General features: G+C 40.2%; 2 protein-coding genes and 2 long non-coding RNA genes across 7 annotated transcripts; 3 read left to right on the top strand and 1 right to left on the bottom strand.

The window, feature by feature from the left end:
• Nucleotides 1-54,998: 54,998 nt before the first annotated feature.
• On the top strand, nucleotides 54,999-56,534 carry LOC124166865 (myb/SANT-like DNA-binding domain-containing protein 3). Its single transcript, XM_046544576.1, has 2 exons — nucleotides 54,999-55,542; nucleotides 56,169-56,534. The coding sequence occupies exons 1-2, from the start codon at nucleotides 55,363-55,365 to the stop codon at nucleotides 56,517-56,519; spliced, it is 531 nt and encodes a 176-aa protein (XP_046400532.1). The 5' UTR covers nucleotides 54,999-55,362; the 3' UTR covers nucleotides 56,520-56,534.
• A 6,811-nt stretch (nucleotides 56,535-63,345) lies between these two features.
• LOC124167024 lies at nucleotides 63,346-65,193 on the top strand. 2 transcript variants are annotated; one of them, XR_006866585.1, is made up of 4 exons: nucleotides 63,346-64,375; nucleotides 64,499-64,860; nucleotides 64,949-65,067; nucleotides 65,122-65,193. It is a non-coding gene; the product is annotated as an uncharacterized LOC124167024 (long non-coding RNA). The 2 variants fall into 2 exon arrangements; XR_006866584.1 differs by having other exon boundaries at nucleotides 64,949-65,187.
• A 4,078-nt stretch (nucleotides 65,194-69,271) lies between these two features.
• On the top strand, nucleotides 69,272-73,977 carry LOC124166539. Of its 2 annotated transcripts, XR_006866451.1 has the most exons (5): nucleotides 69,278-70,544; nucleotides 70,636-70,717; nucleotides 71,240-71,974; nucleotides 72,727-72,814; nucleotides 73,449-73,977. It is a non-coding gene; the product is annotated as an uncharacterized LOC124166539 (long non-coding RNA). The 2 variants fall into 2 exon arrangements; XR_006866450.1 differs by having other exon boundaries at nucleotides 69,272-70,544; nucleotides 71,240-72,814.
• Nucleotides 73,978-75,692: 1,715 nt separating this feature from the next.
• LOC124166538 (putative elongator complex protein 1) lies at nucleotides 75,693-140,658 on the bottom strand. Of its 2 annotated transcripts, XM_046544089.1 has the most exons (25): nucleotides 140,284-140,658; nucleotides 139,909-140,058; nucleotides 139,671-139,833; nucleotides 139,152-139,337; nucleotides 134,171-134,385; nucleotides 130,090-130,286; nucleotides 127,040-127,155; nucleotides 125,104-125,313; nucleotides 122,018-122,321; nucleotides 121,194-121,416; nucleotides 120,432-120,615; nucleotides 114,993-115,179; nucleotides 113,820-113,978; nucleotides 107,675-107,786; nucleotides 107,041-107,155; nucleotides 103,334-103,482; nucleotides 102,988-103,209; nucleotides 102,082-102,245; nucleotides 99,874-100,067; nucleotides 97,923-98,066; nucleotides 97,212-97,320; nucleotides 94,388-94,530; nucleotides 93,791-93,939; nucleotides 92,870-92,948; nucleotides 75,693-77,425 (listed from the first exon to the last, which is right to left on the bottom strand). In XM_046544089.1, the coding sequence occupies exons 1-25, from the start codon at nucleotides 140,428-140,430 to the stop codon at nucleotides 77,361-77,363; spliced, it is 4,086 nt and encodes a 1,361-aa protein (XP_046400045.1). In that variant the 5' UTR covers nucleotides 140,431-140,658; the 3' UTR covers nucleotides 75,693-77,360. The 2 variants fall into 2 exon arrangements, with proteins under 2 accessions (XP_046400045.1, XP_046400046.1); XM_046544090.1 differs by lacking the exons at nucleotides 139,909-140,058; nucleotides 140,284-140,658 and having other exon boundaries at nucleotides 139,152-139,332; nucleotides 139,671-139,761.
• Nucleotides 140,659-144,179: the final 3,521 nt, after the last annotated feature.

Raw genomic sequence — 144,179 nt, 5'->3', positions numbered from 1 at the left:
ACCTTGAAAGTCTCACATCAAACTTGACGCACGTGAATTAATAAACACTAGCAATGTCAACCACCGGATGATAATGGTAAAAAGTACCCCATATTAATGCATCAAATCCGAAAACAGGATTTTGTAAAATCAAGAGTGATGGGTCTGTATTTCACCAAAGGTTATCAGTAACTGCTTCACGCAAGAGGCGTCGTTTATGTTACCTAGTTTACAGAAAATAAATGCCACTTTCCCTTTGTTTACCCTGAAAGTATGAAAGATAGCAAGAGAGAGCCCAAATTAGTTCTCACAACTTCCATTAACTCCAAGAATATCTATTTCCAAAACAATAACGGAAGCATAGAGCCTGCTACTTTGTCATAAAATCATCCCATCCATTAAAGAGAACCTAATCAATGGCTGTTTCCTTCAAAAGTTCTCCAAGGCGTTAACGCCTAAGCGTCATTTTCGACATGAATATGCCACATTCTTTTAGTTAGGAGGCGATACTTTCAACTCACCAAGAAAGTAAGCCTCTTCGATCATTTCCTATGCTCGTACCGTAATATAAGGTCCGCTTCACTACTTGTGCGTACACAAAAAATATGTTTAAATCACTAAGTTTGAATCAATGCGATTTAAATATTTTTCATGTTACTTTTTGGAGTTATGACAGTAGTACATAAATTGCAAATGCAGCAATTATACAGAAATTCCCCTGTGATTTTTTTAGTTGGGCCAGTGATGCCCCAACGAGGGTTACTTTGTCCCACGCATGATATTTTCATGTTATGACTTTTTTTACATATGGGTCTATGTAACCCCAAAAAGGAAGTTTGCCCATCACATTACTCCTCCATACTTTTTGTATAACCTTGAAATCTTAAGTAATCTCTAGTTAGTTCTATAACCTGATGATAACAGCATTCATTGTGTCAATATATTGACTGAAAAACTGTTTGAAAATATTAGGGTAAATCTCCTTTAAGTATGTGGGACAAAGTTACCCTGATGGACCAACGTAACCCTAGCTTACGGTACCTCTTTCAACCATGAAAGGTAGTAGTACGATTTTATCTCAATCCTTTTTTTCTATTCTCTTTAGCTAAAGAATAACATTTCTCTAAAAAAAATTAATGCGTGGAATTTACACGCCAATGGGTTCACACGTGTTGAATCACTGAGTATGACATTCATTCTTCATAGCCATAAAATTAATTCCATCCGTAGTTATGCTAAATTTTATTTAATTTCTAACCAGTGAATCATATTTCCATCATTTATAGGGTAATAAGTGTGACTCAAATACATTTTACTATCAAATCTATCTAAACCAACCTCCTGGTAGGGTCATTGAGTCAGTGATTGAAAGAAATAGCTGATGTTACTGAGTGTATAAAATCACTGGAGATCATATAATTTTGAAATTAATACAAACTATTGCAACAAATGATTAACATTTCAAGAAGTTCTTGTATGACACGAGGAATGATATGGTGGAAGATATTAATATTAATAAAAAAGACAATTTGGAACTACTGCAATGCCTTATTTAACTGATACTTTCAAGAAGTATTATAATTAATATAAATGCCATCGTTAGATGAACTGCTTGCGAACAGCTCAGTATTTACCTCATCACTTTGGAATAAACGTGCCAAACAATCTTTCTACCAAGATTTCCCGCACATGCACGGGCGCACAAGTCAGAGCTGACAATTTAAACGCTATTCCGCGGAAAGGGTGCACCATTTTAATACATATACCTACCATTAAAATGCGTCCACCAATCATACGCCAACATTTCCAGACATACGGCGAAGTCAACTGCCGTCGCAGGATCGACCTAGGAAATTCAAAGCTCGCTTATCTCACAACTGATGCCATGTAACCTGTCAAATTCATGGCTTTGAATTCAAATCGCAATCCATGCGCGACAAATAACATCCCAAGCACATCCTATTAAGATTAATCGCTAAAGTTAACTTCGCGACGGCTCCTAAACTTCTGGCACACAGTATCTTAAACGAAATACATTAGGCAACACAAATTATGACTACTTTTAGCTAAACCTTATTACTGGAATTTTTACATTAGAATACAACATCCAACATAGAATTTATGGTTAATAAAAGCGAAAAATTAAATCTAGAACTCCGAAAAAAATTAGAACCGGCACAAGTGTAATCCATCCACGTAAAGTGTAATTATATCTTACTAATTCGAAGGAAATAAAACAAACAACATTCTATGGATATCTAGAAGTAGGAACTTCGGATATTCTCTGGAAATCCATAGTATTGGATAGATTTGCTGGATATCTTATCGATATTATGTACGCTTTATAGTAACGTTATACGGATATTATACGGATAATACTTGCTACTATAAAGTGTTTCTGTTCATTAAGTTTTAACGTGGAAGGCCAGATAAAACCTGTTTCCAAGGAGAAAAAACTGGGTATAACAAAGAAAAAATATGGTAAAATTGCAATCACTGGGTTATAAAGAGTCAATCACTAGGTTGGTAGTGATGGGTGGGGGTAGAGCTCAAATCAGACATGGGCAGTGGCGTGCAGGCCACCTGGGCTCACTTCTCTTTCCAGGGCGATTTATATCCATAGCGACTTCCTCACGAGAAGCTGAGCGTTTCAAGAGGAATTTTTCGAGGAATGTAGTCATTGGTTTCACCTGGGATTCAAACTCGGGACCGTTCGATCATCAGCCCATCTCTTTAACCTCTGGTCTGTGAACAACTGCTTCCAAAAAAGGAAGATGAAAAATTATGCATGTGCAAATATAATTTATTAACCTCCGAAGAGCTTTTACCATCCAGAAGTAAAGATATAGCATTGACGAAAGTTAAACCACAAAGTAATTCCACAAATATTATTCATGCAGAGGATAAACACTCTGAATAAAAAAACACGAAAGCGTGCAAAATTGTTAATTTCCCGACGGTGGCAATGGAAAATATTGAGCTGATATTAATATTCAGCAGACAAGAGCAACATACGATTTTTTTTCTCACGTAAATATAAAATTAAGAATACATGAAGGGACAGCAAAACATTTAGTAACGGGTAAAAAAAACTATCATACTTGCAAAGCGAAGAATTTCCATATTGAAATTATTTTTTCTTAACTACAACAAAATATAGTCAAATATCAAAGGGTTGACAATGAATAAGAATTAACAGCTTCATTACTTGCAAAAATAGGGATGAAAAGAATATCAACGATTAATTCGTTCTCAAGATGATCACATTTGTGAACTGCACAGTATTTTAGTTCCGTTACCTCTTTAGGTCATAGCCGGAGCACTGGGTACCGGGTTCAAATCCAGGACGAAGTCTCACAGCATCCCTTATCAAGAAATTCAGAAGAAGATCTGGCCCTCATACTCTGAATGTGTGAACTTCACACGTCCGTCGCTTAGTCTGGGGTGAGATCTACTCTCACCTGTGAAAAGCAACATCCGGGTTGTACCACCGAATGAGTGAAAATAATGTTATTTTGAGAATAAGATGCCGTCAGGCATCAATCTCTTCTAATGTATTGTGCACGGCGCAGTGCGCACGAATTGAACGTCCAGACTATCTGGCCCGGTAGAGTCCACAAATTTCCACAGAGAATAAAGACGGTAGCTAAATTGGCTAAAGCATTCGACGGGAAATCGGAAGATCCGCGTTCGAATCCCGGTGAAGGTGAAAGATTTTTCCTCTGTAAAATAGTATTACGCACCAATTTCTTCATTTACATGCACAAACCGAACGCTTTATGGTATTTAAACGAGCCACTTCTCCGGCAAAAAAATATAACAAGGCACCCGATTAAGAATGAACACAACTAAAACGATTTAATAACTGCACATCTTAATTCACAATCATTCGTTCGTTTCATTCCGTTCCAGAAAATTTTCACTCCACTCAAGAATCGCATGCAGAACGAACTGAAAACGAGAAATATCTATTCCAGCATAAAAAGAGATCGGGTGGCTTGTTTGTATTTTCCAGAGAAACTCATTCGTATTTCTGGACAGGCCGAACAAATAGATCGCTCGCTAGGAAAAAGGGAGGAGAAAAAAAACTCGCTCCGGCAAGATCGCTGGGATGTGACCAGATTGAATTCTGTGATAGCCCTGCGGGAGCAGTTAGGAAAAAAACAGCTCGTGTCACCTCCGGGACGTTCGTATCAACCCTTTCTTCTTCTTCTCGCCTTGGCACTCTGCCAAAACGACCCGACCTCGAGCCCCCGCGGATACCACGATCCCTCTCCTTCAGTCATCTCGTCTCCAGCACACCCCAGAAACCTCTCCGCCTATTCACGGTGGTGAATCCCAAGTGGTTGATGAAACGATTACCATTTCCCAAGGGAATAGTTTTGGGACCTCAGGAGCAAATGTAAACAGAGCTCACAGTGCGGTTGCGCAGTACCCACAAGCTAAGTGTATTGTTGAAAGTGCAGAAATCGATTAACTAATCAATCGTTACTTGGTGGAAGGTATGCAATATTCTACAAGTTTCTTCTTCCTCAAAAAAAATTCAAACGATTACGACTCCCGAAGTATGGGTATAACGTTTTGGCACCTCAGGAGCAAATGTAAAGAGCTAAAAATGTGGTTGCGCGATACCCACAAGCTATGGGTAATGTTGACAGTGAAGAATTTTATTAACTAATCAGTCGTTACTTGGTGAAAGGTCTGCGTAACTTGAAACGTTTCTTCTTCACCAAAAAGAAATTGAAAGAAGCTATTAGAGTCATCAGTTTCACTTTATGGCATCACACATAAAAATAAATCAAATGATATTGCACATCATTGAACGTCACAATGCAGACAAAATCAAAAATAACTTATGTTTCTTCAACAAGATTTAACCATCGAAGACAAGCATTAGTACTAGAATTGAGAATTAGGATGCGTCAACGGCTAGGTCATTTTGCACCACTGCCCAATCAAAGAGTTGACCATTTACGATATTTCAACGTTTTATAGCTTTCTTTTGTGGATCCACGACATAAGAAATGATAATTCACTTCATACATTCCACAAAAATACATAATTTCAGACAATAGTTTCAAAAATACCACAGGTATGCACTGCCTACGTCCCATTTTCCAAATATTGAATAATGACCGTAAAACGTAAAAGAAAATTCCAAGCATGACATATACGCCCAGAAAATCTTCTTCCCTGGTAGAACTTCACGCGATGACCCCGCGAAACCAGCTCAATATTTTGAGTCCTGTGGAGGACACAAAGTTGTTAACAATAAAACCCCCACTTATGTTATACGCGTTAGCGTTAATAGCGGAGTTATGTCATAGCAGAGAAAGTACTTTTTGAAAGCTTTGACTACAAAAGTCATCGGTACTCTCCACGTCATGCGTAGAATTTTCTTTGAAGCTCGAGTAAATGAAACGGTGGTCTGAAGATTTCTGAAATCCGATTTGCAGCAGTTCGATCATAATCAACAAGTGAATATGACACCTGCATAATTTCCTGAGCACCAAAATTATCTGAGGAAAGATAGAGGCAATCTTTCGAAAGCCGTCAATGAAACAATAGTGTGACGATGTTTTAATCACGTTTCCCGAGATAAACTAATAATTATTTTTTCGACATAAATAAAAATAGATAGGCGTGATATACGCATAGCCACTAAACAATAAGTAGAGCCCGAAATTTCAATTTAATATTTTAAGATCAATATTATTTCATGAACAAATGAAATATAAACCATGAAAGAAATCCTTCCATCACCATTTACATTATACCACAACAATTGGCTAGAAATGGAATTCTCCGTCATTGCTGCACGCTACAGAATTAAATGAATGCATACAAAGCCTCTTTCATTCCTTTCACAGATAAATATAGATTCATACATGGAGAACGGGCTAATTCTTACGATGATAATCCAAATCAAACGAGGACTTTCCAAGAGAACGTTCAAGTCCATAATTTTGCGTTTTTGAATTCCAGAGATAATCACCTACTCCCATCACACCAACTCTTCCTACAGCAATCCCGATGAAATCAGTTGAAAAAGCTAAGTAATATTCAACCATATATACCGTTCTGATGCATTCCAAAATTCAATAAAAAGCAAACGTTAAGAAATGTGGAATGGGAAGAAGTGTTGTTTAATATAGGCACAACAAGTAACAATTCAATAGAATTCAAAGGCCATATCTTCGAGTAACAGGACTCTCTTTCAGCGAGTTAGTATTTTCTGGTGATAATCCGACTCCTACGAAGGTTTTCATGAGAAGGCACGAGTGCAACATTATTAGTACACAAATTATCACCAATTGCCTCAACAATAATCGACAAAAAGAGTCAAACCGAAACACAACCAATAGGGAACAATCATGAATAAAAATATTTATTTCTATTTAGCGTTTCGGTACATTCCAAGACTCGGGAAACTGAAATAATGGAGACCTTTAGAATTGGCAATAGCTTTAGTTAACTCAGGCACAAGAGTATTCATTCCAGCCGAATTTAAATTCTATTTCTTTGGATAAAGGGGCTATCTTTCAGCGAGCAAAAGTTTCCTTTTTTAATCGTACCAAAAAGGGGAGTGCGGTGAGCCGCTCAACACTTCCGGATGGGATTCATCTCCCATCGCAGTTTTCTGCACGCGTCCCGCCTCCTTATCGGACCATTTTTACGGCCTTTACCGAAGAACTGCCGCCGCGACACAAATCACGAAGCAAAAAGCTCGGAAGTAATTAATTCTCCCCGCGAACTGGAGCAAGTGCGGAAAATTTAGGGGTCGAAAAGAAATAATTTTCGGATTCAGCTCACACTCCCCAGCTTATTCGAACGCTAGCGACATTTTTAAAGATTTTCCCATGATTCTAACAAGGGGATCCAGTTGGTGTGATGGCTAAAGTGTTGGCTTCCCACGATGCAGGCTTGGGTTCAAGTCCTGGCAGTGGGAGAAAATTACCATAGACTGCCCGATCCCCGCTTGGATGTTGTGTGGAGGACATTTCAATTGCAACACTCCGTCCGTCGGATGGGACGTTAATCAGTGGTCCCTTTGGCGCCTTTTGTTATAAGAGTAGGCTGACGCCGACGCCGGGTTTCTCTTCACTCCTCCTTCCTGGCGCAAATAACCACAGCTTTCCGTCGCCTCCTCCAAATAACATGCCATACCATGACTCTTATCAATTCTTCCGAAACAATAAATGTCCTTTCTCCTTTAAATCTTTTAAAATCTCCTTTAAAAAACGTAATTGCCTGATACGACCATTGGTGCAGATTACTATATTTAATTCTTTGGTATTCACCTACAGCCATTGGTTTTTAAAAAAATTTATTCATTACTTTATAATATCATTGTTGTATGCTTGAAAAATATTTTTTCGTGCACTATGTTAAAGATACTTATGTTGTTATCGAAAGTCATTTAAGGAAAAGATTGAAACGCGACAGCTTCATCTCAACCTCATTATTAGCTATCGAGGATTTACTTAAACATCGAATACGACGGAATCTTTCCACATCGAATAAAACGGTATCTTTAAACGCATTAAATTACAGTTAATCGTGACACATAAGGACCTGCAGCACTTAGTTCCAATCAAGCGAATGCCATTTTCATCCTAACCATCCCCTCCAGATGGATTCATAGCGTTGCATAGTATCAGAGATGACTTACGGACAATCTTGACGTAAAACTTCAAATATCAGTTAAAATATCAGCAGTAAATAATATGGTATTATGATATTATTTAACCCAAGTTGTAGGCTTCAATGGAATCCATTAATTCATTAATTTTCAGGTACTAAGTCGTGAAATTTTAATTAGTATGAAATCTTTAAGCCATGTGAAAATTAAGTTTATTTTTCTCAAGTTGAAATAATTTTTTTTTTATTTGGCACAATCGCGATTCTTCTTCCTCAAGATTTCACAAATACCATTGAAATGCCCCAGAAAATATTTTCTCCATTTCCACAATAAAGACGGAAGGGGGTTATTTTTGACCGATTTCAGCATCTCACTGTTTCTTCATTGATGTTGAATTCACCCCAGGATTCGGTGACTTTTCATTAATCATGGAACAGAAATGTTTTCCCAAAATATTTCACAATTTCAGCTACAACTTGCATTTTAACCCAAACACACACGTGGGTAAGTGAGTACCAAGAGGTGTCTATCAACTGGATGGGTCGTTGGTATCTAGTATGAAAGATAGGGAAGTACCCATAAATGCAAGATACGAAGAAATTTTGCTCAAAATGAGTCAATGTGTAACACATCATCATCCGTCTAAAATGAGTTCAAAGAGGCAGAGTTCCTTTAGTCTGAGGCAAAATAGCGAAGGGCAGAGAAAGAATTAAATTACTCCCGTCAAAATTTATTGCTTTGATGGATTAATAGACGTTTTATAAGTTGGATCTAAGCAAGAAGTAAACAAATAGATGAAATAATATTTTACTTGCATATTCATATAGAAGAACAATGGCTGAACAGTAAACCTATTAGCTAATGTTTTAAGCCTGAAGTAACATTCAACACGTTGCAGTATGATCACGGAGATCTCATTGTTTTGCACGCCGAGCGTTGAGGACCGGTCACATACGTTTCCGTGTTTCCGTACATGTGAACAAAACTTATTCTGCTTATTTTAATATCATGTTCCCGTTTGCTTATGGTATGTTCGAGAACGTGCTTTCAATGATTTAGATTAGTTTTATTCCATTCAAAAATTTAACGAAGTACTTTTACATGACCTTTTTTGATTCTATTTCAGAGATTAATAACGTGTGCGAATAAAATTTCATTGATCAATGCCACGTAAAAACTCGAATATATATATTTGTCTAAAATAGCAACTCCATAAATTAACGAGTGTTCTGAAAACACTAACTATTTTCTTTAGCTGATAAAGAAGAGCTATAATAGGATGATTCTCTTTCAATCACTGCAAATATAAAATCTATGCCTGTAATTCACCAATCTAATGTAGTGTGTGCCCTAGAGCCATTAATGAAAACGTCATCCCATTTTGCAAATTTTAGCCGGTCTTCATACGCGCAATGATCTGCAGTCCCTCAAGGCATCCTATTAACATTTCTCAACGTTAACTCTTGAGTTCCAGACGGCCAAGGAATCTGAGTTGCTTTTCTGCGTTCATTCTACCTTTAGGTCCTTGATAGTGAGCGGCACATTCCGGCGAAGGGGCGGTCTCCCTCTGCAAGGCCGTGGCTCACGACCTAGCGACCAAGCGCCTCGGGTGCAACGGGGATACCAGTTTGCTATGTACGGTGCTATATAAGCTGGCACCGCCAAAAAAGTGGGGACCGGGTTGGTATGGTGGCTATAATTCTGGCTTGCCACCCAGAAAGTTCGGGTTCTAATACCGGCAGTGGCAGAGACTTTTCAAAAGCGGCTCCATTCCTGCTTGAAAGCTTTGTGGAGGGCACTTCAAGCGCAGCACTCCTTCCGTCGGATGGGAAGTTGAGCCGTGGTCTCCTTGGCGCTTTTCGTTAAGAGCAGGCTAATGCCGACGCCGATTTCTCTCCACCCTTCTCCCCTTTCCCATGGCATATGACCGTGGCTGTCGGTCACCTCCTCCAAGCTTACCTTACTCTCCTATCAGGCTCCTCTACCAGGGGAGGCAATGCTGGCAATTCGTATGATTATTCAGCACGATTATGCGCATGATCATTCGCCGTGCATAGCGGCCTTTAGGTTTGTCGTCAAGGAACTGTCGCTAGTCTCAGCTGGGCTCCACGGTCACCGGATTTGACACCCTGTGACTTCTTCCTTTGTGTTTTTTTTTAAACGACAACGTTTATGTACCACCACTGCCACAGAACCTGTAAGAGGTGAAGAAACGGATCCCTACTGCCGTCAGATCAGTGACGAAGGACATGCTTGCCCGATTATGGGAGGAATTTGAGTATCGATGTGATATTGCTCGTGTCGCTGATGGATGACATATTGAATATCTATTATGTAAACTTGGGAGGATCGTAAATGTGTGTAACGTTTCATATTCGTACGTCGCAAGTTAAATAAATATATACATTCATTCGAAATATGTATATATATCTTGAAAAACACCCTGTATTATTGTTTTAAGGCTGAGTCAAATTCTGAGGTAGTTTTGAATCGCACTGAATGGAAATTATGTGTACATCACTTCAAAAACTCGAGGAATCTCGAGAAGTATATCTGTTTTAAGGGTAGGTCGACATTCGAGGTTATTTTACACCGTACCTTATGTTAATATTTAGCATGTATCACTTCATAAATTCGAGAGATCTACATTATTGATTTTCTAAAAAGGGAAATATATAAGAGAAAAATTTAAATATAGTGACTAGCAAACGTTCTACAACGAACTTTGAAAGCACACACATGAATTGATTTTCAAATAAATAAAAGAGGGGAGGGCCCGATACCGTGGGGATTTGAAGATGAGGAATTTGTTGACTTGGAATAAAAATGATTTTAAATGTTCTACGCGCACATGACACGTTTTTGAGATACCACCGGTCGCGTTATCACGACGAAGTTCCTCCGCTCGCCGCTGAACGTCGTTCTCGGCAGCACTCTACGGAGGCACGAACCTTTCAATGGCAGACCTTGACGTTTTAAATGATATCATTGAGCTCCCAGCAGGAGAGATAAAAGCTAAAATCAGTCATATCTCAGTACATGAACGAAGATATGTCCTGAGCGTGTGGGTCAAAAAAATTAGAATAACGGAATTTTGGCATCAGTGCGAGTTATAATCTGATAAATAGTAAATTATTACCGTGCAGAACAATTATGAGATAAAAATAAAAAGTAAAATATAACTTCGACATCATTCACAGAAAAATATTAGCAAGACGGCGAATTAAGAGTTTACCATGTGCTAATTCGACATTTTTTAAACATCTTTCAATAGTATTTTGGCTCACACCAAATAATGTAATTCCTTCGTTCGTGTTGATAATGCAACAGCATAAATAATTCAGCGGTATTCCGTTTAAGTTTTCTCCTTCATCATTCACCAGCCCTTATTCCCTTCTCTAAGTACGTGCAGTCTATTCTTATTTTGATTAGGCGAATCCGAGACACTAAACTTTCCGAAGATAGAAAAATACAGTTGCCACATCATCAACAAATAGATCTCGAAGTTCTTTATTTGGCTTAACTTTCAAAACAAAAAAAGGCGAAAAGATTGCGTTATTAATGACTGCACTTCATTTTTGACTAATTTAAAAATAAATAATAATTAGAAAACATATTGGATGCTACATTTATCACGATGCATGGATAACAACTGCGATCGGACTACAAAGAAAATTGACGAATAATTACAACACAAAGGAATAAGAAGTTCCAAACTGACAGAGGTATAACTTTTTAGAAAATTTAATGCAATCAATTTTTTTGGAAAATATTCTAGGTCTTCTCCGTGATTACCTTACTGTTGGCCATTACACCTCTACTACACATCCTAGACATCAAGAAAAAGGTTGTCATGGTCCTGGCTGAAGCAGAAAGAATACTGGGACACAAAATCAATTAAGAGAGCTTTGGCTCCCTTCATTATTTGTCGCCTCCGAATAATGCTTCTATCGATGAGATTGAAATACCTCAAGGATACAGAAAGATATAAAAAGACCTATGGGGACAAGAATCCTTTTGTTCCAACCATGGACGAGTACATAGGGTCCGCTTTTAGTAATGCATATAGCACGTGCAAGGTATCTTGGCAAGTGATACCTGATTACACATCGCACTCTTCTTGAGCTCGTATCATCTGAGCATGCATTAGGGCCACGCTAAGTTTACAGATACTGATATGGCGGCCTTCCCGTTGTTACTGACAGTTGTGAGTCTATTACTGGATTTCCCACCATAAACCTTCATAATGTTTATGAGATCCGAGATCGACCTGTTTCCCCGTTCATCTCGCTAACGCAATATCTTAAAACTACGACATGTGGGTCGTACTTGACAAGTTCCTGGAGTCAATCAATCTCTAAAATTTAATACATAGAGGTTTTCAGAACAACGCAATTTTATACCATAAAAAACAACAGGAGATCTACAAAGATGTGAAGGATATTGTAATTAATGGAATAATATACAAGTATAATGCAATATGAAAAAGAATTTGATTCCGCAATATAGTATTCATTTATTGAACTTAGTAACGTGCACCCGTTCCATGCATTTACAGCGCTAACATATGAATTTATTTAGCTCTAATTTCAAAATCGTTACGCAAATACATTAGCAAATTTCAGCGAGGATTTAACACATCATAAAAAACTTGTTTAAACCATAGTTTCACCATAGTTCAGCCCAGTCCTTTGCTATCTAAATTTTCAACGAAATTTTCAACAAGTGATTTCTCCAAAAAAAATTACACGTAAGTATACTAACGCTATCATTGCATCTACGGCTTCAACTGCTATTTAAAGACTTAGGAACATGATGACATCCATGATACAATTAAATAGAAAAATTAGGTTCGACTAATCACTTTAAGAGACATATCAAAGCTAAACCTCTCCGCCCTTTTCCCATCAGTTAAGGAATTACCTCGCCACCGCTTCCCTTCTCCAATCACAGCTCTTTTGTCCCAAGCTCGCGTCACACCCCCAAACGACCCCGCCCACTCTTTCAGCGGATCCCGCAGGAACTAAATTAATGGCTCCTTAAAAAGAGCCGACCCTCTCCACGAAGGCGGCAGAGGGCGAGGAAGAGGGGTAATGGGGTAATCAAAGGCCTCGACGGCAGGGGGCGTTTCACAACTATGCAGGGTACCAAAATTACAGTAAAAATAAGCGAAATTGAGGAATCGCAACGTAAATTGCAAACACTATATTGTTTAAATGATCGTGGATATGAAAACAACGGTCGAATAGATAAAATAGGCCCTTAAACACTATATTTCCCATAGAATTTTCAAATAGAACTACGAAATCGTTCGTAAATAATGTCTTTATTACAAATTTGGCACGGCAAGCGGAAAGAGTTAATCCATTAAAAGAGGTATTATAAAATTGGTTACAGATATAGTTATCTCTATACCGGAAAAGTATATTTTGCATCGATTAATATACATGAAACATACCGATTTATTGTCTTCGCGATCCCTAGGAAATGGTTTATGTCCATATTTGGATCCGTATTTTAGGACTGAATTTTTTCGCCAAAAATGAATCCCTCCTTCGAAAATGTACTTCAATGTGCAAATAAAAAACATAGCATTTCTAAAAAACAATCATGCACGGGATCAAAATTTGCTAATAAAATTACAATTATCATTTTTGTGCATAACATTTGGATGCATAACACTTTTGAGCATAAATATACCACCTGCATTTCTCGAAGATATTTCATTGTCATAGCTCCTATACGGCTACAGCTAGCTAAACACTGACGGACTCTTGAGTCGTAAAATCACGAAGATACCGTCCTTGGACTTCATTCGATAAAACATTTTAATTTTTTGAGTGGGTTATTTCAAAACCCATGCGGCACGTGCTAATAATATCGCAATGAAACAGAAATTTCAAACTATTGATGTCCCACTAAATGTTTTGGTGGGGGCAATATTTAAATTTTCTGATTTGAGAAACAGAAGCCGCACCCTACCGAACAAGAAAACCCAGACCCACATTAACTCCAAGTAGTAGTAGTGTTTATTTTATAGGGTGCGTCGGCGGCTAAGGCCATTTTGCACCACTCACTGACTGGTATTGATAAAGGGGATTAGGCCCGTTCTGAAATTAACGTGTCAATAATTTACAAGAGGTATCATTTATATTTTATTGAAAAGTCGAGTTGAGTGTAGGAATGCTATCAGTCGGGAAATGTTTTCGGGAGTGTCTCCTAGTACCTCAGCTAGGTTGACTCCGAGGTTGTGATTCACCCGTGCAACACGATATCTTGCACAGTCCGTCAGGATATGTCGCACTGTTAGTGGACAATCGCAATTTAAGCATTGGGGCTGTATTCTCTCTTCGGTGAAGAGGTATGAATGGGTTAATAAGCAGTGACCAATTCTTAAGCGTGTTAAAACCACTTCCTCCCTGCGGACATTTCTTATAGAGGTCTGCCACGCAGTTATTACGGGCTTTATTTCCCGAAGTTTGTTATTTTGGATTTCGAGCCATTGCGTCTTCCAATTTTGTCTAATCATACCCCTCATGGCATTCCCTAAATCTTCCGCTGGCATTAACTGAAAATCTGTATCCGGAGACCTGAGCGCATCTTTGGCTGCAGAGTCTGCTTTCTCATTCCCTGGTATGCCCGCATGTCCAGGGACCCAAGCGAAGCTTATAGTGGTCCCTTTTTTACTCAGGGATAACAGAGTGCTTTGTATGTCCTGAACAATGGGGTGACAAGGAGAATAAAGGGATATGGATTGGAGAGCACTGTAAGAATCTGTACAGATCATAAATGACGCAACACTGTTTTTAATGGATCGGAGAGCAATCCTAATGGCAGTGAGCTCAGCCGTAAAAATGGAACAGTACGGATGCAATTTTGCCTTAAGGACTCCATGATATGGGGATACCACAGCGCACCCACAGGCGGTATCCGATTTCGAACCGTCAGTGTATACGAACGTAGATTCGGAGTTTTCGGCGCGGAATTCCTTGAAAAGTTGTTGGTATTCTCCCGGCATAGTAGTAGATTTAGAGCAGCGAGTAAGATCAAGTCTCAAAGCTGGCCGGGGAATTAACCACGGCGGCACGTTGCTGTACCCAGTGGGGTACGTGGCGGGCAAGGTAAAATTGCGTTCTGCGATTAGGTTTCTGAAGCGAACACTTAGAGGTTTAGTGGATCTTGTCTTTCGGTTAAAAAGGTCTAAAAGCAGTGGGTGAGAAATAATGTTAAAACAGGGGTGGTTCGGCGCGGATAAAATTTTTGTGGCATAATTGCACATCAACGTCTCTCTGCGATTGACTAGGGGAGGCTCTCCTGTATCGGCGTAAATGCTCAAGACAGGGGAGGTCCTGAAGGCACCGGTTGCTAAACGCAGTCCCGTATTATGAACCGTCGAGAGCGGTTTCATGTAGGTCTCACGGGCGGATGAGTACACAATCGATCCGTAGTCTAGCCTTGAACGTACTAATGCTCGATACAGCATAAGCATTGAGGTACGATCCGCGCCCCATGTCGAATGTGACAGAAACCGTAAAATGTTCAGAACTTTGAAGCATTTGTCTCTTAGAGCTCGGAAATGTTCGCGCCAATTCAGGCGCCGGTCCAATGTCATACCCAGAAATCGGGCGTTCTCAACGTAAGGAAGCTCATTACCATTGAGATATAGGGACGGTGGGGCTTGTACACCCCGTCCTCGGTAAAAGTGAATGCATTTCGTTTTCTCAGTAGAGAAACGGAATCCATTCCTCTGAGACCAAACGGAGAGCTTATTCAGAGTCAGCTGGATCAGCCTAGAGGCATTCGTTAATTTTGATGACCTGCAGAAAATAGCGAGGTCATCAACAAACAAGGAGCCCATAACTGGGGAGCGGATACACTCGGTCACATCGTTTATCGCAATGGCAAATAGGGTCACGCTCAGTACGGACCCCTGGGGTACTCCATTTTCTTGTGGATATAAGGTAGATAGATATTCACCTATTCTAACTTTAAAAACTCGGGCATACAGAAAGTTTTTAATGAAAATAGGTAGATTTCCTTTAAACCCCCATTTATCAAGTGTCTTCAGAATTTTGTACCGCCAAACACGGTCATACGCTTTCTCTAAGTCGAAGAACACGCCAATTACGTTTTGCCGCAAGAGAAATGCTTCCTGAATGAAACTGTCAGTCCTGACGAGATGGTCGGAGGTTGACCTACCCCGTCGAAAGCCGCACTGGATATCCGAAAGAAGGTTCCGCCGCTCCAACCACCAAACGAGACGACGGTTGACCATTCTTTCCATCACCTTGCATACGCAGCTGGTGAGAGATATCGGTCTATAGCTGTTTGGGTCCGATCCATCTTTTCCTTGTTTAAGGATGGGTACGACTATGGACTCCCTCCAAGGGTCTGGAAAACTACCCTCTGACCAAATTTGGTTAAGGGATCGCAGCATATGGGGGAGTGCTTCTTTGGGAAGATTTCTTAGAAAAGCGTTATGCACAGTATCTATACCTGGAGAGCCGTCACGGGATTCGAGGATGGCGGAGGTCAACTCCCACAGAGAAAAGGGGTCGTTGTAAACCTCGCCAGAGTCTCTCGGGTTAAAGGTAAGAGGTATCGTCTCATTCTGATCTTTCAGTGTTCTAAATGGTTCGTCGTAGCTGCCGTTACGACTTGTCTCCGCAAGTCGACGTCCAAAGCACTCGCTTATTTCGGGAGGTGTCGTCAGAACTCGGTCAGTCTCCTTCAGGGATGAAATTGCAGGGTTGTGGTTAGAGCCAGAGATGCTTTTAATCTTCCTCCAGATGTTGGATATGGGAGTCCTGTGGTTTATAGAACACACAAACTCCTCCCATGAAGCTTTCTTGGCCTCCTTAACCACTTGCCGAGCTTTCGCTCTGAGGCGCCGGAAGGCGGTGAGATTTGTCGCCGTAGGATATTTGCTAAAGATTCGGAGTGCCCTCTTTCGCACCTGTATAGCTTTTGCGCACTCCTCGTTCCACCAAGGAACTGTGGGCCTGTGAGATTTGCATTTAGAACGGGGTACGGTGGAATTTGCGGCTTCTAGAATGTTATCTGTGAGTACTTTTATGTTCCCCACACCATTCACATTGTCGTCGTGGTTAAAATAAAAATTTCTTTTAAAAAGAGACCAATTGGCCTTGCGGACAACCCAATTGCTTGGTTGAGTCGGACGGTGGATAAAACCGCCACCTTTAGTAATTAAAATAGGGTAGTGGTCGCTACCGCATAAATCTTTATGTACGGACCACTCAAGCCTACGCATTAGGCCACCTGTCGAAATACTTAAGTCGATACACGAGAAGGTACCGTTGAAGCTGTTGAATCGAGTTTTTTCACCGGTGTTTAGTAAAAACAAGTTAAGGTCATTGATAAAATTTGTGACTATGTGTCCCCTTTGATTGCACTGAGTTCTTGTGCTACCCCATAGGGTGTCGTGTGCGTTGAAGTCACCCATTAAAACATAGGGCCGAGGTAATTGACGAACGAGGGATTCTAAATTAACTCGACTCACAGGTGCACCTTCCGGCAGATATACGTTGCAGAGAGTAATTGCCTCGGGTGCGTGTACTGTCACTGCAATTGCCTGCAGCGGAGTGTCCAATTGCACTCGTGAGGTGTATAGGGCCTCCCGAATAGCAATTGCCACTCCACCCTGGGCTCGCTGACCACTGGTGTCGTCAAGTCTAAAAAATTTACAACCTTTTAAAACGGTCTTGTCTGTCAGCTTAAAATGCGTCTCTTGCAGGCATATGCAGACGGGGTTATAGTCTCTAATTAAAACAACCAGCTCCTCCTTGTGCCTATAAAAACCATTCATATTCCATTGTAGAATAAAATACATGGTTTAAATTGTTAAAATAAATAAATAAATAGGTTAAAAACTGGAAATGTACATATGTACACAGTGAGCGGAGGATCAACGTTTTAACCGCTGTTTCCCCTGCTTTATCCTGGCCTGGAACACTTCTGTGTCCGAGACACAGAGGTCTTCTTCCATGGCATCATATTGTGCATCTTTAGAGGATGTGGGTGGGGGTGTTTTATCCCGCTTATTCCCAGCATCCTCAGAAGTAGATTTTGGGTTTTTCTTAGGGGAAACCGCCTTAGAATGACTTTTCCTGTCTGTGACTTTATTAATTTGCTTTTCTGTTTTTTTTTGTTCTCGTATGGGCATCTTCGTGCTCTCAATGCGAAAATCATTATAAGTCTGAGTAGAGATGGTACATGTAGTTTTTTTTAGTGGTGGTTGCGACTATTTGCGAATACGATTTTGAAAATGTTGGGGCCATCTGTGACCGGTATTTCATTCGTGCCTCGGAATAGGGGATTCTTTCCAGGGTCTTTATTTCCATTATCCTCCTTTCATCTTTCATGACGGGACAATCTCGGGAGTACGATGGATGCGTGCCCTCGCAGTTGACGCAGAAAGGCTCCGATGAACATTTCTCACCGTCATGCTTGTCCTTGCCACAGCGCGGGCAGGTGTTCTTGCCCTCACATCGCGGTGCGATGTGGCCGAATTTTTGGCATTGAAAGCAACGCATCGGGTTGGGAAAGAAAGGTCTCACAGGTACCGATTCATAGCCTAGGTAGACTTTGCTCGGGATTTTATCCAAACCGAACGTGAGGATTACCGAGGTAGTATTAATCACTTCACCGTTACGCTTCGTTGTAAGTCGTCGACAATCAATGACACCCTGGGAAGCCATCTCCTTCTTAATTTCGTCTGGTTCGACATATAGTAGGTCGTAGTGGCTGATCACACCCCTAGATGTATTTAGAGTACGGTGGATCTCGACATTGATTGGTATATCGTGCAACTTTTCTACTTTTAACAATTTTTCGGCTTGTACGTTATTGGCTGTTTCGATTAATAGGGAACCATCTCTAAGTTTCTTTACTGAGTTTGGCTCTCCTGGAATGATGGCTTGAAGTGCTTTTTTAATGAAGAAGGGAGAAACCTTTTTCAAATTTTCGCCGTCCTTGGAGCATTTCAATGACAGAAACCGTTTTGCTCTTTCGAATAACTGTTCTCCTCCGCCCGTGTCCGGGCGGGATCTCTTTGGTGGAGGAAGAATTTCAGACTCCATACTACGTTATATTTCATCCCCTGGGCTCCCCACCCACCACGGAGCCACACATTCGGGACGCCACACCGAATTTCGGTGTGGTCGCCAGGGCTACCCAAGGGACATAGGAACCTTCGAAAGGGGGTCTCTTTCGGGTTAGAACCTCCAGCGCGGGGGCCCTCCGAACCCACACGCCTTCAGCCGCCCTACGGAGACCCCCATATCTCCAGCACTAACCCGTCCTGGCGTACGCTCGGAAGGAGCCGCCAAGCTCCCCAGCCGCCAGGAGCCGATTGACCGAGCTGGGCTCTTCTCGGCCGCCCGTTTTGCGGGGAATCCAGGGCCGAAGTGGGGTGTTGAACTCCGGCCCATACCGGGTATCCGACGCCCAGCTGGGTGCCGGAGAGCTCACCCACCAGGATCCCCTTCTCCCCCACGTACGGGTCTCCACGCACGGCAAACACGTGGGTGATTCTGGACGCCAGATCTTACGGCTACTCAGAGCAGCAGAGTCACATGCTGTCTGGACACTATCCGAGCGAGCGACGGGGTTTTTTTACGAGCTTGTCTCCTCGGTGGGCTCGGGTCCGTGGGGGCGCGACTCCCCAAAGGAAGAGATAACTCTCCTCCCCCCGTGCGGGGCATTAACTCCAAACAGGGACTCAATGCAGAGGCGGGCAAAAGCGCGTACCACAGGCGGATCAGGAGCATAGTTGAAATGGCATTTGGTATGCTGAAGACAATATATTTATGCGGCATTATAATTGTAAAAGACACGAGGTGGCTAAGGCCATTGGTGCTTGCTGCATCCTGCATAATCTGCGCCTCAACAAAGGTGATCTTGCACCGGAGGAGGGTAATAAAGCACATTTGCCACGGGACCCATCAATTACGGGGTATAACCGAGGCAATGGTTTCCTGTTGCGGGACCACGTTGCTGCAGCAATTGCTCAACTTCAGGATGTCCGTACCACCTCAGGGAACATAATTACCAGTAGAAAATATTATGTGCTCAGAAGTAAAAAATATATTTTAAGTAGTAACTTCTTTCATCGCCATTCTATCTCTGATTTGGACAAGTATCGACTACTCCCTATTATTTGTGGTGTACCGCCGGTGATGAATGCAAACCGATGGGATGATCATATAATTGTTCATTTTAATAGGATAACAGGAAATGAAAGCAACCATGTAGAACAAGTGTAATGTAATTGATACACAGATGCTGGGGTAAACTGAATGCTATAATTATTCGATGTACGATTCTAGTGCTCAAAACAAATTTTATTATGCTAGAACTCCCTGTACCAAGCCTAAAAAAGGCATTCGACCCAATTCGATAATTCTTTTCACTTAATCCGATTTTTCTGTTCCAATGAAGAGTAATAGTAGTAGTAGATTTGAGATAAAGGGTGCGTCGACGGCAAGGTCATTTTGCACCACTACTCAATCGTTTGATTCAACACTCATTATAAATGGATATTTACTACGCAATTTTTAACATAAAATAGAGGGAAGCTTTTTAACCATGCATATTTTATCATGTCTTGGAAAATCGGAGCCCTTAATTGGTGATTAACTAACGCGTGTATTTTATTGCATCTTCTCTTAAGGCAATATCCCTATTTTCTTCCAAAAGAATAGAGCAATTATGAAGATGTTTCATAAATATTTTCACTTGCCTGAAAAAGTACACAGCGCATGGCTGGCATAACGGGGTACATTTTGGTGGTATCAATTTCAGAGTGCACGATGCCTCTCCGTTGTCATCTACAAAAATGTCACCATATTTTCTAAAACATTTTCATAAATATTTGTCGTTAGTTTTCCCGATTTTGAGCACGTCACGACCACATTATTTTAATATTTTAATCCAAAATTTATGCTTCACGACCCCTTATTATATATATATATTTTTTAAACAACATCAGACTTAAAGGTAAATTTTGAATATGTATTTCCATGTATTTTAATGTATAACAACTGTAAAATTGCCTGTATTTAACTAATTTTGTATCATAAATTATCATTTTTATAGCCCTGAGGATGGACAAATATAATGTCCGAAACGTTGGCAAAGTTTGGAAAAAATAAATAATATTTACAATTGACCCACATCTCGTGATCTAAAAAAAATATATAAATATTTTAATCAATTGATGTACATTTCTTTGCACTATTAGTAGTAGTAAATCTGAGATTAAGGGTGCGTCGACGGCAAGGTCATTTTGCACCACTACTCAATCGTTTGATTCAAGACTCATTATAAATGGATCTTTACTACGCAATTTTTAACATAAAATAGAGGGAAGCTTTTAAATTTTGTTGAAAAGACCTATTTCCTTGAGAAACAAAATTGTACTACTTAGATTGGTGGGGTGGTCTCCTAGAATAGATTCTAGGTCCCCATCCAGATTGAACCGTGTCCGCGCATCACGGTATTTGTCGCACTCTGTCAAGATATGTCGGATGCTTAAAGGGCACCTACACTCGTCACATTGAGGAGCTTGCTTCTCTTCGGTAAAAAGAAAGGCATGAGTCAGAGGGCAGTGCCCTATCCTCAAAAGAGTGATAACTACTTCCTCCCTTCGATTGATCCTGGTAGAAGAAGGCCAAGCTGACGTTGTATGTTTGATGCTTCGCAGTTTATTGTTATTCAAAGTCCTCCACGACTCCCTCCACTGTTCAAGTACAACATTTTTTAGTGACCCTCTTAGGTCTTCGTACGGAACTAGCGTTGATTTAATCTCTTCGTTGGTAAGAGCTTCCTTGGCCAACAAATCTGCTTTTTCGTTTCCACGTATCCCCGCATGTCCCGGAACCCAAAGAAAGCAAACACTTATTCCCTTGTTCATGAGAGTCCGCAGCATGGCATGAATGTGTTGAACAACTGGATGCATGGGTAAGAAGCCAGAAATGGATTGTAAGGAGCTACGGGAGTCGGTGCATATGACAAACGAGCCATTTTCGTCACTCAAGGCTTCCAAAGCCATTTTAATTGCGAAGAGTTCCGCCGTATAAATGCTGCACAGCGGATGCAGCTTCGCCTTAATGGCTCCATGTAGAGGAGAGAACGCTGCACATGCACAGGCAGAGTTACATTTCGATCCGTCCGTGTAAATGGGGATTAAATTGGGGTGGTTCCACCGAAACTTAAAATACTCACGTTGGTATTCCAAGGGAGTAGTGGAGGATTTTGGCCGAGATAGTAAAAACGTATTAACCGTAGGAGTGGGAGTCAACCAAGGTGCGTAAGTTGAATACGTAACAGGGTATACGTCTGGTAGTTTAAAATCACATCCGAGAATAAAATCATTAAAACGAATACTTACAGGTCTCGTTGCCCTAGACCTTCGATTAAAAACATTTAAAAGCCGAGGTTTAAAAAGTATGCCGTAGCATGGGTGACTCGTCATAGATAAAATTTTGGATACGTAACTGCAAAGCAGCCAAGTCCTACGGTAGTACAAGGGAGGTTCTCCTGCGTCAGAGTGGATGCTTGGAACTGGGCTGGTTCGAAAGGCCCCAGTGCAGAGTCGTAGCGCGGCGTTGTGCAAAGAATTTAACGCTCGTAGATACGATGGGCGGGCAGATGCATAAACAAAGGAGCCGTAGTCTATTCTAGACCGCACCAATGTGCGATATAGTAGGAGTAGGGTGGTACGGTCTGCTCCCCACGATATGTGACTCAAAAACTTTAAAATATTTATAGACTTAGAACAACTTGCCTTCAGATTATTGATGTGATCTCGCCAGTTGAGTCTTTGATCCAATGTTAGCCCCAGAAAACGGATTGACTCCACAAATGGGAGATTTCTTCCGCTAAGACGAAGTGTAGGAGGAAGGTGGACGCCTCTGACACGGTAGAAGTGAACGCATTTGGTTTTCTCAGTTGAAAATCTAAAACCGCTACTATGGGTCCATTGGTCTAATTTGTTCAACGTGAGTTGGATCAATCTCGATATGTTGGCCACTCTAGATGACCTGCAGAATATCGCCAGGTCATCAACGAATAGAGTGGCCATTATCGGCGTCTGGATGTATTTAGCTACGTCGTTGATCGCAATAGCGAAAAGCGTCACGCTCAAGACGGACCCCTGGGGGACTCCGTTGTCGAGAGGGTAGGGACGCGTTAGGAACTGCCCCGTCCTTACTTTAAAAATACGGTTTGTTAAAAAATTTTGAATAAAAGTTGGTAAGTTACCCCTAAAACCCCAATCATGCAGAGTGCGTAAGATTTTTCTGCGCCAAACCCGATCGTAGGCCTTCTCTATGTCGAAGAAAACCCCAACCACGTGTTGGCGGAGGATGAAGGCTTCTTGGATATAATTCTCGATCCTCACCAAGTGGTCCAAGGTGGAGCGGCCCCTTCTAAATCCACTTTGAATATTGCAGAGAAGGTTTCGGCGTTCCAACCACCAAATGAGCCTCCGATTAACCATTCTCTCCATGAGCTTGCATAAGCAGCTGGTGAGTGAGATCGGACGGTAAGAATTTGGGTCAGTCCTATCTTTCCCATGCTTGGGTATGGGGATGATGACAATCTCCCGCCAGGATGAAGGAAAAGTGCCTGCTACCCAAAGTTGATTATAGGTTCGCAGGACTTCCAGCAACGCGGATTCCGGGAGGTTACGAAGAAAGCCATTGTGGATTTCGTCTGGTCCTGGAGAGGTATCATGTGATTCGTGGATGGCAGAACGCAACTCCCACATAGAAAACGGAATGTTGTAATCTGCCGTCATGCACGTCTCCTTAAAACAAATAGTGATGGCTTCTAGGCGCCCCACAGTGGGGCGAAGTGCCTGAAAGCTGGTCAAAACTAAAAAACGTTATTGAATCTATTCAAAATTTTGTGCTTTAAGGTTTTTGAGGTCGCTGACTATGAACCTGCTCTTATAATTTTGCAAAAGTTGTTATTTTTGTAAAACCTGTGTAAAAGTTGACAATCATTGCGTAACTATCGTTTGATCGGATTTTAAGTTCTATAGTGAAAATACGTTTACTCGATTTTTTTATGGATACACCTATTCACGAAATAATAAAATTTAATGGGATTTATTAATTATAATAACAAATTAAAAAATCAACAATATGCAAATTCAACAACAAATAAAAATAATAATTGTATATGAAGGAAGCAGATAAACATATGTGCTCGCACACAGCTCATTCTTCTTCTGAATCTTCATTATCTGAAGTGAATTGGCGTTCTGAGATATCGGGAGCAACAAGCATTTGCCTCACTTCATCACTAAGAGGCTTCATCACTTTAGGAACAAGGTCTTTTTGAGATGAAATGACCGGGTCCGAGTAAACCATTAGCCGGTGAAACATATCGCGCATCGTCAGGATTCTGGAGCATTTCCGCGAATTTTCGAGGCGGAAGCGCTTCAAATATTTATTTGTTGCTTCCTTGGCTTCCTCTGACATCTGCCCAATGGGTAGCAAAGCATGGGCTATTATATGTTTTCCATGCAGTAAAATTTTATGCACGGCTGTGGGCATATTATACCATGGGTATAAATCTACAAACATTCTAGCGGTCCTCAGGGAATATTCCTCGAAAATATCCAAATCAATTTGATACTCGCAAGCGAGTACTTGTAAAATATTGTAGAACCTTTCAAGTAACTTTATGTCCAGGCCAGTGATAGCAGCCGATACATTTGCATTTTGAAAGAAACGGCGAGCAGTATTGCCGTCATTTGTGCTGCCATAGACTTATTTCGGCCGATCAACGATCAAATTTAGCTGTTCTCGCAAACCATTCTGCACAAGAGTCTTACGCTTTTCAACGATGGATTTCTGCAGGGGATCGCGAACTTGCCATACTTTAACGTCCAACCTGTATGACACATGCAGACAACACTCCAACATTCTTATCCATGCGTGAAGAGTGGATAGACCTAGCTGACAGTAGTCCTCATTTATTGGCAGCTGCAGAATATCGTCGATGTTGTTGAACACCGTAGTGGTGGCTCCACACAGGTAGCACCTCTGGGTTGATGATGTATTTGTTATTGCGTTTGCAACCTTACCATCAATCATGGTTAATCCCAGCTTGTACTTCACCTCCACAATTCTTCCATCGATTTCTGTTGTTAATGGGACGAGATTACATGCCTGCTGTTCCACATCATGGATAACTCCAATTGTGTGCTCTTTCGTCTCTTTTACGAGCTCAACTTTTAAAGGACGGCAAAACCGAGGTGAAGACGGTCGTGGGTTTTTCCATACAACAATTTCCCCTACCCTGTCAGACGATGTAAGCTGCAGTGGGACCAGTGACGTCAAAAACAAGTTGGAATCGTCTTTTTCCACGCCATCACTATCCATCATTTTTTGTTTGTAGTTCTTCTGCCCAGAACTTCCATCGCAACCCCACTTCACTATGAGCTGAAGGTCGCCTACTACTTGCTCTGGTAAGGCATGAATTACTTCTTGTTGGAGTAACAAGATGCGCTTTGTGGTGTGATCAAGAAGGGCCTGGAGCTTGGTTTCCGCACTCCAGTCGCGGCACAAGATATTTTTCGGGTAACATTCTATTTTAGCATCTGCAACTAACTTATAAGGAGGTACCATTCTACTGTTTTGCATAATCGACCAGTTTCGTAATGCCTGGTACGAACTTTTTGTTTGGTGTGTTTGCACTAACCAGGCAAGAGCACGCTCAGGAGTTGAAGGTTCTTCGTGGCTCTCCTCAAGCGACGAGCGGTATTTCCGTGCTTTGGTTGGCGACCCTAGGGCTGCATTCATAACAACCACTGCTGCGTCAGTTTTTCCTTGAGCACGGAGACATTTGTGCTGCATACGCCAACTCTTCGGGTGTGGCTTCAGAACGCATCTGCTCAGTGCGTCTCCTTTTTGTGCGATCACTAGCTGCTGTAAAGTCCGCCGTTGGCCGGGCATCTTTTCCTGGAGCGCTTTCGAATTTCTGGTGAATATCTTCGAAGTAGATGGTAGTTGTGAGCCAGTCCTTGTACATACCGTTAAATCGCTCCACAAAACGGTTGGCTTTATTCCATCTGCTTTTCATATCTGATATTAACGATCTTAACCGTGCTCTATCTCTCTCAGACAGCGTAAAAATGCAGCCGTATTTGCTACAAATTGCCTCCTCCACAGCTACATATACAGCTGAAGATGTCTTCTTCCAAAGTGGCCGACTCAATTCAAATATTTCCTCACGTGTAAGGCCGTATGTTTTACCTACAATATTTAAAAAACGCGTAGTATTGTATCAAAACTGCATCTCACTATGCAGGCATGTTTGAAGTACCAATAATCCGCAATGAAGTAGTATCAGGCTATGCACTCACCAGAAAAGCGTCTTGCTTCCATCATGTTGGACTTTTTTAAACAACTCAACAATCCCCATTGGTTACCATGTGGCTTTATTTAACGTTCTGGTTATTGACATTATATATTTTATTTTATGTTCAAAAATATAAATTGAGAATCGGCAATCCTCGAAAAGACTAACCACCGTAAATTTAATGACTTCTACTTATTATTTTCATCAAGAAACCCATAAGCAGCTATAAGCAAAATTTTATTATTGCAGTCTATATCTAAGGTCTTCAGCTATAAGATGGCATAGATATTATTTTCATGCAAAGCCGTTCAGAGTAACTTTTCAATGTTTTTTTGTCGATTTTTCATTTGAAAATTCAATATATTTCCTAATTTTTGATCAATAATAACTTGGATAGATTGATTTCTGTCATATTTAAACAATATATACTAAAATACACTGGTATCAGGGGAGATAAATCATTTTTGATATTTAAAATTGGTATCAAATTAGCTGCACTACATATTTTTAAACACCGCTATCGTGGAGCGGTCCCCTGCCGTGGCAGAAGGTAACCGAGAAACTTTCATTTGAACATTCATTGAAAACCGCAGGTGAATACTTACAGACTCCTAGCATACGCATTAAAGTGGCAAAACTATTTAACTACCAAGCCCTATATAGAAAAAAAACATAAATTTTAATGTTTATTTTTTTACTTTTGACCACGATTTTGGTGTTTCGCCCCACTGTGCGCCGCTTGAAAGAGCGAAAAGATTGTTGTTGTTTTACGATTGTTGTTGAGCGAAAAGAAAGTTGTTCGTTTACGCGAAATTGTTAAATGTGTTGGACACCCCGATGTAAAATGACCAATAAGTGCTTCATCCGGTGATGTGGGAATAAAAATAAATCATGTGTATTAGGCCGGCCCTTATTTTTCAGAATTGAGAAAAATTATGTTTTACTAGTCTCAAAATGATCCAAATGAGGTTCATATTCACGTGTTGAAATTTGGTTACTTTAAAATAACGGCAACCCGTGCCCCAAGGGCCCTAAGTACTGAGGACCTTCAATTGAAATATTTTGATCGGAAACAAACAGAAAATCGGCCCTAAAGGGCTTTACTTTTACGTTTTACATAGAAATAGCACTTTTTCCGACCAAAATATTTCAATTGAAGGTCCTCAGTACTTAGGGCCCTTGGGGCACGGGTTGCCGTTATTTTAAAGTAACCAAATTTTAACGCGTGAATATGAACCTCATTTGGATCATTTTGAGACTAGGAAAACATAATTTTTCTCAATTCTGAAAAATAAGGGCCGGCCTAATGTGTATCCAAATATAAAAAACTCATTAAATCCTTTACCTTTAACTTAATACCTCCTTTAAAAATATGCGCCTTTTCCTACATTTCCTACATTGCGTCTTTCTCGGCGATGACTCGGAAAACGACGTCGTCTCATTCCTTGCATGGTATAATTTCACATTATTTTGCTACTCCATCCACCCGAATATCGCATATCAAGGGCGATCGACGCATAAATCAATGCGATTATTCGCAAATCTCGGTCGATGCGTCAAAAAGAGGGGCGAGAGGAAGGGGAGGAGGGATGGTTTGGGAGACTGGAGACAAAAGAAAGGTGATATATACGGCGCTCTCTTGCAAGGTCATTAATTACGCCCGATTAATTACACTGAATGTCCCACCCCGAGCGGCCCATCTCGGAGTTGGCGATACATCAGGCCCAGTCCCGCAATTAGCGACATCGTGGGGACAGAGATTGGGAGGAATGAGATGTGGCGGGTGGGGAAATAGAGTTATTTTCTCCGGACGATCCCTGCGATGCATCTGCAAATCCCACCCACTCGTCGACGAAGGCAGTTCATATCTTAGGAGAACACAGTAATTAAAAGACAGTGCTCCATAATCACATATAATTAATATTATTCCAGAATTCGGCTGGTCACGGTAGCTTTACATCAAGCGAGGCCAACCAAATACAGCAGCCACTTCGGGTGCCTTACCACAACTCTGCGGGCCGCATATAAAATTATATACCCTGAAATTACAGTGAGACCCACTCAATATGTTCTTTGAAACATTAAAATACCTAGTATAATTGAGTAAAATTGAGAATTAGGATAAGTCGAGGGCTAGATCATTTTGCACCACTACCCAATCATTTAATTCAAATCGTGAAAGTGTAATAGAATAATAATATGGTGCAGTACATTTTAGCTAAACAACATTGGCTGATACACTTATATATAATTAAAAATATTTATTTCCTTGAGAAACAAAATGTTATTAAATGTTTCGCCATAGCTGGAATTCTGCCAGAACTGATCCCCGAGGAAGGTAAGGAAAATAATTTACATCCTAATATATCACCAATTTAAATGCATATTTACGCATTTACAGGATTGTACATATGACTTTTGCTATTTTAGAGCCAATGGTGGACCTAAGCGAATTGCAGCAAGTAATAGGCATTGACATGAATGCTGAGAGATTAGTGGATTTCGACAACGATCTTCTCACGAGCGATGGTGGTTCCTTAACAGCCAGTAATAAAGAAGACGAAAGCTGTGACACCGACGAAGAAGTGACCTTAATATGTGAAGAAAATAAAAAATATAGAGTAAATGTTGGTCTCATTAAAAGAATTAGAAGAATGCAGTCTCACCAATGGTAACACTGATTTGTATAACATCTTACATGGGGCCATTGCCAACGTAGAAAATTGTATTCTACAGGAAAAAAAGGAAAGACAGACAAAAATGGCTGATTACTTCAAATAAACAATTTAAAAATAATGCGATGCTGTTCTTTTATTGTTTCATTATCATTTCGTCTACGTGTAGAATTTTAGTCAAACCAACCTTTCAGGCAACGCATGCAATAGACGTGATATGACTTTCGCGGTCTTTTTTGAATTGTCAGACCCTGAGTTAAGCGGAATACTGTCTTACCCGGAAAAAAGTAAAGGGCCCAAGAGATTCCGCTTAAGACAGGTTTCACTGTATTTATATTATCAGGGTGGTCTCCTAGAAGGGATTCAAGGTCTCCGCCTATATTAAACCGTCTCCGCGCGACACGATATTTTTCATATGTTGTCAGGATATGCCGAATACCATTGTTCCTGGCGTAGGAGGGCTAGGCCGACGTTATCGCCTTGATACTACGGAGTTTATTATTATTCAGGGTCCTCCACGACTCTCTCCACTGTTCAAGTACACCTTTTCTCAAGAGGCTCATAGGTATTCATAAGGAACAAGCGTCGATGCGTACTTTTCATCACTTGGAGCTTCCTTGACCAAAGCATCTGCATTCTCATCCCCGGCTATTCCTTCATGCCCCGGGACCCATAGAGAAGTGGAATATATTGAGTCGTTATTACTGAGTTTACCATTATTCTTTTTGGTAAACGTGGATTCTTTAACGCATTTTCATTTTATTGTATTAGCTTTTACAACTCTAGAACACTATAAAATAGTATTAATTTCATAAAAGTTTGATGTTCCGGAATAACATTCAAGGAGGGCCACATATGGTCCATGGATCGGCCACCTCTGGTTTACATGAAACTAATTAGGAAATAACTCCGTCTATCAATTATCACGCAAATAATTTCTGTCTTTATTTCACAATAAGACTCTCATACATTTGAAACTTAAACATTAGCAGTAAATGATGAGGTTCAATTTTCTATTAAATGACAATTATTTTGACATATAAAAGAGAAAAATGACCTAGTCATAAAGCTTGCGCCTTTAAATAGGGAATAAAGGGAATTGGGCTCTGCGGCTTCTATAGATCAGCAGTTTAAAAATCGCAAAATATGGTTATCCATAAAGTCCACCACACATGGTAACCTCCTCGTGAATACACATTGAATATCATTTACTGTAAGATCGGTTGTATTCGATTAATTCCCCGAGGCTGATCATAGGCAGTGAACAGAAAAGAAACCTACGGAATCACAATGGTTACTCCTGGCGGCGCCTCTGGGGGGTGTTTCAGAGTCTCCCTTTCCGAGCGGATCGGGAGACTTGACGCGGATTCTACGTCAATTACTATCGGCCAGGCCATCCGTGCGTTTCAGACTTGCTTCCTATCGACTCAAGGACGGCTTTCCGATCGGATAGAAGTCGAGTGGGCTATAGGTGACGGAAACTCATTCCGGTTGCAAATGGTGATATGTAATAATGCTGTTTTTTATTAAGTATTTGGCTCTAATAAAATGATACCACTTTATTTCATGAGCGCTGATATATGTGGATATTCTGATAGAGTAATATAGGTGTAAGTGACTTTAATTCTCGTGTAAATTAGACAATAAATGCGCAGACTGAATCACTGTCGGTGCAAGTTCGTTTGAATTTTATTTGGACGAGTAATTTGGCAAAAATAACGTGAAACAAGTTGGAATGCATGGCGTAATGACTTACAAATATGTAGGTAGCATAATGCATTGGGAACGTGTCCGTGGGTTTGAAAGTATAACAATTTGTCTAGTTTGATATGATTGTGTGCGTAACTTGGCATCGTAGTTACATCGAAATTAGGCGTGGTTATGTGTCTAATACAGTTGATTCCATAGAGTACATCCTAAAAATTCGTTTTAATATGAGATGTTAGTTCAAGCATAACGGGAATAGCCACGATAACAACTATACCGAAGCACCCTCACACCATCTTGTCTTACATAGTCCACAAATTTCGATGATATTCCAACAAGCGGTGATGGGGGCGAAACAGGGGGCGTAGCTCTCGTAGTAAGCGGACGTGTTTTGTGTGTGCTCCGCAACCGAAGGTCGAGCTCCGTGCGATCGGCGAGTGGGGCCTCGGTGGCCGGGAAACTATTCGGCCACGTGCCGGCGTTTTTCTTCAAGACACAGTTAAGTTTATTATTTGTGCTTCGGTGATATAGAAAAAAAAGTGAAACTGTTTCTCGCACCGCCATGGCGGTGTGTAGAACAAACACTCTATTCCTTCATTTAGAGGAGAACATAAGAGCTACGCCGCTTGAGGTCCACGACTTCATATTATCGTTGGGCCTCGCGGCAGAAGATGTGGTGGCCATCCAATATGGATGGAACAGGAATGATGTATTTGTAAAACTGACACGAGAAGAGACCGTAGAAAAAACTTTGGAAAGAAATGTGAGAACCCAGCCCTTTCCCAAGGGAATTCCAAGAGGACGAGTTACCGTGGAGCGAGCAGCAGGATCGCCGATGAATGTTAAAATATTGTGCCTTCCCCCGGAAGTGAAACAAGAGGCAGTGAAGGAGGAACTCTCCCATTACGGGAAAATAATTAGACTCGTGGAAACTCGGCAGGAGGGAGACAATTTAATTAGAGCCCTCACGGGGACAAGAATGGCGAGGATGGTGGTCGCCAAAAACATCCCCAGCTACTTTAGTGTTGCTGGGCACAGGGCAATCATAATATACGACGGCCAGCGCAGAACCTGCGCCCGTTGCGGAGAAAAGGGCCACGAGAGGCGACATTGCCCCCGGAACTTTGCGGGGCGCAGCTACGCTCAGGCGGCTTCGGGGCAGGACGAGGACATCAGCGAGACGATGGCAGTGGAACGGGGGAGAGTCCTTCTCGACCTCGAGGAACCGACGAGAAGGGAGTCCAACGCCGCCATTCCAGCCCCCGAGGTAGTCGAGGAGTGAAACCCCGCAGCAGTCGCTACGTCGTTGCCGGCGGACAGGACCGAAGACAGCAACCCTGAGGAGGTGAATAGGGAGGGGGCCGGGAGGTGAATAGGGAGGGGGCCGGGAGGTGAATAGGGAGGGGGCCGGGAGGTGAATAGGGAGGGGGCCGGGAGGTGAATAGGGAGGGGGCCGGGAGGTGAATAGGGAGGGGGCCGGGAGGTGAATAGGGAGGGGGCCGGGAGGTGAATAGGGAGGGGGCCGGGAGGTGAATAGGGAGGGGGCCGGGAGGTGAATAGGGAGGGGGCCGGGAGGTGAATAGGGAGGGGGCCGGGAGGTGAATAGGGAGGGGGCCGGGAGGTGAATAGGGAGGGGGCCGGGAGGTGAATAGGGAGGGGGCCGGGAGGTGAATAGGGAGGGGGCCGGGAGGTGAATAGGGAGGGGGCCGGGAGGTGAATAGGGAGGGGGCCGGGAGGTGAATAGGGAGGGGGCCGGGAGGTGAATAGGGAGGGGGCCGGGAGGTGAATAGGGAGGGGGCCGGGAGGTGAATAGGGAGGGGGCCGGGAGGTGAATAGGGAGGGGGCCGGGAGGTGAATAGGGAGGGGGCCGGGAGGTGAATAGGGAGGGGGCCGGGAGGTGAATAGGGAGGGGGCCGGGAGGTGAATAGGGAGGGGGCCGGGAGGTGAATAGGGAGGGGGCCGGGAGGTGAATAGGGAGGGGGCCGGGAGGCGTAGCCCCATTTCATCCGAATAAGAATCATCGAAAAGGCCGCGGACGATTTCGCCAACCCCAAACGACACCCAATTGACGCAGAGTGTGCTTCATCCTCCGCCCTTGTCTCTACACTCCCCACTCCCCCTTCCTTCTACTTCCTTCGCGAAGGTGGAGAGTGAGGAGTACCCGCCACTGCGTCCTAGGCAACATAAAAAAGAGAGTATGACGATGGGGAATGAGAGCAGCTCCGTGGAGGAGGGGAGCGGGGCGGAAAGCGACACGGCCGAATCCATGGAAAACGAGGAGGCGGAGAAGAAAGAAGAACAAGAGCTGAGAACACGCAGGCTAGAGAAACCCAGGCATCGGATCAACCCAACCAATCCCCAGGCAACCCCCTTGTTTCCCTTCTAACCCCAAACCCCTTCAAGTATGAACGCCAGGAAAAAGACGACAGCAGCCCTGAACGGTCTCCCACGCAGCGAGGTCGACCCGGCCTTCGCCGTGGGTCGAGGCGGACAGCTGATGAGAAGTGCAAGAGGGTAGGTGGAGCAGGAAAGACTTAGGTGAGATATTCTCCCCAAACCCAAAAATGAGAATTTTAACTCTTAGGGCCGTATTCTTAGTCGATCCTGTAGGGTCAACCGACCCTGGATACGTCATCGGCCCCTACAAATTCCGATCTCACCCTACATACGCCAAATCAAGCCCACAATATGACCGTTTTTGGAACTAGTAGTAGTAGTATTTGGATTTAGGGTGCGTCGACGGCAAGGTCATTTTGCACCACTACTGTGCTATTTAATTACAAAAGTTATGTATAAAGTAATCTACTGCATCTGATGTCTTCGTTGAAAGTGTACATAATTAGACTTTATTTAAAATGTTTATTTCTCTGAGAAACCGAAATGTACAGATTAAGTTGGTAGGGTGGTCTCCTAAAAGGGTTTTTAGGTCTCCCCCTAGATTATTTCGTCCTCGCGCTTCGCGGTACTTAACACAATCTAGCATGATGTGTCTAATACTTAATGGACATTTACAATCCCCACATTGGGGAGGTTCCTTCTCTTCAGTAAAGAGATACGCATGGGTCAGGGGGCTGTGCCCTATCCTCAATCGTGTAAGTACTACTTCCTCTCTCCGATTACTACGAGCTGAGGAGGGCCACGCTGCTACCATGTCCTTGATGCCACGGAGCTTGTTATTATTTAGAATCCTCCATGACTCCCTCCATTTTCCAAATACCACGTTTCTTAGAGATGCTCGTAAGTCCTCGTGGGGAACCAGCGTTGAGACAAGAACTTCGTTATTCAGAGCTTCCTTGGCTATAGCGTCTGCTATCTCATTCCCGGCTATCCCCTCATGTCCCGGTACCCACAGAAAATGGATATTCAAACCCTTTCTCGAAAGGGTCAGCAGGAGAGAGTGTATTTCTTGCACGATCGGGTGCACGGGTGAGAAGCCAGAGATGGCTTGTAGCGAGCTCCTGGAGTCGGTGCATATGACAAAGGAGCCGCCGTGGTCACCTAGGGCTTCTAGAGCTGTCCTTATGGCATAAAGCTCCGCCGTGTACACACTGCACATCGGGTGAAGCTTTGCTCTGATGTTCCCGTGGATAGGGGAGAACACTGCACATGCACAAGCAGAGTTATCTTTCGAACCGTCAGTGTAAACGGGGGTAAGGTTGGGGTGATTCCATCGGAACATGGCAAACAAACGCTGGTACTCCGAGGGAGTTGTGGAAGACTTCGGTCGAGATCGTGAAAGAATATTCACCACCGGAGTGGGAGTGATCCAAGGGGGGTGTTCCGAGAATGAAACAGGATACACTTCAGGTAGCGTGAATTCGCATCCGCGAATAAAATCGTTAAAACGAACGCTTACTGGTCTGGTTGCTTTAGTCCTTCGGTTAAAAACATTAATAAAACGGGGTTTAAAAAGTAAACTATAACATGGGTGACTCGTCATTGCTAAAATTTTGGAAACGTAGCTACAAAGAAGCCAGGTCCTTCAGTAGCATAGAGGAGGCTCGCCTGCGTCGGTATATATACTGGGAATCGGGCTGGTCCTAAACGCCCCAGTGCATAGTCGCAGACCTGCGTTGTGCACTGAATTAAGTGCTTTCAAATAAGTCTCGCGAGCGGACGCATACACGAATGAGCCGTAGTCTAATTTCGACCGCACCAGTGTGCGGTAAAGTAAAATTAAGGTGGTGCGGTCTGCTCCCCAAGATGCGTGGCTTAAAAACTTTAAAATGTTCAAAGACTTCAAACAGTTTACCTTGACAGAATTAATGTGCTCCTTCCAGTTGAGTTTGTGGTCGAGGGTCATCCCCAGAAAACGGACTGATTCCACAAATGGGAGGTTTCTACCACCTAGGTGTAACGTGGGATTTACATGGACGCCCCGAGTGCGAGAAAAGTGAACGCACTTTGTTTTCTCCAAAGAGAAAAGGAAGCCGTTATTTTGGGTCCATTTGTGAAGTTTATTGATGGTGAGTTGCGCCAAACGCGATGCATTCACGACCCTAGATGATCTGCAGAAAATCGCGAGATCATCCACAAACAGTGACCCTAACACTGGCTCCTTGATGCAGTGAGCTATGTCGTTGATCGCAATAGCGAACAACGTCACGCTCAGAACGGAGCCTTGGGGAACTCCGTTGTTAAGAGGGTAAAAATTTGACAACAACTGTCCCGTCCTTACTTTAAAGACACGGTTGGTTAAAAAAGTTTGTATAAAAATGGGCAAACAGCCTCTAAAACCCCACTCGCGTAATACGCGTAGAATCTTACGTCGCCAGACCCGGTCGTAAGCCTTCTCTAAGTCGAAAAATACACCGACTACGTGTTGGCGGAGAAGGAAGGCTTCTTGGATGAAATTTTCAATTCTAACCAAGTGGTCCATTGTGGAACGGTTCCGTCTGAATCCGCATTGTATCCTAGAGAGGAGTTTTCGACGCTCCAGCCACCAAATGAGACGTCGATTTACCATTCGCTCCATTAACTTGCACAGGCAGCTGGTGAGAGAAATCGGCCGGTAAGAATTCGGATCAGCTCGGTCTTTTCCATGTTTTGGGATGGGAACAATGACGGACTCCCGCCAGGACGGAGGAAAATCCCCATTGGCCCAGAGCTGATTAAAAGTTTCAAGGATTTCCAGCAACGCCGATTCCGATAGATTTCGGAGGAAGGCATTGTGGATCTCGTCGGGTCCTGGGGACGTGTCGTGGGAGTCTTGGATGGCAGATTTCTGCTCCCAAATGGTAAATGGCATATTGTAGTCTGCCGTTGTTTTAGGCTCCATAAAGGATATAGGGACGTTCTCGAGCCTTTTCTTGAGGATCGCAAAAGAAGGTTCATAGCATTCGTCGCTGCTCACTTTGGCGAGTAATTGGGCGAATACGTTCCCTATCGCAGCTGGAGAAGTGATAACCTTTCCTTCGACTTCTAGGAAGGATATACCTAGATGCTGGCTGCTACCCGATATGCTCCTCACCTTACGCCATACCTGTGCAAGTGGAGTCCTGTGGTTGACACCGGAGACAAAATTCATCCAAGAAATCCTCTTTGCGTCCTTTATTACCTGACGCGCTTTCGCTCTTAGTCGCCGAAAAGCGGAGAGATTATTTGCTGTAGGATACTTGTTGAAAATTCGGAGAGCTTTCTTACGTTTTTTAATGGCTTCTGCGCAGGTTTCATTCCACCATGGCACAGCATTTCTTGGAAGGATGCTTCGAGATCGTGGTATGCTAATTTCGGCGGCTTGAATGATGGTGGACGTCAAAAGATTTACGTTTGTTACACAGTCGTTGTTTTTATCCCACACGTAGTTAAAATTTGAGTTAAAAAGATGCCAATCAGCTTTCCGGACAATCCAACAGCCTGGTCTAATAAAATCGGGGTTTAAATTTTGCTCCCTTTTGATTAAAAGGGGAAAGTGATCGCTCCCACTAAGATCCTTATGCACAGAGAGTTTGAGTTTATTGACCAAACTAGTCGATACAATACCCAAGTCAATGGAGGAAGAATCGCCGCTATAAGAGTTAAAACGGGTTTTCTCGCCGTTATTGAGCAAAATTAGGTTAAAATCACTAATAAAACTTGATAAAATACGTCCCCTACGGTTGCACTGTTCCGGGGTGCTTCCCCATAGACGATCGTGAGCATTGAAATCTCCGAGTAAAATAAAAGGCTGAGGTAGCTGATGAACAAGGGATTCTAGATTAAAACGGGTGACGGGTGCACCCTCCGGCAGGTAAACGTTGCACACCGTTATCGCCTCGGGAGCGTGCACCGTCACCGCTACCGCTTGGAACGGTGTGTTAAGATTTATTCGGGAGGTGTAAAGAGCCTCCCGGACAAAAACCGAAACTCCACCATGGGCTCGTTGGCCGCTGGTATCGTCCAATCTAAAAGCGTTAAAATGTTTTAAAAGTCCCTTGTCCGTGTCCTTAAAACGTGTTTCCTGCAGACATATACAGGACGGGTTAAAATCTCTGATTAAAATGTCTAGCTCCTCCTTATGCCGATAAAAACCGTTACAGTTCCACTGTATGATAAAAGCCATTAAAAATTGATAAAAATTAAATAAATATAAATTAATTTAAAACTGCCAGAGGGAGAGTCAACGCTTAATGCGTCTTCTCTCCTTAGCCTTCGCCCGGATGATTTCTGACTCGGAAATATATTCGTCTTCTTCCATAGACTCTGGTTGGCTACGCGTAGGCGAACCAGATGGACCCGGGGACTGAGATTTTCCACGACTGCTTTGCGTGGCCACGGTGGGTGTTGTGGTTGGGTTCTTCTTTGAAGAGCCCTGACTAGCATAGTTTTTTTCCTGCGGTGTGCCCTTCTTCGTTGCCGGCTTGGTAGCCTTAACCGGCTTGGCTTGCTTTGCATTCTTAATAGTATGTTCTTCCTTATTTTTCTCTTGCGTGTCTGTATTGTTAGTTTTCTCACTGTCTACAACGGCAGCATACGAACGGGAGAACGTAGGCGCGATGAGTGTTCTGTATTTCTTTCGTGCTTCTTGATATGGCAGCTTTTCCACGGTCTTTATCTCCATTATTTTTTTCTCTTCTCTCATCTTGGGGCAATCTCGAGAATAAACCGGATGTGATCCCTCGCAATTCACACAGGTTGGTGCAGAGGTGCACGCGTCACCTTCGTGTTTATCTTTGCCACAGCGCGGGCAGGTGGCCTTGCCCTCACATCTGGTAGCGATGTGGCCGAAACGCTGGCATTGAAAACACCGCATGGGGCTAGGAATGAATGGCCTTACGGAAACAGATTCGTATCCCACATCGACCTTGTCAGGAAGTTCGTCACGACAGAAAGTGAGGATGACGGACGTGCTGTTGGTCAGCTCACCGTTCCTCTTTGTCTTTAGACGGCGGCAGTCTATTACACCCTGAGACGCCATCTCACTCTTTATCTCATCTTCAGAGACGTAGAGTAGGTCGTAATGCGAAATGACTCCCCGACATGTATTGAGTGTTTGGTGCACCTGGACCTTAACCGGTATTTCGTTAAATTTTGTCATTTTCAATAACTTTTCGCTTTGTGTTTCGTTGCTGGTTTTAATTAACTGTGATCCATCCCTTAATTTTTTGCCGATTCTAAGTCACCGGGTATCGCTACCGACAGAACTCGTCTTATTAGAAAGGGAGATACCTTTGTCAGGGTCTCACCATCATTAGCACATCTCATAACAAGGAATTTCCGACATGCGGTAGACTTACTTTCTCCCCCGCCCACTTCCGGACGGGATCTTTTCGTTGGAGGAAGAAAGTTGTTAACCATGGACTCAAAACAGAAATTCATCCCCTGGGCTCCCCACCCACCACGGAGCCACACATTCGGGACGCCACACCGAGATCCGGTGTGGTCGCCAGGGCTACCCGAGGGATATAGGAACCTTTGATAGGGGATCTCTTTTGGGTTAGAACCTCCAGCGCGGGGGCCCTCCGAACCCACGCACCTTCGGCCGCCCTACGGAGACCCCCATATCTCCAGCACTAACCCGTCCTGGCGTACGCTCGGAAGGAGCCGCCAAGCTCCCCAGCCGCCAGGAGCCGATTGACCGAGCTGGGCTCTTCTCGGCCGCCCGTTTTTCGGGGAATCCAGGGCCGAAGTGGGGTGTTGAACTCCGGCCCATACCGGGTTTCCGACGCCCAGCTGGGTGCCGGAGAACTCACCCACCAGGATCCCCTTCTCCCCCTTGTACGGGTCTCCACGCACGGCAAACACGTGGGTGAATCTGGTCGCCAGATGTTTCGGCTACTCAGCACAGCAGAGTCACATGCTGTCTGGACGCTATCCTAGCGTACGAAGGGTTTTTTGACGAGGTTGTCTCCCCGGTGGGCTCGGGTCCGTGGGGGCGCGACTCCCCAAAGGAAGAGATTACTCTCTTCCCCCCGTGCGGGGTGGTAAATACAACTGCTCATATAATGTACATGGCATCCTTCGTCTAGTGGACGATGCTACTAAATTGGGGCCATTAGATGCTTTCAGTTGTTTCCCTTTTGAAAACTAACTACAGAAACTGAAAAACATGGTGCGGAATACCAGATATCCTTTGCAGTCAGCTGCTCGAAGGATAATGGAGAGGGAGTGCATGAATATGATGAGTTCTAAGGAAAGAAAGGGCTGTGTAAAGAATAATCCTCATTATCAGCTGCCTGTTAACCGCTTCTTGCCACTATACCGTTTTGTTTATACAGAGTTTGGTCGCATTGGAGGTGGTGCTGAAAATTGTGTTATCACAAAATCTGGTGATATTTTCTTAGTCAGGGCTATTGCAACCAGGGATTGTGGAGTATGTTTTATAGGTAATAAGTACCTTCACAAGGAGTTTTATTTCTATAAACCATTCTGTACTCTGTATTCATAAAACTCTGATTAATTGGTGTGTTCAAAGTGAAAAATTTGAGTGAAAGTGAAGAAGTCATCGAAGAAACTGATGTTGTAACAAAAGCCCTGCACATTCCAGTAATGAGAGATAACAGTGTATTTGTTGCCTCAATGATTCATTGCCTTTGGGAGTAGTATTACTTTTCATGGTCGATGTAAACTTTTGCCTGTTGATAGGCTGTCCATCTAATAGTTAAAGGTGCATGTTTACAAATCTATGAGAAGCCTCTTGGACGTGATCAGCTGAACTCTAGCAGTGTCATTTTATGTGTACCAGGTCTTCGTGTGATTACACGTGACATAAAGAGCAATTGTTCATTAGCTATGTACTTGGTGAACTCTTGCATCACTTGAATGCTATTACTTTTTTCATGTTCTTCGTTTTGTTTGTTTAATGATAAATGTCTTAACTTTCAAACTCTTTTGAACTGAATTCTTCGTCATCTTTTTTATTTATTTTCATTGGGCTAAGTATAACAAATATTTAAATCTCCTTCAGCAGTGGGTTGTGGTTGAATTCATGGACACCAATGAGTGCAAGGCTATACTAACATTGTGGTTGTCCTCATCAAAGTAGGAATGTAGGTTTCCACCTGAAAGTATTTCAGCAAGGATGCTGCTTTTTAACATTAAAGCATGCATGCCGGCCAATGAGGGATGGCCCCAGTACAAAATTCGCCATTTCTCTCAAAGTGTTACAGGTTTGTAAGCTGTTGAAGTTAAGGTTATTCACAATTTTTAAGTATTGGTTACTTTCAGATAATAATGTTATTTTACAGTACTTGGGAGATTATTCAGTGGCAATACAGCTGGAGTTAGATGCCGTGGATACTTCGGATGTTGATGCTGGTCGTCCACTGGGGCGAGGTCGTAGGAAGAAGAAGCCTATCATTTTTTAGAGTGATGAGGATGATGAAACGAAAATCTTAGCACCAACTAAGAGAAGCAGGATAGGTATGATTCTCTCCTGAATTTTTTTTGTGGACATAATATCATTATGAAAAACGGGGATGTTTGAGTACATGATATTGTCAATTTGAGGTAATAGTTTTACTAAAATCTAACCTCTTTATTTTGCTTAGTGCGCTGTGTCAGTGATGATTCATCACCTGTAAGGTGTGAGAGGCAGATATCACACGAAAGCCCTCCAAAATTCATTCCGACACCACGTAAGTAGTTACCTTATTATTATCTAATTAATATGTAGGGCATATTTTGACAGAAGCAGAGAGAAAGTTGTATATTCATCTGGATACCACATACTGATGGGTAGTATGTGAATTTCAAAGGCTATCCAGATGAAATAAATAAAGTAATTGTGGTTAATACCATCTATTTGAGGAAGTTGTCCTCTTGATTGTGTGATGTGATCTTACTGATAGTTGGTTGTAAATAATTGATTTGAGTCTTTGTCAGGGTTATCATGGATAATCTCAACTCTGTTGGCATTAAATATTTTGGATGTGTTATTAAAATGACAATTTGCTAAAATTTGAAATTATTGAGGTTCCTCTTTTTTTAAGGAGCCTCTCAACGTGAGCCCTCAATTTTGAGGTCAGCAGATGTTGACGTTAGTACAGCCGAGGAAAGTAGCCTTTTGAAGAAGAAAGGTAAATTGCGATATTTTTCTACTGCAGTGTCAAGTCTGTATTTGCTTAGATTCTATAAAATTGAGCATGTCATTACTACTCTAATTTGACTTCTCTACAAAGTAACTGGAAAATTATGCAGTAATGTAAGTGATGATCATTGTCTCACAATCAGTAGAACTTAATTGTTGCAACACTAGCTATATATGCTCCTTTCCTTTTTCATTTTAAAAGTATTTCTTTCTTTTAATGTGTGTATGTTTCTCAATATTTGATATTTTTGCAGACCTTTCTCAAAAGTCTATATTGGAGTACCTGGCTAAAATTGAAAAATCACAGAAGGAGACTATGAAAGAAATTATAGATATAAAGAAATGTATATCTCAAAGAAGGGTGGAGGAAAATGAGCAATACATTGATATCGAATTTCCAATGAAATCGGAAGACTTTGATTCCTTGGAAATCCGTCTGCGGGACAAACGTTCTCAAGGAGCTTTGGTAATATTGTGTGTCCTAGTGAATGATAATACTGGTCCACAAAAAACTTTTTTTTCTGTCCTAGACATGTTATTGGGTGATCATTGAAGGGTTTTTCGTGCTGATCCCAAATTTGGGCTCAGATTTTTTCTATCACGTCTTGTTCTCTCATGTGCTAACGTTATTCAGGGGAGCTTATTGCCATTATGTAAGAGAATAGCCTTTAAAATAACCATGGAGGAATCAATGAACAATCTCCAATCATCTGTGTTGTATTCAAATTTTTGAGTAACCATAACAAGGAGAACATTGTTGCGAAAAGTTTTTTCTTGAGAAAAAATTAATTTGTCATGGCGAGATCGATGTATAGAAATTTTCATATATGGATCCATCAATTTCATACTTTGACTGCAGTGTAATTCCTTTAATTTTTTAAACAATAATGACAGTCTGAAAAATGATCCTTAGGTTCTCACCAAATCATAGAAACGGCAAAATTCTTACGACATTTTCCCTCAGTTCATCCAGTAAAAAGCCGTACACAGATGTCATGCATCACTTATGGGTCCCATCCTTCATCTTGGTTGCCCAACAGACTGTCAAAATAAAGCTTACAACGCTGTCTCAAAAAGGAAGTAATGTGCTCCCTTTTAGCTTTAAAAGTAACTTCACCGCACTCACGACAAAAGCAATTGGGATAGTTCACGCGCTATCGAGGCATGATGAAAGCTTAGCCACATCTTAACAGTTGCAATGTGATCATAGAGATAATAACCTTTAATTTTTGGTGATCAAATAAAATCTCAAACCATTTTCAGAGAAAAAATGTCTTTACGCACCCATAGTTAGTCACATACTAATGTGAAGTGGCAAATTATTGATCATTGCTTAGAACAAAATAATAGGATAGTCCAAGATTAAACATTTTTTGACAGTGTAGGAAGGTATGACTTCGTAGGTTCTGTTTTTGCAGGGAAGTTTTATTTTCAACTCATGTTACCACTACAACTACTCCTGTTACATTATATATAATATTTTAACGCAAAATGAAATGTTGTTGACTAAACTGCTCGATAAAATGGTTAAATCAATGGCGGAGGAGTCACCATTGAAAGAATTGAAGCGGGTTTTCTCCCCGTTGCTCAATAGGATCAAATTGAAATCAACAATAAAACTAGACAAAATACGTCCGCGGCGGTTGCATTGCGCCGCTGTGCTACCCCACGAGATATCATGGGCGTTAAAATCGCCTAGTAAAATGAAAGGCCGAGGGAGTTGGCGGACAAGGAATTCTAAATTCATACGTGTGACTGGTGCTCCCTCAGGCAGATACACGTTGCATAATTTAACCGCCTCGGGGGCGTGTACCGTCACTGCTACCGCCTGAAACGGTGTGGTTAGATGTACGCGGTATGAGTAAAGAGACTTCCGAACAAAAATCACCACTCCACCCTTGGCTCGTTCACCATTGGTATCGACTAACCTGAAAGCATTTAATTTTTTTTTAATCCCTTTGTCCAAGATTTTAAAATGAGTTTCCTGAAGGCACAGGCAGCACGGTCTAAAATCTCGCAATAAAATAGCAATCTCCTCCTTATGCCTATAAAATCCATTGCAGTTCCACTGCAGAATAAACGCCATAAATAAATTAAAAGAAGTAAAAAATATAAATATAAAGTTATAAATAAATAAATATATTATCGCCGCAGGCGATTGCTTTTCCCCTTCTTCCTGGCCATTGAAACTTCCGCCTCAGTGGGATAGCCGTCATATTCCATCTCCTCCATCTGACATTGGGCGTTGCTCTTGACTTGAGGCCCGGGGAGAGTAGTATTGTCACCTCTTTAAGGCGAAACACTGATTTTTTATGCCCTCTCTTCATAGAACTTTCAGGTGTTTGGGTCTTTGGGAGGGAAGGATTATCCTCACGGTCGCTCTGTGATTTTTTGGATACGTCAGTTCGTTTATTTCCATTATTTGTACTCTTCTTACCAGAAGCTTGCTGGTCGCGTTTCTCAGCAGGAGTATCTTGGATTTTTTGAAAATCAGTTTGTGTTGAAGCGCAGCGGACAGAAACTGAGGCCACAGAAGCAAAAGAGCGGGAGAAAATCGGAGCCTTTTGGGCGTTGAATTTCTTCCGAGCTTCAAAGTACGAGATCTTTTCGAGAGTTTTAATTTCCACGATTTTCTTTTCATCCTTCAGCTTCGGACAGTCACGAGAATTGACTGGATGATCGCCGTCGCAGTTCACGCAATGCGCTTTGGAAGAGCAGTTTTCATTTTTGTGCTTTCCCTCACCGGCGTGCACAGCAGCAGTGCCTCGGCATCTACTGGAGATGTGTCCGAAGTGCTGACAGTTGAAGCATCGCATTGGATTTGGTATATAGGGACGCACCGGATAGGAAGTATAGCCCACAAATACCTTATCGGGTAGGGAATCACTGGCGAATGTGAGAATTACAGATGTATTTATTACTTGGCCGTTCTGTTTTCTTGTGAACCGGCGACATTCTATGACACCTTGGGGGGCCATTTCGGTCTTTATTTCCTCCACATCAACGTACAGGAGATCAAAGCAGGTGACCACTCCACGACACGTGTTTAGTGTCTTGTGTGGTTCGACTCTTATCGGGATGTCGTGTAATTTTTCTAGTTGCAACAGTTTGTGACTCTGTGTTTCATTTCCCGTTTCTATCAATAGTGTACCCTCGCGGAGCTTCTTCACTGATACCAAATCTCCAGGGATGGCGGCAGACAACACTCTACGTATTAGAAACGGAGATACTTTGGAGAGATTATCGCCTTCTTTTGTGCATTTCATAATCAGAAATTTGTTTCTTTTCTTAATTTCAAATTCTCCCCCGTCCACATCTGGACGGGATCTCTTGGGTGGAGGAAGTTTCCAACTCCATACGAACAAAAATTTTCTTCCCCTGGACTCCCCACCCACCACGGAGCCACACATTTGGGACGCCACACCGCGATCCGGTGTGGTCGCCAGGGCTACCCAAGGGATATAGGAACCTTTGACAGGGGATCTCTTTCGGGTTAGAACCTCCAGCGCGGGGGCCCTCCGAACCCACGCACCTTCGGCCGCCCTACGGAGACCCACATATCGTCAGCACTAACCCGTCCTGGCATACGCTAGAAAGGAGCCGATTGACCGAGCTGGGCTCTTCCCGGCCGCCCGTTTTGCAGGGAATCCAGGGCCGAAGTGGGGTATTGAACTCCGGCCCATACCGGGTTTCCGACGCCCAGCTGGGTGCCGGAGAACTCACCCACCAGGATCCCTTTCTCCCCATGTACGGGTCTCCACGCACGGCAAACACGTGGGTGAATCTGAACGCCAGATGTTACGGCTACTCAGAGCAGCAGAGTCACATGCTGTCTGGACACTATCCGAGCAAGCGACGGGGTTTTTTAACGAGGTTGTCTCCCCGGTGGGCTCGGGTCCGTGGGGGCGCGGCTCCCCAAAGGAAGAGATCACCCTCTTCCCCCCGTGCGGGGAACTTGCCAAGGTCTGCCCTATCAAAGTTGTCTTAGTTTTGATTGTGTAGTTCACAATAGCTGTGATGATAATTTAAAATTAAATCAAAATATTGGCTAAGGTAGTCAGATACATATTTCAATCACAATTCTTGCACAGTTGATGTAGAAGGAGCAGTCCAGTGATATAAGTATTAGCAGGTTTTCCACTCGGTCATTTGTTCAGCCAAGGCAGGCTCTGCCATTCTCCATATGGCATTGAGTCAATTGGCTTAACTCAGTGCCCTAAGGACATTGAAACATCAGCCTTGGCTGGGAAACTGGCTGAATTGAAAACCTGCACACACATCACACACATTTTATGTCAGAAGTGCAAATTCTTACATTAGAATGATTTATGTCATTATGCCTAGAGTTATCATGCTTCTCTGTTCATTGCTAGGACCCTCCAGAGAGAGGAAACTACCTCTTCGGTATCTGGGAGACCTCTCAGAGGTTGAGATGACGTCGCCTACAAAGGCGAGAAAATTTTTGACTCTTGCAAAGGAGCAGATTGAAGTGCAAAGGAGCAGATTGAAGTGCAAAGGAGCAGATTGAAGTGCAAAGGAGCAGATTGAAGTGCAAAGGAGCAGATTGAAGTGCAAAGGAGCAGATTGAAGTGCAAAGGAGCAGATTGAAGTGCAAAGGAGCAGATTGAAGTGCAAAAGAAGAGGATTAAGTATTTGCAGACAAAGGAATCAAGATTGAAGAAACAAATTGATTCTCTGAGTCCCTTTTGAATGATGTGAAGGGGAAGTTTAATATGAGTAATGGTGCTTGCTCCACTCTAAGAGGTAAGATTGACTTAGCCAAAAGGCTCTGCTTGGCCATTGATGAGTAGAATTCTACTTCATAAATGATTTCTGTATATTTTGATTTCTGATGTGGAGGTTTTTATTCAGTGGGTAACTAACTCCTCTCTGCATTACAGACGTCAGTCCCAGCATGTGTGAAGGAGATGATGGTTTGCAGAATGGAGCAAGGTGTTTCTCATGCAAATTATCCGGAGGAGCTGAGGAGCTTTGCATTGACCCTAAATTTCTATAGCGCCAAGGCATACAATTATGTTTGGAGTACTTTCAGCCTTGGTCTCCCTCATCCAGCTACTCTGAGGGAATGGTACCATGTGGTAGATGGTGCACCTGGCATGACCTCAGAGGCATTAAGTATGCTGAAAATGAAAGCAGATGAGGCAAGGTCTGAAGGTAAGAAGATATACTGTGGCTTAATGTTTGACGAAATGGCGGTACGGAAGCACGTGGAGTGGAATGGCTCGAATTTCAGTGGCTACGTTGATTATGGTACCAATTAAAATGATGACGAATTACCTGTGGCAAAGGAAGCTCTGGTCTTCACGGCCACATGCTTGAATGGAAGCTGGAAGGTACCAGTTTCGTACTATTTGATTGATGGACTCTCTGCATAAGAAAGAGGTAATTGAAGAGTGCATAGAGTCATTGAGGAGTTAAGTGAAACAGGTGTTAAAGTTGTCTCACTTACGTTTGATGGGACCAGTACTAATCTGGCCATGGCAAAGTTTCTTGGGACATCAATTGATCCTGAAAACCTGTCCTCGGAATTTCAGCATGAAGGTATAGGTAAAAATTTATATGTAATGCTAGATGCATGTCACATGCTGAAACTTGTCCGCAATACTTTGGCAAGTAACGGATGCATTGTTGATGCTGAGGGGGGATTAATGAAGTGGGAATATATTGCTGCCCTACAAAGGTTTCAAGCAAATGAAGGGCTACATGCTGCTAATAAATTGAAACCTGAGCATATAAATTGGTTTAGACAAAAGATGAAGGTTAAAATTGCTGCTCAGACGCTAAGCAATAGTGTTGCCCCAGCCTTAGAGTACTCAAACAAAGATTTAAAGGTGGAGGAGTTTAAGGGATCGGAAGCCACTGGAAAATTTATAAGGTACTTCAATAACTTGTTTGATGTTTTGAATAGCAGAAATCTGCTTAGTAAGGGATTAAAGTCTCCAATTAAAATGGCAAATGTAGGTAAGGTGATGCAGTTTTTTGATGATGTATCGGTTTACATCAAAGGGCTGAAGCAGACAGCCCATGGGCCACCATTGTTATTGTCAAACAGGAAGACAGGGTTTTTGGGTTTTTATAATGTGTATTGATAGTGTCAGAAAATTGTCTATGAAGTTGTTTAGCGATCCCTGTGTTTCATTTATTTTGACTTACAAAATGAGTCAGGATCATTTGGAAACTTTTTTTCTCTGCCATAAGAAGCCGGGGAGGGCACAATAACAACCCAACTGCTAGGCAGTTTAAACCAGCTTACAAACGGATCTTGGTACATAACAATGTCAAATGTTCCCTGTATGCAAATTGCTTGGCCATTGACAAGACAAATATTCTATTTGTCTCCTCTAGCATTGCAAGTGGTAACCCACGTATGGATATGATCAATAAATTTCATGGGAAAAATGGAGTGAATAAAAGTATTTTTGCTATTGATGATGATCATCCTTATGCTAGAAATTTTTCACTGTCATCTCTGAGCCTATATGTATCAGACGTGGTTGAATACATATTTGGCTTTGTTCAAAAGAAAATTTTGAGCATTTTAAAATGTGAAGAGTGTCTCTAAGAAATTGAGGACAATCATGTGCCCGCAAGTGACAGTTTTTTTAGCTAGAAAGGATAAAGGTGGCTTATTTGTACCTTCTAAAGATATTGTTAAAATATGTAAGGTTGGTGAAAGAGTATTTAGACTGTATGATGGAATGGGAAAAATCACTAAACGCTGTATTCCACCTATTTTAATGACTGAATCCTTGTCTTAGGTCACTGATGTGTTTGCCAACCTGAGAAATCACATAATGGATCACACTCTTGAGGAAAATCATGTTAACAATTTAATTAGAGCTGTGCTTCTTGAGTACTTTTAAATACGGCTGTATCACAAAGGACAGAAGCATGCCTTAGAAATGAGACACAATTATGTCCGTAATTTGAACACCAAGCTGACACTGTTCAAAGGTCATTAAATTTTGGGTGTTCTTCTGTTTGAGTATATAGTTGATTTGACATGCCTTTCCACTGTATTCTTGTATCTGCTAGCCTCTCACCTCTATATATTTCTTGCTTGAATAATTTGGACTTGGGTACTGGAATAGTAGTAGTGTTTATTTTATAGGGTGCGTCGGCGGCTAAGGCCATTTTGCACCACTCACTGACTGGTATTGATAAAGGGGATTAGGCCCGTTCTGAAATTAACGTGTCAATAATTTACAAGAGGTATCATTTATATTTTATTGAAAAGTCGAGTTGAGTGTAGGAATGCTATCAGTCGGGAAATGTTTTCGGGAGTGTCTCCTAGTACCTCAGCTAGGTTGACTCCGAGGTTGTGATTCACCCGTGCAACACGATATCTTGCACAGTCCGTCAGGATATGTCGCACTGTTAGTGGACAATCGCAATTTAAGCATTGGGGCTGTATTCTCTCTTCGGTGAAGAGGTATGAATGGGTTAATAAGCAGTGACCAATTCTTAAGCGTGTTAAAACCACTTCCTCCCTGCGGACATTTCTTATAGAGGTCTGCCACGCAGTTATTACGGGCTTTATTTCCCGAAGTTTGTTATTTTGGATTTCGAGCCATTGCGTCTTCCAATTTTGTCTAATCATACCCCTCATGGCATTCCCTAAATCTTCCGCTGGCATTAACTGAAAATCTGTATCCGGAGACCTGAGCGCATCTTTGGCTGCAGAGTCTGCTTTCTCATTCCCTGGTATGCCCGCATGTCCAGGGACCCAAGCGAAGCTTATAGTGGTCCCTTTTTTACTCAGGGATAACAGAGTGCTTTGTATGTCCTGAACAATGGGGTGACAAGGAGAATAAAGGGATATGGATTGGAGAGCACTGTAAGAATCTGTACAGATCATAAATGACGCAACACTGTTTTTAATGGATCGGAGAGCAATCCTAATGGCAGTGAGCTCAGCCGTAAAAATGGAACAGTACGGATGCAATTTTGCCTTAAGGACTCCATGATATGGGGATACCACAGCGCACCCACAGGCGGTATCCGATTTCGAACCGTCAGTGTATACGAACGTAGATTCGGAGTTTTCGGCGCGGAATTCCTTGAAAAGTTGTTGGTATTCTCCCGGCATAGTAGTAGATTTAGAGCAGCGAGTAAGATCAAGTCTCAAAGCTGGCCGGGGAATTAACCACGGCGGCACGTTGCTGTACCCAGTGGGGTACGTGGCGGGCAAGGTAAAATTGCGTTCTGCGATTAGGTTTCTGAAGCGAACACTTAGAGGTTTAGTGGATCTTGTCTTTCGGTTAAAAAGGTCTAAAAGCAGTGGGTGAGAAATAATGTTAAAACAGGGGTGGTTCGGCGCGGATAAAATTTTTGTGGCATAATTGCACATCAACGTCTCTCTGCGATTGACTAGGGGAAGCTCTCCTGTATCGGCGTAAATGCTCAAGACAGGGGAGGTCCTGAAGGCACCGGTTGCTAAACGCAGTCCCGTATTATGAACCGTCGAGAGCGGTTTCATGTAGGTCTCACGGGCGGATGAGTACACAATCGATCCGTAGTCTAGCCTTGAACGTACTAATGCTCGATACAGCATAAGCATTGAGGTACGATCCGCGCCCCATGTCGAATGTGACAGAAACCGTAAAATGTTCAGAACTTTGAAGCATTTGTCTCTTAGAGCTCGGAAATGTTCGCGCCAATTCAGGCGCCGGTCCAATGTCATACCCAGAAATCGGGCGTTCTCAACGTAAGGAAGCTCATTACCATTGAGATATAGGGACGGTGGGGCTTGTACACCCCGTCCTCGGTAAAAGTGAATGCATTTCGTTTTCTCAGTAGAGAAACGGAATCCATTCCTCTGAGACCAAACGGAGAGCTTATTCAGAGTCAGCTGGATCAGCCTAGAGGCATTCGTTAATTTTGATGACCTGCAGAAAATAGCGAGGTCATCAACAAACAAGGAGCCCATAACTGGGGAGCGGATACACTCGGTCACATCGTTTATCGCAATGGCAAATAGGGTCACGCTCAGTACGGACCCCTGGGGTACTCCATTTTCTTGTGGATATAAGGTAGATAGATATTCACCTATTCTAACTTTAAAAACTCGGGCATACAGAAAGTTTTTAATGAAAATAGGTAGATTTCCTTTAAACCCCCATTTATCAAGTGTCTTCAGAATTTTGTACCGCCAAACACGGTCATACGCTTTCTCTAAGTCGAAGAACACGCCAATTACGTTTTGCCGCAAGAGAAATGCTTCCTGAATGAAACTGTCAGTCCTGACGAGATGGTCGGAGGTTGACCTACCCCGTCGAAAGCCGCACTGGATATCCGAAAGAAGGTTCCGCCGCTCCAACCACCAAACGAGACGACGGTTGACCATTCTTTCCATCACCTTGCATACGCAGCTGGTGAGAGATATCGGTCTATAGCTGTTTGGGTCCGATCCATCTTTTCCTTGTTTAAGGATGGGTACGACTATGGACTCCCTCCAAGGGTCTGGAAAACTACCCTCTGACCAAATTTGGTTAAGGGATCGCAGCATATGGGGGAGTGCTTCTTTGGGAAGATTTCTTAGAAAAGCGTTATGCACCTTATCTATTCCTGGTGAGCCGTCACGGGATTCGAGGATGGCGGAGGTCAACTCCCACAGAGAAAAGGGGTCGTTGTAAACCTCGCCAGAGTCTCTCGGGTTAAAGGTAAGAGGTAAAGTCTCATTCTGCTCTTTCAGTGTTCTAAATGGTTCGTCGTAGCTGCCGTTACGACTTGTCTCCGCAAGTCGACGTCCAAAGCACTCGCTTATTTCGGGAGGTGTCGTCAGAACTCGGTCAGTCTCCTTCAGGGATGAAATTGCAGGGTTGTGGTTAGACCCAGAGATGCTTTTAATCTTCCTCCAGATGTTGGATATGGGAGTCCTGTGGTTTATAGAACACACAAACTCCTCCCATGAAGCTTTCTTGGCCTCCTTAACCACTTGCCGAGCTTTCGCTCTGAGGCGCCGGAAGGCGGTGAGATTTGTCGCCGTAGGATATTTGCTAAAGATTCGGAGTGCCCTCTTTCGCACCTGTATAGCTTTTGCGCACTCCTCGTTCCACCAAGGAACTGTGGGCCTGTGAGATTTGCATTTAGAACGGGGTACGGTGGAATTTGCGGCTTCTAGAATGTTATCTGTGAGTACTTTTATGTTCCCCACACCATTCACATTGTCGTCGTGGTTAAAATAAAAATTTCTTTTAAAAAGAGACCAATTGGCCTTGCGGACAACCCAATTGCTTGGTTGAGTCGGACGATGGATAAAACCGCCACCTTTAGGGGTACTGGAATTCCATTGTATCTGTTCTGTAGCATCCCTGATTAATTTATTTGTAGTGTGTGTGGAATAAGTTGCAATTTTATCAAGTATGTTTGTATAAAGAGTTTTAGTGTTGTAAATTACTGTACATATGTTTCTTCCTTTTAAGTGTTGATAGCTAAACCTCTGAGCTGTATTCACCTATGGTGATATATCACATGAAAATTGATGATTGTATTTTACTGTTACTCATAACAAGCTTCAGTGAAAATTAAATTTCATATTCATGCAATTTATTGCCTATCTAATTTCTCTAAGGACTACATCCACCTACCTCTCATATGCTCAGAATATCTTAGAATGTACTTTTCATGTTGATTTAATGTAAAAAGGAGCCATTCCAGGATTCAGGAAAGGAGAATGCAATTATGCATTAGTTGTTTAACCTTCTATCAAAGGCATTAAGTTTAGATAGAGCAAACCTGTTAATTCTAATATGGGTGCCTACATATACTGAGAACCGGATATTATTTTAATCTTTTCCATAAAGCCTTATATTCTTTGTTATATGCATCATACCATGCAACCTTGGACAGCAGAGGCTACTTATGTGGTTTCAAGTAGGATTGGGGAAGCTGCTGAAGTGATAGATTTTCTCCTCTCTACGCTCAAAAATATAGTAAAATATGCTTGGAAAAGAATAAATTTCACCATTAATGGGAATCCGTTATCATTATTGTATGTGAGATTACATTATGACATGAGGTTATCGGCAGGGAGTTTCTTTTTAAATCCCGCGAAAAAATCGGTATTTCAAGGTAATAAGAAACTTTTTTTTGATCCGCATAAACCGAAATGCTTCATTTTATTATGGTATAATTAGCAATTCTTCGTATTAAAGGTAAATATTGATATCGCTGAGCACAATATTCTTGGTTTTTATGCCGATGCGATTAAAAAGATTTGAACGCCGCCACTTTTTTTGCCACATAGCACGTGACCTCATGTTTCCTTCACCGCCCGCCTATGCTTCAGTAATGGAAAGCGCCATCTAGCTATATTCAAGGTGTATGGGTTAAGGTAGGAGGCAGCGCGTCGAAGGATAGGAGTTCAATTCCCTTCTGCAGCGATTATTTTTTTCTCTGTTGAAGTATCGCGTACTGCAATGTAACTCAGAAAGGTGCAACAATAGGAACTGCTTGTCATTTTCGTACCAAATTAAATGGTGTTATAAAAATAACAGAGCACGTGCAAAACTGATAACAAACTAACAATATTGTTTTGCGTTATTTTAACGTACATAACTCAAGCAATTAATAATAATGGACACTATTCAACCTAATTTAATCGCTGTATTTCCTTTCAGCGTACCTCCTCTTTTACGGAAAATTTGTAACACGTTTACGGCATATCATAAAGGCCGTAACATCATTTATGATGATCAATATTCATATTTAATTGAGATACCGAATGAAAATATGACAATTTGGTTACACAATTGAGTAAGTAAACTATATGTCGTTGAAAAAAATGATAGATTTCGCGACTGCCTGTAGTTTAGTTCTAACGAACAATCAACTATGCTCTCACGAGAATGAAAGAACAAACTAGTTCAAAATTTTCCTTCATTCCCGTAATTTGCTCAAAACGACAGGGTATAACATAAAAAAACTACATACGGACAATTCTAAAATAATTTTACCCCGCAACAACGTCAATTATGTGACAATGTATCAATTAGCACTTATTTATGCCCGTATATACCTTTCGCCTCCCTTGTGAAGTGTCAAACCTTGCGGGAGGTTATTTTCGCTGCTAACTTGTCTCTTGAAAATTGTGACGTTTTCTCGTTTCCCGTTTAGGATGACTGTTGACGTCATACCAAAAGCGGAACGCTTTCCGATAGTATGTGTGAAACGCACGGAAGACGAGCGTAGGATAGGTTCCCGATCGACTCGGAATGAATCCGTTTCCGACGCCGCCAATCCTATGAGACTCTGAAACACCCCCCTGATGTTTCTGAGGCCGTCCGTCCCTCTAGCGGAAACATGAAATTTACGCCACCTTCCATAAATAAAATCTCGTCACAAGAATGGCGAATCCACTTACTTTCAAGTGTCTCCAGAGGTGGAGAAGTGAAGACGTCGTCACCTGAAAACCTATAATGAACTTCAATGTTGAACAATTGAAATCTCTTTCCCATCGAAATTATTAACTTTTATGACATCAAAAATTCCCCTTATGTGCTCCAGAAAATCTATTTGGAATGGAGCTCCCATGCATGCCCTATTATAAATTTTTGCATCTACCCTCCTACATGAGTTATAAAAAAATGAGTTTATTTGTCAAAAACTTTGCCAACATCTGACATAAAAGCATGACGTGCCTCCTGTTTTTTTAAGTAACCAACCCAGGGATACCTGGTATCAATAGCACAGGCTACTGTAAAGCTTAATACAGGACTTGCAAAGTTAACTTTCATTTTTCTTTTTCGTCGAATGTGAGCATAAGAGATTTTACTTCATGTGTACGAAATGTCAGAAAGTATTTGCCAAAACTATGAGTCATTCGATTCGGCAATATCACTCACGGAAATGGTTTTGATGAAACGGTTCAAGCGTATCATAATTAGAGGTAAAAGGAATAGGGGGTGCCCGTATTGTTTAGTTTGGATGTTCAAGAGCACATTAAACTTTAGCTCAGCGTAAGATCAAATTTTGTTGGCGATGAAAACCCGTTTTTATTTGGAAAGCTCCACCTCAAAACACCTCTATGTGGTTACAAGACACTTGAGAAATATGTAAAAGCATGTAGAGCAGCAAATCCAAAGGCTATTACATCTACCAGACTAAGGAAACACCTAGCAACTACTTCACAGATTTTCAATATGACTGATAATGATATTGAACAACTTGCAACTTTCATGGGCCACACAGAGGGCATACATAGACAGTCCTTCAGACTGCCTGATAATGTCTATCAAACAGCAAAAATTTCCAAGATTTTACTTTCAATGGAAAAAGGGGAGGCTGCAGACTTCGAATTCAAGAATTTGGATGAAATAGATATTGAATTAGGGGAGGAATTGCCTCTAGACGGCAACAGTAATGAATATGCTGATGATGATTTTCCAGCTGATGATGATTTTCCAGCTGATGATGATTTTCCAGCTGATGACGATTTTCCAGCTGATGACGATTTTCCAGCTGATGACGATTTTCCAGCTGATGACGATTTTCCAGCTGATGACGATTTTCCAGCTGATGACGATTTTCCAGCTGATTTTGATGAGACAGAAGAGAGTTTCAATCCTGGGGCCCTATGCTCCTAAGTGCAAGAGGTCCTCCCTTACGGTCTTCGTTTCGTGCGGTCCCACCCGTAGGGGTAGCGAACGAAGGGGAAATCGGTATGCTCCAGTCCCCTACGGATAGAACCGTGCGAGGGGAGCTGCTTTACGTACGGCAAGAGTTGGCAACGTCAGGCCAAGAAGACATGCGAAAGACTTCAGCCAATCACAGCCTCCAAAATCCGTGATTCACTCATTTCCGCGAAACTTTGTTTTGAATTCTCCTTCCACCCTCACAAACAATGTAGCTGTAATCCCTTGGAGTAGAAATGCAGTTTGGTGAGTTTGCTCATTTTAAGAAGTAGGTGCCATACAAGCGCAACGTGAAGAATGGCGAAACTGAATGAGGAGCAGAATTTGTCGAAGGTCAGCAGATTTTAAACATACCTAGTGCTTATTTTTGTAAATGCTAACGGATAATCAAATTCTTACGATATAAATATTTTATCTTACAGGTAACGATAATATCGCGAAAGAAAAATTCACCTCCAAATTTGGGGCAAAAGATGCGGCCGACGCATGGCGTGAGGTGACGATGAAATTAAATTCTTGTGGTGGTGCGGTGAAGCAGTGGAAGGAGTGGAGGAAAGTAAGGGCCGCATTTTTAAACGAATCTCTTTCTCTTACTCTTCGCCGGAGTGGGGAGAGTTAGAGATGTATCTCCACCTACTATTCGCAGTCAAGAACGTTCCTACAACGAAAGCAATCTCTTCCTCTTCGAAGTAGTGAGTGTTGAGTTGATCGCTGAAATTCTCATATCTACGTCACGCGTCCTTGACGTTTCGTGTGACGTTTGCTGCCCACAGTTCATTGCGCGAAACAGAAACAGACAGAAAGATGGAGGACCGACGTATGGTTCGGCTCACAAGGGAAGAGACGAAGTTGTTGGTTGACATCATAGTTAAGCATCAGGAGGTTTTGGAGAGCAAGAAGACGGATGCATTATCAAATGCGAAGAAGGCGAAAGCCTGGTTGGATGTGCAGGAAGAATTTAATTCTAATGAATTTGTGCGGAAGGTAAGTAACTTAGGAAGTATGATGGTTATGAATGTATTGTGCGATTGTAGGAAAGGTTCTGCATAATTCGTATAACTCTGTTCAGAAGAAGGACTTTTTTGAACGCTACTAAAGTTCCTGGATCATTCATTGGCTTCGGGGTTTAGAATCGGTTGATAAATCTTTGAAGTTTGTTTTCCATTCTTTGCTGGAATCCTCAAGTGCATTTTGGTAGTAGATTGCAAAAAACCTTTGTGATTATGTCCCTGTCAGAGATTCACTTGTAACGTATTTCCCTTCATTAGCAATGCAAGATGAAGTATGATTCACGCCATGCAATACAAATAAATGTTACTTTCCAACGCCGAAACCAAAAGCTTCACAACAATAATTCCATGTTATGGAATGCTATTGGAATTATTGTTGTGAGCTTTTGGTATCGGCGTGGTAGCGGTAATGATAACAACTACTCCACAATGGTGGTGGAATAGTTGTAATTGTTTTTTTCGTGGTAAAGTAAGCAATGTTTTTGATAAACGTAGCATTATAAATTTTGGCTGTAGTGATGGATATTGATTTTTAGTTTGTCCAGTAATTTATTTTGTGTCGTAAACCTCAATGTTACCGATAATTTCTCGCTCTTATAGCGCACCGCCAAGCAATTGAGGAAGAGTTGGGATAACCTGAAGATGAGAAAGAGGAAAGAGCTGGCTGATGAAAGGCAGGAGAGGATGAGGACTGGTGGCGGACCTATGCCGTCCACCAGTCGGGAAGATTTGCCCCCAGAGATGGAAATAGCTATGCCGTCCATCTCCTACTCACCGTTGAATGCTGGGGATTGTGACGAGTTGCCGGTCCCTAGCGTTTCCACGGTGGGTAGGGTTGGGACCTCGGAGTGTTTGCTTCCTCTCAACGTTTCTGAGATATCAGGCAAGTTGATTGAAAATAAGGATTATGTATCTATCATTAATGGAGGGAATTCCATAGTGTCACACTGAGATTAACAACAATTAAAAAAATTATCACATATAACATCTGCCAGCCAAAAATTAGTAATGGTGTACAGTATCATGATTTTGCATGAAAGAATAACACTTCTTTAAAGAGAAATTTAACTGTATCCTACTAGCCGTTGTGTTTTGTGTTCTTATTTTCCTGCGACTTATGGAAGTTGTTATTGGATATCAATATATAATTATAATGACTAAGGTTAAGTTGAGTTTCTTGACACCATTTCCAGGAATGTAATCGGATGTTTATCATTAGTTAATGGTAAACTTTATGATATTTCCTCAGATTTTGAGGACAGACCGGTAGAGGAATCATACACTCCGAGGATGCAAGGTGCAGGGACCTCTTCCAGTTCGAAAAGGACACGATTTACCAGGGAAGCGGCCATTGAGGAGATGAAAGCTAGGCTGGAGCACATGGCACCTTATAATGAAAAGGAGGATGCCATCCAGCGGATCCGGAAGAGAGAAGCAGAGATTGCATGCGCAATCAAGGAACAGGAGCTAGCCAACGCCAAGGCTGCTGGAAAGACCATCCAGATGGAGGAGGAATTCAAGAGGCGTATCGTAAGTATACAGCTTCAAACGGAGGAGGCGAAGCTGAAGCGTGTGGTACTTGTTATGATATATTACTATGCTGAAGATAAAACAAGTTTAGTAACAGCCAAATACAAGAGTAGAATCTTAAATGTGAACATGAGGCAATAATCATTCCTATTGTATGCGTATGTATTGTAGGCCTCTATCTGCGTGGAAATTAATTTAATGTTTTATGTATTATACATACTAAAATTTATCTAGCAGGCACATCCATGGACCATCGGACCATGTTATGCCCTTTCAATTTGTCCATTTCATATTTGTGAGGAAATACAATGTCATGGAAAAATAATCATGAACGATGAATAGGCAATCAGAAAAAATGGGCTTTGACAATTAAATTTTAGGAAATAAATAAAATTAAACAATTCTGTATTGAAATTAGCATCATTTAAAGAAAACCTTAGCAAAATTACTTTAAACTAAATTTAAAATATTAATTTTATGAGTGATAATTATCACTCGTTCCTTTACATTTCTTCCAAGACAATTTTTGCATAATGAGTAGTAGTAGTGTTTATTTTATAGGGTGCGTCGGCGGCTAAGGCCATTTTGCACCACTCACTGACTGGTATTGATAAAGGGGATTAGGCCCGTTCTGAAATTAACGTGTCAATAATTTACAAGAGGTATCATTTATATTTTATTGAAAAGTCGAGTTGAGTGTAGGAATGCTATCAGTCGGGAAATGTTTTCGGGAGTGTCTCCTAGTACCTCAGCTAGGTTGACTCCGAGGTTGTGATTCACCCGTGCAGTACGATATCTTGCACAGTCCGTCAGGATATGTCGCACTGTTAGTGGACAATCGCAATTTAAGCATTGGGGCTGTATTCTCTCTTCGGTGAAGAGGTATGAATGGGTTAATAAGCAGTGACCAATTCTTAAGCGTGTTAAAACCACTTCCTCCCTGCGGACATTTCTTATAGAGGTCTGCCACGCAGTTATTACGGGCTTTATTTCCCGAAGTTTGTTATTTTGGATTTCGAGCCATTGCGTCTTCCAATTTTGTCTAATCATACCCCTCATGGCATTCCCTAAATCTTCCGCTGGCATTAACTGAAAATCTGTATCCGGAGACCTGAGCGCATCTTTGGCTGCAGAGTCTGCTTTCTCATTCCCTGGTATGCCCACATGTCCAGGGACCCAAGCGAAGCTTATAGTGGTCCCTTTTTTACTCAGGGATAACAGAGTGCTTTGTATGTCCTGAACAATGGGGTGACAAGGAGAATAAAGAGATATGGATTGGAGAGCACTGTAAGAATCTGTACAGATCATAAATGACGCAACACTGTTTTTAATGGATCGGAGAGCAATCCTAATGGCAGTGAGCTCAGCCGTAAAAATGGAACAGTACGGATGCAATTTTGCCTTGAGGACTCCATGATATGGGGATACCACAGCGCACCCACAGGCGGTATCCGATTTCGAACCGTCAGTGTATACGAACGTAGATTCGGAGTTTTCGGCGCGGAATTTCTTGAAAAGTTGTTGGTATTCTCCCGGCATAGTAGTAGATTTAGAGCAGCGAGTAAGATCAAGTCTCAAAGCTGGCCGGGGAATTAACCACGGCGGCACGTTGCTGTACCCAGTGGGGTACGTGGCGGGCAAGGTAAAATTGCGTTCTGCGATTAGGTTTCTGAAGCGAACACTTAGAGGTTTAGTGGATCTTGTCTTTCGGTTAAAAAGGTCTAAAAGCAGTGGGTGAGAAATAATGTTAAAACAGGGGTGGTTCGGCGCGGATAAAATTTTTGTGGCATAATTGCACATCAACGTCTCTCTGCGATTGACTAGGGGAGGCTCTCCTGTATCGGCGTAAATGCTCAAGACAGGGGAGGTCCTGAAGGCACCGGTTGCTAAACGCAGTCCCGTATTATGAACCGTCGAGAGCGGTTTCATGTAGGTCTCACGGGCGGATGAGTACACAATCGATCCGTAGTCTAGCCTTGAACGTACTAATGCTCGATACAGCATAAGCATTGAGGTACGATCCGCGCCCCATGTCGAATGTGACAGAAACCGTAAAATGTTCAGAACTTTGAAGCATTTGTCTCTTAGAGCTCGGAAATGTTCGCGCCAATTCAGGCGCCGGTCCAATGTCATACCCAGAAATCGGGCGTTCTCAACGTAAGGAAGCTCATTACCATTGAGATATAGGGACGGTGGGGCTTGTACACCCCGTCCTCGGTAAAAGTGAATGCATTTCGTTTTCTCAGTAGAGAAACGGAATCCATTCCTCTGAGACCAAACGGAGAGCTTATTCAGAGTCAGCTGGATCAGCCTAGAGGCATTCGTTAATTTTGATGACCTGCAGAAAATTGCGAGGTCATCAACAAACAAGGAGCCCATAACTGGGGAGCGGATACACTCGGTCACATCGTTTATCGCAATGGCAAATAGGGTCACGCTCAGTACGGACCCCTGGGGTACTCCATTTTCTTGTGGATATAAGGTAGATAGATATTCACCTATTCTAACTTTAAAAACTCGGGCATACAGAAAATTTTTAATGAAAATAGGTAGATTTCCTTTAAACCCCCATTTATCAAGTGTCTTCAGAATTTTGTACCGCCAAACACGGTCATACGCTTTCTCTAAGTCGAAGAACACGCCAATTACGTTTTGCCGCAAGAGAAATGCTTCCTGAATGAAACTGTCAGTCCTGACGAGATGGTCGGAGGTTGACCTACCCCGTCGAAAGCCGCACTGGATATCCGAAAGAAGGTTCCGCCGCTCCAACCACCAAACGAGACGACGGTTGACCATTCTTTCCATCACCTTGCATACGCAGCTGGTGAGAGATATCGGTCTATAGTTGTTTGGGTCCGATCCATCTTTTCCTTGTTTAAGGATGGGTACGACTATGGACTCCCTCCAAGGGTCTGGAAAACTACCCTCTGACCAAATTTGGTTAAGGGATCGCAGCATATGGGGGAGTGCTTCTTTGGGAAGATTTCTTAGAAAAGCGTTATGCACAGTATCTATACCTGGAGAGCCGTCACGGGATTCGAGGATGGCGGAGGTCAACTCCCACAGAGAAAAGGGGTCGTTGTAAACCTCGCCAGAGTCTCTCGGGTTAAAGGTAAGAGGTATCGTCTCATTCTGATCTTTCAGTGTTCTAAATGGTTCGTCGTAGCTGCCGTTACGACTCGTCTCCGCAAGTCGACGTCCAAAGCACTCGCTTATTTCGGGAGGTGTCGTCAGAACTCGGTCAGTCTCCTTCAGGGATGAAATTGCAGGGTTGTGGTTAGACCCAGAGATGCTTTTAATCTTCCTCCAGATGTTGGATATGGGAGTCCTGTGGTTTATAGAACACACAAACTCCTCCCACGAAGCTTTCTTGGCCTCCTTAACCACTTGCCGAGCTTTCGCTCTGAGGCGCCGGAAGGCGGTGAGATTTGTCGCCGTAGGATATTTGCTAAAGATTCGGAGTGCCCTCTTTCGCACCTGTATAGCTTTTGCGCACTCCTCGTTCCACCAAGGAACTGTGGGCCTGTGAGATTTGCATTTAGAACGGGGTACGGTGGAATTTGCGGCTTCTAGAATGTTATCTGTGAGTACTTTTATGTTCCCCACACCATTCACATTGTCGTCGTGGTTAAAATAAAAATTTCTTTTAAAAAGAGACCAATTGGCCTTGCGGACAACCCAATTGCTTGGTTGAGTCGGACGGTGGATAAAACCGCCACCTTTAGTTATTAAAATAGGGTAGTGGTCGCTACCGCATAAATCTTTATGTACGGACCACTCAAGCCTAGGCATTAGGCCACCTGTCGTAATACTTAAGTCGATACACGAGAAGGTACCGTTGAAGCTGTTGAATCGAGTTTTTTCACCGGTGTTTAGTAAAAACAAGTTAAGGTCATTGATAAAATTTGTGACTATGTGTCCCCTTTGATTGCACTGAGTTCTTGAGCTACCCCATAGGGTGTCGTGTGCGTTGAAGTCACCCATTAAAACATAGGGCCGAGGTAACTGACGAACGAGGGATTCTAAATTAACTCGACTCACAGGTGCACCTTCCGGCAGATATACGTTGCAGAGAGTAATTGCCTCGGGTGCGTGTACTGTCACTGCAATTGCCTGCAGCGGAGTGTCCAATTGCACTCGTGAGGTGTATAGGGCCTCCCGAATAGCAATTGCCACTCCACCCTGGGCTCGCTGACCACTGGTGTCGTCAAGTCTAAAAAATTTACAACCTTTTAAAACGGTCTTGTCTGTCAGCTTAAAATGCGTCTCTTGCAGGCATATGCAGACGGGGTTATAGTCTCTAATTAAAACAACCAGCTCCTCCTTGTGCCTATAAAAACCATTCATATTCCATTGTAGAATAAAATTCATGGTTTAAATTGTTAAAATAAATAAATAAATAGGTTAAAATCTGGAAATGTACGTATGTACACAGTGAGCGGAGGATCAACGTTTTAACCGCTGTTTCCTCTGCTTTATCCTGGCCTGGAACACTTCTGTGTCCGAGACACAGAGGTCTTCTTCCATGGCATCATATTGTGCATCTTTAGAGGATGTGGGTGGGGGTGTTTTATCCCGCTTATTCCCAGCATCCTCAGAAGTAGATTTTGGGTTTTTCTTAGGGGAAACCGCCTTAGAATGACTTTTCCTGTCTGTGACTTTATTAATTTGCTTTTCTGTTTTTTTTTGTTCTCGTGTGGGCATCTTCGTGCTCTCAATGCGAAAATCATTATAAGTCTGAGTAGAGATGGTACATGTAGTTTTTTTAGTGGTGGTTGCGACTATTTGCGAATACGATTTTGAAAATGTTGGGGCCATCTGTGACCGGTATTTCATTCGTGCCTCGGAGTAGGGGATTCTTTCCAGGGTCTTTATTTCCATTATCCTCCTTTCATCTTTCATGACGGGACAATCTCGGGAGTACGATGGATGCGTGCCCTCGCAGTTGACGCAGTAAGGCTCCGATGAACATTTCTCACCGTCATGCTTGTCCTTGCCACAGCGCGGGCAGGTGTTCTTGCCCTCACATCGCGGTGCGATGTGGCCGAATTTTTGGCATTGAAAGCAACGCATCGGGTTGGGAAAGAAAGGTCTCACAGGTACCGATTCATAGCCTAGGTAGACTTTGCTCGGGATTTTATCCAAACCGAACGTGAGGATTACCGAGGTAGTATTAATCACTTCACCGTTACGCTTCGTTGTAAGTCGTCGACAATCAATGACACCCTGGGAAGCCATCTCCTTCTTAATTTCGTCTGGTTCGACATATAGTAGGTCGTAGTGGCTTATCACACCCCTAGATGTATTTAGAGTACGGTGGATCTCGACATTGATTGGTATATCGTGCAACTTTTCTACTTTTAACAATTTTTCGGCTTGTACGTTATTGGCTGTTTCGATTAATAGGGAACCATCTCTAAGTTTCTTTACTGAGTTTGGCTCTCCTGGAATGATGGCTTGAAGTGCTTTTTTAATGAAGAAGGGAGAAACCTTTTTCAAATTTTCGCCGTCCTTGGAGCATTTCAATGACAGAAACCGTTTTGCTCTTTCGAATAACTGTTCTCCTCCGCCCGTGTCCGGGCGGGATCTCTTTGGTGGAGGAAGAATTTCAGACTCCATGCTACGTTATATTTCATCCCCTGGGCTCCCCACCCACCACGGAGCCACACATTCGGGACGCCACACCGAGATTCGGTGTGGTCGCCAGGGCTACCCAAGGGACATAGGAACCTTCGAAAGGGGGTCTCTTTCGGGTTAGAACCTCCAGCGCGGGGGCCCTCCGAACCCACACGCCTTCAGCCGCCCTACGGAGACCCCCATATCTCCAGCACTAACCCGTCCTGGCGTACGCTCGGAAGGAGCCGCCAAGCTCCCCAGCCGCCAGGAGCCGATTGACCGAGCTGGGCTCTTCTCGGCCGCCCGTTTTGCGGGGAATCCAGGGCCGAAGTGGGGTGTTGAACTCCGGCCCATACCGGGTATCCGACGCCCAGCTGGGTGCCGGAGAGCTCACCCACCAGGATCCCCTTCTCCCCCACGTACGGGTCTCCACGCACGGCAAACACGTGGGTGATTCTGGACGCCAGATCTTACGGCTACTCAGAGCAGCAGAGTCACATGCTGTCTGGACACTATCCAAGCGAGCGACGGGGTTTTTTAACGAGCTTTTCTCCTCGGTGGGCTCGGGTCCGTGGGGGCGCGGCTCCCCAAAGGAAGAGATAACTCTCCTCCCCCCGTGCGGGGATTGCATAATGAGTTTTTGATTCCTATTCGATTTTGACCAGTTTTACTTTCTAGCTGCCTCATACTAATTACGACTGATATACGTTTCTAAATGCATACGGTCTATTGAATTGAAAATTTATTAATTAAAATCTATTTGAATGATGAAAAATTCATAATCAGGTAATTCAGTTGTTCTTGGAGCATGGGCAGTAATAATGAGTGCCGCAATGAGCAACAGCTGCAAACTTATGACATTACCTTGTATTCCATAAAATTACTGGAAATTTTCCTGATGTAGGTATAAGAAACCAATCCTTAATTTGCGCCATATTTTTGCACGAAAAACAAAGAGAAAAGCAACGGTCATTAATCCCGTTTATTCTAGAGCCAATGTTTGCTTTCACATTAGAATTCAAAGTAAATGCTAATGCAGTAGTATGTACAACATAGATGAATAATGTGCACGTTTTTCAAAACTTTTGTGCAAAATAAATTTTAGCTATGGTGTTGAAACTGCATTTGGTAAATTATTAGTAAACATATGATTTTCTCAGGCCAATAACAATGCTGACAAGATAACAGTTCAGAAATTTAACTATTTACACCTTGACATGCATGGAATGAATATTCTAAAATGAAACAGGAAAATCATCAAACTTTCCCAGTGCACTTTACAATAACCCAAATTCACATATGCCAATAACTTCCTCGTGTTTGAACTACAAAGTTGGTTTGGCTCTGTAGACTGGAGGTTATTTACCAGTAATGAGTGAGACATTAAAATCAGCTTCTATTCCCACTTGGTCCTCACAGTTTGGAGATTTCTCTAAAATCTAATTTCATTATTTTTAAAATTATATTTCGCATTTACTTTTGAAATAAAGCCAACTCTTGAACTTATCCTTCCCATATGGCTTCCAATATGGCTGTCTATAATGAGAAGCCAACTCTTGAACTTTAAGAGGCTTGCTGAGGTTCTTCAAAAATACCAATTACTGGGCAGCAATGCCGTGATGGGCCACCAACAGACAAAGGAGTCCCAGATTATTGTACAGGTGAGGTGTAATTGCTAACACATTGATGCCAGCATATTGATCTATGACAATAATATATTTAACTTGTATTTTCAATTTTTAAGCATGTTATACTTAAACAATCTCATCATATTATTTTAACAGACTGAATTAGAGGCAGGGAAACCCTGTAGAAACCCCTCATGCAGCACTCCCTACTTCCATCCCGACTCTACTCCCCCTATTTCACTCCCTACAGTTACTATTTCATCTCCAGACACATTTCCCAAAACCCCGACACAAACATTTTAAACGTATCCACAACCTCCATCCCAACTCCATCCACATTCACCACAACTCCATCAATATCAAACATCTCCAGACAGAACCCTCCCAGCCCAGCCATAATCCCCATTCAAACTCCATTCTGCCCAAATACAACCTTCAAGCAAGCCCCATCCACCCCAACTACAACATCTCAACAAAAGAACCCCCCCCCAAGCAAGCTGGAAAAGTAGGACTGGAGAGTAAGTACATGAGAATATTGACATTGTCTGTCTTACATTTGTATTTTCTGTAAGAAGAGAAAGTAATCCACAGCCTATCATTCTATAGGACAGAAAACCCTGACGGCCATAGCAGAGGAGCTGATAGATGCAGAGAGGGAGAAAGCAGTGAAGGAAGAGAGGAAGATGGCCATGCAGGAGAGAAGGCTGAGGTTGCAGGAGAAGCAGGTGGAGCTGGAGAAGCAGGTGGAGCTGGAGAAGCAGGTGGAGCTGGAGAAGCAGGTGGAGCTGGAGAGCAGGCGGCTAGAGCTCGAGTAGAGAAGGTTGAGAGTGGAGGAAGATTCACTTTCAAAGCAAGTGGAAATAGTGAATTTATTAAATAAAATAGAAAATAAAATTAATGAAAAATAAATTTGGGTTTTACAAAACTACTTTATTTCACTGGAAATAAAGTATTTTTGTAAAACAGGGATAATTAGGGATGAGGCCTGGGGTCACAGGTGAGGAGCACCACTCTGAAGCCCGTTGCATTAACAGAGAATGCACTGCTTAACTATCCCAGGCAGTGCATCGACTCCAGTGCTCTCATGGGTTACCCAGTAGCCCAAGCACTGCCCCCCCCCCCCCCCCCCCGGCGACGCGGGGGGGTTCGCAGACCCCTTCTTGGTCTTGGGACCCATGCTGCGTTCGTACTGGTCGCTGGTACCAGTGCCGAGAGCGAATTGTTAGGCGCAAGTATGCAGAGAGACTGGGCGCCTGTCCCTGACCGAAACCATCTCCTACTCACGACCGTCAGGTACAGTTTTCCCCGGCCTTATATAGCCCAAACCGACCAAGATGGTCGGCCTAGGTTAAATTAGCAGCAGGGACAACTGTCCTGGAAGGACGGTCGGCCAGATTGGCTTCGGTAGGGACAAACCTCCATTCAAAAATACCAATTACTGGGCAGCAATGCCGTGATGGGCCACCAACAGACAAAGGAGTCCCAGATTATTGTACAGGTGAGGTGTAATTGCTAACACATTGATGCCAGCATATTGATCTATGACAATAATATATTTAACTTGTATTTTCAATTTTCAATATTATATCAAACAACTGATTAAGAAATATATACCTTTCTAGCAATTACTCTATTAATGCCGCGAACCAAGAAACTTTCTCTGCACGAATACTGGTCCAGAGATATGCTGACGAAAACTCCTATATTTGGTGATCTCATGAGCAGGGATAGGTATTTAATGATGCTTCGAATGCTCCAATTCTCAGACAATGCACTCCCAGATCAAGGAGATCGACTTTTCAAAATTCGCCCATTTGTAGATCAGCTCCGTCAGGAACAGTCCAGCGCCATTCAAAAATCTGTGTATTGATGAGAGCCTGCTGTTGTTTAAGGGACGTATGTTTTCTAAGCCGTATATCCCTTCTAAAAGAAGTAGACTTGGGAAGAAAACGTCATTATTTGTGACTGCGAAGCAGAATATATTCTTGACTTCATTGTGTACACCGGTTCAAAGAGTGACATAAAGGAACAAAAAGCAGACATCGGAAAATCGGGAGATATTGTATCTACTCTAATGACACAATATATAGGTAAAGGCCACACACTATATGTAGACAACTGGTATACCAGTCCAGCTCTATTTTGCTGGCTGCATGATCGTGCTAAAAATGCATGCGGAACTGCAAGGAGAACAAGACGGGACATGCCGAAGATGGAAACTAGGTTAAAGAAAGGAGATTTTAAATTCATGTGTTCCGAAAACTTGCTTGCTTTGAAGTGGTGCGACGGAAGAGAAGTTTGGATGCTGTCCAGTTGCCATTCTGCGAAAATGATTGAAACATGAAAGAAGGACAGGATAACCGGAGAAGTGGCAAGAAAGCTAAAGTGCATTAACGATTATAATTGTTACATGGGTGCTGTAGACAAAACAGACATGATGCTGAGTTCTATAGAGTCGGTTCGCAAATCTGTTGAATGGTACAAAAAGTTTTTCTTTCGCAGGGTCGATCTTAGTCTGCTAAACGCCCATTCGCTTTACAGACTGGTAAAAAAGGAGGAAATGCCATTGGAAAAGTTCCATCTCGCCTTAGTTTGTGAGCTTCTGGAAACGTACCACAAAAAAGAATGCAAAAAAAGTAGTGGAAAGAGTAGCTTCAATCCTAAAATGTTCAGACGAAACGCAGCACTGGGGAGTCAGTGGTTGTTTGCGAAATATAAACCTTAGCAGCATCATTTTTTCACTATGGTCCCCATAAAGAAAGCGATGGCAGCAGTCGCAGCGGCAGTTGCAGCATTTCTGGAAAAAGTGGTCGAATGACTATTTGTCTACTCTGCAGCAAGGAAACAAGTGGTCCATAGTCAGCAAAAACATGAATCCGAGTGCATTAGTGGATTTAAAGGAAGACAATACGTTTCCTAAGACCTGGAACCAAGGTGTAATTGGACAAGTTCATCCTGGGGTCGAAAGGCTTAAACGTGTGGCAACAGTGCGAACCAAATAGGGAACATATAAGAGGCCCATAAATAAGATTTGTATTTTGCCTAAAAACGAAACTGGCATTTAATTACATTTTATTTTATGTTATTAAAAAAATGGTCCCTTTATCCATTTGTTGACGGGCGGTATGTTCTGACTCTTGACGTTTGTGGCGCTGGTGTTGCGCGGGACAGTGGTGGGAGCCAGTCACGCCAGAACTATGGCAAGGAGAGGTTCGGCAAATGTCATGCTCCCTAAGTGGTGATACATTGCAGATGTTAGCTTTGTTTTGTGGAATCCAGAGATCTGAATTGCAGCGCATTAAATGTATCGTGATGCAGTACATTATTTTTCATTATCGAACAAGCACAATGCCTTCATAAAATATTCTGGAAGTATGAAAGTTTGCCTATTCATATTATTTGCAAGTTACTTCAACCACCTTTGCGAGGATATGACTGACTGAATATACAGGATCAGCGTAAATTTGTGATATATTGCTGAAAGTATGAAGACTATTCCCTGTCCTTGTGTAATGCATGCTGTTTCAAGATGAGTAATTGATTAAATTTCTCCTAGTTTCGAGCAATCATTTTTATTTTTCCCTTGTCCCTAATGTGGAGAAGGTTTGGTATCGACGGCAACAGCTGCTATTGCGAACATCTCTGCAGTTGCGAACATCTCTGCAGTTGCAAACATCCCTAAGAGCTAAGGAAGAAAGTCACAATGGCAAAAGCAGGAGGAAAGAAATTTGTGCAAATGCCTCAAACTGGATTCACTGTCGACCTAGGTTCTGATCCTAAAGAAACAGAATTGACATTCAACAGATTTTATGCCTTAATATTGGGTGCAACCAGCTACCATGCAGATAGTTTTCCATGTGCACTGTCACAAACATTAGAACTGCAGAAGAGCTTAGCGAAGTAGAGAAAAATTAGTTGGACCAGGCTATTCACCGCACGGATTTGCAATAGCCGCAAAAAATCAGACTGATGGACTATATCAGTTAGTTAGTTATTATTGTTTTTAGGGTGCGTCGACAACTTAGGTCATTTTGCACCGCATCATTCCATTCGTAAAGATTCATTTTGGGAGGATCACGTTATAAACCTTAACCTGAAGGTATCTGGATATTTATTTCCTCGGAATATAAAATAACAGGTGAGAAAGGTGTGTGCGTGAATACAAATTGTGTAACGAGGTTAATTTCATTCAGCAGACCAATAGTTTTCAGAAATTTTATTACCCGACTAAGACGTTCAGGGTCGTCACGAAGCATGTCGTTTAGTCCTCCAACAAGGTTCATCCTGTATCGCAATACCCGATATAGGTCACATTCCGTCAGGATATGTCTCACACTGATTATAGAGTCACATTCCTCACACTGAGGCGGGATTTTCTCTTCTGTGAATAGATAGGAGTGAGTCATGGCGCAGTGCCCTATCCTCAGTCGTGTGATGACTACCTCCTCTCTCCGAGTATTCCTGACCGAAGAGGCCCACTCTAACACGTCAGGTTTCACGCTACGGAGTTTGTTTCTCGGGATTTTACAAGCATTACATTTTGCAAAAAATCCCAATGAAAACGAACCCGCACCAAGTGATCGTCTCTATAAAATAAGACCTCTATTACACAGTTTCAAGGAGACGATGGAAAATGCTGTCTTGCCGGGACGGGAAGTTCGGGTGACTCCCGTAAAAAGTTATCACCGCGGCTAGTCCCGGTATACTTTAAATTTAACTTAGTATAGATGAGTCGATGGTGTTGTGGAGAGGCCGTCTAATTTTTCGGCAATACATGCAGGGAAAGAAGCACAAGCATGGTGTGAAGTTGTACATGCTTTGTGAGCCGTCTGGCTTAGTCCACCGATTGATAATTTATACAGGCTCGGGGGATAATGAATTGGGTGGACGGGGACACGGCGATAAAGTCGTAAAAAAATTGCTGGAAATTTTTGAAAATCATGGCCAGTGTGTTCATGAACAATTATTACAACAACGTTGGATTGACTAGGGATCTTCTTGGTAAAAAAATTATTGTACAGGTACATTGAGGCAAAGTAGAAAGGACGACCCAAAAGATATGTTTGGTCACAAATTAGCGAAAGGAGAGGTTTGTTCTCGGTGGAGTGAGGAGGGAATATGTGTTTTTCGCTGGAAAGACAAGCGGGACATAGCTATGATCTCATCGGAGTTTGGAAGTGACCTAGTGGCAACCACCAGACAAGGCAAGGAGAAACCAGAGGCCGTGGTTGCATATAATAAATTCATGGGTGGAGTCGATCATTGCGACCAGCTGCTTGCATATTATACGTGTGAGCACAAAACTCTAAAGTGGTATAAAAAAGTTGCGATTCACATTTTACAAATTATGGTTGTCAAAAGCTACATTCTCTACAACAAGTATAGTGGTGAACGGAAAAGCCTGTACGAATTCCGAATGGAACTGATTGAGTCCCTTATTTCAAGTGGCTCAAAGAAATCCGTGAGGAGTATACCATCACCAGCTGCTGCAACTCATTATCCTGCCCCAACAGAATTCACGGCCAAGGGAAAAAAATTGCAAAAAAGATGTCGGGTTTGCTACGCCAAAGGAGTGAGAAAATTGGTTGTAAATATTTGCCCAGACTGTGAGGGTCATTTACCAACTACTTTCTTAGATGAATGTAATCTTCATACCTTCACAATTGCCGGCAGTGAAATTAAATATGCCTACTAATTAGTTAAATGGTTATTTACTCATTATTCTCGTATCGTTCTTACGTCTAACTCTGTTTTAGAGTTAATCATTACATTGAACAAGCATTCACTGGTAAGGATTCGTTATTTGGACGGGAATCTGTTTCAATCATTTTTTTTTCAAATGTTGATTCTTTTATTGCGTTGGTGTCCTGTGCTTTAGTTTGTACCAGAGATCGTGTACTTCTCGTACGGTCTATGGATAAATGCTGGTCACCTGCGACGGTGAATTTTCCTCCACTCATTCAATTTCAATGGCATTTCACGAAAATTACATTAATTGCTTTTTATAAAGTACATTTAGATGATGCTACCAACTGAAATTTCATTTATTATTTCTCATTATTCTGTTATATTCATCACCATTTACATGTAATCTATCATCTCCTGCAGGGACAGAAGAGAGAACATTTATCTTCATAGCTGCAAGGCAAAGTAATGCTGCTCTCTTCACGGGCAGAAAAGGCTCTGCAGCGGCTGCTCATGGGTATGTTGAAAGTGCTTACATCAATCATTGTCTGGAAAAGATATTTCATCCCTTTACCTGGTAAAATTTGTAATGGTTATTACTATATCAGGAAAGTGGCCAAAGACATAGGATATCCCGGTGGGCATCTGTCTTTAAAGAAGAAGTGGGAGAATTTGGTGGACAGATACAAGGTATACACATCTGATAGATATTTTTAGATTCTTCACCATTTATTTTATGTTGAAGTGACCCTCTTCACTGAGCAAATTCCCCTTCCAAGTATAGAGTGCTAATTAATGTGGCATTTGGTTCATATTCCACATAACCTTGTGAATTTGATATATTCCTGATAATTTTCCTTTTAGTTCCCAATTATCATGAATCATGTAAATATTTTGCTTCATGTCTTTTTGGCAACATTCTTCAAAACTTTCTCCTGCTCACTCACTATAATGCTTCTTAAATATATTTTCCTGAAATCCAATTTGATGTTGCCTTTCTTGTGGTACCATATAAATTACAATATCTATTTCCTTATGAGAACTTTTCGTTGTGTTCCTATCTTACATTTATTTGTGACAACACTCAATTTGTGCCGTTCCTACGCATGCTACTCTGTTGGTATTTTTCCCTGAATCCATCTTGAATGTACGCTTTAATCTGAATGAAATGAACTGAAATCAAGTAATCAAACTTTTACCTTCATGTTACAGAAGTGTTAATACCCCAGGAGTGGGGTCAGTACGGAGGGCGGAGATAAGGGGCCGCTAACATGGCGGTATTATGATACCATGGATATCATATTATCCGCACAGCATAATATAACGCCGCCGGTGATAGTGGATAGTGGGGAAGATACTCCATCTAGAGGAAGAAGCCAGCCTGTTCCCCAATTGACCTCCACCAGACCCATCGAGGAAACTCCTTCAAGACAGAAGCGTGGGAGGGAGGAGTCTTCGGAAGTCCTAACATATCTTCAGGAGAGTGATCGGGTCTGGCAGAGGTCAATAGGGGAACTTGTAAAAGTTCAAAAGGAGGTTGCCGATGGAATTAGGGATATTTTGGATGAGATAAGAAATAAAAGATAAAATGTATTTGCTTGTTTCCTTTTTCTTGTAATGGTCCTCTTCTTATGTTTAGCTACCCTCGTCACTTGGATTTACGTGTCTTCTTGGCGCTAGCATCGGCTCGAAGAGCACAAAATCTCCTAAGGGCGGATAGGGCACAGGGCGCAGGGTGCACACTCCGTATTGGGACACGGCCGAAGTATTTTGTTCGTAAGTAGTATTGGTAATTTGTGACTTATTCGAGTGCTTGGTAATTTGTTTTTTCGTTTGTAATAATATCGTTACAGGGAGTTTGGAATTAACAGAAAAGTTTGTTAGAACACGAAAAGAGAATGCGGACTTATTCGATGGAAGTCGTAATTCGGCGGTGACGGCGTGGAGGTGAGTTCACATAGATTTTTTAGTATAAATAATTAGTTCCGCATTCTTCAGGTTTTCCTAAAATTTCTTATTAATATCGGAATAATAAGTGAACGGCTACAGCTGGCATGTGATGATATATGTTGTTGCACGTATTAACAGAAATTTCATTGAGGTGTGTTAGCTACGCTTACTACAAGTTTTAATTGCATTCTAATATAAATAATACGATCAAAGTTAATAGCTCAGGGCGAAAATCCTTAGACGCGTACTGCACGAACATATGTAATGCTACCGTATACCCTTTTACTTAAAGAATTGAGGCTACAACTTCGAGAGGAAGCATGAAATTGTGGAAAGGCCGTTATACGGCAAATTAATACGTACTACTTAATATATGAAAAAATGAACGAGAAAATTCACCTTGTAACTACCCTTAAAATGAGTAGGTAAATGCGTGAACAGAACAGATAACCTCTCTTAATATGATTCGTGCAAGTTCCGCTCCGTTCAACCAAAATCATTATTGCCAAGTACATTAACTAGTACCGGTTAATTTACCGTGTAACTTGGCCTTAATAAAAGTGAAACCCCTATTGTAATCTGTGTCCAATTGTAAGTGGAATTCTTCTGAACTCTCACGATGGTCAATTAGTTGCTTCCCTCTTTTGAAATAATGAATATGAGTGCCGTATTTGAGGAATAATTTAAAAATATCATAAAGAACTTCTCAGTACTTTGCATCTGATACATTTTTCCTTTCTTTCCTTCAGTGCCATCATTAAAGAGTTAGGGTTGGAGGGGAAGGTGGGAGTGTCCCAGTGCCGAAAGAAGTGGGACAACTTGTGTAAAAAGTATAAGGTGAGTGTGGGCTTTCAAGTGTATCTCGATTTAACTGACAGTGAAACTTTTTTTTGGGGCATGGTCTTTCCACCAACGACAGTAACTACTTATCCAATATCCTGAATTTATTAGCCTGTAAAGTTAAGCAACTCTTAAGGGTAAAATTTTCCATGTTCTAATCTTTGTATGGCTTCATGTAAAAGGAAGTACGATAAATGTTGAGTGGTAGTAGACAATAGTAAACATAAACGTGAAATTCATCAGTCTATTACAAACAATGGGTTCATGAGTGCATTATTATGTATTCTGCATCGCTGTTGCTAACATGCTGTTTACATTTTCGTATTAATATTAATTACTATGATTACATGAAAATTGTATCATTGTAGTCCGCGTAGGAATTGCACTTACAACTTTCATACTGTTAACTTACGCTGCTGTCAAGACAGAGAAATACTTTATTCAAAATTCCTCACCTCACTTCACCGAAAAGATATAATTGCAAATTTAATTTGATGTCCAAGAAAAAGTACATTGCCAATAATTTCACCAATAAGTAAAAAGCCATATAAGCGTGGGCTTCACTGCGAGAGGTGGTGCATCGGAAGATTGGCCAAATGAGCCCACTGCCGAGTAAATCTCTGCTTAGCAGGTACCTGACTGGCTGTACCAATGGCGACCTCGCGACAACGACTGCGGCAGTGTCCACCGTGTGGTCCCGCACCCAGAAGGCGACGAGGGACCTGTTCGTGTCCATCAACACCTCCTGGGAGTGGAGCAACGCCCGCCAGGAGCCGTCCCTGGGATTTGCACACCCATCTCATCACAAATACACCCGGTTCTGAGATTGGCGATTCATCCACCATGTGCGGCTGAACCTGTTACCAATGAACGCTGCCAGGAAGGGAGCCGTGACCAACAAGAGGTGCTGGGTCTGCAGAGATGATGATGAGACGCTGCCACACGTCATGAACCACAGATTGAGACACTCCAGTGCCTGGATGTGTTAGCACGATGAAATCTTAGCTCTATTGCTGGCCGTCTTGCCACCAACATAGAAGGTGGAGACGAACAAATGGGTGGCGGGCGACCCCTCCCTCCTCCGGCCGGATCTTGTCATTACGGAAGTTTTGGGGGGAGCAATTCACATGGTGGATATGACTGTTCCCTTAAATAACTGATGTGAGGCCCTCCGAGCCGCGCAAAGATGCAAACATGCAGAGCTCATCGAGAGAATGCGGGTTCGTCGAGGCTACAGGATGCCCGTGCACCTGGATGCCCTGGTCGTTAGTGCCAGGTTACATGTGCACCCCCTTCCATCACCGGATATGATGCTGCTCTCTCCCCTTCTCTTCAAGTGGCGGTAGGCGAGAATCAAGGGAGCGGATGAGAAGTGAAGGGCGATTGTGCAGTGAAAGTGAGTGATTGTGCATAAATGCCTGTGGAAACCTAAAATACATTGACCTGTTTAAGTTTGCATTATATTCAATTCATTAGGAACCTGCATCGACAGGGACGAAAAAGTGCATTGTGTGTGTTTTTTCTTATTTAATAAGAGACTCAAAGACTTGTTAGGACCAACATGCTGCCTTCAACGTGCTGCACACGTAGGGTATGGGCATGGTTTTAGGTTAGGCAAAGACCTGCCAATGATATGTATTTTTCATATTGTAATAAACTTAAGGCTGCTACAGTAAATGTTCCAACCCCATTAGTCGCCTCTTACGACAAGCAGGGATGCTGCGGAAGTATTCTAATCCCCCTAACCGCAGGGGAAGGGCTATATTTGATTTAACTTAGGGATCAATTCCCCCATTATGCTTCACCCAATGACAATGCACTTTGCTTTATTCCAATGGGACTTTGTAACTAAAACCAAGGACAATCTTTAAATTATTCATACCTGTCCCATATAGAAGATTTAGATGAAGATTCACAAGAAAAGTATAGAAAGCCCAAACAAGGCAACAAACACATTCTTCACAAAAATTGCAAAACATTCGAGTCACATTGAATACAAAGGACACTTAAGTGTATTACTATATAATTCTGTTGTTAAAATAATACAAAATAAATGTAAGGGAAACATTTTCCTTAACTGTTGTACTTGACAAATTTATTGTTACAGGTATTGTAATTATACCACGTCTATTTGCTGTATTTAAGTATTTGCAGTGCTGTTCTTCTTGATGTGATCATGATTTTTTTGTATTACTGTAATTGTGTAACAAAATATGTTTCATGATTAACTTGGTAACTTCTGTACAGCTACTTTTATTTGACTTGCCTTATGTTTGTACACAAACCAACGGGGCCCATTAACATTATTATCCCCATCATTATTCATTATAAGAGGCAAAGAGAAATTATTTGAGCAGGACATGATTGTAACTGCATATGCAATGGTGAAGCCAAATTAACATTCAACGATTACAAAATAAATGAATTCACTATGAGAATGAACTCATCAAAAGCCTATAATAATCAAAATAAATACAAAATACAAATATTTGAACCAAAAGTTAACGAGGGAAGCCATTGACTTTCAAGTGTCCATATATGTGACTCCCATTCATAGCTTTCCATCATTCTCAATAAGTAACAAATATATGCAAAATAAATGGAAGCTTTGGGAAAAATAAGCATCAGAAATTTCAGTGATTTTATCATATAGAAATAACAGTTTCAAATCTAATTTGCTGTACAACCATACTCCGTAAGTAGAGCTGTTAGAGATAGATGTTAGCTTCGAGGTCGAATTCTTGAAACCTGCCTGTGTTTTGCAATAAATAAATTTCATCAGAATACCAATAACACCACAAAATATTCACACACTTGTTTAAAATATTCATTGTTCAACCAATATCACCACAAAATATTCACACACTTTAAAATATTCATTGTTCACTTGGCATTTATTACGAAATCCAACAGCACAAATGACAAAATAAATAATATACCATACAGCCAATATTCTTTTTGTGGCTCACTATGTATACATATTACTCTCTTTCAGCTTTAAAATACTGTGAAATATAAGCATATATTCCAGCCATAATTAATTCATTTCATCACAGTAAGAAGTCAATTAAAATTAAATCAAGGGGGAAATTAGGAACAGAACAAGGGAGTTTTAGGAACATGGTAAAAAAAGAAAACTGTTGAGATAATAATCTCATACTGTGCGAGAAATGCACCACGGCACATGGAAAATACATTATAATGTTAGAAGTTAATATTGAAGTGCATAAAGAATTACAATTTTTACAGGCAGATGAAGAAAAATCTTTGTAACAACCTATAGGGCTGGGCTTCGCTGAGCTAGTTGAGAACAGAGTTCACCCCAGACTAAACCATGTGCATACATAGTTCACACCGAGGTTCCTTTCCCTGGGGTCACCTTGCACTAAGAAGAATCATTATGACTTGGAATGATTTCACTTGGAAAATGAGCCAGGGACACAGAGCAGAAGCCCAGCAATATACCTTTTGGCTATAATACGCCACCAAAGACAATCTGATGACGTGATGGACATGGACACAGCCTGCACAACTTCCATAGGTGTACATTATCAACCAACAAGCTTTTATTAATTTCAATAACGGCTAAAAATTTCTTCCTTTTAAAAAGAGAGAGAGAAGAGAAGCCTTCTTAAAACCCTAAGAAGAATATGGCATAACATAAGCTACCACATCAAGAGGTATGATGGCATGATGAAGACAGTTGTTGCAGGGCGAGACAATGGGAAGAAAGGCATAGGATGGCCCCTTATGAGTTACACAGAGGATACGAAAGGATATTAAGGACACAAAAGAGAAGAATTGCATAAAATAGAAAGGCTATCAGTCAGGATAGCGGAGTGGAGAGCTGCGTCAAACCGATCTTCAGACTGTTGACTCACGACGATGATGACGATGAAAAAAAATTTAAGTAAAAAAAAATGGCAATTACCGATAAAAATAAAAGTTAATTAAAGGTAAATTAAAATAATTGAAAAAAGGTAAATTTGTACACTTTTTTCTCCATAGTTTTGCAGTAGAAGTTTCCAAAATTCCGGAACTAACCCTTCCGCTCTACAATGAGAACAGAGGTAGTGAGCATGAAAATACCACAATTATGTTCATAATTCACACAACAATGAGATTATCTTCTTATGTAACTGTGCTTCCAAATGAAAAAAATCGGCTAACACAAGTAAAATAGCAATTTCAACAATGCCATAACTTTCAACATATCACATGTCACAACCAAGAAGCTTAGTGATGACTGTCCTCACAAAGTTCCATTGCATTTTTCAAATCTTCTGAGCAGTAGGGTGAAAATAAGATATAGCTGAACAGGGATCAACGCCTCATTGCATAAAATTTATATTCCCTGAACACACACCTGCATTACAATGGCCTTTCATGCATATGTGTTCACAGCTTTAAACCCATAAAAACTAAGTTTATTATAAAGGCTGGTGAAGAGCACACTCAAAATTAAAGCAGTGCTGAACTCATGTGGCAGTACAAGCTGTTCATTCCAAATAACTTATGAACTGTAGTAAAAATGTCATCATTACTATGATAAAATGTTCAACCTCCACGTCGAATCAGTCTTCAACTCTGGGGGAGCTGGGTTTAATTCTGAAAGAGATAATATTTGGTGAGTCAAATTTATAACACTAACACCACCATAAACACTATACACCCCATTTAGAGATAAACAGAGATCATTTGAAGATGAAGTCTCCAAGAAAATCCAAGATATAAGAATTTTGGGTGGATCAAAAAGGACCCAAGGATGATGAAAACCAGGGAACTAAATTAATTTACTGAGGATAAGGATAAATGTATGACTACAGAATACAGTAGATTCTCGTTTTTACGAAGTTCACGGGACCAAAAAACCAGAGGTTTGTAATAACGAAGTTCGTAGGAACGTTTCTTTTAGGAATTGTCGAAAAAAACAGTATATTATAAACGTGATTAAATTACGCAGAAATATATATAAACAGGAAAATTCGTTTTAGTTTTTCAACAGAAGAATGCAGCATGATGCAATTGAGGGTCGATATCTTCCTGAAAACATTAAGTCCGATATACCAACTAGATGCATTCCAAGACCTTGTTCTGTCTTCATGGGTTGATAAACTTACAGTCCGGCCGCCGAGAGTTGTCCAATGACAGACAAAATGGTGTAGGTTTGGGTAGGGGGCAAGGCTGCCGGGTCAATCCATATGAAGTGATCCAAGGTAGGTTGCTTGACCATTTTTAATAATTTTAATTTTTTTATATGTTTTTACTACACAAACGGGAAGTTCAAAACTGATTTTAAAAAAAATTTATTTTACACCGTTTACATGTGGTGGCCATTTTTGTTTTGAATCACGGAGCATTTTTTCCCTTTGAAGACGTTTGCGTTAAATTGATTATCTCCGGACTGCATCGTGCTACAAGATTGAAACTGGCATCGTTTTTTTCAGTACTTTCTTCCATTCAATAGTGTTTCATAGCCATAATTCCCCATGCAAATCTTACCTGTCTAAATGGTCTACAAAGTAGGGGGTCGAAAATTGAAGAATTCCACTTTTTAGAAATTAAAAAAACCATGAAGGAGAAATTTATCAGAGTTAATATTTTTTACATAGTAAGATATCATTGAGTACACACATTTTATAGAGTATCAGCACTCGTTAATTGTTTATGAATTTTTAAAATTTTTGTAAAGTTTGAGGCTGCATATCTCAGATGGGACTGGATAAAAATCCACGATTTTTACACATTATGTAGTCCTTTATGATAGCAAATTGGAGTAAAAATTTCAACATTGATATTTGACTCTGAACCAAGTTATGAATTTTTGAAAATGCAGGAAATTATCATTTTTGCAAATTATGCATATCAGCTATTATAGTATCAACTATATGTTTAACTGTCTTAATTTGAAAAGTTGCCAAATAAAGTGTTGAAATAGGTTACTTATTGATTTGAAAAACACACAAAATGAGCAAAATTACCATGTATTACTTTAGAAATTTACTGTAACTACAATTATTAATATGACAAGAGGCAAAAAAATGCCACCCTGCTTCTAGTTTTAAGTCTGCTTTTTGGTTACAAATGTTGGAAAAAAATTTATGTTTTTATACAGACTCCCACTTCCATCTGAGAAATAATCAACTTCTCAATGTTAGGAAGTGTTTCCAATATATATTGTGTTACATGCTTGTGGAAAGCATGGACGACCGAAGTGTTGTGCTCCAAGTAGTCACTTATCACGCAAATTGATTGACTACAAACTTTATCTTCTTCATTTTTGAAATACAAAACAAATGGATGCACAGTCCCTTGATCGTTTGCCCAATGGTAACCTTGAATTTCATCCTCTACTATAATAATAATAATAATAATAATAAATTTATTTCACCATTGGCAAATTATACATCTGAATGTAAAGTTTTCGGCAAAATCTGCCAAAACAATGCACTCAGTTGAAGATATAAGAGCAATGCTTAACAATCACTTGGGTTAAGCAGTAAATAAAATGTAAGTACGGTACTAATAATTGTAGTTACAGTAAATTTCTAAAGTAATACATGGTAATTTTGCTCATTTTGTGTGTTTTTCAACTCAATAAGTAACCTATTTCAACACTTTATATGGCAACTTTTCAAATTAAGACAGTTAAACATATAGTTGATACTATAATAGCTGATATGCATAATTTGCAAAAATGATAATTTCCTGCATTTTCAAAAATTCATAACTTGGTTCAGAGTCAAATATCAATGTTGAAATTTTTACTCCAATTTGCTATCATAAAGGACTACATAATGTGTAAAAATCGTGGATTTTTATCCAGTCCCATCTGAGATATGCAGCCTCAAACTTTACAAAAATTTTAAAAATTCATAAACAATTAATGAGTGAGTTGTCAATGCTGATACTCTATAAAATGTGTGTACTCAATGATATCTTACTATGAAAAAAATATTAACTCTGATAAATTTCTCCTTCATGGTTTTTTTAATTTCTAAAAAGTGGAATTCTTCAATTTTCGACCCCCTACTTTGTAGACCATTTAGACAGGTAAGATTTGCATGGGGAATTATGGCTATGAAACACTATTGAATGGAAGAAAGTACTGAAAAAAACGATGCCAGTTTCAATCTTGTAGCACGATGCAGTCCGGAGATAATCAATTTAACGCAAACGTCTTCAAAGGGAAAAAATGCTCCGTGATTCAAAACAAAAATGGCCACCACATGTAAACGGTGTAAAATAAATTTTTTTTAAAATCAGTTTTGAACTTCCCGTTTGTGTAGTAAAAACATATAAAAAAATTAAAATTATTAAAAATGGTCAAGCAACCTACCTTGGATCACTTCAAATGGATTGACCCTGCCATGTAAGAAAGGGAAACGCTTACAAAGGGTTCCGTGAAGAAAAGAAACGGAAGGGACGACGAGCGTGAAGGACCTAGAGGAACAATCACTTGTGCTGGTGATTCGAAGAATGGGCTCGTTTTGGTGGATCAGGCTTATTTCGGTGCTCCTTTATGAATTTGACAATGTTGTAAGACTTGGTGAGGGTGTGAGGTGCATTTGGGGGTCAGCGATTGGCTTTCAACCGTGCTGGCGCAGGCTTATCCGCCCCTCCTATTGTGCCGTAATCGGACAACTCTCGCCAGGTGGACTGTATGCAAGCAATGGAAGAGTATGGTTATCCTGCAGAATGCAACACTGAATTACACGTATGCGCTAACACACGAACTGATCTAGCGGGGCATGCGATGCATCCGGAGCCAAAAAAATAGCTCTCCGCGGTGACGAAGAATGGGCGAAACGCTGAACAGTTCCTAAATTCACACCGGATTCAATGATACCTTGTTCAGATTATGATAACAGTGCGAGTTTCCCAGCGCCACACCCCGTAGTATCGGCCAAATCGAAAGGCACCAAATTCGAAATTTGAAAATTTTGAATGCTCGTATCTCTGAAAATTCATAAATCAAATATGCATAGGAATACGACTGACTGTACATCCAATTTATGAACTGTTATGAGTGGGTCACCATGACTGCACAGGAATGAAGCTTTTTATATGATGTTGCGTGTAAACTGAATCAAGAACCATAATTGACGCTCTTAGGCACAATACACGAGAAGAACTTAAACGTGGCACGATTATTAAAACTTAAGTGTAGTGAATATCCACCTAAATGCCATGACTTATGCGTGGTAGTAGTAGTAGTGTTTGGATTTAGGGTGCGTCGACGGCAAGGTCATTTTGCACCACTACTGTGCTATTTAATTACAATTGTTATGTATAAAGTAATCTAATGCATCTGATGTCTTCGTTGAAAGTGTACATAATTAGACTTTATTAAAAATGTTTATTTCTCTGAGAAACCGAAATGTACAGATTAAGTTGGTAGGGTGGTCTCCTAAAAGGGTTTTTAGGTCTCCCCCTAGATTATTTCGCCTTCGCGCTTCGCGGTACTTAACACAATCTAGCATGATGTGTCTAATACTTAATGGACATTTACAATCCCCACATTGGGGAGGTTCCTTCTCTTCAGTAAAGAGATACGCATGGGTCAGGGGGCTGTGCCCTATCCTCAATCGTGTAAGTACTACTTCCTCTCTCCGATTACTACGAGCTGAGGAGGGCCACGCTGCTACCGTGTCCTTGATGCCACGGAGCTTGTTATTATTTAGAATCCTCCATGACTCCCTCCATTTTCCAAATACCACGTTTCTTAGAGATGCTCGTAAGTCCTCGTGGGGAACCAGCGTTGAGACTAGAACTTCGTTATTCAGAGCTTCCTTGGCCATAGCGTCTGCTATCTCATTCCCGGCTATCCCCTCATGTCCCGGTACCCACAGAAAATGGATATTCAAACCCTTTCTCGAAAGGGTCAGCAGGAGAGAGTGTATTTCTTGCACGATCGGGTGCACGGGTGAGAAGCCAGAGATGGCTTGTAGCGAGCTCCTGGAGTCAGTGCATATCACAAAGGAGCCGCCGTGGTCATCTAGGGCTTCTAGAGCTGTCCTTATGGCATAAAGCTCCGCCGTGTACACACTGCACATCGGGTGAAGCTTTGCTCTGATATTCCCGTGGATAGGGGAGACCACTGCACATGCACAAGCAGAGTTATCTTTCGAACCGTCAGTGTAAACGGGGGTAAGGTTGGGGTGATTCCATCGGAACATGGCAAACAAACGCTGGTACTCCGAGGGAGTTGTGGAAGACTTCGGTCGAGATCGTGAAAGAATATTCACCACCGGAGTGGGAGTAATCCAAGGGGGGTGTTCCGAGAATGAAACAGGATACACTTCAGGTAGCGTGAATTCGCATCCGCGAATAAAATCGTTAAAACGAACGCTTACTGGTCTGGTTGCTTTAGTCCTTCGGTTAAAAACATTAATAAAACGGGGTTTAAAAAGTAAACTATAACATGGGTGACTCGTCATTGCTAAAATTTTGGAAACGTAGCTACAAAGAAGCCAGGTCCTTCGGTAGCATAGAGGAGGCTCGCCTGCGTCGGTATATATACTGGGAATCGGGCTGGTCCTAAACGCCCCAGTGCATAGTCGCAGACCTGCGTTGTGCACTGAATTAAGTGCTTTCAAATACGTCTCGCGTGCGGACGCATACACGAATGAGCCGTAGTCTAATTTCGACCGCACCAGTGTGCGGTAAAGTAAAATTAAGGTGGTGCGGTCTGCTCCCCAAGATGCGTGGCTTAAAAACTTTAAAATGTTTAAAGACTTCAAACAGTTTACCTTGACAGAATTAATGTGCTCCTTCCAGTTGAGTTTGTGGTCGAGGGTCATCCCCAGAAAACGGACTGATTCCACAAATGGGAGGTTTCTACCACCTAGGTGTAACGTGGGATTTACATGGACGCCCCGAGTGCGAGAAAAGTGAACGCACTTTGTTTTCTCCAAAGAGAAAAGGAAGCCGTTATTTTGGGTCCATTTGTGAAGTTTATTGATGGTGAGTTGCGCCATACGCGATGCATTCACGACCCTAGATGATCTGCAGAAAATCGCGAGATCATCCACAAACAGTGACCCTAACACTGGCTCCTTGATGCAGTGAGCTATGTCGTTGATCGCAATAGCGAACAACGTCACGCTCAGAACCGAGCCTTGGGGAACTCCGTTGTCAAGAGGGTAAAAATTTGACAACAACTGTCCCGTCCTTACTTTAAAAACACGGTTGGTTAAAAAATTTTGTATAAAAATGGGCAAACAGCCTCTAAAACCCCACTCGCGTAATACGCGTAGAATCTTACGTCGCCAGACCCGGTCGTAAGCCTTCTCTAAGTCGAAAAATACACCGACTACGTGTTGGCGGAGAAGGAAGGCTTCTTGGATGAAATTTTCAATTCTGACCAAGTGGTCCATTGTGGAACGGTTCCGTCTGAATCCGCATTGTATCCTAGAGAGGAGTTTTCGACGCTCCAGCCACCAAATGAGACGTCGATTTACCATTCGCTCCATTAACTTGCACAGGCAGCTGGTGAGAGAAATCGGCCGGTAAGAATTCGGGTCAGCTCGGTCTTTTCCATGTTTTGGGATGGGGACAATGACGGACTCCCGCCAGGACGGAGGAAAATCCCCATTGGCCCAGAGCTGATTAAAAGTTTCAAGGATTTCCAGCAACGCCGATTCCGATAGATTTCGGAGGAAGGCATTGTGGATCTCGTCGGGTCCTGGGGACGTGTCGTGGGAGTCATGGATGGCAGATTTCAGCTCACAAATGGTAAATGGCATATTGTAGTCTGCCGTTGTTTTAGGCTCCATAAAGGATATAGGGACGTTCTCGAGCCTTTTCTTGAGGATCGCAAAAGAAGGGTCATAGCATTCGTCGCTGCTCACTTTGGCGAGTAATTGGGCGAATACGTTCCCTATCGCAGCTGGAGAAGTGATAACCTTTCCTTCGACTTCTAGGAAGGATATACCTAGATGCTGGCTGCTACCCGATATGCTCCTCACCTTACGCCATACCTGTGCAAGTGGAGTCCTGTGGTTGACACCGGAGACAAAATTCATCCAAGAAATCCTCTTTGCGTCCTTTATTACCTGACGCGCTTTCGCTCTTAGTCGCCGAAAAGCGGAGAGATTATTTGCTGTAGGATACTTGTTGAAAATTCGGAGAGCTTTCTTACGTTTTTTAATGGCTTCTGCGCAGGTTTCATTCCACCATGGCACCGCATTTCTTGGAAGGATGCTTCGAGATCGTGGTATGCTAATTTCGGCGGCTTGAATGATGCTGGATGTCAAAAGATTTACGTTTGTTACACAGTCGTTGTTTTTATCCCACACGTAGTTAAAATTTGAGTTAAAAAGATGCCAATCAGCTTTCCGGACAATCCAACAGCCTGGTCTAATAAAATCGGGGTTTATATTTTGCTCCCTTTTGATTAAAAGGGGAAAGTGATCGCTCCCACTAAGATCCTTATGCACAGAGAGTTTGAGTTTATTGACCAAACTAGTCGATAAAATACTCAAGTCAATGGAGGAAGAATCGCCGCTATAAGAGTTAAAACGGGTTTTCTCGCCGTTATTGAGTAAAAAAAGGTTAAAATCACTAATAAAACTTGATAAAATACGTCCCCTGCGGTTGCACTGTTCCGGGGTGCTTCCCCATAGACGATCGTGAGCATTAAAATCTCCGAGTAAAATAAAAGGCTGAGGTAGCTGGTGAACAAGGGATTCTAGATTAAAACGGGTGACGGGTGCACCCTCCGGCAGGTAAACGTTGCACACCGTTATCGCCTCGGGAGCGTGCACCGTCACCGCTAAGATTTATTCGGGAGGTGTAAAGAGCCTCCCGGACAAAAACCGAAACTCCACCATGGGCTCGTTGGCCACTAGTATCGTCCAGTCTAAAAGTGTTAAAATGTTTTAAATATCCCTTGTCTGTATCTTTAAAACGCGTTTCCTGCAAACATATACAGAAAGGGTTAAAATCATTTATTAAAACAGCCAGCTCCTCCTTATGCCGATTAAATCCATTACAATTCCATTGTAATATAAAATTCATAAAAAGGGTTTAAAAAGGGTAAAAGATAAATAAAAACAGAAAAAAAAGGATGTCAATATTGAAACTTGGAGCAGCATTAGCCCGGAAGTCTGTGGAATCATCGCTTTAAGCGACTTTTCCTTCCCTTATTCCTGACTTTTTCGATCTCTGTGTCCGAAATACAGAGATCTTCGTCAATGTCCTCCTGCATCGGTTCCATACCTTTGCCGGAGGGACCAGGAGAGGGAGTTTTCTCTCGCTGGTCAGGTTTTCTGGTGGTTTTCTTTGTTGTATTTTTGGGAGACACTACGGAGGAGTTAGGGGTGTTTTTTTTAGTATTGCTATTGTTACTCGCATTTGTTTTTTTTAATAAATCTATCTGCTTTTCAGGTTCCGTCTGTGTAGAAATGGTGCACTTCTTAACTGGAGCAGAGGCGATTGCGGCAAAGGAACGCGAGAAAGAGGGGGCACTAAGGGCTTTGAACTTTTTCCTTGCCTCCAGGTAAGATATTTTTTCCATAGTTTTTATTTCCATAATCTTCCGTTCCTCTTTCATTTTCGGGCAATCGCGAGAGTAAGCCGCGTGGGTACCCTCGCAATTCACGCAGCAGGCCGCTTCCGCACATTTGTCCCCATCGTGCTTGTCCTTGCCGCAGCGCGGGCAGGTGGCCTTGCCCTCACATCGCGGTGCGATGTGGCCGAATTTTTGGCATTGGAAGCAGCGCATCGGTTGAGGGAAGAATGGTCGCACAGTTACAGATTCGTATCCTAAGAAGACTTTAACGGGCAGTTTGTCTAGAGCGAACGTGAGAATTACTGACGTGGTATTTATCACTTCACCGTTTCGCTTCGTAGTCAGTCTGCGGCAGTCGATGACGCCCTGGGGGGCCATCTCTCTCTTGATCTCTTCTGGTTCCACGTAAAGAAGGTCGTAGTGACTTATTACTCCCTTAGAGGTATTTAGAGTGCGGTGGATCTCGACTTAAACTGGGATGTCGTGTAATTTTTCAGTTTTAAGCAATTTTTCAGCTTGGATGTTGTTCGCAGTCTCTATTAGTAGGGTACCATCTCTTAGTTTTTTCACCGAATTTGGCTCTCCAGTAATTATCGATTGCATAGCTTTTTTTATGAAAAAGGGAGACACCTTTTTCAGAGTGTCACCTTCTTTGGCGCATTTCATAGACAAAAAACGCTTCGAGCTTTCAAAAGACTTTTCTCCTCCGCCCGTGTCCGGGCGGGATCTTTTTGGTGGAGGAAGAGTAATCGTCTCCATGAAAGTAAGAACATAATTCATCCCCTGGGCTCCCCACCCACCACGGAGCCACACATTCGGGACGCCACACCGAGATCCGGTGTGGTCGCCAGGGCTACCCAAGGGATATAGGAACCTTTGATAGGGGGTCTCTTTTGGGTTAGAACCTCCAGCGCGGGGGCCCTCCGAACCCACGCACCTTCGGCCGCCCTACGGAGACCCCCATATCTCCAGCACTAACCCGTCCTGGCGTACGCTCGGAAGGAGCCGCCAAGCTCCCCAGCCGCCAGGAGCCGATTGACCGAGCTGGGCTCTTCTCGGCCGCCCGTTTTTCGGGGAATCCAGGGCCGAAGTGGGGTATTGAACTCCGGCCCATACCGGGTTTCCGACGCCCAGCTGGGAGCCGGAGAACTCACCCACCAGGATCCCCTTCTCCCCCTTGTACGGGTCTCCACGCACGGCAAACACGTGGGTGAATCTGGACGCCAGATGTATCGGCTACTCAGCACAGCAGAGTCACATGCTGTCTGGACGCTATCCTAGCGTGCGAAGGGTTTTTTGACGAGGTTGTCTCCCCGGTGGGCTCGGGTCCGTGGGGGCGCGGCTCCCCAAAGGAAGAGATTACTCTCTTCCCCCCGTGCGGGGCTTATGCGTGGTACTTCGTAATAAAGTTCATTTTGTAACCGCCGGGACCGGGACTGAGGTTCGTAATTTCGTAAAAACGAAAATTTCGCTATAACGTTTCTTTTACTATAGCTTGGATAGGCCTTTTCATCGGGACCAACGATTTGCTTCGTTATAACGAGGACTTTGTAATAACGTTGTCCGTATTAACAAGGGTCTACTGTACTAATGTATGGATATGGATTGTTTTCAAAGGCAACATTGGACTCTTGACTTTTAAAAATAAATTCACTACAAGAGTCACTTCAACCATCAACAAATGAAGTGCAGATCAATGTTTGAAGAAGAAGAAAACATTTCAAAACTCTGCCAAGTCAAAGCTGTAAGAACAGCTAGAGTGAATAGAATTCATTGCATGCCAAAAGAACATACCGAAAAAAAAAAACTCGTGCAAGAGAGAGACCCCTATTTTGAGCATCGGAGCTAAAGAAAAAAATGTTTGCCCCATTTTTTTAAATCCTATTGCGCAGCCTTGCAGACGTATGCCTGGACTTTCGACATTTATCAAAATTTCCGCTTTCAGTACTAAAAATGTATGCGGAATTTTTCAGCAACATCCGTCAGCGCCCAAAGTTTTTTTTAAATTCACACATATTTCACTTTAAAAAAATATGATCCATATGAATTAAACACAAAGAACACAATTCAAACTGAATATTAGAGGAAACCTTCTACTAAGTATGTGCACTGAAATGCATGCTAAAATTCACATATTAAATGCATAGCCGGAGTATTGGCTCATCACTGCACTGGGTGCCATCTGGCACCCGTGGGCGTTGACGGGTTAACATGATATGTATGCTGCTTGGAGATAAGTTGGTATTCACTTGTAGTATTAACCTTATCATTTTTACTTAGACGCTTGGATCTAATACCTCAGATCAAATATCCAAGAATAATGCCCTTCACCGGACACTTTGCATCCAAATTTGCTGAAGAAATTAAATCTGGACACGAAATTTCAAATCGATACTTTCGTGAATGCAGCTTCCTGTAAGGAGTAGAAAGAGTTCCAATCCTCTCTTCGCATACGCCATTGCACTGCGATGCTTGTTCTACTCACGAACAATTTTGTTAGAAAACTCTTGTAGGAGTATTATGTACAATAAAATTTCAGCAATGGAAATTTTCAAAATAAAACATGAAGACACATATGTAGCGTGAATCTTCCGAAGAGATTATTACTTATACACATTGCCCAGAAATTAAAGTGTAAGTAATTATATGGGCGTGTGTGAATGTCGTTCATTGTTAATTGTTACTTCCCCATTGTAAAGGACGTAAATATGCTGTTTATGGAAATAAATAAATAAATGTCCTCTAATTTGTATGGTAAGGCACAATTCAGAGTTCCATTTAACCCTTTTAGTGGTATCCTTCTTCCCGGGGTACAGTCAAAAAATGCTGAGGGTATTTTAATGAAAAGCAGCAACTAGGAAAAATAAACATTATGTAGTTAATTTTTTAGATATCTTTATGCGTTTTTTTTTAATTAATGAGATTAAATTTGACAATAATCACAACATTTTTATACGTTTACTGATATATAAGTTTTTTTTACTTCAATGTTCTCAAATTTAACAACAATAACATAAAAGCCGATATATCGGCACGCCGCACTAAAAGGGTTAAAATCCATAAATTGATATGAAAATTTAAATAATCACAAAGTAACTAAATAAAACGAATGGGGATGAGTTGTAACAGTGATTACAAAAGTTATAAGAGAGAATAAAAATATTGCCGATACTGGGACTCAAACCCAGGATGCAAAGGATAGGAAACACTGAATAGCGCCCTAGACCGTGCCGCCACCACTGTAGTTGAGAGGGTGCGATTACCGTATAAGCTTGTGTAAGAGGCGCACACGTGTAAGAGGCGCACCCCTATTTTGACCATCGAAATTATAAAGAAAAAAATTTTGCGACAATTTTTATCCTATCGTGCGGTGTGGCAGGCATATGCCCGGAATTTCGACAGTTATGGAAATTTCCTCTTTCAGTACTACCGTATATCTCCGAATATAGTCCCCCCCCGAATATAGTCCCCCCCCCCAATTTTGAGACCTCAGTTTTGGGAAAAATTTTAAAATGTAAAGGAAGGCAATTTTTCTGTGGTTAGCAAGTTAAGATTCTAGATTCAATAAAAACTATTATTTTCTGTGAAGATTAAGAACAAATCTGTTCACATATTTTCCATCACAACAAAATAACTATACCTAAAACATGTTGTGATCCAATGGATGTATCAGTAATTTATAGTTCCTTAACCAGATGTAATGAAGAAATGAGAAATTTTTTTAAGTATCCAAGGCTATTGTATTTTTTAAACCTTCACAAATTATTAATATTTTTGATTTCCAAATGACTACAGACAATGTCAATATATAAGCTTTAACTTAAAGCCCATAAACAGTATTGCATTTGGCCCTGAAACTTCCTTAGATCCAGTGTAACACACCCATCAAGTCATCACAAATCCAAGTGACCTGAAGAATTTAGGAAATCTTAATAAAATTGTGTTAAATAAATTATAAATATTATAAAAATATTGCTATCAAATGCCTGCTAAGCAAAACAATTAAACTACAGGACTTACAAATATCAAAGTAATAAAATTAAGAAATAAACTTTTTCCAACAAACATTAAAACTGAAAAAAAATTATATCAATTTTCAATGCCTCGTCGCGAACCATTGCATAAGTTACACAAAGAGCTTCTGCTCTGCATTTGCGCACAAATTCGACGATATTTTCCTCTAATTCTTTGAATCTGCCGCATCGAGACCCCCGAAATGACTTCCGCGATGTATTAGCGCTTTGCTAGCGCTGTAAATACTATGATTTACGGCGTATTCTGCAACGGCTATTTTTAAATTGGCATCGAAACTCCGTCTTTGAAGGCCTCTAATCTGCGGCAGGATTGATCCTCATCTTTCTACTTGATCCATCACCTCACTGTTGAACGTAAAATTATTTTTAATAAAGAAAATATCGCGGAAATAATTGCGAAACGTTATGCGACGTAATTTATCGATCCTATTTACCCTGACGAATTGAAGATATTCCTCAATAAATTGATTACACTTTCGATGCTGAGTCGCTGTATTTCGATCAAATGCAGTAATGCCGGCGCTTCTGGTTTAAAGTCGTCGATTATTGCGCCTTTTCAGAAACAAATGCATCACCTATTGCGCATTCTTGTTCTGTGAAGGCGGTAAAGGCAGTGGTTGTAAACACGAACCGCACGGACGTATAGTAGCTACGGACGCAATGAAATGCTAAATCGGGTTCACTTAATCTGTTTATTTTTTGCAATTATTTAAATCGTGTAGTTATTAAATGAGCGACGGGTACATATACTATTGATTCAATTCTAGTGTTCGATTAATGTAATGATAGTGTGTGTTTAGTTTTCATTTTAATTATTTACTGTTTTGCATCATTAAGTGATCAGTGTCGATTGAATTATTCTAACAATACTTTTCCAAGAAAAATTAGCGGCTACCCGATGGATTCCGTGAAAACGCATATTCGATATGCTATTTGAATCGGAATAATCGTATCTGTACAACATTTGTGGTAAAAATTGTCTTAATTTCCGGTAAAACATGGCAGTATTTACTAATATCTCCGATTATAATCCTCATAAATATACTCAAATAGAAAGACTACGAGAACATTAGCCATTATGCCGTTATTTATTACTTTATGGTCACCTTTAGTATGCTAAATTGGATTACACTCGATTATAGTCCCCCCCCCTTACTTTTCCGCGGCCATTTTTGGAAAAAAAGGGGGGACTATATTCGGAGATATACGGTATTCGAAAGAGGAAATTTTGATAACTGCGGCGGTAATAGCGGCATAAGAGGGAGTAGAAAGAGTTCCGATCCTCTCTTCGCATACGCCATCGCTCTACGTTGCTTGTCCTACTCACGAACAATTTTGTTTAAAAGCTCTCGCAGGAGTACTGAAATAGAATTGCATCTGTGAAAAATTTTAAGGCAAAACACGACAGGCACATAGCATGAACCTTCCAAGAGATTGGACAACAATCGGAGCAATCTCAGTGCCGTAGGATACTAACCACGTCGTAGATTTAAGGTCCCTTGCACACACACCGATTTTTGACGGCCGGTAAAATATCGGCCGTCCACCTTCCAATAGCGAACAATCGGAGAGCATTGGAGCTTGCACACGTACCGACCACGCGCCGGCACTGGCAAAATGCCGGTTATCTGCCGGCCATTGTCACTGTGGATCGCCGGCGCCGGCTCAAAAACATAGATAGCAACTTGTCGTTTGATCGGTAAAAATCCGGCGTGTGTGCAAGCATCGCTTCGCCGGTAAAATGTCGGCCGATATTTTACCAGCCGTCCAAATTCGGTGTGTGTGCAAGGGGCCTAACGGAACTACACTCGGCCCTCCATCAGCCAATGCCTCTGCCGTTTTTTTTCCTTTCCGAGACCCCACAGGAAAATAGGAAAATATCAAGTTAAAGGGGGACAATGGAAACGTGTTTCATCCCTACCCCATCTCACCAACTGACCTTTTTCGGTCTACCAGGTTCAATTCTCCGAGTTTCTGGAGGTCAAATGCTAAGTGAGTCACCTTCTGAGCTCGAAGATATCTCGAAATCTTTCAGCAATTGTATGACACGCACGAGGTTCTAAAAAGAATTAGACCTAACGCGATGTATATCTGACAGCATTTAAGTTTTTTGAGCTCTAATTGATTGACACAAAGATTTATAGCTAAAACAAGGCTACTAATATTCAACATAGTCCAAACAGCACAATTTCGGAAGAAACAAGCGTAGCATAAGCGCATTCAAACAAGACGAGACGGACTGGAAACTTCAGGCAACGCAAACTGCGTATATCACATTTCTGCGCCTTCGCCACTTCGCTTTAAAGGCAACGACGTCACATGCAAGATCAGACAGTGTTCTTCCCTTGCTCCTTCACTCATAGCCTCGTAGCTTGAAATACGGAGGGGAGGAAGCGCGCTCCTTCCCCTCGACCTCTCCTTCAGCGCTCTTCACTAATAAGCATTTCCGATTTCTTCTATCCACCATTTAGTCCAACAATGAACACACTCGTTCGAATTTTTTAACCGCAGGTTTTGACACCAATATAATTTTCAGTTGCAAAAATCCTAATATTAGCGTCTGAAGACGATTTTTGAAAAATCGGGGGCTCAGCGTAATGGAAATTGCTCGGCAAAACAATGTTGTCTATTAACCAGGTATGTCCTTCAAAACTACGCGTTTCTATATGTTTGATAAGCGATTACTGTATGCAGTATAAATGCCGCGGGATGCCCACTCGTGGCAGTGAATTTAGCGCGCACTCCGGAGCGAATCACCCCGCGTGATCTTTTCAATGTTCACTTCTGGGGTACCGACGTGACGGCGCGATGCTTGCAAGAAATTCAAACAGGAGCATTTTAAAAATACGTCACAAAGGGAGAAACTCCCCTGCCTGCCGCTTGATTTTGACCCAGGGTTTCAGATGACTGACTCACGCTGAAAACCAAGGCCACTCAGTTCCCCTTGGACTTGCGACCGGTGAAGGGGAGGGGGGAAGATAAGAAGTTTGTGTAAGAGGCGCACCCCCATTTTCGGCTGCAATGTCTGGGAAAAAAGGTGCGCCTCTTACACGCGCTTACACGGTACTCAAGGGAAGTCATGGTACACGAAATCTTTACATGCAATATCTCTCGAACCCGCGCCTGTGTGGAAGAAAGCCGTGACACTTTCTACCTTAGCAATATAGTTTCAGAAAATAACATTCGCATCCAGATCCCGAACATCACTTTCGTGATGTCTCCATTTGAGGACCAGGTACTGAAACTGATCCATCCCTAGTCGACAGCATTAAATCTCAAATCTAATAAAAATGGGACCTGCTTCACTCATGAAAAATTTAGTGACAAAACCAAGTATTCAGCAGAGAATGGAAGAAAAAATTCTATAACTTATGAAATGTACACTTATTACTTAAAACTATCTTAGCATAAGAAACTAACATCAGTATGAAATAAATATAAAAAACAAAGATGTTGTTACAATATGATAACCGTTTCAACTTTATTTCACCAACTACTACGTACCTTGAGAGTGCAGATTCATGGCATGAGTTGAAGTAACAAGCTCTGAAATAACGTTAGATGTGGCTTGAGGACCATATTTCTGAAAAATAAGAAGCATGTATTAAAAATCAGCAATATAAAAATTGCATAGAATATATCAAAGAAATAATCAAAACTCTGTTTCCCTATAAAACAAGGCTTTTCAACAATATTGAGAACTATGTCAGACAGACAGTGGGCTCATAATATCATATCATAGTATTAGTGCACAGTGCATTATTTCTTCCATCATGCCATCATTCAAAGAAATAGATGCCATTATAGACATAATAGCAGCGCAATCGTGTGCATAAAAGCATCCCTAAAATACTAAGTTATCCATTTGAGATGAAAAATTAATGTGAAAATAAGTGAAAATTAATAATCAGATACAGACAGCATAAGGCAACATAGCCCCAGAAATGTCAGCATTGCAGCACCAAGTGCTTCGTAGACTGGCAGCAATGCACTTTTCCCTTAAAACAACACTTTTGGAAACATATCTGTATAGTTACGAGAGGAATACATATACTTTTATTAACACATTCAATGCGGGTCCAATTTTCATGATAGTCATCAGAATCGGCTGATAAAATATGAAAGGAAAATAGAGAGAGGTTTTTACGCCATAACTTCTGTTCAAATACTGCTATTTACAAACGGCACACACGGGTCGAAAGAGAGAAGCTTGCTGAAGGCCATGCTCACGATCGGAAGACTCGGAAGTGGATATTAGTCACGTATGGTGGTGGAGAAAGGGTTCCCGGCCCCACCAGCAACCACGTCAATTGACGTGCTCCATATCTCGGCTTGGACAGGACCACGTCAATTGAGTGTTGAATGTGTTAAGAACCTGCTGACCCAGTTCTCCAAATTTCACTCCAGTGTAAGATTGAAACTTACCAAATTCTCATCTATACTCTTGCTAGGCCATATGTCACCCCTTGCTTTCAGCATGTCACTCTGCATCGCAAACAACAAGCTTTGCAAACGATGGGCAGATTCATCATGGCCATACTGGAGTAAAACAAGGCAAAGTCCTCGCACTTCATCTATAAAAAAAAATTAAGCCAATAAACAAGCTTTAAAAATCAGCCAAGTACAACTAGGTTAGTACCAGAATTAGTTTATAGAAAACACAACAACGAGAATTATACCCTTCGTAAGACAAATTTTCCTCATATATTTATCCCTCATCAACCAAAAATTTGACTCTTACAACTCTGGTTTATCCACCATTAAAGGCTGTGTAATCAGCTTAACCAAAATTGACTACTAAAGATAACTTTTTTTATTTCAATTGGTTTCTTCCGAAAAGCATTAATAGCCTTGAGAATAGGCAACAAGTCAGAGCCCAAAAACATTGGTTTAGTACTTTAGTTTACGTACCCAGAGACAAGCTTCAGAAAAATTCATTAATGTAACCCCCATGATCAAAGAGGGATGGATAACATGACATTACAAACATTTAAAGCCAAAATTAATTATCTACCTACTCACCTTTGATTTCTTGAGAGAAAGAGGTTACATATAGATTGGTCAGAGCATTAATCAGTGCTGCCTCCTCATTTGGATTCCCTTCCTTCAAGCTAAGTAACTTCCGCTCATGCTTTCGGCGGTTCTTGGCAGAACTCCTACTGTGGCTAAAATATTAAAAAAATATCAGTATCAATTTTCTCACCAAAGAAACAAGCTTAAAATAAATATCTATAATACCAAATGTATAATTAATTATCCCAACGACATGATCTTTGGATTTTTCTTCTCATAGAAAAGTCTTCCAATTTCGTTTGTAAATCAAGTACAGTGGAACTTGGTTAGTACGTTCCTCCTTAGTACGTTTTCCTCCTTAGTACGGCGATTTCCCTCGGTCCCGGTACCACCCGAACAAAATACAGGTAAAAGAATTTGGTTAGTACGTTTGAAAAAATTGCGCTTTCCTGGTTAGTACGCTCAATTTCTTGCTGTGACGCAACCCGCAATTCGTTCTCTAGTGTCTTCTTAAGGGTCGCAAACGTCTGAATTCATGATTTAATGTATTATTATTAGCCATTAACATTCTTCCATTCATTCCACATCTCTTTCTTCTACCGTAATTTATCCAAATGCATTTCTGAATTCTTGTGACGTGATGAAAAATAAAATGCGGCCATTTTTCGGGAATGTCTGACTATGAAAAACTACAGCCAATAAGAAGCCCCAATTTTCCCCACCCCGAGCTCCTCACCTTCTGTTGCCTTTGGAGCGCTTGGGAGTGCCCACTGCTGCGCACAAAGTTCGTGAGTGGGCAATTGTTGCTATTGCACGAGTTATCATGATGAAGAAATAAGTCTTAACGGTATTAGACAATTCCCACATTATCTAAAGCAGTACTGCTCCATAAACTCGACGTCGTGCGTATTTACTTGACTACTGTTGCGGGAGCAGACGATCCTCTGGATCTCCACGCGAAGCTTAGCTTAAAAATACTTGATCTCGGAACGAAAGCAGACGACATTAGACAAATTTTGAAAGTAAATTTCAACTGTCTAATAAAAAATTTTCTAATAAAAAAAATCTAATAATCTTGCACGTCATTAGTCGATATATAGATCGATTTTACAATCGAAATGGTATCATTCCAGAAGCGAATGTCTACGGCTGTTGCCGTAATTTGAAAGTCAATATAATTTTGCCCAATTTTTATGATGTTTAAAAAACCAGTTGACTTACTCCGGGTTGTTGTTATATTCTCCGAGTACGCTGTGAGAAAGAAAAATGACTTGTCTTCGCTTGTCTGAGCTTCACTCGTCCTCGTTCTGTAAATATATATAGGATAAATCACGGGAGATAGACGCCGTAATCATGAAATCGTCTCCGGGATGTCCATGAAAAATTGAGATTTTTATTCGCATGGTATTGTTTTTCATGGTAGTGCTCATTTTCTTGATTTTAAATGTGAAAAGAGTTCAGGAAGGCGATCCTATGGGAACTACCGATAGTAATTGTAATTATGACGACTTTTTCACTGATTGCAATAACCCCGACTGCTATTATTTACTTTCCTCGTTAGTACGTTTTCCTGGTTAGTACGTTCATTTTTCGTGGTCCCTTCAGAAACGTACTAACCAAGTTCCACTGTAATGACTTCGCTAACAGTGGGCCCAGTGGGTCTATCATGGCAGCATGGGTATTTCCCTATCCCTCCCTTCCATCCCAATCCCTTCCCTGGAGGCATCAACGGGCTCCTATCGCAGCAGTGCCTCCCTCCTTTTTCCTTCCCATCCATTCCCCTCCCAATGGATGTCCAGGCATATCATTGAATTATTGGGTCCTAGCCCCAGTGTGTTGTATCCTTCTAAGAGCCACCCTTGGGCCCTCATTCTCTGTATCATTTATACTGATATTATGACCTTTCCATGAGATTAAAAACCTATGTATCACATATAGCATACTTAATCTATAATTAGCATAATTAAAAACCATTTCATTTTATTTGTAGGACAAAAATAGTCATTACACTTCTATTCAAAGTTCAAACATTAGTAGAGTAAATTGTTCTCAGCAATTATGCATCACTCATTATTCAAAACAGTGCAGGTATCTATAAATTGCCATTGAGAGTTGCACATAGTAATCAATTTGTAATTGATTTTATCCCATAGCCATCTGCAAAATGAAAGCAACATCATTGTCTCTATGTCAACACTTGATCACTTCCTTACACTCCACTGCTCAGTAACATGAGCCATGAAAAGTAAGATTATCATTAACATATCCCAAGAATGGTCTTGAAAATATGATATGCATCATTACTGTCAGCAACCAGAAGATTTGAAGGTGGTATCATAACCATTTATGACAAACAATGGACTCAATGTACCTTTCAAAGGCCAATATTTTATTTACAAGTTTTAAACTTAAAGATTTTTAATTTTCACAGAAAATTCAGTAATTAAAATAAAAATTCATTAAAATAACTTGGATCACAGAACAAAAAACATGGCTATTTTTCTGAGATCAAGAGTTGAAATGCAATACATAGTAGTAATAGAAATACAATAGGGTGTATAGGAAAACATCAAAAGAAATGAAGAGAAGGCTAAAGGAATTGCAAGAGAAGATTTGAATCTTGCAAGCAGCAGGGGTGTTGATTCTGCCAGAAGGCACATCATTGCAGCACCCATGCAAGATTCAAAGTAATCATGAAGTGGGTATCTATATCACCAAGGTAACTAAAGCTCCCTTACAAAATGCACCATTGCATAAACCATAGGATAGTGAAAAACACACAAGTTAAGGATGTGTAAGAATATGACACTTTATAAGTTATATTTTTCCTTACCTTGATCCTTTAGATGAACTATGGAAACTGCTACCCACTGCAGATCCTAAAACACTACTGGCTTCAGACACTAAATCATCATCAGCAAAGTTCTGATTATCTCCTCTGCCTATAAAAGAAATACATACATCATATAATGACCAGAAACTCAAATATCAAGTTGAAATTACCAGAATTTTCAAGACTTTCCAGACTACTTTCCCAATTGTCCAGAATGATTCATAGTAAAATATGTCAAAGACAGCCCTAGTTCTATGAAGAAGTGACCCCAAAGATGATATATCCAGGCACACAATACATACAAGTTATCGTTTCATCACTAATGCACCTAAAACATTACGAATTGGTCAAAATATAATATTTACACTCATCCCCATAATAAAGCTTAAGCAGAATGCACAAATGCAGAATAGGCAAAGTAACACCTGAGAAGATTTCTTATATGAAGTTAATCTTAGCTAAAAAATATAAAATCCTTCTGCACACTTGACAAATTTCAGGTTACGTATTAACTTCGAAAGTCATTTCAGCTAACACAGCACTAAATTGATATGATGATGTAGAAAAGAGGGTTATCCCTTAATTTCAATTCTACAAGCATTGTATCTCAAATGGTTTGATAACAATAAGTAGCATGAACTAAATTGTCATCTTCGAAATAATGTTTATTAAAATAACAAAGAATATAAAAGATTTAATAAAGCAACTTACTCTCTATTTGCAGCTGTATCTTCAGTTTATCCTCGCGGACAACAGCAAGGCGGTTTCTGTACTTTATAAAAAGCTCATTATTTGTGCTAAGTCGTCCAGTAAGGGCTTCACAGTGCTCCTTAATTCCTGGCATTACGTGAGTTTCTGTGGAAAAAGATACAAATAAGAGCATCAACTTTAGTAGGATCAGATTGTTCATTTTGACCCACACATCCTGTTCAAAATCAAATTTAACAAGCAATAATTAATTCAATTTTTTCAAAATTTGAGATTATTTTTATTTATATTAATTTGGATAGATATATTTAACTTTTCATCAGCAATTTTTTAAGCAATGCTATACCTAGAAGAACAGCTATGGGTCATTTAGAAAAACAACTTCAAATAAGTCACTTTTTCCCTTTTTTTATACTTGGCATGAAAACCTCACATAGGATAGTTTTTCATAATGCAGTTTCTCTAAAAACACACAAAAGTGGATCTCATATTTCAGTCAAACTTTGTAGTGTTGTAGTCCATCAGGAGCTGTCCACGAACCACCACTCATATGAGGTAATATAACCAATAGTTTAAACAAAAAATTCAGTCAAACATTTATAGGTTTTTTATATCCCCTTAGTTCATATTGCTATATAAAAAGAAACCAAGTATATGAGCAACGTAAAAATGCTTCGTGATGTGACACGAAAATAACGTAAATGAAACTAGGCTCCCATTTGAAAAAAATGGGAAAACATCTGTCGCTTCTGCATTGCAGAAAAATAAAATTATCATTGAAAATCATGGAAATAATTATGAACAGTAGCCTTTTGTAAAATGAAAGGTAGGAACAAACTTAGAAGAAAAAAAATGACGCTCCCTAAAATCAAACCCTGGACCTCCGGGTAGGAATCAAATACCGTAACCACAGGGCTACCGCTCCTATTTGATAATAGCTCATTTCTAAGGGAATATAATGAACCTGTAAATGTTTAACTGCATTTTTTGTTTGCACTATTGGTTATATGACCCCATATGGGGAGTGATTCGTGGACTACAACACTACAAAGTTTGATTGAAATCTGATACCCACCTTAGTGACACTCCCCTTGTGAGATTTGGTCTCAGCTTCATAGTTGATGTCTCATATTTATTCTCAGTTAGATGTAATTTTAGAGATCACCACTGGAACAAATTTGGAAATCCTGTAAAATCCTTATTTGCAACATAGTTTCAATGATAAGGAGAAGTTTCAGCTGTAAACGGTTGAATCAAATGAAAAATTAGGAATCAAGTTAGTCATCATGTGGCTATGCAATATTGAAAATTACTTCATTAAACATTGCTTCTTCATTATAAAAAACTTCACGTAAAGTGTTGAAGGCAACATGCATCACAAGTTCTTTAAGTGAAAGTGCACCTCACTCGGATTCAACAGCACAAACCTAGATTCTTTTCCCTTCAAATTTTTAAAGGAGGAACAAACTTCTAAGGAAAAGATAAAACTTCATATTAAAATCTATCATACAGACATTGTAATGGACATGGACATTGACAAAAGGCAAAGGAATGTAGTAAAAAAAGGCTTCACAGTCTATTTACTACACACATCTGAAATGCAATCCTTTTTATCATTTATAATGATAAATATCTGAGGTGATTAATGAGAATAAGTAATCGAGCCATATGCATTACAATGCTTTGCAATTAGCAATAACGTTTTAAAAGAAAATACCTTTTTCACCAAAGTCATTTTAACGCAAAACAAGAAGGAAATGTGCTTGTTTTCAGCAGCACAACGGCTAAGGGATCCAGAGTTTCAACTGTGTACTATACTGCAGACACATGTCTTTATAGATATCATGGACAAAACTTTATGCAAAAGCTTCATAATAATTATACCATTAAATATGGTTAACCAGAACTTAAAGAGTATAACGCAAATAATATATTTTAAATTGTTAAGTCATACCAATTAAATCCAAACGATTACAGTGGTGTGCAGCTCTAATGGCCTCCTCCCACAAGCAGCCACATGACAGAGCTTCAATACTTTCTTCATGATCGTTAAGGTATTCATTAAAGACAAACGCTGCTTCAGCAAATTTTCTTCTCTCCTTAAGATCAGCAGCTACTTCACGACAAAGTTGTACCATCTGTGTTTGGCTGAAAATTTCATAATAAAAAAATTCTGAAAACATCTGAAATTCTGCTACTGCACCTAGAGTCAGAGGTAGGTGAATGCTTCAAAATCAAAAAAAATCAAAACAATTGTGACTATATCAGTCCTATTCAAGAGCCAATCAGGGTACTTCAATATTGAAAGTTTCAAAATTTTTAGTTTGGCAAGTATCATTTCTGAATAGCAACATAAAGCACTTCAATACAGTTTTCACAATAGAATATCACTTTGAACATGATATGTATGCTCAACATGCTTAAGCATTTACACACTAATACTTTTGCTTACACACCATATTAGTCTTGTAACGCATTTCCTTAAGAATAATTATGAAATCTTAAAATGACAACACTTCCATAGGAAAGCGTTTATCACCCAAACCCTTGAAATTGGCACAACAATTTTTATAGATGAAAAAATAAGAATATATAGGGATAAAAATACAGTACAGGCGGTCCCCGACTTTCGCACACAATGCGTTCCCGAAAACTTGTACGAAAGTCGAACCATTGACTTCCATACTAATTAGGGGTTACGTTCCAAAAGAGCGGAATATATGTACTAAAACCTTTTTTTCACGGATTTTTTTTTCAATTCACTAAATTTTAATAATATGTTAATAAAATTCCTCGAATCATCGAATTTCTTTAGAAAATATGCAGAAAATGTAAATAAAAGTTTAAAAAAAACAAGAACTATCGAGTGAAACTTCCTCTCGGCGTTTACGTTGACATTCCACTTATTACGTTCACTATAAATAAAAAGACATATCAAGAAGCATAACAAAATGTACTTGTTGAACCCGCACTCTGGATACCCTTTAATTTCACACCAAAATTCGACATACGGCATGTGACATTCGTGATCGCGTATATTTCGCATGTTGTTCAAAAAAGACAAATGACGAACGGAATTCGGGTGATATTTCGTGCAATATCGTTGCCGAAGGTGTACATGAATTAAACAGCACTCAAACAAAAAAACACAGTTAGAAAGAAGATCTTACTAGTTTTATTGAAAGCTGTATGATGATGTTTAGTCAACTTTTTTGAAAAATCTCTTCGATGAAGGCTTTCTTCTTCTCTTGATGAAGGAGCCTACAGCAGGCAATCTCTCTCTCAAATAAATCATCTAGATTAGTGTCAACTACCAACAATTCCCTTTATTGTATACGTTCGTATTGTTCGCATATACTGCCATTTGAAACAATTGAATGTTGGGATGCGCAGTAAACATCGCGGGAATTTAAAAAAATTACAGACCAATGTCCGAAAGTCCGAATTTAGCGTACGAAAGTCAAGTAAAAGGTGTCAATTTTGAACGTACGAAAGTGCGAATTGTACGAAAGTCGAGTGTACGAAAGTCGAGGACCACCTGTATAAGGAAATTAAGGAGAAGTTGATTCTCCTTCAATGACAGTTCAAGTTGCTAGGTACATGTGAAAAAGACAAGCTCATACAAAAACAAGCTCATAAAAATTCTGGCATAAAGTTTTCTTATATTCAACCATTAATGATAAGACGAGAGGAAGCATGACACGGATACAAACTTGAATTATGCTTTAACAGAATCCTTAAGATTACATTTGGTAAACAGCAAAGAATATGTTTGCAACAGAATATCAAACAATGGTATAGTTCACCATGATAAACACTTAAAACTAACAGAAATTCTCAGATACCACAAATTGACCACACAGATTTTAAAAAATCCAACATTACCAAGTGAAGACATGATGAATGCAAAAGTAAGTCAACGAAAAGCCATATTGAAGAAACGGGGAATAAAATTTTTTGTGAAGAAATGGGCATTAAAGGAATTTAAAATAAAGGTAAATCTAAGATATGCAAATGAACAAAAAGATATTTGAAAAGAAATAGTGGCATACCTATGGACAATAGTTGCCAACAATCATAGAAGGATAACAATTTTCCTAGTCAAGTCTTTGAATTAAATAACAAATTACAGAAAAAGAGAAAGCAATAGAAATCATGTTACCTGTACTTCAATTCTTGAGCTATTATAAGTGTTTGCCGCCAATTTCCTGCACTCTTGAAAGACTCTATTGCTTTTTCTAAATTGCAGCTAAGTTTCTGCATAATCCCAGCTTCCTCATAAAGCTTCTTCTTTAGTAAATAATCAGCATAAGCGTCACAGACGTGCTGAAACATGAATAGATACGGAAAATCAAATACCATTTGAAAACCAATCGATAATATGTACTATCAACTATCTATATCTATTAATATCTCTACATTTAAAGAAATATCTTTACTCTTGTAGAAAATTTATGGTATTTGGAGAAAGTGACCAACAGCTAAGGCCATTTGCACCAGGGAAGGGTTCGGAAGGAGGGATGGAGAGAAACCCAGCATCAGCATTAACCTGCTCTTAGCGAAAGACGCCAAGAAGACCATGGCTTAACGTCCCATCTGACAGATAGTGTTGCACTTGAAATGTCCTCCACACATCATTCAAGCAGGGATCAGGCAATCTTGGAAAATTCTCTACCACTGCCGAGATTTGAACCCGAGCACATGGGTTGGGAACCAACAACACACACCAACCCTATCTCCTCTTGTAGAAAACCCAGAAGTTGTTCTTACAAATTGACCATAGCATTACCACCGTATTTTTTTATGTCACACAATTAAAAGCTTATAATCAAACTTAGACAGCTGAAACTGTGGCAATGCAAAAGTCATCCAAATATGATCTTTTTCTGCCCTCAATAATGCTAATTTTCACCTCGGAAGTTACGCCACAGTTCAATAAAAGCTCCAAATATTTTTGTAACCTATCTAAAGAAATATTTTTCAGGCCTTAATGCAGCTCTTTGACTACACACAGGGGTATAAGAGATGAAATAGAATAATTAGTTGTTAAAAAATGATTATAACTCACCTGATGCAGCTTTCCACCTTTAGGGAAAAGCTTCAAAGCCTCAGAATACAAGTTGTGAGAGCTAACCAAAGTCATCAACTCATCACTGTGTTCTTCACCACATTTAGCAATATTTTTTAAGGCAGACGAGTAGAGCTTCAAATGCATATCAATCTTATAATGCTGATAATTAGTCTCGAGTTTCCTTAAATCATTTATAAAAGGAATATATTCCTTAGGATCCTAAAATGCAAGTTTATGATAATATTAAAATGATATCATGTTCATCCAGTTCACTGTTTCAGTTGCAGAAAATTATTTTAAAAGTAAACAGTAGTAATATTATACAACATAAAATGGTACTGACCTTAGAAGATTTAGCAGCAATCATTAAGACCAAATCAAAGTCATAGATACCAAGAGCCGCATTATATAGGGCATCCACATCAACCAAGTAGATCAAGTACTTCAAGGCCTCATCCCTTGACATTTCACCTTTCTTCTCACTAGATAGCACTGACAAAAAATGCAAGAGAATTAGTAAAATACAGTTCTAATCACTAAGTAATATCATAGTTCTGAGATGTAAGCATTCAAAGACGGTAAGATGACTGAGTGGCTTTTGATGTATTCTATTGAACACATTCAGCACTAAAGACATCTCAAATGGCACAGTGAAACCTTTATATGACGTATTCGACGGGACAGGGAAAATGGTGACTTTGTTACAAGGGGGTTTGGTTTAGATCATGCTGGCACTAGCGCCCCTAAATATCAGCAAAACCTACACAAGACCTAATTAGATGTGAGAATACAAGACTTTATGTCACGATAAAGAGGAACTCTGAGGTTAACGTGAATTTTAGCAGTGAAATTTCATATAAACACATAGTAAATTGATTTCTAAATTAAAAATTTTGGTATAGAGAGTTTGTTTTCCATACTGGAGTGGACTTCGTTATTGGTGGGCTCCATAATTATCAATGTTCATTAAAGGTTTTTCTCCATGCTGTATGTATAGGAAGAGCTGCAAAGGACTTTATTATATCGACGTTTTCGAAAATTTTGCTGTGTATAGGTCTATTATGGAGGAGTTTTACCCCGATTCTATATGTATGACAGTGGTGAATGGTGCAAAATATCATCATGATCATGATTCTAAAGAAAGAAGATATCCTGCACTAATAAAAAACACAAATCCACTGCAGTGAACGAGAAAACTACTGAACAGAACTTATTTCCTCTTTTTTTTATAAAACAAAGCATAACTGCGATTCCTAATGAAAAACCAATACCAAATACTAGGCCAATTAGATAATACCAATTTTTAGATAATACAATTTTTTTAATTTGAAAGCCTCAGCTACCGTCCCAGGTAGGAAATAATATTCATTCATACAAACAAGGGTGAAAAACTCAACAACTCAACTATTTGTAATGGCGTATTTACAATGACAAATTTACAATACATTTTATAAATATATCTCTCAATTGGCGGAATTGTTGAAAGATGTAAAGCATCCAGAACAACTAAGGGCGGGCAACAGACGAACGTGGTGGAATGAGTCTGTGCTCATAAAAATACCTTCACTCTACAATAGTGATGAGGTCTGCACCTTTTGCTCACACATCAAAGGAGCAGTGTTTGGGAGTTTCAGAGCATGACATTGTGAAGCACTGAGTTAAATGATTGTCCTAATGGAGAAATGGGGTACTCCAAAACCTACAGTGGACAACAAAGGAGGGGGCAAAAGCAAAATGAATACAGTAGACTCTCGTTATTACGAAGTTCACGGGACCGAAAAATCGGAGGTTCGTAATAAAGAAGTTCGTAAGAACGTTTCTTTTAGGAATCGTCGAAAGGAATAGTGTATTATAAACGCGATTAAATTATGCGGAAATAAATATAAACAGGAAAATGCGTTTCAGTATTTCAACAGAAGACTGCGCCATGACGCAATCGAGGGTTGATATCTTCCCGAATACATGAACTCCGATATTCAAACTCGATGCGTCCCAAGACCTTGTTCCTAGGTTGATAAAATTACAGTCCGGCCACCGAGAGTTGTCCAATTACAGACCAAATGGTCTAGGTCCGGGGAGGGGGCAAGGCTGCCAGGTAAGAAAGGGAAACGCTTACAAAGTGTTCCGTGAAGAAAAGATGCGGAAGGGACGACGAGCGTCAAGGACCTAGAGGAATAATCACTTGTTCTGTGATTCGAAGAATGGGCTTATTTTGGTGGATCAGGCTTATTTCGGTGTTCGTTTATGCATTTGACAACGTTGTATGACTAGGCGAGGATGTGAGGTGCGTTTGGGGTCAGCGATTGGCTTTAAACCGTGCTGGCACAGGCTTATCCGCCCCTCCTATTGTGCCGCAATCGGACAACCCTCGCCAGCCGGACTATATGTAATTTATCGCAGAGTAAGGTTATCCTGCGGGATGCAACACTGCATTACACGTATGTGCTTACTCACGCTAGTGGCGAACTGATCTAGCGGGGCCTGCAATGCATTCGGAGCCGAAAAAATAGCTCCCCGCGGTGACGAAGAACGGGCGAAACGTTGAACAGTTCCTAAATTCACACTATTTACATTGATACCTTATTCAGATCATGATCACAGTGAGAGTTTCCCAGCGCCACACCGCGTAGTATCGGCCAAATCGAAAGGTGCCAAATTTGAAATTTGAAAATTTTGAATGCTCGTATCTCTGAAAATTCGTAAATCGAATGTGCATAGGAAGAGGTCTGACTTTACATCCTATTTACGAACGGTTATGAGTAGGGCACCCTGACTACACAGGAATGAAGCTAGTTATATGATGTTGCGTGTAAACTGAATAAAGAACCATAATTGACGCTCTTAGGCACAGTAAACGAGAATAACTTAAACGTGGCGCAATTATTGAAACTTAAGTGTAGTGAATATCCAACTAAATACCGTGACTTGTGCGTGCAACTTCGTAATAAAGTTCATATTGTAACTGCCGGGACCGGGACATAGGTTCGTAATTTCGTAAAAACGAAAATTTCGTAATAACGTTTCTTTTACTATAGCTTGGATAGGCCCTTTCGACGGGACCAACGGTTTGCTTCATAATAACGAGAACTTTGTAACAACGTTGTTCGTATTAACGAGTCTACTGTAATAAAAGAAAACAAAGTCAAAGAAGAATATGACCAGTCGAAAGGAATGTAACTTTAACTATGCCACTGTTTACACTTCTCTGTCATCAACAAATTTTTGAACATACTAAAGATTTTAACTTGAAAAAGAAAGCAACTTAGTACATATTTCTTACACCCCCAATTCTTTCCCTAACTCAAATAACTGAATAATTACCTTTGCTGAAAGCCTTTAAAACCCTCAAATAACCCACACAAACATCATCACTGATGTACAAGGAGGTTTGGGCGAAAATACTCAGGTAGTCAACAAATGAAGAGTAGGGAGCTAAAAAATCTAAAAAAATTATAGTGTATTTTATACATCTTGAGACCATAGTTTATATATTATGATATTAATGGAGAGATATAACCTAGATCAAGTAACATCAAGATACATAATGATGAAGAAAAGGACAAGAAAAAATAATCATTGTCAATCGACGCAGTTTATTTAAGAGTACTAACTGAGAGCAAATTCTACAAAAGAGAACTTCCACGGAAAAGTTAATGACATCACAAACTCATGCCAAGCTTTTCACTATATCTCATCTTCTCTTTGCCCTATTGCATGCCTATTGCATGGACTTCTCACAGTTCATTATTGTTAACATTCATACAAGAGATTCCTTCTCTCAGTGAAATGTTCTTATTGATTGAGTGAATGAACCAAAGCTCGAATTGTGTCACCAACTCATCAATAGTAAAAAGATACTTTCACCTTTTTTTATTCTAAACTTATGAAGTTTTTCTTGCCCATAATTTCAGTACAGATTCTTTTTCACTTTGTTTCTGATTCTAACTTCAAGAACTAGTAGAATCAAGAACCAAAACCAATCCATCCCCTGATAAAATAAACAAAGACAATTCACTTTCAGAGGGAGAATAAATCAAATAAGGAATCTACCTTTGATTGACTGGACTCTCTTGAGTGCTGCAACGAGTCCCTCCTTCGTTTTTTTCATAACATGGCTGGTCAAAATAGGAAGCAAATACTCCTCCTCATTCACAGTTTCCATTGCCTGAAGACAATAAAAAAGGAAGTCAATTCATAGGAATCTAATTCACAGCATTATACACATTTTACCAAGAACAATGTACGCAAGACACTACATGCTCAAATGAAATTTATTATTGTTGACAACGACAGTAAGAAACTGATTAGACAGAAGGATATTATTGAGACACAGAGAAGGATAGGTAGTCATTACTTCAGTCATATTTACTCCTTAATATTTATAATTGGGATATAAAAATGATAGCCATTCTAGTAATAAGTGCTAAGAATAATGAAAATTAGCAATTACATTTAATATAGAATTAGTTACAGTTACAACTACTTATAGCAATTTTTCCTAAATTATTGATATATTCTAAAGGGTCAAGGAACTAGTGCCTGATCCTACCAAATTCTAGTTCTCACTACCAAGAGGACAGGCGACTTTTTATCCGGAATCCACCATACTCCTATTGAAGTCACCAAAATTACGAAACACAAAACATGTATTATGATTTATGAAATGTCCAAAATAAAAAATTACCTTCCTTAGAGAATCACATATGACTTCCAACTTGCTCAGCAGGTTTTCCTTCTTCCGAACCATATTGAGGTGGTAAAATTTAGAATACATGGTCTCACATACATTCTCCTGCCTGTAAGTAACAGCAAAAAAATACATACACATTAAGAGACACAGGCCACAAAGGATGACTTCCTTTCTAAAAAATTCTCATTTAAGCAAACAGGAATTCACCGCAAACACAATATTCTCTAAATCTAAATACAGTCGGATCCAGATTTAACGTCTTCGAATTTAACGTTTTTCCGCATTTAGCGTTTATTTTTTTGAGTCCTGATTCATTCCCTATTAGGACAATGTAAAAATTATCTGTATTTAGTTTTTCTGCATTTATAGCCGTAAAAATTTATCCCGCACAAGATTTTTTTGCTCGAATTAACTTTTTTTCATGACAGTTCATGCAAATCTTCGAATTTCTCCTCATCAACAAGAAGAGTCTCATGAAAGTTTACCAAGAGTCGATAGAATCTACCGGGGGACACTTCTTCAACTGCTTTCTTCCGCGAACGCTGGTACCTTCAACTCTCATGCTGGGTGATTTGTCTTCTCGTAATGTTTCGCTCCCCTTCTGATCCAAACACCAGGCACTTTTTGTATCAAATCCCATCTAATGGAGCAAAGTCATCCCTTAATAACCTCAAACTACCTTATCCTTCACTTCTTGAACTCGACTTTGATGATACGTGACGACTAATGACACGAGTTATCCTCTGAAGGCCGCTCCAAAAATGGTTTTCTCGTAATGTTTTCAATTGATGGCTTATGCCTCTTTCACCTCTACTCTCTACAGGAATTCCATTGTTAGCCCAATATTTTTCCAGTCAGCTACTTTCTCTTTCGGAGGAGGCCCAATATCATTTGCGCAGTTCACTAGAAGATTCTTTCTATAATCCATTCCAAGGTCAGTTCCACGTAGGAACAGCGAAAGAACCGAGGAAGTGTTTCCCCTGTCATGATCGTGAGTGAGAGCATTCTTTCCCTACGGAACATCATTATTTTACAACGTAATTTAGATATCCCTGAGTCCATATACCGACATGAGGCTGATTGATATTGCTGTCGATTCAAAGATATTTATCTGGCGCTAATTTATGTCAAAAGAGGATGGCAATCGGAGTTTTGACTATCACGGTCCATGACTCTAAATAAATCGCTCATGCTGGAATAAAAATCACCGTATAAAGTGAGTCCTCGTTTAACGTCACTTACCGTTCCTGAAAAATGTGACGATAAACGAAATGACGTTAATCGAAGCACAATATCCCATAAGAAACAATGTAAAAAGTGAATATTGGCTCCTAGACCTCACAATTCCTACGCGAAAAAAATTTGGCGTATCATATTTGGGCCATTTTTTACAATGGGAATGCCAAACTACGGCATAAATACGAGTCCCTGTCTTCATCGACGGCAATACCAGCAGCGACGTACATCCTTCTCCATTTTTGTATCTTCCCGCATTTGCTTTTCGGCTTCGCTATGGTGGTCACCCGGTCGAGCGTCGCCTGGGCATCATCATCGCTGAAACATTGTCGCAGTTACAGGAACCAAGATTATTGAGAACACGGCGAAAAAGTGACGACAAATACTCCGAGTTCTACACGGAAAAATTCCTAGAAATCACTTTTCAGGTTCCAGAAAACCATTGACTTTACTTGACATTTACACACTTAACATTTGCGCACCTACCTAGGAATTCATTTAGCAGAAAATTTGCTATGAACGTAATCGAAATTGACAGTAAACACACCGTTTTACCCTTCGTTAAGACTCACTGTATTACCGCCCACAAAACGAACAACCTGCAACGCCCGCCGCTTCGCATTTTTTCTCGCGCAAAATTTAAAAGACCTGACCAGACCTGACGTTATTGTGAAGCAAAAGTGCGATAAATGAATGACGGTCCCAAAATTTTCGTGACGTTATCGCGAAATGACGTTAAACGGGGTGACGTAGAACGAGGACTCACTGTACTCACGGTAAAATAGATGAGCGAAAAAATCCAGCAGGTATTCCTTGATGGTTGACTTTGACATCATAACCCTGATGAAATTGCCAAACTCCAGAGGCACTGACAATTTTTCAGATGAAATCCAGTTCTATTGAAGATTAAACCTTATCACTTAACAGAGTTTAGCTAATCGTTAAATCTGCCGAGAAACAAGGTGAGTCGGAGTCAAGGTGATCAGCGCACTGCATAAGCAACTTCTCCCGGCTCCATTCGACCTGCATGAGGCCGCGGATATATGACAACAAATCTGGTGTTATCATCGAGTTTAATCACCATCGTCTTGTACGCATACTAGAAATAAGATTCTCCTTTTTTGGATGACCTCGAAATCCAAAATGTGCGCACAGGAGGCTTTTAAAAGACTCATAAATCCCTTGTTTCGCCGATGCAACAGAAAACGTTAAGTTGGCAAAATTCCATAAAACCTCCCTTTTACTAGAACAAGATATTCAGTAGTTTAGATTTCGGGATTAGCGATCTTCTGCTGTCCCTTTATTTCACTAGTCTTTATTGACGTGATGACGATTTTTTGAGTACCTACTTACACCTTTTTTTATTATATTAGAAATTCTATAGTCACCTACATGTCACTTTTACATAAAAAAATTATAAAAGTTCATCGAGACCACTGAAATATGCATAAAATTGGAATCACTAATGTCCATAATAATATTCCATGTGGGAATACTTTTAAGTTGATGTATATTATAATTTTCTAACAATATTTCATTAAAACAATTGTCATCCTCTCATTACTTATTTTTACTACCCATTTTTTTAGCTGATTCCTGAAAAGTATTATCCAACCTTCATTGGGCAGAGAACACTTAATTAATGAATTTTTTGCTGCATGCAGCACCTTTTAGTTACTTAAAATAATATTTTTTATTCATAGAGCCATTCCAATAATTACAGACCCTAAAATCTGAAAAAAAATGGCAGGTCCTAATTTAGTGTTTTTCTGCATTTAGTGTTCTAAATTTTGTCCCCCCTGAAAAACGTTAAATCAGGATTCTACTATATCATGGTTGGTTGGGTTAACCAGCATGAATAGAAATCAAAATAATTCCTAACTGAATCCTTAATTATCAGGGTGCAAGGGAAAAGAGGTAGACTGCAATAGAAATGGCGCCAGCATAAACAAGAAGAAAATTTATTACTTCAGGAGTAACTTTAAGGTAATGTAGAAAAATTATTATGGAAAAGTAAAGCTTTCACCTCTGTCTAAATTTAATCACATTTCTTATATACTGTTTTTTTCGACGATTCCTAAAAGAAACGTTCATGCGAACTTCATTATTATGAACATCCGGTTTTTCGGTCCCGCGAACTTCGTAATAATGAAAGTCTACAGCAATACAAATGTCTTGAGTTCGAAGCCTTGGAGAACATTTGGACACCCCAAAATAAAATACTCCATGTGTGAGGTGGCCCAGGGTAAGGAACTAACCCTGATTGTGGGATATTCACGTATTGTGGCTAAGGTTGGGGCGAGCTCTATCCACACTAACCTTCAGGTGGAATCACTAAAGGAGTACCGGACCTTGTATTCATTATGATATAATCTCCTCCATTCTTAACTTTTCAATGCTATCATCCTTCACTCTGCACATGCAGCTATTCCATAGACGTTTATTAACCCTTAGAGTGTGGGAACGTTTTTATTCGTTTTGCATCCTGAATGCAGCATTTACCCAAAATTTTTATTGCTACCTGAATATCATGCACTTGGGCACTTTCCCTCGCCATAAGGGGCTAAGGGGCTTGGCTTAAGTCTACCAGACAACTCCTAGTGGCAGAGGGTGCCTCCTGCACAGGCAGTCTCTTCTGCACTGGCTGTCAGCTAAAATCCTGAACTCCCATAGCCCAAGGATTAAAACTAGAGATGTGCGAATAGTATCCGCGAATACTCGAATACCTCGAATACCAGAAAGTATTCGATATTCGAGATCTCGAATAGTTATGCCAAAGGTACCGTCTCGAATACCTCGAATACTTTGAATTTCGCGTCATACGCTTTCGCTCGCACGTCATTGGTAGTTGACTCTGAAAAATGATAACTCGAGTCATTTAGTGCATGCAGCGCCGTTTTAGGCAAGCTGACGAACTATATCAAATTCGCGGTTTAGAGCGGTGAAAAGAGTTCGAAATTGATAGGGTGAAAAAATCCGAGAATCCCAGGTGTCCCCCACCAGGAGTAACTCAGTGCCGTGGGATAGCAACATAGGCGCATTTCCCACGATCCGCTATTCCCTCCATTCAGCATTCACCCCACCCAATCTGACGATTTCCTCTTCTCCGAAAACAAACAATAGGTCCCAGCTCGTGCAGGGATCGTATTACGAAGACTTAAGCCTCGAAAAAATATAAAGTTACCGGAAAATAATAGAATCGCGTTTCACCCTTCACTCTTTCTCCCCCACTGACCATTTTCCCGCATTCATCTTTTGATAAAAATAAGACGAGGTGTTTACCATGTGTCCTTTGTGGCTAATAAGGACAGGCACTTATTTTGAATCTTCCCCAGGAGATGAAACTACCACGGGGAGGAACTCAGTGCCGTGGGATAGTGACATAGGCGCATTTCCCACGATCTGCTATCCCCCTCCCTTCAGCATTCGCCTCACCCACTCTGACGATTTCCTCTTCTCCGATATCAAACAAAAGATCCGACCTCGCGCAGGGATCGTTTTACGAAGACCTTAGCTTCGAAAAAAATATCAAGTTACGCGAGAAAAATAAAAGCGTGTCTCGCACCCACCCCCTTTTCTCACCCGCTGACCTTTTTCTACCAACCTGTTTCGAATTTCCCCCTTTCTGGAGGTCAACTGCTGCATGAGTCATATACTAGCCCGAAAGGGGTCTAACAATTACTTTCGGCAATTATTATTACACTTTTATTGGATTGAAATATTATTAATATGCGCGTAATTTAAGAAAGAATAAGACCAAACACGACATATTTCTGACTTTATTTAAGCATCTTACGCAGGAAAATAAATGCCGGAAAGACGAAGAAATACGACGGGGGCTTAGCATTTTGGCGTAATGCTCAAATAGGGTGCTTTCCTATTATTTTTTATTGCCTAAATCGAAATATTAATACTCCTGGAGTACGCATTTAACGCTTTTAGATTTTTATTGGACGATATCTATTTTTCGCGATTAAATTAAAAGTGAAAAATTTCAAACGTGCGAAAATGCGACGCGTTAGTGGGAATGATGGGGAAAAGTCCGTGTGACACATTTCTGGTTCCCCCTCCCGCCTTGTGAGGTGGCCTTGGGCGAGGCTCAGAGCGCTGATACCTTACCAAACCTTACCTTATCAAACGAAGAAAACTTTCCGACCTTAGCCAGTTTTAATAAGTGATTTCTAAGACATGTTTCCCTGAGCTCTGTGCCTCATGCATGCATTAGTAACCTCGGACGATGTAAAATTTCTATCCTCTCGTGTAGAAACTAGGTCCCTATGATGTCAAGTGGAGTTGCATCATATGGGTGCCAATCTGGCCTTTTTCAAATGAGGATAAAATTGACCATTGCCATTGGTCTAGACTGGTATTTCTAGAACCAAATAATTGGTATATTATGAATACACCAATGGTAGGTAACGAATCACAATCAATGCCTTTCGTTTTCTTTAATGAAGGAAACTACCCTATTGTTTACATAAAATTAAAATATTCCATTAATCAGCTAAATTCCTGTTTGAATCCTTTAAAGGCAATCACAAGTACTCGCCAAAATCTTGGGTTTCCTGCTGCATAGGCGACCTAGTCAAACATTCTCACATTAATAGTTTAGTATTCGAGGTATTCGAAATTCGAGGTATTCGAATATTCGAACAATGATTTGATATTCGAATTCGATATTCGAATTCGAGAAATCTACTATTCGACCCATCCCTAATTAAAACCCATTTAAATACACTCTCTAAGGCAACATAAATAAGGAATTTTTGGGCAATCCTGTACAGTCTCTGTACAGTCCACTTGTAAGATACATTGCAGAATAAACCAAGGTCTACACTGAGCTATTAAGATGATGGTTAATTTATCCACAGGAGTAGAGAAATACTATTTCTGACAAACTTACTGTAGCTCGCACAGGAATAGGGACAGCCAGGTTGGATTCTTCACTTGGCGAACAAACTCCTCCAAATCCATCAAAAAATCATTGGGATACAGGTCACAGATGACATTCAAATTTATTCTCTGAACACGTGCCATATCAAAGGCTTTTCCATATTCTTTCCTAGTGAACAAGAAGCCACCATTATTAGATAACTACATAGAAAGTAAATAACAAAGAACAAATTTATAATCAAATTTGTAACACCAGGTGATACACTGGATGCATTCCTTATCTAAGTTTCTAGAGGAAACATTATCAAAAAACTACTTAGAAATAAAAAAAACTCTTATTCTATCAAAGAAATGCCTTGTATTTTAAAAATTCATATCCCACACTTTCTCCTTGAAACTTTTTTTTGAAAACTGAATTTTCTAGTACAAAATAATTATTCATATGCATGAGCCTAAATTTCATTACTACCAATAACAGCTAGTGAGAAGTTATCATAAGTTTTGGCAACAATTTTAATAACTGCTTTGCCAAAATAATTAATATTCCATTATTGCTGATGTATTTTACATTTTCATTTTTTCATTAACTAATTGTTTACAACTGATATAATTAAATACCATTTTCACAAATGGAGTAAGTACATGTATCTCAGCGATCTCTCTACACTGAACCCCACCCCCCACAGCATCGGACTTCCACTCTCACCATTCACTCTCCCATGGTGGGAAGATGCCAACAGAGTGAAATACTTGGCACCTCAGGCAACATTGTGGAGGCCAATTAGAGCACACAAACAGGGAATCATGAGATGGATGCAAGGCAAGTGTGGAGTCTGTTATCAAGATAGTGGGCAGTCAGGAATGAGGATTCAAAAACACAAGTAACAAGCAATAAAAGAGTTTCATTTCCCAAGTGGTGTTTCTCATTGCCGTTCCCTGCTTTGCGAGGAAGAACTCTCGGAGTGAGTAGTTACAACTGGCAGTATATTTGGCAATTTACTGTATCTAAATATGTTAAATTAATAAAAAAATAAACCAGTCTTCAACACGTGGCACACATGGCCATTCACACCGATCATACATCTGCAAGTGATGGTGCTGCTACCATTGGTTTTGAGAATATTTAGATATTTAAAAATAAAGGTATTCAACCCTTCTTCAAGAAAAATGCATTATTACCTACCTAGCAACCAAATTAGCAATGATATGAAGAGACAAAGCTCTAGGTTCAATACATTCCAGGTTCCCACGAGGCATCTGAAGGACAACCTTGAAATGCTTTGGCAAGGCGATTACAATTTTTGAGCCTCGTTCCACTCTCCTCACATCTTCAGCCTCACAACCATCCAACTTCCTCGCTATAAACATTTCTGAAAGGGAAAAATAAAATTTTAATCAGGACATACATGAGAAATATTTATTTAAACCAACACACATCAGACTAAAATGACATCCTAGAATCACAAAATTGAGAAATAAAAAATTTATAAACATATCAGAATTTAGCCCTACAACAAAATGAAAAAACTCGATATTTTAAAAATCTATTCACTGAGGGGAAGAAATCCCCATTTTAAATGAAAGAAAATTATGGATGATGATAAACCAATCATCCTACATGTTTAGAAAAGTACAGTGGAACCCCGATTTATCGTTCCCGCATTCATCGTTTTCCCGCATTCATCGTTCGCCGCTCCTGGTCCCAAATTAAGTTCCATAAAGACAATGTAATTTTTTCCCGCATCTATCGTTCCCCGAAGTATCGTTTTCCCGCATTGATCGTTAGGAGATCGCGGTCCCGTCGAATAATTTTCCCGCATGCATCGTTTGATAAAAATGACACGATGTGTTTACAACGTGTTATTTATGGCTATTAACAACAGACACATAGTTTGAATCTTCCCCAGGAGATTGAAATGCGATAGGGAGAAGCAGAGTGCCGTGGGATAGTTACATTAGCGCATTTCCCAAGATCCGGTATCCCCCTCCATTCAGCACTCGCCTCCCCCCGGTTGAAGCTTTCTTCTTCTCCGAAATAAAAAATAAGGTCCCAGCTTGAGCAGGCATCGTATTACGACGACCTTAGCTTCGAAAGAAAATATCAAGTTACTCGAGAACAGAAGAAACCTTTTTCACGCCCCCCCTCTCTCGACCGCTGACTTTTTTTAGCCGACTCGCTTCAAAGGTGGAGGTCAACTGCTGCATGAATCACCAATTAGCCCAAAAGTTATCTAAAAATGAATTACGGCAATTGGTATTATACTTTTATTATATTGAGAGATTAGTGATGTGCACGTAATTCAGTAAAGATTGATACCAAACACGACGTATTTCTAACATTATTTAAGCATTTTAAGCAAGGAAATAGTTGGAATAATACGATGGTGATTTCTGGCGAATAACGATATCCTCGCAGCTGATAGTGAGCTTCACGGCAGTTGATGCGATTTTTTTTCGAAAACAGGGCGTCTGGTTACAATTTACGAGTTATGCTACAAGTCTCACTTGTCTGAGTTACTAACGAAGCGATGTCTTCTCAGGATATTTTGTTTCTCTCTACTAGCAATCTGAATTCTTCTGCTCATCTAGAGCTACGCTACTTATTGTTAGAAATGAGTGGGTAAGTTGCCTTCTCTATAGGATAAAAAATTTCATTGCGCAGTCATATGGTCATGCTTCACCCTCTGCAGTAAGCTCTGCCTACGCCGTACGCGATAGCATTAGTGCCGAACTTCACCTCGTACGAGTGGTTCCGTACTTTCTGGGGTGGGTTGACTTAAAACTAGCGAATGTTTTCCGCGTGGGTTCAATGGAGTCCGGTTTCATTTTTATTAGTTTTGTTCTTATTCGTCTTCGGACCATGGCCCTTCCGAAGACACAAGTGAGAACTTTAAAAGATGGACTGAAAATAATTGATGATGGAGAAAAGAATCCGGGCTAGAAATACGTGAATATTGAAGAACGCCTCGGTATGTCCGGTAGCACATGACGGCAGGGGTCGGGGTAGAGCGAGATCCCTGGTGAAAATAAGAAGTGGGATGAAGCCGAGGATCAGGTGGGCATGCCGCTGACGATTAACGCCACATTGCCTCAATCATATTAAAAATTTAATTGCAAGAAAGGAACGTTTCAAATAATTAACTATTTTTGGCCTTCTTGATACATCCTATAACCAATCACTGCGACGGCGAAATCAGTTGTTTGAGGCATAACACGCACATTTCTCTCGTAAATACGTGTACTTGAAATGGCATTTGATGGATAAGAATTTTTACATCAGACAGAAATGCATAATAGCCGTGAAAATTCCGAGTGGAGTGCAAACATTTTTAGCAAGGCGGCTTGTTCCTTTAGGATATTAGAAAGAGAGATAAGTCGAATCAACAATATGACCTAAGTGTTTCGATAAAGTAATAATATCCCTGTAATCAGCTGAAATCTCGTTTGAATCCATTAATGAATGTCATAATTCGCAAAAATGAATAGTTTCCTGGGACATAGGCAACCCGGACAAACATTCCCGCATTCATCGTTTTCCCGCATTCATCGTTTTTTTCATCCATCCCCCTGAAAAACGACAGATCGAGGTTCCACTGTATATTCATTAAGGGGCAAACTATTGTTACAAAAGAGAACTGTCAATCCAGCATCATTTCCTTTACCAAGCAATAACCATAAGGAAAACTTTTTGCATACATACAACACCGAAGTATTTTCCAAAGAGACTGGAGAGAAAAACATGTCTTTATACACAGCATTGAACAATGTGGAAATAGTTAATTGTTATGTCACATTATGAGCAAATTTATATGCCATGGAACGAAAAGAAAAATCTCTTGATGTTTGACATACAAACCCCACTCACCCAACAGAAAACAGATAGAAACTCTTCGCCATGTGTCACATACAGCGTAGAAATTTTCGAAGTTCTAAAAACAATGTCATATCCATATTCATGTGCAGAAAGAAGATGGTAGGAAACAGAGGAGTATAAGAAGACTGGAGCAGCTGTGGGCATTCATATGGACATTTAGATGGGCTGACTGCAGGCCAGACATTTAAAGCCTAAAAAATATGCCTTCCAGAGCATCAAAGAGCTATCAACATAACAACTACTGCATTCCAGCAATGAAAACGAAACCCTTGGGTCGGGTTCGCTGGATACACTCCTGAGGCGAGGACTATAAGCGGTCAGCTTTTCTCCTCGCCGCCAGAAGGGGAAGGACAGAAAGGAACAGGGAAAAGGAGGCGCCGCCGCGATAGGAGCCCGACGACGCCTCCAAGGAAAGGACGGGGAAGGAAGGACGGGACGAGGAATCCTGCACCGTCACAAAGGCGGGCAGGTCCTACTACTAACGAAACCAAGGTTACGCAATTAATATGCTACCAATTTTAGTAGATTTTCCTATGAGGAAGAAAAATCTATCGATCAAATCGGTAGATACTGCATTCCAGCAATAAGCAAATACCATCTCCACTTACAACACTCATTCATAATTTCAACTTAACAAACGGATTAATTTTGAGGTAAAAATGATATTACCCAACACTAATGATGGAGAATAAACCATTGAACTTCTACCGAGAAGATGGTTGCACATTGGGGGTAATCTCATTTGGTTCTTTTAAATTCAATACTCTGTCAACAATGGAGGTCTGCATTTACACAAAAAGAAAGAACAGGGAGCCCAGAGGTTCAGTTCAGATGATCTGATGATACTGAAAGGAGGCTGGGGATATATTGTTCTAAAATAAAATAGCATAAATCCTGAACAAAAAATCACCACAATTGTATCCCCAAAAGCCAAGTTAAATGTTTTTCACATAAAAATTAATTAGAAAGGGATATAAGTGAAAGAAAAAAAATTGGGAGAACAGAAATGAAAAAGATTTTTTCCATTTTGAATACCACCTTAACTTTACATCAGGAGCAATATTGGAATTGCTGAGTTCAGGCGCAATGTGCCTGACAGGCACAGACATGAGAAATCATTGTAAGCTCTCAGCTTGGCTCAGTAGTCCACCTTTCAATTTTAGAGCACCATTATTAGTGTAGTTGAACACTTACATGATGTCTTTCGTGCTATGCATAGAACCTTTACATGCCGTCATACAGCTCTGGACCAAATTAGCAAGGTGTGAATTAACATGGTCTTCAGGCTATTGAGTATTATTATATGTAATGTATTTTAGCATGTGAATTCTATAAGATCAGATTTATTTTATTTTTGCTATCTCATTTATATAAGCCTTTATTTTGCCATTATTTCGCTTAATTGTGCTGAATAATCCGCCACTGATCTGTCGACATGAATGCAAAAGGTGAATGGCTGAATCGAGTGTGTCAAAACAAAGAGTTAGTTTAAGCGCCAAGGGTCTATACCACCTTGTGGGAAGAAGAAATGAAAAAACACTTGCACTGTGACTGTCAGATCAATTGTGCCCGACTAAAAGTTAATACCCAGATAGCACAAAGTAAGAGAGTTAACCGTTTATTATGGTTTTCTCACGGAAAAAATTGATAAGCAGCTTATCATAAGCTAAGGGGCTTATATAAAGCAAAGGTAAGATGTTAGGGAAGATTAGGTAAGGAATGCCGTCAAATATCCTCAGACAACCTAAGTCGCTTCTGTCGCAGCGCCAAATATGGCTGAACAGCATACTACACATGCTACGCGGCTCATCTCGACATGAATTTAAATGCTGCCGGTGAAATCAAGCGAGGCTTTATAAGGGCTTAACAACTGATAACAGATTTACCCGTAAATAGAAAAAAATATAAAAACTGTAAGCGACCGGCTAGTGAAGATATAAAGCATAACACAATTACTTTATCCTTGTGGTGGAAAGAAAAAAAATAACGTCAGGGCGAACCGAACGCACGACCTCCATATCCGATGCTCTGCACTCTAACCACTACACCACAGCAGCTGATGAGAGAGAATGGTGTAGTTACCAATTTAAACTTTAATTATGTAGAAAAACTTGTCTGGTATGTGCATGAAAAACTAAAATTAGTCAAGGTCTACACAATTTAACATTTATGAATTTTAATTTTTGGCTTGATCACCCGATGACTGCAATACGTATATTAGATGTTCCTTCCGGCATTTTTATATTATTCTACGTCGCTTTTCTTGTGAAATTGTTTGTTTTTCTTATGACTGTCGTTTCTCCATCAGTTCATAAATTTGAATGATTTTCAAATTATGGCGGTATGATGTTATTTCTCCTCATAATATAGAAGCGTCAAGAATAAAAACATTATTGTTATACATAAAGGCCTTAATAAACACACTGAAACGATGGGACAATAACAGCATCTACGGAAGTGCTGAAAGTTTGGCATCCATTTTGCCATTACTCTGGATGTTTGTCCGCCTGGTCGTAAGAAACCCATAACAAGCTTACTTGAGAAGTGCCTTCCTTATTTCTTCCTTTCACCTTATCTCAATGACTTATAATGTGCTAGCTGGGTAAGGTCATCATTGGGTTATCAGAAAAGAGAAAGATTTTGACCTTGTCACCAAATAACCTGTTGCTTACATTTTAAATAATACAATACCTAAAAGGAAGGGCTATAAAGAAGCAGAAATAAAGACAAATTATTATCACAACTTACCGATGCTTGACTTTTCCAATAAGACACTGATCAATGTGTGATGATTTGTTGTGAGAAGTAAATACTCCGAATGAACAAAGAATGAACTACAGTCACTCAAAACCTCATTGTTGTTGATGTAAAATCTGTTTTTGCTAGTCAATCCAAAAATATACTCCTTTCCTGATATGTTGCATATTTCCATCTAAGAATAGAAAGGAGACTAGAAATTAGCAAATAATAGAGTGGAGAACCTCCATATTATGAAATTATACTGCACACAAAATGTAGCTCTTTTAATTTAAAATACAATGCTCAACATGCAGAAGCAAAGGTGCCCACTCCATGGGGCCTGAGGGGGCCCGAGCCCCCTCGAAAATTCGTTATGGGTGTGAGGAAAATTGTGTCAGGCTTGTCGATTTTCCCCAGAGTGTCCAGATATCGAGACTCGAGTTATCAGGGTTCTAATGTTGATCATATGACTCTTCAAAAATGCTTAAAAAACTTAAAACTCACTACTTATAAAATTTCCCAGGGCAAGATCCCTGGTTTGGGCCCCCCCAATATTTTTTGTAAGTCTGCTTCCCTGTGCAGAAGCAAATATTCAGAAAAATTCATTCTGATTCAGGGAAGAAAACTTTAATTAAAACCACCCACCATAGAATATGCAAAATAGACATTTACCCTCCTTCCATATTTTCCCAATATGTATTAACTTGCACACCATTTTGTAGAATAAGTAACAACTCATATGTTTCCAACAAATCTGAAACAAAAACCAACCTTATTAAGAATGGGAAGATTTTCCACATTCTTCCCATCAGTGTCTTTGAATGCACAAATTATATTTGGGAACTCATGCTTCAGTATTTGACCATTGTGGAGCTGAAGAGCAGTAACTGGAAGCATCTGTTTGCTAGATTCTTCCATGCAACTTGCAGCCAGGAAATGAACCGCAGAGCAGACAACCAGACCACTAACAAATGATGGTGTTAAGTTGACAGGCCTGAGGAATAATGCAAAAGATATTATTCTTATCATAATTTGATAAATTCATTAGCTGTGTGTAAGAAGACATGGTGCAAAATTTTCAATGCCAATGGTACACATTATAATGTCAGAAGCAGAATTTTGCTTGCCATCCGTGCTATTTTAATCACAAGTATGTTTCATATGATAACTCTATTAATAGACTTTCATTCACGTTTAACTAAGTACGGCAATAATATGTTAGTTACATAATATCTAAAATAAGGAACCACTTAAACCATTTATTGAATGAGTTGGAAATTTAGCCATAAAAGAATGCCTTATTGTAAGCAACACAAATTTAAAAAAGTAGAGACTATGTGAAAATAAGGATTACCGTATTTGTCTGAATATAGTCCCCCCTTTTTTTCCAAAAATGCCAATGGTAAAAGTAAAGAGGGGACTACATTCAGATGCATTTTCATAATTTTTCCCGAAACTGAAGCCTCAAAATTGGGGGGGGGGGGGTGAATATATTCAGAGGGGGACTATATTCGGAGAAATACGGTACATCAACCAGCCACATTATACAAATGCATATTTCATCTCACAAAAAGCAAAATAAGAGGCACAAATACCTTAATGTGCAATCACTTCCAGCACCAGATGATAACGAAGGCATCCTTAGGGTCAACACACAAGTTTCAGATCCAACAGAGAGATGACATGCAATAAGGTCTTCTGACACCCATTGCCAATGGCGATACACTTCTGGATGTTTGGTACCTCTAGGAAAGTTACTGGATATCTCTTGCCAATCAAGAGTAAAACGGCTTGCAGGTTTGTGATACCTTGTAGTACTTTTATACCCAGCCAATCCCATTCCAGTGACCTTTACAGTAGCGCCATTGGTCAACTTGTGTTCACTGACCAATTCATCATCTGTAGCAAATTAAAACGTTTGAGAAAAATTAAAATCTGAAAATGAGAACGACTGTTTACTTAAGTTATCATTAAATCCAACCTGACTTCATACCAGTTTTAAGTAGATTATGGATTTTCCAAGCAGCATACTTTTTGTAAAGAAAGTTAATTTTGTAACAAGTAAATTAAAATAGTAATTCAGTAAGATCTCATGTCAGCAATCTGACAAGAATGCAACTGTGGCATTCCTGGGTTATAGAAAATAGGTACCATATTACTGGAAATGTGTAGCAAACCATTACTATTCGCCAAAATACTTTCAAGCATGGTAATTTAGGAATGATGTAAATCAAGTTGTGTCTACTCTCCCCTTTTAGTTTCCCTTTTTGAAGCTTTGTATTAAATTGTAACTCTAATTATATCACAAATTGTAACTAAACATGTTAAGTGTTTAAGTGACATTGCTTGATGCATTGTAAAGAAGATGCATACATTATCTTTTGCAAAAAAATGGCATAAATGAAAAGGTTTCTTATTTGTGAACATATGTTCAGAAAATTTCAATAATTGAACTACAACACCAGCAACGGCATATAATTATTTACGGAAGGGAGTCTCAATGCAGGTGCTTGTGCCTTAGAGACTGCCTAAATCTGTTATATTTGTTCTGACACAATGCCAACAGTAATGGAGTAAATATACAGTACTACAGTGGAACCTTGATCTATCATTTTTCAGGGGGATGAATGAAAAAAATGACGAATGCAGGAAAACGATCAATGCGGGAATGTTTGGCTAGGTTGCCTGTGTCCCAGGAAACGCTGGATTTTTGCGAATTATGATATTTATTAATGGATTCAAACAAGATTTTAGCTGATTACAGGAATATTATTAATTTATCGAACTACTTAGGTCATATTGTTGATTCAACTTATATCTCTTTCAAATATCCTAAAGGAACACGCCACCTTGCTAAAAGATGTAGATAAAAGATGCACTCCGCTCGGCATTTGCACTGCTATTATGAATTTGCAAAAATTCATAATAACAATAATAAATAATTAATTCAATTAATTAATAATTAATTATTATTAATTCATAATTCTGTCTGATGCAAAAATTCTTATCCATCAAATGCCATTTCAAGTACACCTATTTACGAGAGTAATGTGCAAGTTATGCCTAAAACAACTGCTTTCGCCGGCGCAGTAATCAGTTGTGAGATGGATCACAAAGGCCAAAAATAGTTTATTATTTGAAATGTTCCTTTCTAACAATTGAATTTTTAATATAATAGAGGCAATGTGTAAGGCGTGAACAATATTGCATTAATCGTCAGCGGCACGCCCACCTCATCCTCGGCTTAATCCCACTTCTTGTCTTCACCAGGTATCTTACCCTACCCCCACCCCTGCTGTCATGTGCTAGCAGAAAACCCAAGGCGTTGGAATACTCACGCGCTACTAGCCCAGATTCTTTTCTTCATCTTCAATTATTTTCAGTCCATCTTTTAAAGTTCTCACTTATTTCTTCGGAGGGGCCAAGGTCCGAAGACGAATAAAAATAAAACTAATGAAAATGAAACCGGACTTTATTGAACCCACACGGAAAACACTCGCTGGTTTGAAGTCAACCCACCCTGGAAAGTACGGAACCACTCATACGAGGTGAAGTTTTTTGAAATTTTTTGTCCCATAGAAAAGGCAAATTACCCACTCATTTCTAACAATAAGTAGCATAGCTCTAGATGAGTAAATGAATTCAGATAGCTAGTAGGGAGAAACAACATATCCTGAGAAGATATTGCTTTGTTAGCAACTCTGACAAGTGAGACCTGTAGCATAACTCTTAAATTATAACCTAATGTCCTGTTTTCGAAAAAAATGCTGCATCAACTGCCAAGAAGCTCAGCTACAAGGAGATTCCCTAGATATCACCATCGTTTTATTCTATGTATTTCCTTGCTTAAACTGCTTAAATAATATTAGAAATAAGTCGTGTTTGGAATCATTCTTTTTTTAATTACATGCACATCAGTAATATTTCAATCTAATAAAAGTATAATACTAATGGCTGAATTTCATTTTCAGACACCTTTTGGGCTAATTGGTGATTCATGTAGCAGTTGACCGCCAGAAACTGGGAACTTTGAGGGACATAGGCTGAAAAAACTCAGTGGGCGAGAATCGGAGAGATGCGAAACACATTTCTTTTGTTCTCGTGTAACTTGTTATTTTCTTTCGAAGCTAAGGTCTTCGTAATATGATCCTGAGCGAGCTGGGACCTTTTGTTTGATTTCGCAGAAGAGGAAAGCATCACAGGACGAAGGTGAGAGCTGAATGGAGGGGGATAGTGGATCTTGGGAAATGCACTAATGTCACTATCCCATGACACTCAGCTTCTCCCTAAGGTAGTTCATTAGCTACAAATAACACATTGTAAACACTTAGTCTCATTTTCATCAAACGATGGATGCAGGAAAATTATATGTCATTACCGTGATCTTCAAACGATCAATGCCAGAAAACGATACTTCCGGGAACGATAGATGCGGGAAAAAATTACATTGTCCTTATGGAACTTAATTTGGGACTAGGAACGGCGAACGATGAATGTGGGAAAACGATCAATGCGGGAACGATAGATCGGGGTTCCACTATATATTATTATTATAGCTTATTATCTTTTTATTATTATATCATCCATCGTACAGATTTAGTACAGATATTATAATTATGTTATACATATCAAAATACATAAATAAAATCCCACCATTGACTTCACCAAAACAGGCACTTACCTTCACAGAAGAGAACAAGGGAGTTGTCTTCAAGCAGGACTAGAAAGTCATTTGTGCACAACTTGACACATTCATCAGATTGATTTGATTTCCTCTCATTTGTAAAAGATGGAAATATAGCCTCGTTGATAGGCATTGGCATATGTATGGTGTAAGCACTCATTGGTGGAGGAACTATCACTTTCTTGAAGGGTGTCAGTAAAAGCTTATCTGAAAATAAATTACACAAATGACTAGGGTATGGATTGAAAAACAACTACACCATTTTAGTACATAATTATTACAGTTGAGCAACCCATATCCAGCACCGTTGGGACATGGGTGATGCCAGATTTCGGTTTTTGCGCAAGTAACCAGCATAATTAGTTTTTAGTAATGATTTTTACGAGGAAAATTGACCAGTCACCACAAAATTAGATGAAATTTAAATAAACTATGCTTAATTAACAAATAATAATAAATAAATTATTTTTTCTAAATTTACAAATAGTCAATGAGCGTTAGGTAATATAACTAGACAGGCTGGTGCAAAGAACACACATTACAGGTCAAAATGTATACATATATGTATGTATCGCAGAATATCATTTACCTCAAATGTTATCAGTCAAAAGATAAAGTAAATAAAACATTTTAATTGGTATAAATCCCTCGCAATCAATGTACGCCTCGTTTAATATAGTTCGATGCACTGTTTGCTATCCACGTCGTCAGCTCCATCAACTCTCACCACCAGGTGCTACAATGCAGGTGCTTCAATCACTGCAAATGTCCATCTACACCCGAAACCTGAGAAGCTTTCAACCATCCATCATTATATCACGAGCGACTGATGAGGGAAGATACTTGCTGGTATACAAAGGGTTTCTTGGAACGGAACGCGACAAAGCAAACAGACCCTCCCCATTTCAACTGCTCTACCTTCTACTGCCCATCTCCATAGGATGACATTTGTCTCCACAGCCAGGAATCGATGCAATATGTTATGCATGGCGGTGTCTTCAATATTTTTACATGGATATGTTTTGAACACAACTCTTCTCTCATAATAATACTAAGATTATTTTCTATGATAAGTAAAGAGTATTTATTTTAAAATGCCATCTGTTACTCATGCCAATTTCCTGTCTGCTCCGTGACATACCAAACCCTCAGCCCGAGTAGCCACCATGTCATATTGCCGACAAATACAACAGGAAGAATTTTTGATTTTGAGTAGGAAACCGTTTTAGTAGGTGAAGAGAAATACAATTATTTAATTATCAAAAAGTAGTTTTGCATGAAGCACACATTGGAAATATTGCCGAATTATGATTGTTCCAACTTTAGGAAATTACGATAAAATAAATTACTTGGTTCTATTCTTAGTTCTAATCAGGTCAATGACAGCATAAGATGCTGAAACCCGGATCGTGCTATTTAAAATAATGTGTGGAATAGAACCAAGTAATTTATTTTACGATGAAGCAGTTCCACAAAGTAACGCTTGAGACCGTGTCTTATATTTAAGAAATTATGGATTCGGGATGCTCAACTGTGTAAAAATTGCTTGCATGTGCTACACAGAATTCGTTTTTTTGCCAATGAATTAATTTAGCTATTAAGGGACATGTATGGGAAGAGTATGCCCACCTTCAATGCACTAAACGGAAAGGCATAAAATACATGTTGTAAATAAACGATCCTGCAAATATCTTTTAAAGCAAAATTAATGGTATCATAATGATGAATTCAGTGGACAGAGATGTCACTTCAGTGAACACGATGAAATAATTACGAATAAAAAAGCTGCAAAATAGTCCAACAAGCATTAAAGAGCACAGCTTGGGATTGGACGGAAGCCTAATTCTCATATCTTAGACCATCAAAACAAATAACCTGACTATCATAATTTTCATGTTTATATGTCAACAAATTGAATGAATAAAATTAATACCTCCATCAATTACAGCAACATATGAAGAATCATCATCTGCTTTCCCTTTACTGTGGTTCACAGTCCAACAGTAATCCTGACTAGCATACATACTTCCTCCAGACATAAAATGCAACCTGCAAAAAAATAAATTTCCGTCAGAAAAGCTATTCCATCTATGTTAACCTAATACAGTAAAACCCCGTATTTGCGTTATCGGAATTTACGTTTTCCCGCAAATTGCAAGTTTTTTTCTGGGTCCCGTCATATTTCCTATCTCTCCAATGTAAATAGAACCCTGTATTTACGCCGTGTTTTTTTCGTTTTCCCGCCATGTGCATCACGACGTGCCGACTAAAAAAAATTTTTTGCGTAGTAAAACAATTAATCGCGCATATCAGCCCTTAAAACTGTCTTTTGGCTTCTTTTCGCGCATTTTTATTTAAAAATCTAAGAGAGAAAGACATAATGAGAACTATTTTCGGGAAGAATTTGAATGTGGCGGGACAGAACGCCACTAACGTCGGAAAGTTGAACTACGTCATCTCGTTTTCTGTCAGTGGCGAAAAGATTCACGATATGAAAGTAGGTGTTTGAGCAATCGAGCTATGTATTAATTATAATGCAAGAACTCCTGAAGGAATGTTGACAATAATCATGTAGTCGATAATTTGATACGAGAGTTTGAAAGGAAACCAGACGTGATAAATGCCGGAACTATATAACTTGACCGACAACTGGGATCATTTGCGCTGACTTCATTCAACAGTTGCGTAGCAATTATGAGTTAATTAAATACTTTTAAAAAACTTATTTAAACTTGAATTTTCCCATTCAAATAGCAGTGTATCGCAAACTATTGTAACTTTAAAAATTTATGAAATCCCATGACAGTTTACTCTACGCACTTGATCGCCGAGGAGTAGGTCAGATACTCGTGTGTTGCCGAGTTACCCTCAATTCATACGGGAAATAGAATTGATCCGGCTTGAAAATGGAAATTCGAGGTGAAAAACGGACATTTTTAATTGACGAGAAAATGAAAATTATCGAGATAGTAGATTCCCACACCGGAACCCGCATCGATTCAAACGCTGGCGACTCGAATGTTGGGACTGGCAATCCGTTCGGATTCCCAGTCTCAACATTCAATACCGTGGTGAAAAATCGCGATGCCATTGTAAAATATGCAAACCAGTGCGGACATTTATCAAAAAAGAGAATATATGTGAAGAATTCCAGGTAAGAATAAATAGAACGAATTCTAAAAGAGTAGTTTTTAGGTGCAAGATCATTAAATGTCCCAGCAAATGGTGTCATCTAAAGGCCTGTTTACATAGTACATTAACCTGTACAAGTTAATGTCTAAATTATGAACACGAAAATGCACCGTTTATTCACCCAACTTGTGCGTATATGCACGAACAGAAAATAGAACCTGTTCAAATTTGGTTCATGCATTCATAGTCGGATTTAGGGGCAGGGGACGTGCCCCCCCAGATGCTTAAAAAAAGAGACAAAATTTGAATACGGTTATCATAGGAGGATCTATGGGGGGGGGGGGGTACGTGACCTCCCAGATACTTAAAAATATGCAAGATTTTTAATACGGTCCGGTTATCATTGCGTTCGTTTTGTATAACGTGGTATCATTGTGCCCCCCCCACTCCAGAACAAAATCCTGGATACGGCATTGCTTGTGCCCCCCGGAAAGAAATCCTGGATCCGCCCCTGATGGTCATCATTATGTTTGCTTTGTTTTGTGTATTACTCAAGGAGGCTCAATCATTTAATTCAATAAGAATAACTTTGATATAAAAATAAAGAGAATTTTGTAAAGTCATTGTTATATCTTGTTTTTAATCCCAATTAAGACAAGATCTTTTGCCTGTCAGGCCCTCTGTGCCCCCCCCCCAGAAAAAAATCCTGCCCCCGCCTACATTCGTACATGTCCCGTTCCGGTCCACAAAAATCATTCATGCAAGCAGAAATTAACTCGTACGTGTTAATGTATCCTGTAAACAGGCCCAAAGGCCCTTGAGAAAAAGTATTTCCCCACAAGATTGGGAATCGAAGATTCCACGGCATCTATAATGGATGGTTGGACAGATTCAAAAATAGGTACAGTCTTGTATATAAGATGGTGAGTGGTGAAAGCAAAGATGTTAACATAGAGACAGCAACTCAGTGGAAAGAATCTAAATATATTAGAGTTCTGGAAGGTTACAGCCCAAAAAATGTTTTCAGTGCAGACAAAACAGGATTATTTTTTAATTTTTGCTGCCAGCAAAAACACTGTGCTTCAGAGGGAAACAGTGTTATGGAATAATGCTTAGTGAACAATTAAAAAATTAACATTTCCAAAGCCAGTATATGAATAAAAGTGAAAATTCTCTATTTCCCACGATTTGCATTTTCCCGCAATTTACACTTTTTTTCTTGGGTCCCTAGAAAAGTGTAAATAAGGGGTTTTACTGTATATGTTTTATTTTAACCTTAGATATGTAATAGAAGGAGAGATAGTCTGTCCCAGAAGCAAAATCAAATTGCAAAGAGCCAATGGATAAAGGAGAACCACACTTTTATGACCACTCTCACAATTTAAATATTTGCCTTACGGTCTCAATAATTTATTCATTTTCAAAGTGCAATTGCTTACCTTTCGCTACCAAGAGAGTAATTTAAAACATCTGTTAATTAAGACAGGCCCTTAAAAGGAACATGTCAGAGAGAGTACTCGTAAAGAATGAGCTACAGCTAGAAAATTGCCAAAAAAGTTATGATATAATTAGCCAATGTTTTAGTCTTCAATTTACCAATTGTTATACACCAACACCGAGTCCATTACATCATGCAATTTATAAAATAACATTCACAAAATATTGCCTCCATGGCTTAATTCGAACATAAACTAATGATCATTTGGCCATTTGAATAGTATTCCAGACTTGAGCAGAAACTCACGAATTATGCCCAGATTTTCCAGTAATTAATAGTGGGTTGCCATTTCGAAATCTTGCCTTATTAAGATACAAAAGGTCTCCAATACATAGGCAAGGATCAAGTCTCACCTGTATGAGTTCAGAGTGTCCCACGAGAACATGGATATTTGGCCATAGGTTGCATAGCTAATCACTTTCTTCATGTACCAATGATAGTTATTTACACTCCACAACTGGATATACCCAGACAGGCTTTCTGATCCCTTCATGCTCTCACAATGGACAGCAAGTACAGTTGAATCTGCATTCCAGGACAGATCTTTGACCTGTAATATCAAGTAATACAAACACAATACAGAAAAAAATGGAATTAATTACAAATGTAAGCCACAGTAAATCAATAAGAATATTCAGGTTTAGCAGGTGAGAAAAAATGGCCAAGGCACAAATTTCAACAAAAAATGTGACGAATGACACTTCCACGAATAACAGGTGTCCACCGAGTAGAAATTAAAAATTCCCTGGGCCATTAAATCCTAACTTAACCGGTTGATTGCCCCCTGGGTCCTCGATTTCAACCAAATTTGGCAAATCATTTTCATTTTATTAGAAATCGAAAAACTCTCAGTAATTTTGAAATGCAAGAAATTTCAATACTTTGAACCTGCAATTTCATGAAATCTCCTTTCCATTACATACCATATCTCCACAAATAAGGAAGAGATAAAAAAGCATGCAATGTCTCATTAAAAGGTTATGAATTGAAAATGATTATCAATAGATTGTTTATAAAATTTAAAACAATATTATACAGTTAACAACAAATTCAAACTTTAAAAGCAATTTTTAACTATGTAATTACCCCTTAGATTTTCTTTTTTTGTATGCACAGCTCGCCTTTAAAAGTTTAAAAAATTGGTAGGGGTAGTAGTGATGTGCGAGTACTCAAAACTTCCAGTCGAGTCGTTGGTACTCGACTCGAGGCTTTTGAGTAGTGTTACGAATGTCAAGTCGAGTCGAGTAGTATTGGTTACAGAGCTGTCAAGGCCAGATTAGATATCCGCCAACAGGAGGCGCTATCATGAAACCCATGTAATAATATCGTTTTAAAGTCAATAAGTTGTTCTAATGCCTTGACCCTGAAGTTTCTGCTTGCTGAATATGTAGCAGTCAGTACGAAAAATCCACAGAGGAAAAATCATTCGCCTTGGCCGGAAATTGAGGGATCCGGGTTCATATCCCGGTCAAGGCAAATGATTTTTCCTCCGTGGATTTTTCACACAATTTGTGCATTGCGGGTCACTCCATAAAAGTTATCACCGTGGCTAGTCCCGGAATAATTAAATAGCAGTCAGTAGTCGACGTCGGCACCAAAAACCCGTCAGCCTCAGCGGCCAACCGTCTTCTGATCCGGCGGCATATTGGGAATAATCGGAGTGAACCTCTGCATCACCCATACTTTACTGCGCGATACTTTAATACTCTACCCTACTTTCTTAACTCAAACACTGGGAGGATACCTAAAATTGTTTAAATTTCTAGGAATAAACATGTAACTTTGCGGCTTTAGCGGACAATGCCGATTTTTCCCTGTTTGACGTCACAAATAGTGCCATCTTGAATCTTGCCTTTTTGAATATTACTTACGTCCAATGTTAATTTTTGTTTGTTTTGGTTGATTAAACAAAGTGAGAATTAAGAAAAAAATTTGGTTCTATATTTAAAGCTAAGTTTTACAATTCATTTGCATCGCCCAATTCATTTCCATGAAGATTCAAGATCCTTAAAAATCGTTGACATAATTTTTAATAAAAATTCCTAGAGTTCTCAAATATAGAAATTTTATCAAGAAAGTACTTGTCCAGCCACACGGGTAGCAAAAGACAATTTTCAAATTTCTGCATGCAGTAATACTGTAACATGGAGATGTCAAAACCTGTTACCTAATCATGCAGAACAATTGACTTTTCTGCATGAGAATTTGAAAGGATCAAATATTAAATCGTTCATTTACGTATATAATCTTTATTATAATGGTGCAAATGCTTTTATTCAGGGCACTTTCTAGCAGTTTGGATACACTTATAAATTAAAGTGAAAACATCTTACTAGAGGTTATTTCATTCGAATTTTACTCATGGAACTGAACATTTATTTTCATTAATCTCCTAATTCTGACAAAATTACCATCAACATTCCATTATCCTTTCCTTTTTACATCTGGCTAAGAATTCAGAATAGAAAATTTGCAAGGGGATTGGAAATATGGGAGTTAATTGGTGTACACATTGTCACATTGCCAGATCCTGAAATGGCCGAACTCCACTCGACACACGCGGGTAGTTTTCAACTCAACTTGCGATCAAAAAGCACTCCTCACATATCCCTTAGGGGTAGTATTTCATTTACGAAAGAAAAACATTTTTGACCTCCCACCGCAGCAGAGTCCAGTTTTTTTGCTTTAGACACCAAATATTTTCTTGAGTCATTTTTTAACATTATTTATATTTTCACCAAAAATATGTCATTCCACCTAGAATCATATTTTTATTAATTGTGGTATTCCTGGCAATAAAACACAAAAATTGCAGAATAATATAAGGTTTTGATTAAATTAAATTCTTAAAAAGTATCACATTTTCAATGGACAAGCTAATGTGGGAGAGAAATTAATACAGCAATGACCTAGACCTTTGTGGCCACTCAAACCTCAGGAGGTTTTTGGCCTCACCAACAACATGTCGCCATCTATATCTATCCGCCATCCATTCTGCATCTGCTCTCATCTTCCCTAAGTCCCTTTTCACTTGGTCCTGCCATCTTAGTCGGGGTCGCCCAAGCGGACGTTTTCCTCGGGGTTGATTTTCAGATACCATTCTTAGCATGGACTCATCTTTTCTCCTCTTTACATGACCGGCCCATCTTAATCTCCTGCTTTTTATTTGCGCTATTATATCCGGATCTGTTTATAATTCTCTGAGCTCTTTGTTGGTTCTGATCCTCCATACTTCATCTTCATTAATAGGACCATATATTGTTCTGAGGATCTTATTTTCAAAAACTATCAATTTCCTCTCCTGGTTTTTTGTTAAAGTCCAGGTTTCGGATCCGTAGAGTATTACTGGTTGTATTATTGTCTTGTACAGTTTTGATTTAGTTTTTCTTGACAGAAGTTTACATTTTAGCAATGATTTAAGAGCCCAATAACAGTTGTTCCCGAGAAGTAACCTTGCATTTATCTCTACCTCCTCTTTATTTTCCTGTTCTATGGTTACTCCTAAGTATTTAAAATTTGTTGTCTTTTCAAAGGTGTAATTTTGGACTTTTAAAGCCTCTGCTTCTATATTTTCTGCGTGTCGACCAACAATTAAGTATTTTGTTTTTTCTTCGCTAATTTCCAATCCTACTTTTTTGGTTTCTTTTATCAGAGACTCTGCAAGAGTTTTTAACCCATTTGCATCCTCCGCCAATAAGGTCACGTCATCTGCAAAAGCTAGCAGATTTATCTTTTTGCCGACTTCAATCCCCGGTTGTTGCTCCTTTACGGCTTTAAGTGCATTTTCTAATGACAGGTTAAAAAGCAATGGTGAGAGTGCATCTCCTTGTCTTACCCCTGTGACTACATCAAAACCTTCTGAAAATTCATTATTTATCTGTACTTTGCAACTTGAGTTTTCTGTACATATCTGAGCCAGTTTGACTAGTTTGTTTGGGATTCCCATTTTCCTGAGATATTTCCACATTTGGTTTCTGTTGATACTGTCGTACGCCTTCTTAAAATCAATAAAGAGGAGGTGCGCATCTCTATTGAACTCCCAATACTTTGATAAGATTTGTTTAATGATAAAAATTTGATCAATCGTAGACATTTGTTTTCTAAAACCTGTCTGGTGCTCTCCTATAATTTCTTCCGAGTATTCCTGTATTCTGTTATACAGTATTTTGGACAGTACTTTGTAAGCCGTGTTTATTAAAGATATTCCCCGATAATTGCTGCATACTAACCTGTCTCCTTTTTTATGCAGCGGCAGCAATACAGCAATGACTAAAATGAAAATCAGTTATCCTATCTTTCTTCACAGAGTTAACTGTGAAACAGTTTGGCCACGTTGAAATACAAATGAATACATTATAATAGAATGCCCGATAGTGCAGACTTAAAAAGATATAAAGTATATAACTTTGTAAAACGCACAACAAAGATTCTTACCAGGACTTCATTAGCACCAAATGGAAGGTTAAACTCGCCATGACGCAAGCCATTCTTCTCAAAAAATACAACCATATACTTATTTGGCAATCTCTGCACTGATGCAATCAGAGACCCTGATGGCTTCCAACTCACTGGAGGTTCTAAACCATTAACATCCTCACTAGTGCACTGCAGAATCCCTTCACGATTAAATATCCTCAACTGCCTGCACCCTGAAACAAATGAATATATGTTATGTTTCTGATGAAGTATGCCTCAATGCAGGGAAAAAAATTTATTCCTACCTCGTTCATAAAATAAATGCTAAGAAATTCCTATTTTTACTTGAAAATATTCAAGTTCCTTGATAAACAGGAACTAACATTTGAACTTCAGGAAATCAACAAGTTCTCAGGCATGCATCAGTCAAAAAGATGGCCCTCAATGTGATCACTCATTAACGCTCATAAATTAGCCATACAGTAAGTCCTCTTCTTATGGCCATATTATTAATTTTTTTTTAAATTATATGTTATGATTGAGGAAGTACTCAGATTAATGACATTCACCCATATTCTTCTATTGATAAAATCAAAAGGATGCATTCAGTACACATGGCTCTGAAGGCATTCCTCAGCACGACTTCAAATACGGGAGCTTAAAGAGACATGAAATTTTGGCAAGGTATGTTTTTTTTGTGACAATTCCTAAATGAAAAGTTTTTACAAGCTTAGTTATTACAAACCTCAAGTTTTTCCAAACTACGAGAGTCTACTGGATAACTAAATACAGTGAAAGCTCACTTTAGCAAGTTCCTAAAGCAATTTGCATTATCACAAGAGACTGTGCACAGTCAAAAGGCCTATGATTAACATGTAAAAAATATGGATATAGGGAGACCCATAGCATGGTATGGGCTCGGTAGCATGGGGCATATCTCTTCAAAGAAATAACTAGTTTACTTGAAAATAAACCAGGGTCACCAATGTTATAATTGGTAGAGGAAATAACTCTAAAACAGGTGCACAATGTTTTACAAGCCACAAAACGTGCAAGTATTACAAATACAATAAATACAACCGCACCACTTCAATCGCTAACTACATGATTAACCTGCTTGAAGGTCTTCACGAAAGATCCAAAACATTAAGGCAAACATAGCTTCACTCACTCCGTGCATCGCACTGACTGTAAAAAATTGATCCACGGCAACATCAAGAGCTTGCTGAGGCTACACACCAGACTGATTGCTACACATCAGGTGGGCAGAAATCTAATGAGAAACTATTATCAGCAGCTGGTATATTCTCCACAATGAACATTTATTCCACACTCCTTACCCCTCCTTACAAAAAAACCAACACAACACCAAATTAACAGCCCTATTAGCTACCTCATCAGTCTTTCTAACTGATAACTAACACTACTACCTCAAGAACATGCCACCTATCGATCAAAGCAGTCTTCAAACCCAACCTAGCTCTATTCTGCCCGTTCAACCTGCAGTCTTAAATATACCAGGCCACCAGGCAAAATGTTACCCCTGAGTTAAGGCACAACTGTGTTGAAAACTTGGTTAGTTTGAAATAAAGGATGCCCTGGTGAAAATGAACTGTTCGCTTAACTGTTCGTAAGCTGTGCACGTACTGTGCAAACGGTTCACAAATTTTCTGGGCCGTTCATGAAGTGTTTGGGAATTGTTCGCACACTCTAACCTGGTACCCACGAACGGCCCATGAACGGAAAGCCTTCTGCACGGCTCCTGCACAGTTGGACATGAACGCTTCCTGAACGCTTCATGAACACATATTTTAGTTCTGCACATCTCCTCCACAATTACTAAATGAAATAATTTATCCATGATTCACTATTTACATAATTGATCATAAGGAAAACAACCATCATTGTGTTCATAATTTGCTATGCAAAATTAGGATCAGATATTGACTTAAAACTTGAAAAATTTCCTGGGCCGTTCATGAGGTGTTTGGGAATTGTTCGCATGCTCTAACCTTGTGCCCACAAACAGCTCATGAATGGAACGCCTTGTGCACGGCTCCTGCACAGTTGGACATGAACGCTTCCTGAACAGATATTTTAGTTCTGTACATCTCCTCCACAGTTACTAAATGAAATAATTTAGCCATGATTCACTAATTTACATAATTGATGATCATCAACATATCACCACGAATTAAGGAAAACAACCATCATTGTGTTCATAATTTTCTAAGCAAAATTAGGATCAGATATTGACTTAGAACTTGACAAATTTCCTAGGCCGTTTATGAAGTGTTTGGGAATTGTTCACACGCTCTAACCTGGTACCTACAAACGGCCCATGAATGGAACGTCTTGTGCACGGCTTCAGCACAGTTGGCCAAGAACGCTTCCTGAACAGATTATTAAATTCAATAGCCCAACCCATTTCTTCCACAGTTACTAAATGTAAAATTTAATTAATGCTATTCATGATTCACTATTTTGCATAAATGATAAGCATGAATTAAAAGAAACATGAATGAGTGCATTATAAGGGAAGACATTTAAAATTAGAGCTAATATGTTCAAAAATTCAAAAGTGCTAACTGTGAGTGAATGTTTAAGCTGAGTTATTGGTGAAATACGCAAGAATTGCCAAATTGGTATAATGAGGGTTATATATATTTACATTGACAGTTTTAATAAAAGTGTAAATATATAAGTACAAATGTTTTGAGGTTGCTATGCATTTACAACAATAATGTGAGCAAAGTAAATAAAGTGGTGAATGTGTGACTTTCAAATACAATCCTGAGCTTGTGCAATAACTAAAAGTACTGCAAATAACCCCAGAAGATTGAAAATCTTAATTCCCAAATACTTGAGAGCTCTTCCTGAACAGCAACATGTATGCAACACTTCAGTTCAGCCTAGCTACAGTTTGTAAGCATATCTACCACAGCTTCCTGATCAAGCACTGGTATTATTAAATGGATTTCTTTTTCTTGACCTCAATTATTTAATGATGATTAATGTCTTGGTGTATAGGTCTGAGAATGATATACAATTGTTATGAATGATAAAGGTTGCATACCTGGTGAAAATAAATTGTTCAAGAACCATTCCAAAAGTGTGACACGAAATGTTCAGAAACTGTAGCAGAAGTGTTCTTGAACTGTTGGGGAACCGCTCTTGGAGTGAATTTTGGCCCATTGAAGCGTTGCAAACTGTTCAAATGAGCTATTCATGGGGTATTTTCCTGCTGCTCATGAGGTGTTTTCAGATGTTCATGACGCATTCTTTTAACTTTACAGGAAGTGTTTAGAATTATACCAATGATGATTAATGTCTTGGATTGTAGGTCACAAAAAAATATAGAAAGAATTCAATTGTACACAAATGTAAAAGAAGAGACAAGAATTTTGGCATATTATGTATGTAAAATTGAATTCTATTTACATATATTCTTTTATTGTAACAAAACATTGTAATAACCTTTCATTCCTTTATGCATAGGCTGATTTAGAGGGGAGGGGCACGTGCCCTCCCCCCCCCTAGACGCTTGAAAAATAGACAAGATTTTTAGTATTCTTTTTGTTTAAATGGGAGTCTCAATCATTTCTGTAATTTTATATTAATAAGTATCTTCTTAAGATAAAGAAAACATATTGTACAGTAATTTTTCTATGCATATTGTTACCCTCTAAATCTCAAATATGAGAAGACTGTTCGCCTGTCACACCCATTTGCCCCTCCCAGAAAAATATCCTGGATTCGCCCTTGCCTATTCATGTATCAATTTAATGTAACCATTATCATTCATAGCCCAGAATAAGGTATAAGGAATATATCGAAATGTTAGCAAACAATTTTGCATATTATTCTCACAATTGTTATTTACACAATTATTATTGTCAGACCTACACTTCGAGATGTTAATCATCATTGGTATTATGGTAAATGCTTCCTGTACAGTTAAAAGAATGCTTCACGAACATCTGAAAACACCTCATGAACAGCTGGGAAACGCCTGCTGAACAGCTTATTGGAACGGTACGTCACGGTTCAATGGGCCAAAATACAGTCCGTGAGCGGTTCAATAATAGTTCATGAACACTTAGGGAACAGGTTCTGAACACTTTGTGTAATGCTTCCTGCACAGTTACTGAACACTCCATGAACAGCTGAACACCTCATGAACAGCTGGGAAACGCCTGCTAAACAGCTTATTGGAACGGTTCGTCACGGTTCAATGGGCCAAAATACAGTCCGTGAACGGTTCCATAATAGTTCATGAACACTTAGGGAACAGATTCTGAACACTTCGTGCAACGCTTCCTGCACGGTTACAGAACACTCCATGAACAGCTGAACACCTCATGAACAGCTGGGAAACGCCTGCTGAACAACTTATTGGAACGGTTCGTCACGGTTCAATGGGCCAAAATACAGTCCGTGAACAGTTCTCGGACAGTTCATGAACACTTAGTGAACAGGTTCCGAACACTTCGTTTAATGCTTCTTGAACGGTTCGTGAACAGTTCATTTTCACCAGGGTGGCTTCAACAAAGAAATATTTATCATTAATACTGACTTCCATAAAAATTTTCAGGGAAAAGTAATGCACAAAATTCAACAAATGACTGTAGCAAATTCTGTTTTAAGAAACATATTTTTCGTTTACTATCCACACTACTCAAGCACTCTCTTACATATATGTGGATGTTTTAAGATTAATTTTTTTGGTAAATTTAGCGTCCTTATGAAACGGTTGGTTAACTTCTGCCAAATATAAATCTTTTTATGCAAATCAGAATGAAAATTTGTCAAGTTGTTGTACAACACCCATGAATATCATCAAAAGTGGATATAATACTATGGCATTCTTATTATCCTAAATTCAATCTATTACTTCCAAAATACAGGACACTTTACTCTATTACGTCTTCACTTTTAGAATAGACAGTTTATAAACAGCAATGGGTCTTCCTACTCCAATACAATAGGTGAGACTTACTTGACTGAGGGTTAATCATGGAGACAACAAGCAACTCTCCATCGCCTCTCCATGAGATCCGGGGAGCACCATCATCCCAATCAAAAGCTGGCTGACATGTATTTGGCTCCACTTTGGCAGCTGCCTTACCTTCTGATCCATGGAATTGAGTTTCTTTCTTCCCCCACCCAACATTTATAAACTGTACTAAAAGAACAAGTACAAAATTAATTGTATTAGTAAAGTTAGGAAACAGGATAGAACTAGTGAAGTATGATATTCAGGAAAAGAGTTCAAAAATCTAGCATGGGTAGGAGGGTCTGTCATGATGACCATCACATACAATCATAACCTACTTCAAAATTAGTGGGACAGAAATAAGACTCCCTATTAAGGCGACAATAAGTACCGTGGCTCATATAGAGGTACTAGTCTTCCTAATTCAGATACCATCGTGCATAATTCAAACGGAAATTAACTACAATAGCGCAATTCATAGAACTCCAAGACTACCACCGTACGCAAATTAATAATACACACCTTCTCCTTTACTTAGCTGGTGAAGAGGTACTTCATTAATGGGGTCAAAATTGCAAGTCATAATTATCAAATTATCCTCTCCAGTGACGATCGCGATGACTTCCTCATCAGGACTCCATTCAGTGGTTTTTACACCAGTAGACACAACTCCAGCACATTGCAGCTGAAATACATTAAATATTCTATTATAAGAATAGTTAAAGTATAATATGAAAAGCGAGATACTATTTGCACTTACATCTCTATCGATTGTTGAGTAGATCAGAATATCTCCATTTGTGAAAATGAAGCACACGGCCATTGAGGATTCCAAGTAACTCACAGAGACTATTTCAGGAATCCTCTCCTTACTTTCAAAGTATTCCACAAGGTTAACTGCCATAGCTTCCTAAAATAAAAACGCCACATTATACACTACTATTACAATCAATACTGTTGAGCAAATTTGTTGGGTAAGAAAACAAGTCTTGCTAGAAACAAAAGCTCATTAAACTCTCACTTTCCGTGCAATAAGCATGCGAATTGCAAGGCGACATGCTTTTCAAGTACAGAGGAATGATAAGTAAATGAGCGAGTTGTTCTCTGAAATGTACTACATGCACCGACCACTGACCTCTCCGGAATTAAGAGACAGCCGAGATAGCAACCCATCTTCATAGAAATATAATAGGCCATTTTTTGAATCCACAGAAAATTTCTCTATCTTCCTATCCGATGCTAACGAGTAATCAATAGCATTTGCTACGGATAAATTCTTCATTTCTGGACTGATATAAAACACAAGCAGTGCTGAATAATGTTGCACCACTGAAAGAATGGCAGATCAGAGGAATAGTTCACCGAATAGCACCACGTAACAACTAATTAATACAGTTGTTTGCCTAAAATTGAGAAATCTACGGTGATTTTCAACCAAACAGCGCAAAACACAAATAAAACAAGTCACATGGATGAAGCAACCGCCATTCGGCCATGCTGTCTTTGACCCTTTGACCCAATGCGCCCCATGCGCCTCGATTCCCCACCACCTTGCTATGCCCCGTTTACACCACGATCGTCGCGACGTTGATCCGTACGATCGTAACCTCAAAACGTCGTGTAGACGCGCAGAGTTACCATCGTAGGCCTTAGTACCTAACACTGCCGAACTTACGATGGTTAGCGCTAGTGTGCCAAGAAAAAAAGAGATCGAAATGAAGATCGATGCATATACGATTCTTTCGCGCCGTTGCAATCTTGATACAGTAATTGATATTTCATAAATAACTCTAATATATCAAAGATATATGGCAACGATTGAAGACATTATTCAACAGGCAATGGAAGGACGTTAGGGGAAAGTTTTTTCTGATGTTCTATTTACCAAAAGATATCGGATATTCTGTACTATACCAGTTTTATGTATTTCGTTATTTACAGGTTAACCCATAACCATGTATCCTTACATTATAATTCACAGATGATGGAAAATAACAAACATGCACAAAATGTTATCCAATTAAATCATTGTATACAGGATTTCACAATAAAATTCGCCAGAAATAACCATAACATTTAGATGAGGACATGGAGATATCAATACTTGTGCCGAATCAAGCCGAAATCTAAGCCTTTTCTAGTTAAATTATAACAGCAATATGTACTGTCTTTAATGCGTGAATATTCTTGAATGTTTTGACATATTCTCTCGAAGAATCTAGTTTCTTAAAGACTTCACGGACTGTTGTGACTAGTTTTAGTTTTATCTCATCATAGGTGGGAGTTGAAGACATAATTTGCTCTATGGTAATTAAAAACAAGCAGGTGAGGATTTATATAGCTATGACGGGATCCATTAAAAGTTACTAATAAAGGAGATTGGAACAATCTAAATATTAATTGATAATTTTGTAGAGGAATATGCCTTTGTTGGAGGATCCTTGGTCGTGCAAGAGTTTTCAAATTAACTAGGGAAAGAATATATGAAGTGATGTAATCAGACAAAGAGATAAATAAATCGCAATTATTTACTTTGAAAAATTTATTTTGGACACGTTCAGTCCGGATGGAGTCGATATTATAATAAAGTGACCAGTTAGCAAAATATTCCAATTTGGAACGTAGCAAGGAGACATATCTACTGTCTTTACCGCACGAATATTGCTAAACTTTGGACATATTCCCATAAAGAAACCTATATTCTTTAACGTTTTACCGACAGTTCGGTCTAGCTTCAGTTTTAGCACATGAAAACATTAATATTCTTTTGCTTCTTAATTTCTAGGATTTCAATTTTCTCACGCAGTGTCGTCGTCAGTTGTTATCTGACACAGTTCCACAACGAGGGCAGCACTGAGTTACGATGGTAACTTTTAGACGTGTAGACGTGCAGTAGTCGCGATCAACGTCGCGACGATCGTGGTGTAAACGGGGCATTACCTTGCTTTTCGCCCCCCACCCACGAATACCCCCCCCCACCCAAAACCGGAACTTACGCAATTCGTCATGCGACGCATGTCGCGGTGTTTTGTTTTGTTGCATTCTCCGTGGCTAGTCGTCCTTAGTGGGCGCGATTATTTTGATATTATTTCTGTTGAATTGGAGTACAAATTCACAGAATTGAATAATGCATCACTTTCGACACATAATAGTAACATTTTTTGTCGGAATTGTTTTCACAGGTTATCATTGTTAATCATCGCCACAGAACCTCTGCATTCATGTTTTTGTCAACCACACCCATCGCTGTTACATGGACTAAAATTACGTTTTAGGTGCCATCGAAGAAGATTGTATAGACTTCCAGGGGAATACAATACCACATGGTCTTCCGTACATACCAGGCCCCAGCGTTTGTGATAAGTGTATTTGTTACCATAGCGAATCATTGTGGTGCATCACCATCTACTGCGATCCTCCATACGTGAGATAATGATGATAACTTACTGAGAGCTATTTTCAAAGCAATTGCAGCTACTTTTCCTCTGAAGCAGCGGCGTCTTAAGTAATAGCAAAGTCCTTCAGGGCCCCATCAATTGACTCACCTCTGCCATCCAAGTACTTGTGCATCATTGCTTAATACAAATTGAAGCGATGTGACCCTATCATTACTTTGGACGCCTCTGTTACTGGCACTGCATGTGTTCCGTTCTCAACTTCACGATTATTTGCTTGCATGTGAAATCGCAATTTCTCAAATATATTTTTGTATCCACCCATTTCTTCAATTATTCATGTTAGGGCTTCCTAAAATCAGCCCAGTGAAGCTGCGTAGGCTTACCTCGGCTTGGGCTAATTATATAATCTCACGCCCGTTGATTTCATTGGGAAGTGAGCCAGTTCGAAGGCGAATTTATGCTGATTTTCACCGTTCAAGATTCAGTGTGTATTAGTGAAACGTTTGAAATAAATGACGAGGTTAGAACTCCTTTCATTGGGCAAATGCAAGGCTTTAATATTTTTAAATACTCAATTCTTTGTCAATGTCACTTAAAATTGAATTTTAACTACACAACCTCTCATGTGCCACTGAAGTGCGAGTCATTTCTGTTGGTGATATATATCATATAGCTTGTTTTTATGCGCTTTCCTGAGTTTTATAGTGTGTTCGGCTTTGAACTGAGATGATTGGGTATACTTCTCCATTGTAAAAATACATAAATACGGAACTTATCTTGATCAGTGGCCATAAAGTTTCCCGTGTCCACTACTAGCTAGTTGCGCTAATGATATCTATCGCTGCTTTTTCTTAACAACTCATCGCAGTCAAGCAGTCATCATTTTAGAGGGGCTTTTGCCTCATGTGTTTTTGTTTTTTTCTTAAGCAGTCATTTTGAATACCTTAACATTTTCAAACGTTTTTGGAACCATACCATTGACTTCTTTCTTGTCATGAACTGATTATTTCCCTTACTTTTATGGTTGTGATTGTAGTAGTAAGAACTGATAATACAGATTATTTTCAGTAAAACATTTGAGAATATGGGCTGCTTGAGTTGTTTGTTTGTTTTTACTTGGATAAATACAAGTAGGTTTTGATGCCTAAATTCCCACTGTCGTTGGTCCTGTGTTCTTATTGGTTGAAGGGTAAGGGAGTCTCTTTCACATTTTAGCCAGCCAGCCAGCATCTTGCTGTTGAAATTTTTCTGGTCTTTCTATTTTGAGGCTCCATTATCTTCTATATTTTTATTGGATTCGCTTGGAGTTGAAGATGCCTCCTGTAAAACCTGTTCTGCGTAGGGCATGTGCTTGCACAATCTGACATAGGTGGGAGAGCGCATTTAAAATTGTGTCCTGCTAAGCACTGAATTGATAGAACTCATGGGAGATGGCAAAATAGCCCCCGTTCTAATTTTGTTCATGAACTTGCATAATTGCAAGCCAGATTGGGGAAAAATTGCAGTTCTGAATTCTGCAACTACATTTCCCGTTGATTGTTTGAGGCGTAACTTGGTGAAAGCGATTCATAATTAACATTAATAAGAAGAACTCTGATGATCAGATGACGTCTAACGTTGAAACCATGGTCGT

Source organism: Ischnura elegans, chromosome 10, assembly GCF_921293095.1.
Source record: "Ischnura elegans chromosome 10, ioIscEleg1.1, whole genome shotgun sequence".
Classification (NCBI taxonomy): domain Eukaryota; kingdom Metazoa; phylum Arthropoda; class Insecta; order Odonata; family Coenagrionidae; genus Ischnura; species Ischnura elegans.
This window is presented reverse-complemented; position numbering and strand designations above follow the sequence as displayed.

Coding starts and splice junctions, on each gene's coding strand:
- LOC124166538 (XM_046544089.1), bottom strand. CDS start 140,430: ATGAAGAATTTATCCGTAGCAAATGCTATTGATTACTCGTTAGCATCG. Junction 140,059..140,283: donor TGTCTCTTAATTCCGGAGAG/GTCAGTGGTCGG, acceptor TTTTTATTTTAG/GAAGCTATGGCAGTTAACCT. Junction 94,531..97,211: donor AGTTCATCTAAAGGATCAAG/GTAAGGAAAAAT, acceptor TTAATATTTTAG/CCACAGTAGGAGTTCTGCCA.
- LOC124166865 (XM_046544576.1), top strand. CDS start 55,363: ATGGAGGACCGACGTATGGTTCGGCTCACAAGGGAAGAGACGAAGTTG. Junction 55,543..56,168: donor CTAATGAATTTGTGCGGAAG/GTAAGTAACTTA, acceptor TCGCTCTTATAG/CGCACCGCCAAGCAATTGAG.